We start from the raw sequence: 144,179 nt of genomic DNA on the forward strand, positions 1-144,179 counted from the left end.
AAAGGGCCAGGAAACATCAAGATGCAATTTTAAATAACACGTTAAAAATACTAAATTTAAAAACAATCCAAAGACTACAGGATGCACCCTCTATTAGGTGTTATTTTTGAAAAAAAAAAAAACTTATTCTCATACTTGTAAAGAAGAGTAAAAAAGGAAAAAAAATACCATCTGCATCATGTAAATCAAATTCTTCCATAAAAGGTGCAATAAAATTGAAGAGGAAGAGAAGAAAAGATGATGATGACTGAAGAGACCTTAAGATATATTTCTCTTCTTCCTCAATTATGAAATTATAAAGCTTACCAAATTCTAGTTTTTTCTTACCTCCTTTTCCTACTTCTTGGCTTATGAAAGAATCTTTCATTTGAAGAGTAGGTGGATAGGCTATGAAGGTAGATAATTAAATAAGAAGATGTTATATATAACGTTTTCAGTACACATCCAATAATAATTTTAAAAGTATCAATGCTGTAACCTTCCCATTAGAATTTCTCTTCAGGTGACCTAAAAGAAAAGAACAAAAGGTTTATTATTATCAACCATAGATAAACAGCATAATTCAATCACAACTTCATGCAAAATGAATAGGTTTGTTAGTTCTCATTATAGGATTTAAAGAATGAATACTTTAACATGTTATAATTGTTATCATGGCATTTGCCTGACTGAAATTAGAATCATTTATCAGTACTTGAAATAAAACAAGAATACACTATTGGCCCAACATGCAGTTTACATTTCAAATAGATCAGATTCAAGGGAACTCATACTTATATGTCCATATAATAATACAGAAACATGTTCGATAGTGACACACATAAAAGAAATGGATAGTAGAGTTCACAGGGAGTTACAAAGTTAATACTCTAATGCAGCAGAATATCTTCCAAACAATGAGAGTTGATAAATTCAACAAGTCAATACTCTAATGCAGCAGAATATCTTCCAAAGAATGAGTGTTGATAAATTCAACAAGTGCTCATAGAGTGGATGATTCCTTAATTTATTATATAACTGACAAATTCAGGCAATATGTTAACAGTAAATACAAAATAGAGTTAAAAACTATCTATAATCCAACACTGTTATCACAGAATTAAAGGGCTAGAAACAAATATTCTAAATAGACTTCATTATTCATTCTGCCTGTGTACTCTATTTAGAGGTACACAGACGGAATGAATAATAATAATATATATATATTTTTTTCCATATCCACAATAGATTTGATATTTCTGGTATCTGCCACCTTATCCATTTAAAAATTCTTTATGCATTCATTCCAGAAAGAAGATCTATAAAGGATATCTAAGAAATGATGTACAAAACTTTTCAATTTTGTAAATAATTTTAAAAAATTGCTGTTTTAAATCTCCAAATATTAACTCAATGTTATTAACATATAAAATTTCCTTCAATACATGTAATTTAGCATTTATGGAAAATCAAGCTACTTACAGAGATATTGATGATAACTCTCAGGAAATAAAATTTTAAAATTTGAACATTGCTTATTTTACGATATAAAATTAGTTTATCATACATCAGTCCAAAAAAGTCTTAAATTTTGTATTACAATAAATTATATAGGCTTAGTATATGTCATCCTATTCAAGTACCAAGGTGTTGAAGGAAGGTTAGAACTTTGAAATGGAAAACAATTACTTCCCTAAAAGCATGAAACAAAAAAATATTAGCAACATAAGCATTTTAACTAATTTGCTTATCAATATTTTTACTCACTCAATTAAGCTAAAAATTAGTTAAATAATTATTTTCTAGATAGATGAGAGACAACTTGCCTATTATTTTTCTAACCTTAGTTTTTGTTGTTGTTGTTGTTGTTGTTGTTGTTGTTCTTTTTCCTTCACTCATTTATGAAACATTTTCTGACTGGGGAAGAAAATGACTCAATGTCTATGAAGAGCTGGAACACATGTGACTGTTTAATTTCCAGGAGAGAGAAATAGCCTATGCTGCCAGAAGTGAACAATATTTGCTATGTGTATATTCTGTGTGGGCATCATTGAAAGTCTGGCAATAACATGATGATTCTATTTTTTTGTATCTCAAAATTAACAAAGTGGACAAGTTGGATAGAAAAATCACCCTTAGTTTCCAAAACATCTAGACAAATGAACTCATGGGATCTTGGTGTAAGTGAATATTTACACATAATTCTTTTTATTAATTATTATTTTTGTTTTACATTTGATCTATATTTCCCTTTGTGAAAAGTTCAGAAAAACAAATGGGTATTGTGTCTAAGTTGATTAAATCTTGGGATGGATTAAAATGTCATATTGCTCTGCAACATTAGTTGATCACGTTTATAATGAATATACCTTTAAAAGAAAGCAACAAATTGATATATTGAGAAATAATTGTCAGGGAGACTAATAAACTCCAGAAAAGCATTATGGAGTTTACACATGAGAAAGTTCCTGAAGGAAGAGAGAGATTTCACCAGATGGCCTGAAATGACATGGGGCAGGACAATATACAGGAAAATGACCAAAATAGTTTAACTGAAAAAGAGAGAAGACAAGCAATATGAAGTAAGGGTGCAAAGCAGAGTTAAGAGTCCTCCTACTGTCCAGGACCTTAGGAGCCAACATCCCTGCATCTACTAAATGATGAATGGTAAGTGATTTTCTTTCCCACTTATTGGGTAAAACATTTGTTTTCACTTTGTATTTCATCCTCTGGTTACCTCATTTTAACATTCTGAAACTATGCCACTGGTATCGAAGGTGCAACAAGGTGGGCCAACAAAGAACTCCCAGTACATCTGGAGCTCCTCATATTCTATATGAAAAGGAGGGAGTCTTTAGTTGCTTTCTCTCCCTGATTCCAAGGTAGCCATCTTTCACCATCTATGTTTCTCACTTCCTGCTGTCTACTCTTTTTTTTTTTTAAATCTTTTGTCACTATTTCCTGTCATCAGCCTACAATACAGAGATCTGACAGAAAACAGTATTATCTGTATAACTAAGTAAACTGAAAAGTAGCTCATTCAGTTGCTAAAACTAAGTTGAATGCAAAAGCTGAATGCCTGTTAACAGAGACAATTCCTGGAGCCAGTCAATCACTTCACATCATACATATCTGTTTCTGTTCTCTCTTTGTCTATTGAACTCTCTCCTTCAAATATCTCTTTATGTAATGGGCTGAAACTGAGCACATATACTGAGGTTCAGACAAGCAAGCACTTAAGGCTAATTACCAATTGGACAAGACGCTATTAGCATTTGCTTGGAAAATGGCCCATCCCATCATTCTGTGCTGGCTCGCTCTATTGGTCTATAGAGAGATTTGGAGGAGGGATTCAAGGGTGGAGTAAGAAAGCCAGAGTGACTCCTGGCCGGATTTGTGTCACCATTCCTCTCACAAAGAATAAAGATCAATGACTTTTGCTTATCCTGACTCCAGCTGAATCTAAAGAATCCAGGGTTCATTACATCTTTGTATTTTTATTCCTGCTCAAGCAAGCCTTCAGTGATACTGCTTTTAGGCCCAGTGATTAGCACTAGAACTTCATGCAATTTCTTATCTTCTATGTATTTGATAATAGACACTATTCAAGCCCTCACATTCCTAGCCCCTATTTCTCTAGCTCCCAGATACCATTTTTCTTTTTTTCAATAGAAACCCCACTATCTACATTAATATAATCTTACCTTCATGTTTTCCAAACGAAATACTGTCTTTTATGTTTTGATTTGTGGACACAAATATATGTGTTGCAGATATTTCTGGGAGACTTTCAGGGGAACACTGATCAAATGAAAACATCAACAAGTTAGCAAGTCCACTGAAATGTTTTCTGCTGTAAATCGTGAAGAATTTCCACTTAAGAGAGAAATGAGGATTCTACCAAAATAAAATGTTTTTGTAACATTTTCTCCAAAAGAATCACATCATGCTTACACTTTTCAAGATTACTCTTTATCTTTTTCTTTTGAGTACATAACTCTGGTAAACATTGGTCAGCAGGTTGGGATATACTTTTTCAGACGGAAATGGCTTACTTGTAAGTAATGACAAAATTCTAATGCAATAATACTATTTTTCATATGATAACAATATGGGAGAAAATAATATTAATTGTACATAATCTCCCTTAGAAATATTGGCCTATTTGATAGTGGCCTGGGCTTGGAATCAGGATGATTTATCTTCATGAATTAAATTCTGGTCTCAGACATTAGTTGTGTGGCTTTGGGCAATTTATTAAATTCTGTTTGCCTCTATTCCTTACTGAGAAGTTAGTACCAAACACTTCTGTCCCTTTGGCAAGAAAAAATATGGTCTTGAAGAGTCAGACAAGATGGAAATGACTGAACAAGAACAGAACCTTCTTGCCCAGTGCAATTTGATCTAGGTTTAAATCTATATATCCATCTATCCATGCATCTTTATTTATGTATGTCTGAAATTTGAAAATAAAGCACACTTATACACACACACATATGTGTATATATATATATATACATATATATTACACATATTACAATATATACATATACCTAATTTGTACAAGCATATATACATTCATACACAAAAATACAAATAAAAACAAACAAAAGAAACAAGATTTAAAGAAAGCAAAAAAAAAAAAGTATAAAAAGAGAGGAGATTATGTCTTATATACACTCACCAGTGGCATTTCTCCAATCATCACAGAAACAGAAAATAGATCATCCAGATCTATTGTACTATATAATTCATTGTTGCTCGTTGAGTATTCAATAAATTATCACCTTGTCTACACCTCTTCCATGCTTATATTCGGATTTTTTCTCTTGGTTTATTTTCTTGTCCTCATGCTTGATGTCTTTAATCAACTGGATGGCCTCCAAACCCATTTTGGATCATGATTTTTTTTTTAATCTCTCAGAAGTACCTGGTAAAAATGGTCTCCTTTCTTCATTTTATCTACATTAATAAGCATAAGTATACTTGTTTCCCTTTTCTTGTCTTCATATCCTATGCCTCTGATTTTGGTTATTTTCAACATAAAGCTGGGAGCTAATCCCTTTAATCGGGCCTATCATAGTTCCAAAAGAGATTGTGCTGTGACCCAGTTTTCTGACCCTCTTTTGCCAGAAGATATGGAAACCAATTTTACTCTCAAGTTCCTAAAATTTAAGTAGTCTCTGAGATAACTGCATTGAAATGTTTCTTAACAACTAACACATTAAAAAGTTACCTTAGTTTATAATCATTTAAGTCCCCTAAATCTTTGCAACTTCTTCATTTCTATTCATGACATCTTCTATATTTTTCCAGTTTCTTAGCCTTAAAAACTCAGTTATCACCTTTGCTCTCTGCAACCCAATAATTGCTACACACTAGTGAAGCTTTCCCTAAAATAAACAAGTTGTTTAACATTTCCTACTTCCCCAACCATTCCAGTTTATTTTATTTGGTCACACCTTACACCCTATTGAAACAACTTTTTGCCTATAATGTATATTTGTTCCAGATAATCTACTAGACTGATTTCAAAATGCTTTCTTCAAATACACTTCAAAAATATTATATACTGCATAAAAAATGACAGTGATTCCTCACACTATCTTTTTACAAAAAATAATGTATGCTTCTTTCACAGACTTTCTATTATAGCTAAAAGTCAAGATTTATATTACTTTGCAAGTATTCTTATTTTCTTCTGCCTATCTTCTCTCCTGGAAGGTTTTCCTCTTTCCTTTCTGCCAATCAAATTTTAATCCTACTATTGAGCCCTAATTCTTTCACGAAGTCTTTCTTGATTAAACACAATTAATTTTGTCATTTCCCTTTTGTGTTGATCTCAGCAGTGGTATACACAATTTGAAGAGAAAAAAATAGCTGTATCGTACTCATGAGAGCAAAACTTTTTCATAGAGGGTCTAGTGAGAAAAGACCTACAAAACTTATTTGTTTTTGTGCCATGAGGTTAATATGATGAGGCTTCCATAAGGGAAAAAGTAGGACACCATCCTTACTGAGACATGACAGCTCTTGGTAAAATCTTGATAGAATAACATCTGTATTATTAGACCAAGATAGGACAATAGAAACATTCAGTTCAGGGCAACTCAGTGGATAGAACATCAGCCCTGAAGTCAGAAGGACCTGAGTACAAAACTGGTCTCAGACACTTAATACTTCCTAGCTATGTGACTCTGGGCATGTCACTTAATCCTAATTGCCTCAGGGAAAAAAGAAAAGAAATGTGCAGTTTAGAGAAACTCAAAATGACTTTAGAAGTCATCCATGATTCATAACTGTGAAAAGCAATCTAATGATATTTCATTATTTACTATTCATTGCTTTTAAGTCATGCTAAACATCAAGCAATATAGACACCCGATTAAAAATACATTTAAAAAAGGAGTCTTTTACTTTCTGTGCATGTGTGTATGTGAGAGTTTTGTAAAACTTAGGGAATGCTATTCAAAGAAATATTTTGAGTGCATAAATAAAAAAAAAGTTTAAATAGGAAATGGCTTAAAAATTAGAAAATCATTCAACATTCCAAATGAGATCACCACAGATTTATAACCTCAACTGGACCCTCACTGCTTCCAGTAATCCTACTATTCCTCCCTTATCGATTGACTATCCTTCTCTCCACAGCAGCTCTTCCATACATTTTCATCCTCTCTCAGACCTTCCATGGTATCCTTCCCCCCATACTTTCAACTGAGAAACTTGCTTTATATTTTACTAAAAAAATCAAAGCCATGTGACATGAAGCCATCTCCCTCATCTCTCCTCTTTTACATCTCTGCCAATTTCTCCTTCATCTCTACTTTGCATGATGAAGTGGGTTTACTCCTTGCCAAGATTGAGCTTTCTACTTGTTCAGGTGAACCTGTGCCAACCCGTCTCCTCCAATAGATTTGCTCCCTCTCATACCAACGCTTATCATTCATTTTTAATTACTGCAACCTATTAGATCATTCCACCTTTCTTAAAGATGTGTCCATGTTGCCTGCATGCTGAAAACTCCCACAGATCCTTTGATCCCTGTTATTATCCCTGCTGTTCTTTGTAGTGCCCTAAGTAACCTCCACATTATATTTTTTGTTTGTTTGTTTGTTTTTACTGCAAGCAACCAGAAATGTAATCAAGTAACAGAATGAATCAAAGTAGACTTTTCAAGAACTTTTTCAGGCAAGGAACTCTGAAATTGGAACCCAATACTTACAAAAGAAAGTAACAAACCCCAAAATACCTACCAAAAATAAAATGAAGGAGATGGCTATTTTAAAAAATAATGATTAGAGCACCGAGGCTGCAGTCACAAAGATCTGAGTTAGAGTCCAGAAAGACAGAGTGAATCTCAGCTGATTGAGAATACCTATTGTGCTGCTGAGAGACTGGGTGAGAAGGAATCAGCACCTGATGAGTAGAGAAGCAGTAAGGCAGGAACCCTGTTGGCTGTGGGCCACTTGCAGGAGAGTGGAGCTCTTGGTTTGGGGCTCCTAATCAGAGTGTAGAGCTAGGAGTGTAGAGCTTATCTATTCTTAGAGCCCATGATTAGAGGTGTTTACACTAATACCTCTTATTCAAAAAAAAAAAAATTGAACTAGCAAAGAAGAAAGAACCCAACCACTGAAACATATTATTAGAACAGGATTAGACCAGATGGACATTTAAGGAACTAAAAGCTTCTTCCTCAAAGAGTATTGTAAGATGGCTTCTGGCCCTGAGAGAATTTATAGAAAAAAAATTTTTAAAAATTAATTCAAAAATCAAATGAAAGACACTGAGGAAAAACTGAACAAAATAAAAATAAAAGCCACCCAAGAAAATCAATAAGTTTATGAGACAAAAGTTAACCTCTCAACTAGAAAAGGAGGTATAGAGGCTCAAAGATGAAAATAATTGAAAATTAGAATTGGGCAAAACCTGTTAAAATTGAGCTTTTTCAAAGCCAGTGAAACTATGGCAAACCAAGAAATAACAAAACAGATTATAAATAATGAGAAAATTGTTACAGCATGTGAAAATACTATATGAAAATGACATATCTGACTAACAGATCAAGAAATAAAATATAGGAATAATTGGACAGCCAGAAAATTGAGACCAAAAAAAGGTCCACTAATCAATGCCTCAAAGAGAAGCTTTGTGGAAAATACATAGGAATATTTTTACCAAATTCTGAAATCCCCACATCAAAAAGAAAATTTTTCAAGAAGCAAAAAAACCCAAAAAACAAAAAATAAAACAATTCAAATACAATTTTTGGAGCTACAATTAGAATTGTACAAAAGTTATCACCATCTACAATAACAGACCACAGACTCTGGAATCAATCTATCCACAATAAAAAAACAGGCCTGTGGCCAAAAATATCATATCCAGTAAAATTATCTATAATTTTGAATAAGAAAAAAAAATTCAGCATTTTCTATCAACCAAACCTGAGCTGAACAGAAAATTTAACATAAGAGTCAATATCAAAGATCACTTTTAAGGAACTCACATAGACAAACTGTTTAAACATCAATAAATTGTTTATTCTTTTTACATGGGAACTGTATAATATATATATTTAAAATTCACATAAAAAAAGAAAGAAGGTCAAGTTAAGGTTAAATAGTAAAAATGTTATACAAATGAAGTGTAGAAGAAGAATAGAAACTGGCATTAATTAGAGGGGGAGAACATAAAGTTCTGAAAATCTTACATCAGGAATTGGTTCAATAGTCAACACTACATATATACCACGAAGAGTATAGGACCCTCCAAAATCCATAAAGAAATAAGGGCAGAGGGATGGGCAGACAGGGATGCAAAGGGTGAGAAAAGAAGACAAGAGAAGGATCCTTGGGTGGGGGTAGATAAAGTGTGTATATATATACTTTATATATTGATTTGGTATTTTGTTGTTATATTTTGAATCCTTCCTGGGGTTTTGCAGGACACATGACAATGTTCTCTTTTATTTTGCTTTATTTTGTTTTGTATTCCTTTTCTGTTTTTCTTTTTTCTTACTCTGTTTTTTCAAATAAAATAAATAAAAATAAATAAATAAAATGCCACAGAAAAACAAACAAAAAAATTACAAATAGAGTGAAATTCTAATATACCACTAGGGGGAATGCACATTGGTCCAGGTGTTTTAGAAAACAACATACAACAGTCATAAAACTGATTCTATCTTTTTATTCCATTGCTGAGAATTCATTCTTAAAAGAGCAAAGGAAAGAAAAATGTGTATATGTACACATATTTTTGTGTACAAAAATATTTTTAGTGGCTCTATTTGTAAAAATATATTGGAGACAATCTGTACAACCAACATTTAGAGAAAAGTTATTATTATGGTATGGATCACAGATTTGGAGCTAGAAGGGACTTAAATATCATATAGGAAACAAGGATTTTAAAATGTCATTTGTTTTAAAGTGGCAGTCATAGGATAATGAAGCCTGGTCCTCCATTACAAATGTAATACTTTTTAGTGCATAGAAAATACAAAAGTACCAGGAAATGTGGAGTGATATATGTATTTAGCAGAAATCAAATTGCATAAAAGTTTATTTTACCCAGTTTTTCAGAAAACAAGTAAAAACAAAAAAACAAAAACACACAACAAAACTAAACTAGAGGTGGAGACACTTGAAAGAAAGCTTGACACACTACAAAAGTATATTTGTTTTAAAATCATTTGGGTCCATTTAACTCCATTTGGATTTTTGACGTTAAATGCTAAAGAGATTGTAGACTATTATATATATATTTTTTTTACCAAAGCATAGTACCCTTTAAACTGAAATATAAACATAGAAATAATTCAATAAAGAATCTTTACCTCTGTATCAAAATCCAATTCCTTATCTGTGCTTGGCAAGTGATCATCAGGTCCTGGATTATCAGAGAGTCTTTCAAAAAGAAACCCAAAATTAGTATTTTTATTTCCAGAAGTTAATCATGAACAAGAAGGCTTTTTAGTTGTTGCAAGGTGCTTTAACACCAAATGATACATTAAAAAAAATGACATAGCAGGATATATCAACTATTCCTATTCCAAAGTTTATTTTGGCAGAAAAGAAAATATTCATGTAGAAGCTACCAATAGATCTATCCTCCAGCATAACCTCTTTTTAAATTTTTACACACTTCTAAAGTTTACAAATGAACACAATAGGACATTACAAATCCCAGAGTCATCAAAATCCTGGAATCTATTTGTAGGATATCACTGTTCTCTGTATCTTCCCTACTAAGTCCTGACAAACACTTTCACTGTAAATCTCTTTATTTTTCTTAAAGTTACCCTTCAAAGGTTTCAGCTCTAGATGAGTTGTATTTATTGTTGTTCAATCATTTCTTTGTGATCCCAATTAGCATATTCTTCACAAAGATACCAAAGTGGTTTGCCATTTTTTCCCCAGTTCATTTCACAGATGAGGAAACTGAGGAAAATAGGATTAAGTGGGACTTGCCTGGCATCACAAGCTAATAAGTATCTGATCCAGATTAGAACTCATAAAAATGAGTCTTTTTGATTTCAAGCCCAGAACATTACTCACTGCTTTTCCTAGTTTTCCTTTAGATATGAGAGTAGGTCATACATTCCAATCTCAGAAAAGTCTTTATTAAAAGGGCAAGCATTTATCTTCCTTGTTAGAATCGATTTTTACAATTGCTATGGTAATCTGCTTTCAGGGAGTTTCAATGCCATATTTATCAATTTACCTGGGGTGGAAGAGGAGGGTTGTTGGGTCCATAATTTAAGGAATATGGGGTATATGACTTGTGATTGACTGGTGCAGGGAACTTCCAGAGAGGAAATAATGCAGATTGGGAACTGTTGTGTGTGTTGACAGGGACACTTGCTGAGTGTGACAAATAGAAAACTTGAATCCAGTTTATCTTTATTCCCACTTCTACTCCTTGTCTATAAACTCCAAGGCAGTCTTCTTGTCAGTTCCTTAGGATGTGTTAGCACCAAGACAGCTTTTCTTTCTTTCTTTTTTAGCTCCATTTCTTTGATAGACAGGCCCAATTTCTATTCCCTTCACCTTAACCTTGCCAACTGACGACTTTTTTGATCTTGGTTTTTTTTTTTTTAACATCCTTCTCCTCTTTCAGTTGAATTTCATCTCTTTCTCCTCCTCCTCTTCTTTTTCTTCCTCCTCCTCCTTTTTCCCCTTCTCCTCTTCCTGTTCTTCCTTAGCCTTTACCTTGTTTTGTTTGTTATGTCCTCCCCATCTTCAAATCCTCTTCAAAAACTCACTTTCTTTTCTTCCTTTAGATGGAGTCTCTCTCCTTCAACTCGTCACTTCAATTTCCCCTAAGTTTATTCAATCTTTTAATTTTTCCAGATTCTTAAGGATTCAAAATCACATTCACATTTGTTTTCAGATTAAATTCTTAATTAAATTCAGATAAAAAAGATTTCATTCTGCCCCATTAATAGGAATAATGTAAATGCTGCAACATGTGCATCAACCATAATCCCCTACAAAGGAGATCAATTTCCCAGCACTGTCTTATTAGCATATCTGAGATTGATTCAACCATCTCATTAGGTATCCTGCAACTACTCAAAACTACTCAACTAGACACAATGTACATGAGAGTTTGTTCTTAACCTAGACTGACTGTTTCCTGTCCCCTCCCTAACTCCTTAATGGCCTCTTTTTTCCCTAGATCAAGTCCTTAATTACCTCTCCCTCTTCCCTCTGACTTTAAAAAGCCATGTCACTTGAAGCATCTTGATTAATCATATATTATTTAGCCCATAAGCTGTTTCAAATTGTGGCTGTGATAAGTATCTCAAGTGAATTTGTCACATTAGGAACAGCTCTCCCACTTGGTACCTGGGTGCTTTATATATCTGATTCTTCTTCACTGTTGGATAAAAGTAGGAAGAAAGGTTCCAAATGTTGAGATTCTTGGTATCATAGGATTCTTTCCATCAACCTTCTGACACAATCACTCTTCACTTTGCCTCTTGTAGGTTTTTTCCTTTTATTTTTTCAATTTTTTTTATCATTTTCAGAAATACTACATTCTACTTATCATTTAGAAAGCAGAAATGTATTTTTTCCACACTTTTCACCTTCTTCTGCAGTAAGACTAACTCTTATCACTGATAGCAACAAAGAGCACAGAATCTGTAGGTCACTGCAAAAATAACATTCTGTGCTGAGAAAAAATGAGTTCATTAAAAGTGAAATACTTAGTCTTTAGGCATTGTTGTTATAGACCTTTATAGCTAAATGCTTTGTCACATATTTGCCTTTCTAGGAACTATAGAAAAATGTGTTTTTTTAAAAAGGCTTACCACTTCTTCTCAAGATACCAGCTTATGTATATGTCTTTAATTGGAAACAAGAATATTCCTGCCAGTCTCAAAATGAAAAGTGGTACTTTTTCTACCAAAGTTGGCCACAAGAGTTCCAAGCAGAAACCATTCACTAGACACTTCCCTCTTCTTTTCTATTGCTTCTCTCCTTGCTGAGTAATTTCCAATACCATTTCTTGTCTGAATTTCTGATCCTGGTCCCAGTGACTAATCGCACCCAGTCTTGATAACTCCTTTATCAGAGCACTTAGGTTAATCTCCACAAGTATAAGATGATACATATTTGCACCACAGATGTGCCTTATAAGGCTTGTTAGGAATTCATCTCAAGTGGCGAGTATGTGGTGTGGCCATATGGAACTGGTTCATTCTTCATTCATCCAATAACTATTTATTAATAATTACAGTAGAGCATTGTGGATAGGAAGTAGAAAGGGGGTAAAAATATAGTGGATTCAATTTCATCCTTTGTCAAATACAGATTTTAAGAGTCCAAACAAGTCACTTGTGACAGGCAACTCTCAACACAAAATAATTGTCAATCTTATGGATAAAAAAACACACACTCACCCACACAGTGTACATAAATGTTCAAATGTGTGTTAGTCATATATTGGATTAGTTGATGTCTTTGGGAGGATGGTGGGAGAAAGGAAAGGAGAAAAATTTGGAACACAAGGTTTTGCAAAGGTGAATGTTGAAAATTATCTTTACTTGTATTTTAAAAATAAAAGGCTATTATTTTAAAAGAAAAAAAAATGTGTGTTAGTGTGTGTCTTTCGATGTGTGTGTGTATATGTAGGATTATATTTTGGTATATTATTTGTATATTGCATATATATATATGTGTGTGTGTATACATCTATACATATATATATACACAAACATATATACATAATAATGCATATTATATATATATATATACACACACATATACTTGTGTGTACATACACACATACCAATTAGGTGTTTAGTACAGCTAATTTTTTGAAAGACATTTAATGAAGTACAAACATGGATTAGTGTGATAGTGGAAATTTGTGAAATTAAAGATATGACTTTTGGAAGCATAAGAGTCTTCTTTGCCCTAAATTGAAAAACTCATTGAAGATTGGACCAAGAGTATAAATTAAAAGAAATGTAAACCTGCTACAAAGCCTACCTGCTTATAGACTCTTCTGCAGAACTTTCTTCTGTTATTGTATAAAAAAAGTAAAATACAATTAAAACTTACTACATAAATAGAATATGAAAAGCACAATTTTAAAGCACTTCTATAATGTATAATGTGAAAAGCATAATTTACAAGCACTTCTACAATGTGTTTTTTTGAGCAATGACAATATGATTTAAATGGAATTGTGCTACAGATAAATGTCTATAAGTAGAATGAGGTGTGTAGAAAGAGGTGGTCTTTCTACTATATTAGATTGAGTATTAGATTAATTATTAGATATCTGTCAGTGATTTGGTTACATTAACTGTTTCACACTGATAGAACACAATATCTCTAGCAGTCATAATAAATATAAGGAACAAACTGCTATAACATGATTAATCTGGCTTTTTAATGGAACTAGATTGCAAAAAAACCACATTGAAAAAGATGACCTTTCTCACCACAATCCTCACAGATGGAATGTTTGGAGATGTTGTACTGCCAAATTTAGCATGACATGGCACAGCTTATTTGTTCCATTCTGTAAATCAGGGAAATTCAGAGACTTTCTGTTACTATCACATAACACATTTCCACTTTTTCTCCATGGGCAAGAGGTCTAACACAGGGTAACTTATCTAGACCTCTACAATCCCTAGAAGAAATGGGTTAATGAACAGCAAATCAATGTATTTTCTCTTTTCAACCCTTCCTGGAAAGGGAAACAAAAAATAAAAGTGAAACTTTTCATATGCAATGCATATCTATTATTTTTTTCTGATCTTTTGATTGCAAAATATAGTGTGTGTACATATATATATATATATATATATATATATATATATATATATACATATATATATATATATTCAGCTAGGAAATGAAATAAGCACTTCTATTTTTCTATCAACCATCACACAAATTTAAGGGAAAGAACTAAGAACTGACCATTTGCCCATTTCACTGGGTATATTATATTATTATTTGACTCATAACTATTCTGCAAAATTTACTTTCTCCAAACCATTGAACACAATGCCGCCAGATTGTTTTTGACCTCGTTATGTTCAACTAGATAGGCGATTTCATTTGTATAGAAATCACAGTGATAAAAACTACTTCCATTGATAGAATACAATTTAGAGAGAAATTGCCTAAGTGAATTAGTAAATTGAGGCATTTAGACATTAAGCAACCTGGGTAAAGTCAACCAGGTAATATATATCAAAAGTGGGTTTTAAATCCATGCCTTTTAGCTGTAAATGACAGCTTTTTATTCAGTTTTACCAACTGGCTAGGACATTCAAGAGTATTCTCTGTGTCTATTCAGACTGAGAATTTAGAGTTTCCTGTACTCCCTAATGTATTTTGGAATTAAGACTTCTGTATAGAGCCTAATAAATATTGCGTTATTTAGTAAAGATTATATGAGTAACCAATATGACTCTTACATTCTTTCTCCCCATTTAAACATAAGCAAGCTAAAAATGTCATGCCATATTGTACAACATAAAATGATATTCCTAGATACTATCCCAAAGGGTGGAAGGTCTGAATAAGTTAGCTAAATTTATACAAAAAATAGTTAATGTTTCTCCCTATTTAGATATAGTCAGGAGATATATTACTCTAGCAGTTTTTTAAAAAGATAAAAGCAAGAAGGCAGAGCCAATATATCAGACAAATCTTTGTCTAAGCACTTACTGACTTCTCTTAGGTCAACACCAGATCAAGCATCTGAATTGATTTTGAAGAGATGGAACCCACAAATATTTGGAGTGTAATAGATATCCAGTAGAAGATCTTTAGGAAGAACTGTCAAAATGTTAGGGTGGAGAGGAGGTGACCCACCATAGGCATGATTCAAGGACCCAGGTAAGAGTGGCTTCTGCACACTGGGTAAATCTATTGGGAGTCTCTTAGCCAAAATACTGCAAAATACTGAATGCTGATTCAATAAACAAGTGGATCAGCTGACTAGCTGAGAGACCTTCAATGCAACTACAGAAGGCAAATAGTAAAACCCTGAAACCCAGCATAACAAGTGAGGTTTGGCCACACTCACACAGCACTAAAAGGAAGCCAGAAGGCCTGACCCCAGGGAAGTATAAAGCCGCTGTTTCCTCTAGAAGAAATTTGGGACAATCTCCATTTTGCTGTAAGAGCAGACCTCACAAAAAATGAAAAGCAAAAATAACTCAGACCATAGATAGGTTTTACAGAGACAGGAAAGAACAGATCTCAAACCCTGAAGACACTGGAGGCAAAACACTTCCAGATGAAACCTCAAAAAGTGATTTAAGTTCGGCCTCCAAGTCCTAAGATTCTCTTGGAAGAATTCAAAAAGGATTTTAATAAAGAGTTAGAAGGAAAAACAGAATTTGTCTGAAGAAAACCACTCCTTAAAGATAGTTTTATCAAAATGGAAAATGAAAACAACTCTTTGAAAAAGAGAATGTGAAATGGGGGAAAATAAATGAAACAACTCATTTAAAAGTTCAATTGGCCAAATGCAAAAGAAGGTAAAAAAGCTAACTGAAGAAAATAATTCAATACAAATTAGAATGAGACATTAAGAATCAGTCAAACCAAAGGAAAAAACTAAAAAAATAGAATAAAATATAAGATTGGAAAAACAGCTGACCTGCAAAAAATCCTGGAGAAACAATTTAAGAATTATTGGGCTACCTGAAAACCATTATGACAGAAAGAGCTTAGACAACATTTTTCAAAAAATCATCAATTGGAAGCCAGGAACATAGAAAACTACTATGGTGACAGAGAAAATCAAAACACGAACTCAGACAAGGACCAAATATCCACAGAGGAAATCTCAAAGAGTGATATGAATTGGTCTCAAGCCCAACAAGACTTTTTGAAAGTACTCAGAAAAGACTTTGAAAAGCAAATCAGAGAGGTATTAGAAAAAATGAGAGGCATGCAAGAAAGAGTCAATAGTTTGGGAAAGGAAAGAAAAAAGCTGATTGAAGAAAACTCCTTAAAAATATAATTGGCCAGATGCAAAAAAAAAAAAAAAAAAACTGAAGAAAATCACAAATTAAAAACCAGAATGGGGCAAATGTAAGATAATGACTTTCTGATTCATCAAGAATAGAGAGAAGAATATTACAAAATATCTCATTGGAAAAAATGGCTAACCTAGAAATAGATCTGGAAGATACAATTTAAATTATTGGCCATCCTGAAGGCCATGACCAAAAAAAAGAGCCTGGATAGCATTCTTCAGGAGATCACTAAATAAATCTGCCCTCATATTCTAAAAATAGAGGGGTAAATACTTATTAAAAGAACCCAAACATCATCTTCAGATAGAGATCCCACAAGGAAAACTACAAGGAACATTGTTTGGAAACTCCAAATCTATAATCTCAAAAAAAATATTGCAAGCTATCAAAAAACAAAACAACACAACACAACAACAACAACAAATTCACATTATTGATGAACACATTTTCAATCAGTCAAGATTACCCAGGATTTGGCAATGCCTACAATAAAGAAATGGAGGGCCTGAAATAATATATGCTTGAAAGTAAAGGATTGAGGGTTATAACCAAGAATTTACTGCCCAATTAGACTCAGCATCATCTTTCATGGAAGGCAATGGATTTTCATTGAAAAAACCAGAACTAAACAGAAAATTTAACCTACAAACACAGGACTCAAGAGAAACATAGAAAAGTAAACAGGAGAAAAATTTATAACTTTAAAAGGCTAAACTGTTTACATTTCTAGATGGAAAAAAAATTATCTATAACTCTTGAGTCCTGGGGCAGAGCGGGGGGGGGGGCATTATATGAAGAAAGGCTAGGGTTTTTGAATAAAGTCTGATTTGATGATATCAAAGAGAAAAACAATTAAGTGCTGGAAAAGTGTCTGTACTGGAAAAAGAGAAAAGAGGAGGTATAATGGAAAAATTCAAACACATTATGAAGTGCAAAAGACCTATTAAAATTCAGGGGGAAAAGAGAAGGGAATGAGGAGTATCTAAAGTTCAGTCTCAGTTTTGGCTGAAAAGAAGGAATAATAATCATTCAGTTGGGTATAAAAAATTAAATAACCTTATAAAGAAGTAGGAGAAGAAAGAGGACAAAAAAGGGAGAAAGAAGTTAGTAGAAAGGGGGAAAAAAACTAAGAAAAAAGTTAAAAGAAGAGATGAAAGAGTGATAGAAAAGATATGGGTAGGGTGTATTAAAAACACAAGAAAGAGAAGGAGAAGGTGTGATAAGAGATAAGGCAGTGACTGGGGTGGAAAATAAAACAGTTCTAAGGACAGGTGAAAAGAGAAAACAAAAGTATATACAAGGGAGAAAATAAGAAAATACAGAGCTGTTAATCATGATTGTGAACGTGAATGGGATGAACTCTCCCACAAAACAGAAGGAAATAGCATAATGGATTTAAAAGCAGAATCCTACAATATGTTGTTTACAAGAAACACATACAGAGTGAAGATAAAAGGCTGGAACACAATTTACTATGCTTCAATAAAAAAAAAAAAAGCAGAGGTAGAAATTCTGATCTCAGATAAAGCAAAAGTAAAAAAATATATATTATTAAAAGACATAAGGAATCAAAGTACATCTTGATAAAGGGTACCCTAAACAATGAAGTAGTAACAGTATTAAAAGCACATGGGAAAAGTGGTAGAGCAGCCAAATTCCTGGAGAAGTTTTTAAGCTACAAGAAGACTATTAGTGGGAGACTACAATATTCTCCTGTCAGAATCAGACAAAGCTAGTCACAAAATACCCAAGAAACAAACTACAGAGATTAATGAATCCTAGAAAACCTAGATATGATAGACTTCTGGAGATATGTAAATAAGGAGGGAAAGGAATACATCTTTTTCTCAACAGTACATGGTACTTACACAAAAATTGAATATTTATTAGGGCATAAAACCTTACCTTTCAAATATAGAAAGGTAGAAATAGTAAAAGCTTTCATTTCAGACTACAAAGCAATAAAAAATTATATTCAATAAATGGCCAGGGAAAGATATATTACTTAATTTCCAATTGGTTTTTAGTTCAATTATAAAAATGAGTGGTTCAAACAAATCATAGAAACAATCCATCATTTTATTTAAAAAATGACAAAAATGAGACAATATATTAAAACTTATGGGACACAGCCAAAGCATCATTGAGGGGGAAATTTTATATCTTTAAATAACTACATGAATAAAAAAGAGAAAGAGCAGACAAATGAATTGAACATGCAACTAATAAAGCAAAAAAAAGAACAAATTAAAAATACCAAATGGGAAAATTCTAAAAACAAAAGGAAAGATTAATAAAATTGAAAGTACTAAAACTATTTGAAATAGCAAAACAATGATTTGGTTTTATGAAAAAAACAAAAAAAATAAATCTTTGGTTAATGTGACTAGAAAACAAACAAACAAACAAATCAGAAGCATCAAAAATGAAAAGGGTGAACTTAACACCAATAAAAAAGAAATTAAAGTAATAATTAGGAGCTATTTTGCCCAACTATATGCAACAAACTATCCAAAATGGATGAATATTTACAAAAATATCAATTGGCCAGAAGAGAAAATAAATGACTGAATTAGTCCCATTTCACAAAAAGAAAATGAACAAGTCATTAATGAATTCTCTAAGAAAAAACTCCAGATGGATTCACAAGTAAATTCTACCAAACATATAAAGAACAATTAACTCCAATACTATGTAAACTATTTCAGAAAATAGGTAAAGAAAGAGTGCTGCCAAATTTCTTCCATGACACAAATATGGGATACCAGGAATAGCCAAAATAGAAAAAGAAAGTACAGAGTGGACTTCTGGGGGCAGAGCCAAGATGATGGAGACGACACACTTATCTTTCTGACCTTCTATAACCTTCAGACTAATTAGCAAATCTAGTCTCTGAATTATCTCTGGACCAGCAGAATACATAAATATTGGGAATGCAACAAAATTCCAGCAAAAATTAATTTCGAGAATGACCAAAAAAAAAAAAAAAAGATCTATTTCAGATGGCAACAAGGGGAACTGGCCAAGTGTAAACAGCGCAGAGTTATCCAGGTAATGCAGACTCTGTGTGGTGAAGAATCTATGGGGAGGAATCTATAGCAGTGTTGGCTACTTTGCCCTGGTTGCAGGCCAGGAGATCAGCTGAGCAGTTAGAAAACATCCAACACAAAAACAAAAGGTAAATAGTGAACCCCAAAATGTCAGAATCTCATGAACCTGGCCATGCTCACCCAGCAGTGGGAATGAGTTAGTACTGGCCCAGCATAGCCACCACCACTTGTAGAGAAAGCTTGGAAAACATATTCTGCCCTAAAAGCAGACCTTAACATTTTTGTATTTTTTTTTTAATGAGTGAAAAAGCAAAGAGAGCTCTGACAATGGACAGTTTTTATGGTGAAATAGAACAGATTTCAAAACTTGAAGAGACTAAAGGCAGATCATCTCTAGATAAAGCCCCAAAACATGATATAACCTGGTCCCTATCACACAAGGCTCTCCTATAAAAATTAAAAAGGATCTCTTAAGAAAGCTAGAAGAAAATGGGGAAGGGAAGTGAAAACTTTGCAAGAGTGTTTGGAAAAGGCATATAACTCATGAAAAGATAGATTTGATATAACAGAAAAAGAAAACAAGTTCCAGAAAAAAAAGAATTTATGAAACAGAAAAGGAAACTAACTCCTTAAAAACAGAATTTGTGAGAAGGAAAAAGAAAATAACTCCTTAAAAAACAGAATTTGTGAAATGGAAAAAAATTCCATAGAACAAAACAACTCATTTAAAATTCAATTGAACAAACATAAAAAGAAGTAAAAAAAAGTAAAGGGAGAAAATAATTTAATAAAATTCAGAAATGAACAAATGGAAATGAATGATTCAATGAAACAACAATTAGTCAAGCAAAATCAAAAACATAAAATAGAAAAAAAATGTAAAATACCTAATTGGGAAAACAACTGACCTGGAAAATAGATCTAAGAGAGACAATCTTAAGAATTATTGGACTCCCTTAAAAACCATGATGAAAAAAGAGCCTAGACACAATTTCTGAAATTATCAAAGAGAACTGCCCAGATGTCATAGAATCAGAAGGCAAAATAACCATTGAAAGAATTCACTGAACACCTCCTGAAAGAGATTCCAAAATTAAAAATCCAAGGAATATTGTAGCTAAATTTCAGAACTATTGGAACAAAGAAAAAATATTACAAGCAGTCAGAAAGAAACAATTCAAATAATGAGGAGGCACAATAAAGGATAAAAGGGCCAGGAATCTAATATTCCAAAAGGTGAGGGAACATGAAATGTTCCTGCTAAACTGAGCATTTTCTTTCAGGAAAGAAGAAGGCCATTCAGTGAAAAAGGTGAATTCTATTTAATGAAAAGACCAGAACTAAACAAAAAATTTGACCTCCAAATATAGAACTCAAGAGAAGCATAAAAAGGTAAAAAGAAAAGAATTCTTGAGAACTCTATTTCTATTATGTATGGATATATATAGAAAGTACATGTATAATCTGATTTCCTGTTATAATATAAAAAAGAAATTAGAGGTGGAAAGGAGATTGTACTGAAAAAAGGCAGAAAGGAGGTAAAATAAGGCAAATTAGATCTCAGGAAAAAAGCAAAGAAAACCTATTATAATTGAGAGAAAGAAGGGAGGGTGATGAACATTGTGTGAATCATACTCTCATCAGATTTGGCTCAAAGAAAGAATATAAGATATATTTGGATTCACCAAGAAACTTCTCTCATCTTACAGAAAAGCGGGAGGGGAAAGAGGAAAAGTGAAGGGGTAGTCTAAATAGAAGGGAAAACAGAAATAATAGGGGAAAGGTATAAGGGAGAGGGACTCTAAAGGAGGAGTGCTTGAGGGAAGTAGTGCTCATAAGAAAAATAGTGGGGATGAGGGAAAGGAGAAAAGAAAGGAGAAAAGTATAACTTGGGGTTAATAAAATGGCAGGAAATACAGAATTAGTAGTTTTGACCATAAATGTGAATGGGATGAACTCTATCATAAAGTATAAGCAGATATCAAACTGGATTAAAAGCCTGAATCCTACATTATGTTGTTTACAAGAAACATTTAAAGCACAGTGAGACATACAATTAAAAAGTAAAAATCTGGAGCAGAATCTATTATGCTTCAGGTGAAGCAAAAAAAAAAAAAAAAAAAAAGCAGGGGTAGCCATCTTAATCTCAGATCAAGCAAAAGCAAAAATTGATCTAAAAGAGATAAGAAAGGAATTTACATCTTGCTAAAGGGTAACACAGATAATGAAGCATTATTGATATTAAAAATATATGCACCAAATGGTGTAGCATGTAAATTCCTAAAGGAGAAGTTAAGAGAATTGCAAGAAGAAATAGCAAAACTGTGTAAGTGAGGGATTTCAACCTTGGTCTCTCAGAACTAGATAAATCAAACCACAAAATAAATTTTAAAAAAGAAGTCAAAGAGGTAAATAGAATATTAGAAAAGTTAGGTATGATAGATTTTTGGAGAAAATTGGAGACAGAAAGGAGTAAAATTTCTTCTTGGCAGTTCATGGAACTTATACAAAAACTGACCATATGTTAGTACACAAAGACCTCAAAATCAAACAGAGAAAGGCAGAAATAGTAAATTTATTTTTTTTCAGATCATGATGCAATAAAAATTACATTCAATAAAAGGGCAGGGGAAAATAGACCAAAAAGTAATTGGAAATTTTTAAATAATTTCATCTTAAAGCATGAATGGGTGAAATAGCAAATCATAGACACAATCAATAATTTCATCCAAGAGAATGACAATAATAAGACAACATACCTAATTTGTTGGATGCAGTCAAGGTGGCAATAAGGGGAAATTTTATATCTCTAGATGCTTATTTCCATAAAATAGAGAAAAAGAAGATCAATGAATTGGGTTGAAACCAAAAAAGCTAGAAAATAAAAACAAATTAAAAAAACCAATTAAATACTAAACTTGAAATTCTAAAAATAAAAGATAGATCAATAAAAATGAATGTAAAAAAAACAAAAAAAAAAAAAACAACTGAATTAATAAATAAACCTAAGAGAGGGTTTTATGGAAAAAATCAACAAAATAGGTAAATTTTTATTCAATTTTATTAGAAAAATTAAAGAGGAAAATGAAATTGTTAGTCTCAAAAATGAAGAGAGAACTTTCCACCAATTAAGAAGTTAATTTGCCAAACTTTATGCCAATAAATTTGACAACCTAAGTGAAATGGAGGAATACCTACAAAAATATAAATTACCCAGATTAACAGAAGAGGAAATAAATTACTTAAATAATCCCATTTTATAAAAAGAAATGGAACAAACTCTTAAATCAGTTCCCTAAGAAAAAATCCCTAGGACCAGATGGATTTACATGTGAATTCTACCAAATATTAAAAAAAAATTTAACTCCAATACTATATAAACTATTTGAAAAAAATAGGGATTGAAAGACTTTTATCAAATTCCTCTTATGAAATAGACATAATACCTAATCCAGGTAGGATTTAAGCAGAGAAAGAAAATTATAGACCAATCTGAATATTGATGTGAAAAACTTAAATAAAATATTAGCAAACAGATTACAGAAAATCATCACCAGGATAATACACCATGACCAAGTAGGATTTATAGCAGGAATACAGGGCTAGTTCAATATTTGGAAAACTATTAGCATAATTGACTATATCTGTTGGAATCTTTACAAACATCAACTCTAATGAGTTAGCAGTTTGTAAAAATTCCAACATTTATCAATAATCAAATTAACAAAAAACAATATGACTCAATGGATGCAGAAAAAGCATTTGATAAAATCTAACAGACATTTCTATTATAAACACTAGACAATATTGGAATAAATGGAATTTTCTTTAAATAGTCAGTAGTATCTATTTAAAACCATCAGCAAGCATCATTTTTAATGTGCATAAACTGGAATCATTCCCAATAAATTAGCAGTGAAAGAAGATTGCCCACTATCACCATTACTATTCAATATTGTATTAGAAATGCTAGCTTTGGCAATAAAAGAAGAAAAAGAGATTTAAAGAATTAGAGTAGGAAATGAGGAAACCAAATTATCACTCTTTGCAGATGATATGATGGTATATTTAGAGAACCCAAGAGAATTAAGAAAACGAAAGAAAATAAACTATGAGAAGTAATCCACAATTTTAGCAACATTGCAGGATACAAAATAAATCTACATAAATCATCAGCATTTTTATATATCACTAAAAAAATCCAACAGCAAGAGATACAAAGAGCAATTCCATTTAAAATAACTGTCAATGGGAAAAAATATTTGGGATCCATCTGCCAAAGGAGGATCAAGAACTATATGAACAAAACTACAAAACACTATCCACACAAATAAAGTCAATCTAAGCAATGGGAAAAAGATCAAGTGCTCTTAGACAAGTCAAGTAAATATAATAAAGATGACAATACAATCTAAACTAATCTATTTATTGAGTGCTATACCAATCAAACTCCCAAGAAACTATTTTACTGAACTAGAAAAAATGACAACAAAATTCATCTGAAAGAACAAAAGGTAAAGAATTTCAAGGGAATGAATGAAAACAAAAGCAAATGAAGGTGCCTAGCTGTACCAGATATAAAACTGTATTATAAAGCAGTAGTGATCAAAACCACTTAATACTAATCAGTTCCATTTGTTCAATAATGAATAGAACCAGTTACACAAGCGAAAGAACTCTGGGAAATGAGTGTGAACCACTACATAGCATTTCCAATCCCTCTGTTTTTGTCTGCCTGCACTTTAGATTTCCTTCACATTCAATTGTACATTATTTCAAAGTCCAATTCTGTGCAACAAAATAACTGTATGGATATGTATACATATATTTAACATATACTTTAACATATTTAACATGTATTGGTCTACCTGCCATCTGGATAAGGGGGTGGGGAAAAGGAGGGGAAAAACTGGAACAAAAGGTTTTGCAATTGTTAATGCTGAAAAATTACCCATGTATATCTTATAAATAAAAGGCTATAATAAAAAAAAATTTTGGTACTGGCTAAGAAATAGAGCAGTTGATCAATTGAATAGGTTAGGTTCACAGGCAAAACCAAAGATCCTAGCTTTTGGGCTAAGTATTCACTATTTGACAAAAACTGCTGCAAAAATTGGAAACTAGGATGGCAGAAACTATGTATTGACCCATATCTAACACTGTATATCAAGATAAGATTGAAATGGATTCATGATCTAGACATAAAGAATTATATTATAAACAAATTAGAAGACCATAGGATAGTTTACCTCTCAGATCTATGAAAGAGGAATGAATTTGTGACCAAAGAAGAATTAGAGATTATTGATCACAAAATAATTTTGATTATATTAACTTAAAAAGTTTTTGTGCAAACAAAAATAATGCAGAAGAGATTAGAAGGGAAGCAATAAATTGGGAAAACATTTTTACATTTAAGGGTTCTGATAAAGGCCTCATTCCTAAAATATAGAATGAATTGACTCAAATTTATCTTAGTTCAAGCCATTCTCAAATTGATAAATGGTCAAAGAATATGAATAGGCAATTTTCAGATGAAGAAATTGAAACTATTTGTAATCATATGAAAAGGTGCTCAAAATCTCTATTGATCAAAGAAATGCAAATTAAGGCAACTCTGAGATACCACTTCACACCTGTCAGATTGGTTAAGATGATAGGAAACGATAATGAATAATGTTGAAGGGGATAGGGAAAACTGGGACATTCATATATTGTTAGTGGAACTGCTCCAACCATTCTGGAGCAATTTGAAACTATGCTCAAAAAGTTATGAAATTGTGCATATCCTTTTATACAGGAGTATTTCTAGTAGGATTATATCTCAAAGAGATCTTAAAGGAGGGAAAAGGACTCACAGGTACAAAAATGTTTGTGGCAGCCATTTTTGTAGTGGCAAGAAACTGGAAACTGAGGGGATGTCCATCAATTGGAGAATGGATGAATAAATTATGGTATGTGAATGTTATGGAGTATTACTGTTCTGTAAGAAATGACCAGCAGGATGATTTCAGGGAAAGCTAGAGAGACTTATATGAACTGATGGTAAGTGAAATGAGCAGAACCAGTTGATCATTGTACACAGCAACAAGAAGACAATACAACAATCTATTCTGATGGTCATGACTCTCTCAACAATGAGATGATGAACCAGTGCCACTTGTTCAGTGATGAAGAGAGACATCTACACCCAGAGAGAGAACCATGGGAACTGAATGTGGACCACAACATAGCATTATTACTCTCTCTATTGTTGTTTGCTTATATTTTGTTTTCTTTCTCAGTGTTTTCCTTCCTTCTTGATCTGATTTTACTTAAGCAGAAAGATAACTATAAACATGTATACATATAATGGATTTAACATATTTAACATGTATTAGACTATCTGCCAGCTAGTGGAATGGATGAAGTTAATGAGGGAAAAATTTGGAACAAAAGGTTTTGCAAGGGTCATTGTTGGAAAATTACCCATGTATATGTTTTGTAAATAAAAAGTTTTAATAAAAATAATAAAGCACTTAAAATACTGAAAAGAAAACTACAGTGCAATTTCCCTAATAAATATCATGCAAAAATTAAAATAAAATATTAGCAAGAGATATAGCAATTTATCAGCAGGATAATACACTGTGACCAAATGGGATTTATACTAGGAATGGAGTGCAGATTCACTATCAGGAAAACTATTACAACACTCAACCATATCAACAACAAGGCCAAGGGACATCATATGATAACTTCAATAGATGCAGAAAAAGCTTTTGATAAAACACATTACCCATTCCTATTAAAAACTTTGGAGAATATAGGGATGAAGGGAGCTTTCATTAAAAAATTACAGCAAGCATTTTCATAATGTAAAGAATCTGGACATGTTTCCAATAAGATCAACAGTGAAACAAGGATGTTCATTGTCAACATGATTATTCACATTATAATTAGAAATGCTGGCTTTCACAATAAGAAAAGAAAAAAATGAAAGCAATTAGAATAAGCAATGAGGAAATAAAACTATCACTGTTTGCCAATGATACAATGATATATTTAGAGGATGCTAGAAAACTAGCTAAAAATCTACTAGAAACAATTTACATGTTTGCAAAGTTGTAGGATATAAAACAAACCCAGACAAATCATCAGCAATTCTATATATTACTGACAAAGCCCATCAACAAGATATAGAAAGAGAAATTCTATTTAAAATAACTAAAGACAAAATAAAATATTTGGGGGTCAACCTGCCAAGACTAACCCAAGTACTACATAAAACAATTACAAAACTTTTATCACTCCAATAAATTCACCTCTAAACAATTGGAAAAATCTGCCTAAATTGACCAACTTGTTCAGTGCCATACAAACCAAACTGCCAAAACATTATTTTATAGAACTAGAAAAAAATAATAAAATTCATCTGGAAGAAGAAAAAGTCACAGAAGAAAAATATCACAGAATTTAGTGGGAAAAAAATATAATAAATGGTGGCTTAGCAGTACCCAAACTAAAACTATATTATAAAGCAGCAATCATCAAAAAACATTTTATACTGGCTAGAGTGGTGGATCAGTGAAATAAATTAGAAACGCATCTGGAATTTGATAAACCCCCTAAACTTTAAGCTTATAGAATAAGAACTCATTATTTGACAAAAAAAAAAATTGCTGGGGATACTGGAAAATAATGTCAGAAACTCAGCATATACTGGCATCCCACACTGAATACCAAAATAAGGTGAAAATGGGCACATAATTTGGGCATAAATATGATAGCATAAACAAATTAGTAGAGCAAGGGATAATTTCCCTATCAGATATTTGGAAAAAGAAGTAATTTATGACCAAAGAAGAACTAGAGAACATCCTGAAAGGCAAAATGGACAACTCTGCATTAAATAAAAGTTTTTTGCAAAAAACAAAACCAAGAAGACCAAGGTTAAAAGGAAAGTACAAAGCTGGGGGAAAAAAATCTTTACAGCCAATGTTTCTGACAAAGTTCTCTTTTCAAAAATACATAAAGAACAGTATCAAATATGCTAGAATAGACATGATTTCCCATTTGAAAATGGTCAAAGGATAATAACAGACAAATTTCAGATGACAAAATTAAAACCATTTATAGTCATGTGAAAAATGCTCTTAATCACTCTTGTTTAGAGAGTGCAAATTAAAACAACTCTGAGGTACAACCTCATACCTCTCAGATCAGCTAAGATGAAAGGACAAGATAATGATAAATGTTGTAGGGGGTGTGGGAAAACTGGGACACTAATGCTTTGTTGGTAGAGTTGTGAAATGATCCAACCATTCTGTAGATCAACCTGGAATTGTGCCCAAAGGGCAATCAAACTGTATATACCCTGTGATTCAGTAGTACCATTACTGAGCTGTATCCCAAGGAAATCATAAAAGAGGGAAAAGGACCTACATGTGCAAATATTTTTGTAGCAGCTATTTTTATGGTTTCAAAAATTAGAAAATGAGTAGATGCCCATTCATTTGGGAATGGCTGAACAAGTTGTGGTATATAAATGTAATGGGATATTATTGTTTTATAAAAATGATTATTAAGCTAATTTTAGAAAGACTGTAAAGATTTACATGCTGAGTAAAACAAGCAGAATCAGAAATACATTGTACAAAACAAGAGCAAGAATATGCAGTGATTAACCAGGAAAGTGTTGGTTTTTCTCAGTGGTTAATTGATCCAAAACAATCCCAGTAGGCTTTAAAAGAAAATGACATCTACTGCCAGAAACAGAACTATGGAAATTAAATGTAAATCAATACATGATATATTCACTTCTTTTTGCTGTTTTTTTCCCCCTCTTTCATGGTTTTTTATTTTGGCTCTGATTTTTCTCTCCCAACATAATTCATAAAAGTAAAAAAATATTAAAATTAAATATTTTTCACTAAAAAGAAGGAATCATCGAGGGAACTTAACCTAAATGTCTTAGAACTGGAAGGTAAAATAGCCATTGAAAGAATCTACTGATCACTTCCTGAAGGAGAACCCAAAATGAAAACTTTAAGGAATATTATAATAAATTAACTTATTTTATCCCTAATCTTTTAACCATTTAAAATACAAACATTAATATTTTAGGCATAAACTAAAATTTTGTCTTATGTAGGAAATATTATTGGTTACTGTATGTTCATAGAATCAATATCTATATTCTGATACCTTCTTTGAACATATCTATGGACAGGTTGTATCACTAACAAATCATACTCTTTCTTCAATAGTACTTATAATTAATTCTGTTACTGACTATAGCATTTTCTTTATTAATTTCATCACAGATACCCCACTGTCAATGAGATTATTAATATAATCATTTTTATTAAAATTGGATTAGAAATTTTAAAAAGTATTTAACATATTTACGTATAATTAACATGATAAAATATAATACTAGATTTTTTATGAATAAAACTTCACTGTTACCCCTGAAATGCTTGCCACAACAATTTCATATATACTTAAAATTAAATACTGCTTTTTCTACCTTTATGATTTCTCATGTCTTCCAAAAGGAAAGATTTACATAACTTTGCTTTCCTATAAGAAAGTTATTTAAGCTTCCTGCTTTCATCATTATTCAAGTAATAATCACCTGAATATCTGATCTATATTTCTCCTGTGGAAATACATAAATTGATTTGAAAAAAATAATTTTATAAATGTAAGGTAAATTTATCATAATAAGTCTAAGTTATTAAATTTTCAAATGGCCCAGATAGCAGTCTATAAAGTATTAGAAGCTCAGCCAGAAAATGCTCTCTCTTCTACAATTTAACTATATGAATGAAGAGGTTGCAAAGTTTTCTGAGGATCAAGTTGGAGGTGGGTATGTATGAAAATATCTGCAGAAAATGTAGCATCATATATATGCATTGCCTTTCAAACCTGCTCCTATGTTCCTTGGTCTTATTATTAATTTTTCATTTTTATTAGTTTGTATTAAGGTAAAGATTTATGAATGTTGTAAAATTTTGACAACATTTAAAATGTATTTCCAAAGCTTGGATAAGTGATTTATAAAGTTTCATGAAAGAATGAAGACTCTGGGTTCTATCAATAAAAAGTTATTTTAAAAAAAAAAAAGAAAGAATGAAGACTCTTCTACTGTTTGATTGTTTTCTCAATCAATCTATATTCATTCATAATATGAATTATTTGTTTAGCCCACATTTAAGAATTAAAAAACCATCATAATGTCAAATATAATATTCACTGTTTTTAAGTGTTAAAGAGTTTCCATATGATTTGGTTAAACATATTCAGAATAATTTTAAAAGTCAGAAAATTGATAAGTAGCTTGATTTTATTTTTTTAGTAAAGCAAACAATAATAACACAAACAGTTTTTGCAGTTTTGGGGTAGTAGACCTACAAAGGTTACTAAATCATTAACCAAAGATAAAACAGTTCCTATTGCTATTAAATTCATATTTAATATAAAATTAAAATAGAAAAAACTAGAGAACTTATGAGTTTTAAGATTGTTCTCCAATATTTTAAAAATTATTTATTTGGGTTTATCAGTTCTACCTTTTTTGTCCAGGGATGGTGCACCCAAAGCAAATCCAGTACCAGAAGCCTTTTCTGAACAGCTGATTTGAGGTGAACAGGTATTATGAAGTTCTTTCTGTTTTTCAATTTGTTTGTGATAAATATGTCTAAAATAAAAAGCAAAACATAATAAATCTATATCAAGCAAGATAAAAATTATATGTAACAAGTCTTTGTGTATCTCAAATCTTAATTAGATTTTAAATATTTCTTTTTTAATAAAATCTGGAGAGCAAAATTAATCTTTCAATCTAGATATAATACACTTGTCTTCAGAGTCACAGTAATATAGAATTATAGATTTAAAACTGATAAGGATTATTTGGGGCATCAACATGAACCTCTTTATTTTATCAATTAAATAACTAAATCCCAGAAAGGTTACAATTGTCCAAGGTCATATATATCATGAGGAGCATCATCTTTCCTCAAGACTCCAAGTTGAACATTCTTACCCCTGCAAATTGCCTCTCTGTGAATTCTAATGTTGACTATCAATATTTATGATTCTTTTTGTGTTAGCACTCATGTGAAGGTATAAAAGAGGTGTCAGCAAGACATTAAAATAGAAACAAACAACACAAACCACTGGCAGTATAAATGTGCATTATTATTAATAAATTATATGACTTCTGTGAAGGTCAAATAAAATATTGGAAAACCTTTAAAAACCTATTAAAATAGCAGCTATTATCATTATCACTTCTGAAAATTTAATCTTAATCATTTAAGACTATGTGATTCTATCTCATATCTCTTTTGCTTATGTCATACGGAACTTCGATAACCTAAGTTTGCCATTTGCTCAATGGCTTTTTAGGATTCTTTTTTTAAAAAAATTTAGGTTTTTATTGATAGAACATATGCATGGGTAATTTTTCCAACATTGTCCCTTGCACTCACTTCTGTTCGAACTTTTCCCTTCCATCCCTCCACCTCCTCTCCTAGATGGCAGGCAGTCTTATACATATTAAACATGTTAAAGTATATCTTAGATACAATATATGTGTGCAGATCCATACAGTTTTCTTGTTGTACAAGAAAAATTGGATTCTAAAGGTAAAAATAACCTGGGAAGAAAAACAAAAATGCAAGTAGTCCATATTCAATTCCCAGTGCTCCTTCTCTGAGTGTAGCTGATTCTGGTCATCATTGACCAACTGGAACTGAATTAGACCTTCTCATTGTTGAAGATATCCATCAGAATACATCCTCATGCACTATTGTTGTTCAAGTGTATAATGATCTCCTGGTTCTGTTCATTTCACTTAGCATCAGTTCATGTAAGTCTCCCCAAGCCTCTCTGTATAGTTCCTGTCGGTCATTTCTTACAGAACAATAATATTCTATAACATTCATATACCACAAAATTTACGCAACCATTCTCCAATTCATGGGCATCCATTCATTTTCCAGTTTCTAGCCACTACAAAGAGAGCTGCCACAAACATTTTGGTACATAAGGTCCCTTTCCCTTCTTTAGTATCTCTTTGGGATATAAGCCCAGTTACTACACTGCTGAATCAAAGAGTATGCACAGTTTGATAACTTTTTGAGCATAATTCCAAATTGCTGTCCAGAATGGTTGGATTCTTTCACAACTCCACCAACAATGCATCAGTGCCCCAGCTTTCCCGCATCCCCTCCAACAATCTGACAGGTATGTCTTAATTTGCATTTCTCTGATTAATAATGATTTGGAGCATCTTTTCACATAGCTAGAAATAGTTTCAATTTCATAATTTGAAAATTGTCTAGTCATATCCTTTGACCATTTGTCAATTGGAGGATGGCTTTATTTCCTATATTTTGGAAATGAGGCCTTTATCAGAATCTTTAACTGTAAAAATGTTTTCCCACTTTATTGCTTCCCTTCTAAACTTGTCTGCATTAGTTTTGTTTGTACAAAGGCTTTTTAAGTTGATATAATCAAAATTTTCTATTTTGTGATCAATAATGATCTCTACTTGTTCTTTGGTCACAAATTCCTTCCTATTCCACAAGTCTGAGAGGTAAACTATCCTATGCTCCTCTAATTTATTTATAATCTTGTTCTTTATGCCTAAATCATGAACCCATTTTGATCTTATTTTGGTGTATAGTGTTAAGTGTGGGTCCATGCCTAATTTCTGCCATACTAATTTCCAGCTGTCCCAGCAGTTTTTGTCAAATAGTGAATTCTTATCCCAAAAGTTGGGATCTTTGGGTTTGTCAAACACTAGATTGATATGGTTATTGACTATTTTGTCCTGTGACCCTAACCTATTCCACTGATCAACTAATCTATTTCTTAGCTAATACCAAATGATTTTGGTGACCGCTGCTTTATAATATAGTTTTAGATCAGGTACAGGTAGGCCGCATTCATTTGATGTTTTTTTCATTAGTTCCCTTGAAATTCTTGATCTTTTGTTCTTATATATAAATTTTGTTGTTATTTTTCTAGGTCATTAAAATAGTTTCTTGGGAGTCTGGTTGGTATAGCACTAAATAAATAGATTACTTTAGGGAGTATTGTCATCTTTATTAAATCTGTTTGGCCTATCCAAGAGCACTAAATTTTTTTCCAATTCTTTAAATCTGACTTTGTGTGGAAAGTGTTTTGTAATTTTGCTCATCAATTTTTGCATCTATCTTCCTTTCATAGATAGATCCCCAAATATTTTATGCTATCAACAGTTATTTCAAATGGAATTTCTCTTTGTATCTCTTGCTGTTGAATTTTGTTGGTCAGTTATAAAAATGCTGAGGATTTACATGGATTTATTTTGTATCCTGCAATTTTGCTAAAGTTGTGAATTATTTCTAATAGCTTTTTAGTAGAATCTCTGGGGTTCTCTAAGTAAACCATCATATCATCTGCAAAGAATGATAATTTGGTTTCCTCATTACCTACTCTAATTCCTTTAATCTCTTCCTCAACTCTTATTGCTGAGACTAAAGTTTCTAATACAATAATGAATAATAATAGTGATAGCGGGCAACCATGTTTCACTCTTAATCTGACTGGGAATGGTTGCAGTTTTTCTGTATTGTATATGATGCTTCCTGATGGTTTTAAATATATGCTCCTGACTATTTTGAGGAAAAGTCCATTTATTCCTATCCTTTCCAGTGTTTTTATTAGGAATGAATGTTGGATTTTATCAAATGCTTTTTCTGCATCTACTGAGATGATCATATGTTTTTTTGTTAATTTGGTTACTGATATAGTCAATTGTGCTAATAGTTTTCCTAATACTGAATCAGCCCTGCTTTCCTGGTATAAATCCTACTTGGTTATAGTGTATTAACCTGGGGAGGATTTTCTGTAATCTTTTTGCTAATATTTTATTTAAGATTTTTGCATTAATATGCATTAGGGAGATTGGTCTATAATTTTCTCTTTTTTTCAACCTATCTGGTTTAGGTATCAATACCATGTCTGTGTCATAAAAGGAATTTGGTAGGACTCCTTCAGTCTCTATTTTTCAAATAGTTCATATAACATTGGAGTTAATTGTTCTTTAAATGTTTGGTAGAATTCACATGTAAATCCATCTGGTCCTGGGGATTTTTTCTTAGAATAAGCTATTAATCAATTCCCTATTTCTTTTTCTGAAATGAGACTGTTTAACCAATTTGCTTCTTCCTCCCTTAATCTGGACAAGCTATATTTTTGAAGGCATTCTACCATTTCATTTAAGTTATTGAATTTCTTGGCATAAAGTAATTCCTAATTATTGTGCTAATTTCTCTTCATTAGTGGTGAGTCCTCCCTTCTCATTTTTAAGTCTACAATTTGATTTTCCTCTTTCCTTTTTAAAATCAGATTTACTAAGGGTTTATCTATTTTGTTGTTTTTTTTCAAAGAACCAACTTTTAGTTTTATTAATTCAATAGTTTTTTTTTTACTTAAAATTTAATTAATCTCTCCTTTTATTTTTAGAACTTTAGAACTTCAGTTTTTAGAACAAAACTTAAGAGTTTGATTGGGGGGTTTTAATTTGTTCCTTTTCTAGCTTTTTTAGTAGTAAGCCCAATTTATTGACCTTCTCTTTCTCTATTTTATGCAAGTAGACCTCTAGAGATATAAAATTTCCCCTTATTTACTGCTTTGGCTGCATCCCACACATTTTAGTATGATATCTCATTATTGTCATTTTTCTTGGATGAAGTTATATCTGTATGCTGTTTCACCCGATCATTCTTTAGTATGAGATTACTTAGTTTCCAATTATTTTTTGGTCTACTTTCCCCTGACTTTTTATTGAATGTAATTTTCATTGCATTGTGATCTGAAAAGGATACGTTTAATATTTCTGCCTTTCTGCATTTGAATTTGAGGTTTTTATGCCCTAATACATGATCTACTTTTGTATAGGTTTTATGTACTGCTGAGAAGAAAGTGTACTCCTTTCTGTCTCTATTTAGTTTTCTGCAGAGATCTATCATACCTAACTTTTTTGATATTCTATTTACCTCTTTGATTTCTTATTTATTTTGTGATTTAATTTATTTAATTCTAGGAATGCAAGACTGAGATCTCCCACTATTATAGTGTTGCTGTCTATTTCTTCTTGCAGCTTTCTTAATTTCTCTTTTAAGAATTTAGATGCTACACCACTTGGTGCATATATGTTTAATATTGTTGATATTATTTCATTATCTATGCTACCCTTTAGCAAGATATAGTGTCCTTTCTTATCTCTTTTAATTAAATCAATTTTTGCTTTTGTTTGATCTGAGATGAGGATGAGAGCTACCCCTGCTTTTTTTACCTCACCTGAAGCATAGTAGCTTCTACTCCAGCCTTTTACCTTTACTCTGTATGTATCACCCTGCTTCAAGTGTGTTTCCTGTCAACAACATATTGTAGGATTCTGGCTTTTAGTCCAGTCTGCTATCTGCTTCTGCTTTATGGGGGAGTTTACCCCATTTACATTTATGGTTAAAATTACTTGCCATCTTGTTAACCCCTGCTTATACTTTTCTCCTTTCCTTCCCCTTTCCCCCCTTCCCCTGTATTAAACTTGTGAGCACCAATTGCCTCTCACAGCTCTACCTTTTTAGGATCCTTCTTCTGTCCTGAAGAATTCCTCCCCCTTTCCTCACAATTTCTGTATTCCCTTCCACTTAGCTTACTTCTTCCCTTTTCACTTTTCCTCTCTCACTTTTCAATGTTACAAGTTTCTTTATAGATTGAATATATCTAATATTTTTTTCTTTCAACCAATTTTGATGAGAGTAAGATATACACTTATGTTCATTCCCCTCCCTTCTTCCCTTCAGATATAATAGGTTTCCTTTGCCTCTTTATGAGATATAGTACTCCCACTTTACTCTTTTTCTGGTACAATTTCCTTTCCACCTCTAGTTTCTAGAACAAATTATACATGTGTTTTTTTTATGTATCTTTATAACAGAAATATAGTTCCCAAGATTTCTTTTTACCTTTTTATGTTTTTCTTGAGTCCTATATTTGGAGAGCAAACTTTTTGTTTAGTTCTTTTTTTTCATCAGAAATAGATGAAATTCACCTATTTAATTGAATTTCCATCTTCTTCCCTGGGAAAAAATGTTCATTTTGGCTGAGTAACTTATTCTTGGCTGCATACCAATTTCCTTAGCCTTTCAGAATATCAGATTCCAGGCCCTTTGATCCTTTCACGTGGATGCTGCTAGATCCTGAGTAATCCTTATTGTGGCTCCTCTATATTTGATTTCTTTTTTTTCTAGCTGCTTGTAGTATTTTTTTCCTTGCTCTGATAGTGCTGGAATTTAGCCACTATATTTCTTGGAGTTTTGATTTTGGGGTCTCTTTCAGTAGGTGATTGTTGAATTCTTTCAATATCTATCTTACCCTCTGTTTTTATAATATCTGGGCAGGTCTCTTTGATAATGTTCTGGAAAGTAGTGTCTAGGCTCTTTTTTCCTCATAATTTTTAGGAAGTCCAAAAATTCTCAGATCATCTCTCCTAGATCTATTTTCCAGGTCTATTAATTTCCCAAGTAGGTATTTGACATTTTTTCCCCTTGTTTAATTTTTTTTGGTTTTGCTTGACTGATCCTTGGTGTCTCCTCAAGTTATTTAATTTCATTTGTTCAATTCTGATTTTTATTGAATTTTTTTCTTCATTTACTTTTTATTTCTTTTTGCAATTTTCCAATTGAGTTTTTAAGTGAGTTGTTTTGTTCTATGGAATTTTTTTCCATTTTGCCAATTTAATTTTTTGGGAGCTATTTTCTTTTTCCAATTCACTAATTCTGTTTTCCATGGAATTGTTTATACCTTTTTCAATTCACTAATTCTGTTTTCTCTGGATTTGATTTCTTTATCCCCTCTATCTTTAAATGAGTGGGATGATTTATCCAGATACTCTTGCCAAGCTTCCCTTTCCTTTCCTTATTTTTCTTCTAGCTCTCTTGTGAGAGCCTTTTTAATTTCTTCTGTGAAACTCGTGTGTTGGGGATCAGATTATATCCCCTTTTGGGGATTGATCTGGAGATACTCTGTTTTTAGTCTCTTCAGGGTTTGAAGTCTGCTATCTGTTTAGATGCTATCTATTGTTAGAGCCTGCTTTAATTTTTTTTTGCTCATTTTGTCAAAGAAGAATCAAAGAAAACCAACCAACCAAAAAAAAAAAAAAAAAAAAAAAAGCAAATGCGATGTGCTTTTTTGGTTTGGATAGTTTTACCAAGCTTCCTCTACAGCAGGGGGCAACAGTGAGATAGCAACAGGACAACAATGTCTGTGCTCTGAGAGCGTGCTGAGTCATTCCCAGTACTGGGTGGGTGTGCCCAGGTCATGAGAGACCCTAGCATTTCAGGTTTACAGCCTTTATCCCCTGTGTTTATTGCTTCTCTGCTGATCTACTGGCTTGCTGCCAGGGCAAAGTAGTTATACAGTTGTAAAGTTCTCCAGGTAGAAACAGCTGAGATCTCACCCCACCCCACTCTGGTCTGCACAGTGTGAGATGCTTTTTGTGCTCTTGCTGTCTGCCTGTAGTCTGCGCTTGATCTAATCATCCCCACTCACCAGCAAAAACAGATCTTTTCTGGTGAATTTTGAGCATATCTATTGTTGGTAATTATTTGTGGTTTTTTTCAGTCAAAGATTAATTCCGAGGCCTTGTCATGGAAAAAAAAAAGTATTCTGAGGGCAAAAAAGAACTTAGATAGATAGGTGTGTCCTCTCTGCCATCTTGGCCAGAAGTCACTTTTTAGGATTCTTAAAGATGAAACATGTAGAGGTCTATCCTCAAGAGGTTGCCTATTTTCCTGGGGCTATTCTGAAGCATGTGGCAGTTTTCAGAGCTAGAGTTTGCCAGGTTGTATGCCAGAAAGTTATTATGTTATACAACTATGAAAGTCATATTCACTCTTATTTTGTGGAGGAAAATGATTTTAGATGCAAAGATACAAAAATAATTAGAATTATGTTGGCACTTACAGAGGATAACCATACCGCTCAGCATATGTCTGAGCTGTCCATCCAGCTATATCTTGAAGAGTGTAATCAGCATTGTTTTGAAGAAGAAGAGTGACCAAGGCTATTGATTCCACACTGACAGCAATCATAAGGGCCGTTCTAGAATAACAAAGCAGCAATTCATTTTCAAAAATTTAAACTAGTCACATTTAATCATGTTTTTCTGGACATCCTTAAAATAAAAGAATATCTCATATTCTTAATACATACATGCAATATAAAGACACAGTGATGAAGAAGAGTACTTTGATTGTTCAAGTGCAACATTAAAAAATATCAACGAAGACCAGAAAGAGAGATGGAAAAGACAGCTTTTTTGTCCCCTTTCAATTTTAGTAGGAATTGCCAAATTTTACATAATAGAAAAAAGATAGCATTTCAATGTTCCTTGTGTGAAACAATTGAGAAATTCAGCTTGTTTACTGGTCTTCAAAGTAAGGGGAAAGTTTTTTTTTTTTTAATAATTAGAAATAATCTTGGCAACTCAATTAAATTCTTACTCCAATGACCCATCATAAGGTAGAGGTGACCACTGATTGTCTAAAGTCAAACCAGAACAAGCTATTTTATGTTTCAACAAACTATCTGAAAGTCTTTTAACCTAAGATACAGCAATGAACTTTCTTGTTTAAGGAAAAATTTATGTAAATTTAAAAGAATTAACGACCAGAAAGATAGCACCAGTTGATTTGGAATAAGATTGTTAACTCACAAAGGCAGTTTATTAAGATTCAGATTCCTCAGGAACTAAAGAAGTAGAAGGAATATCTATATCGATGAAAACACAATCCTGAAGATCTGAGTTTATTGTATGCTGGATGATGCATGGGATTTTTGCCTAACCTAGTATTGAAGCAATATCACTGATATAATGGGAAAACCTGCTATCATCACTTGATTACTTAGTGATGTGATAAAACAGCTTGATTCTGTTAACAGTTTAGTTAGTGTGAGGAGTAACCTCACTGATGAAATCATAGATTTTTTAAAGGTATTTTTGAAGTATTAATAAGCTCTTTCTAGCATATAGAAATATTCTCTATAAACCTTTTTTTCTCCGATACTCTCTAATTTCATACCTAAGAAAGGGCCAAAAGGTATGCAGCATTTGATAATTCTTTGGGCATAGTTCCAAATTGCTGTCCAGAATGATTGGATCCATTCACAAGTCCACCAACAATGTATTAGTGTCCAATTTTTCCACATCCTCTCCAACATTCATCATTATCTTTTCCTGTCATCTTAGACTATCTCAGAGGTGTGTAGTGGTATCTCAGAGTTGTCTTAATTTGAAGAATCAACAGTGATTTAGAGCAGCTTTTCCATATGACTAGAAATGGTTTTAATTTCTTTATCTGAAAATTGTCTATTCATATCCTTTGACTACTTATCAATTGGAGAATTCTGAGTCAATCATTTGTATATTTTAGAAATGAGGCCTTTATCAGACTTCTTAACATGTAAAAATGTTTTCCCAATTTATTGCTTCCATCTAAACTTGTTTGCATTAGGTTTGTGCAAAACCTTTTTAACTTAATATAATCATAATTATCTATTTGGTGTTATGAGCTTCCAATTCTTCTTTGGTCACAAATTCCTTCCTTCTCCACAGATCTGAGAGGCAAACTATCCTATCTTCTTCTCATTTGCTTAGAAGGCCTAAATCAGGAATCCAATTCAACTTTATCTTGGTGTATGGTGTTAGGTGTGGGTCACTGCCTAGTTTCTGACATACTAGTTTCCAATTTTCCAAGTGTTTTTGTTTAAAAATGAGTTCTTACCCCAAAAGCTGGGGTGTTTGGGTTTGTCAAACATTAGATTGCTATAGTTATAGACTATTTTGTCCTATGAATCTAACCTATTCCAATGATCAATTGCTCATTTCCTAGCCAATACCTAATAATTTTGATGACCACTGCTTTATACTATAATTTTAGGTCTGGCCTAGCAAGGCCACCTTCTTTGACATTTTTTCATTAATTCCATTGAAATTCTTGACCTTTTATTCTTCCAGGTGAAATGTTATTTTTTCTAGGTCTGTAGAATAATTTCTTGGGAATTTGATTGGTATAGCACTAAGTAAGTAGATTAATTTAGATAGTATTGTCATTTTTATTATATTCACTCAGCCTATCCATGAGCACTTGTTATTTTTCCAATTGTTAAAATCTGACTATTTTTGGGTGTTGGAATCCTTACTAACTGCTAAGTAATTAGAGTTGATCTAATCTTACAAGAAGTTGTTTTGGCCAGAACCTGAAACAAGGTACTAAGTAGAACTAATCAAGACAAGGCTTGTGTTCCCACCTTTACTCAAGGGAGTCCACACCTTAAAGCTCTTTGGGCCAGAGAGCACTATGGGAGAAAACCCATAATCCCATTCTCTCAGAAGGTTCACATATAAAGCGAGACAGCCATTCCAGAATACATTTTTTCCTCTTGGCTGGCTGATCGCGCTAGACTCGAGAGGAACGACTCTGGTGCAGAGAACACTTTTGACGGACTTCAGTGGAGCTACGCCAGAAGCCCTCTCTCCGCGGCAAGTTGGTGGCTGGGCTCCCCAGAAGGAGATAAGAGAGATCTTCCATCTCTGTTGGAGGCAGAAGAAAGCAGAGGCAGAGGCTGAAGGACAGAACCTTTGGATTTGGAGACATCCGAAGGGCTCTAAGCCTCTAAACCAGCTGTGCTCTGAGAAGAACAAACTCCAACATTTGAACTCTAACATTTGGGGAAACTGTTTTGTAGTTGTATTCATATAGTTCACCATCTGTCCCTTGGCAGATAGATTTCCAAATATTTTACATTATTGACAGGTATATTTTTATTAAAACTTTTTATTTACAAAGCATATGCATGTGTAATTTTTCCAACATTGACTCTAGCATAACTTTTTATTGCAAAATTTCCCCTTCCTTCCCCCATCTCTCTCCCCATCTGGCAGGTAGTTCAATACATATTAAATATATTGAAACATATGTTAGATCCAATATGTGTATACATATTTATACAGGTATCTGGTTATACAAGAAAAATCACATCAAGAAGGAAGAAAAGGAAAAACTGAAAAAAACCCAAAATGAAATGCAAGCAAGTAACAACAGAGAGAGTGAGAATGCTATGTTTCCACCCTCTGTTTCCAGGGTTCTCTCTCTGGGTGAAGATGGTTCTCTTCATCACTACACAAGTGGAATTGATTTGAATCATCTCAATGTTGAAGGAAGCCACGTCTGTGATATAGTCTTGTTGTCATGTGTTATGATCTCCTGGTTCTGTTCATTTCACTTTGCATCAGTTCATGTAGGTATTTCCAACTCTCACTGAAACCATCCTGCTGGCTGTTTTCGTACAGAATAATAATAATCCATAGCATTCATATACCATAATTTATTCAGCCATTCTCCAACGGATGGACATCCAGTCAGTTTCCAGTTTCTTACCATTTCAAAAAGGTTTGCCACAAACATTTTTGCACATGTGAGTCCCTTTCCCTCTTTTAAGATCTCTTTGGGATATAATCCCAGTAGAAATACTGCTGGATCAAAGAGTATGCACAGTTTGATAAATTCTGAGCATTGTTCCAAACTGTTCTCCAGAATGGTTGGATCTATTCACAGGTGTGTGGTATAATATGTCAGAGTTGTCTTAATTTGCATTTCTCTGATCACTAGTGATTCATCTTTTCATGTGGCTACAAATAGTTTCAATTTCTTCATATGAAAATTGTCTGTTCGTATCATTTGACCATTTATCAATTGGAGAATGGCTTGAACTATTATTATAAATTTGAATCTTCTATGTACTTTAGAAATGAGGCCTTTATCAGATCCTTTGGATGTAAAAATGCTTCCCTTCTAATCTTGTTTGCAGTAGTTTTATTTGTATAAAACATTTTTAACTTAATATATTCAAAATTTTCTATTTATGATTAATAATGATCCCTACTTTTTCTTTAGTCACAAATTTCTTTCTCCTCCACAAATATGAGAGGTAAACTATTCTATGTTGTTTTAATTTTTTTATAGTATCAATCTTTATGTCTAGATCATGAACCTCATTTCAATCTTATCTTGGTCTATGGTGTTAGGTGTAGTTTTTCCAGCAGTTTTTTTTGTCAAATAGTGAATTCTTATCCCAAAAGATGGGACTTTTCGGCTTGTCAAATGCTAGATTGTTATAGTCAATGGCTATTTTGTTCTGTGAGGCTAATCTATTCCACTGATCAACTAGTCTATTTCTTAGCCAGTACCAAATGGTTTTGATGACCCCTGCTTTATAATATAGTTTTAGATCTGGTAGAAGTAGGCCACCTTCATTTGCTTTTCTCTTCATTAATTTCTTTGAAATTCTTGACCTTTTGGTCTTCCAGATTAATTTGGTTGTTATTTCTTTTAGTTCAGAAAAATAATTTCTTGGGAGTTTGATTGGTATAGCACTAAATAAATAGATTAGTTTAGGTAGTATTGTCCTCTTTATTATGAGCAAGTGATATTTTTCCAATTGCTTAGATCTGACTTTGTGTGGAAAGTGTTTCTTAGTTTTGCTTATATAGTTCCAAGACTTTGCCTTGGAAGATAAATTCCCAAATATTTTATATTATCAACAGTTATTTTATTTTTTATTATAGCTTTTTATTTTCAGACCATATGCATGGGCAATTTTTTAACACTCACCCTTGCAAAACCTTCTATTCCAATTTTTCCCTTCCTTCCTTCCACCCCCACCCCTAGATGTCAGATAGACCAATGCATGTTAAATATATTAAAAGTATATGTTAAAATACAATACATGTATACATATTTATAAATTATCTTGCTGCACAGGAAAAAAAATGGATCTAGAAAGAAAGTAAAAAATAATCTGAGGGAGAAAACAAAAATGCAAGCAAACAACAGAAAGAGTGGAAATGCTATGTGATGGTCTACATTCATTTCCCATACTTCTCTTTATGGATGTAGCTGTTTCTCTTCATTGTCAAACAGTTGGAACTGGTTTGAATCATCTCATTGTTGAAGAGAACCATGTCCATCAGAACTGATCAGCATATATTATTTCAACAATAATTTTAAATGGAATTCCTCTTTGTATCTATTGCTGTTGGATTTTGTTAGTGATGTATAAGAATGCTGATGATTTATGTGCATTTATTTTGTAACTTTGAAAAGATAGATATTTTGGTTTCCTCATTACTTTAATTCCTTTAATCTCTTTTTCTTCTCTTATTGCCAATGGTGATAGTGGGCAATCTTCTTTCACCCCTGATATTAATCAAATATGGTGCTGGTTTATTCCCATTACATATGATGCTTGCTGATGGTTTTAAATAAGATGCTACTGAATATTTTAAGGAAAAGTCCATTTATGTCTATACTCGCTAGTGTTTTTAATAGGAATGGGTGCTGGATTTTAGCAAATGTTTTTTCTGCATCCATTGAAACAATCATATGGTTTTTGTTAATTTGGTTATTGATATATTCACTTATGCTAATATTTTCCTAATATTGAGCCAGCCCTGCATTCCTGGTATAAATCCTATTTAGTTATGATGTATTAGCCTGGGAGTGATTCTCTCATTGCTAATATTATGTTTAAGATTTTTGCATCAATATTCATTAAGGAGATTGGTCTATAATTTTCTCTGTTTTTGTCCTATCTGGTTTAGGTATCAGCACCATATCTGTGTCATAAAAGTAATTTGGTAGGAGTCCTTCATTCCCTATTTTTTCAGATAGTTTACATAGTATTTGGAGTTAATATATTAAATGTTTGGTAGAATTCACAATGTAAATCCATCTGGTCCTGGAGATCTTTTCTTAGGGAGCTGATTGTTGTATTTTTTTTTAAAACAGCACTATTTAAGTTAATTCCTCTTCTGTTAATCTGGGCAATCTATATTAGTGTATTCCTCAATTTCACTTAAGTTGTTACATTTATTGGCATAAAGTTGGGCAAACTCCTTATAATTGTTCTTGTTTCTTCTTCATTGGTGGATAGTTCTCCCTTTTCATTCTCGAGACTTACAATTTGATTTTCCTTTCATTTTTTTAATCAAATTAACTAAAGGTTTATCTATTTTGTTGATTTTTTCATAAAACCAACTCTTAGTTTTATTAATTCAATAGTTTTTTAGTTTCAATTTTATTGATCTCTCCTTTTTTAAAAATTCAAGTTTGTTATTTAATAGGGGTTTTAAAATTTATTCTTTGGTAGCTTTTTTAGTTGCAAGCCCAATTTAATGACTTCTCTTTCTCTAGTTTATGCAAGTAAACCTCTAGAGATATAAAAATTCCCCTTATTACTGTTTTGGCTGCCTCCCACAAAGTTTTGTATGTTGTCTCCTTATTGTCACTCTCTTGGACGAAATTATTGGTTGTGTCTATGATTTGATATTTCGCTCATTCATTCTTTAGGATAAGATTTTTAAATTTCAAATTTCTTTTTGGTCTATTTTTCCCAGGCTCTTTATTGAATATAATTTTTATTGCATCATGATCTGAAAAAATGCATTTACTATTTCTATCTTTCTGCATTTAGTTTTGAGGTCTTTATGTCCTAATATATGGTCAATTTTTTGCATAGGTTCCATGAACTGCCAAGAAAAAAGTGTATTCCTTTCGGTCTCCATTCAATTTTCTCCAAAGTTCTATCATAGCAAGTTTCTCTAGTATTCTATTTACCTCTTTAACTTCTTATTTTGTGGCTTGATTTATCAGATTCTGAGAAAACAAGATTGAGATGTCCCACTAGTTTGCTGTCTATTTCTTTTTGCAACTCTCATAACTTCTCCTTTAGGAAGAAGGCTACACCACTTGGTGCATATATATTTAATATTGATGTTGCTTCATTATCTATGGTACCCTTTAGCAAGATATAATTTCCTTCCTTCTTTTAATCAGATTAATTTTCGCTTTTGCTTGATCTGAGATGAAGATGGCTACACCTGCTTTTTTTTTTTTTACTTCATCTGAAGCATAATAGAGTCTACTACAGTCTTTTTCCTTTACGCTGTATGTATCACTCTGCTTTAAATACGTTTCTTGTAAACAACATATTGTAGGATTTGGTCTTTTAATCCAGTCTGCTTATGTTTTATGGAAGAGTTCACCCTATTCACATTTACAGTTAAAACTTCTAAATCTGTGTTTCCTGCCATCTTATTAACCTGAAATAATACTTTTCTCTTTTCTTTTCTCCTTTCTCTCTTCCCCATCTCTTTTATGAGCACTACTTGCCTCACACAGTCCTACCCCTTTAGAGTCCCTCACCTTTTCTTATACCTTTCCTGTACTATTTCTCTTTTCCCTTCTATTTAGACTACCTCTTTCCTTTTCCCTTTTCCCCTCCCACTTTTCGATAAGATGAGAGATGTTTCTTGGTGAAACCAAATATATCTAATATTCTTTCTCTGGGTCAAATCTGATGAGAGTAGGATTCACACAATATTCATCACTTGCCCTTCTTTCCCTCAATTATGTTTTCTTTGCTTCTTCCTGAGATGTAATTTTCCTCATTTTTATCTCCACTTTCCTCTATTTTTTCTATTACAACCCCCTTTCCATATCTAGTTTTTTTTTATATTATAAAATAAAATCTGATTATGCATGTATTCTTAATGTATACCCATAACAGAAATACAGTTCTCAAGAGTTTTTTTTTCTTTTTACCTTTTTTGTGCTTCTCTTGAGTTCTATATTTGGAGGTCAGGTTTTTTTTTTTTTTTTTTTTTTTTTTTTTAGCTCTGGTCTTTTCATCAAAAATACATGGAATTCACCAGTGTCATCGAATGTCCATCTTCTTCCCTGAAAGAAAATGCTCAGTTTAGCAGGGTAATTTATTCTTGGCTTTCTTCCAAGATCCTTCACCTTTCAGAATATCAGATTCAAGGCCCTTCGATCCTTTAAAGTGGAAGCTGCTAGGTCATGGGTAATCCTTATTGTGACTCCTTGGTATTTGAATTGTTTCTTTCTGACTGCTTGTAATATTTTTTCCTTTTCTTCAATTTTTTTTTGAATTCTCAATTCTCAAATTTAGTCTCAATATTCTTTGGGTTTTTAATTTTGGAGTCTCTTTCAGGAGGTGTTTGAACTCTTTCAATGGTCGTTTTACCTTCTGTTTCTAAAATATTCAGATTGTTTTCTTTGATGATTTCCTGAAAGATAGTGTCTAGGCTATTTTTTTCATCATGTATTTCAGGGAGTCCAATAATCCTTAGATTATCTCTCCTAGATCTATTTTCCAGAACAATTATTTTCCCAGTTAGGTATTTTACATTTTTTTCTATTTTTATTTATATTTTTTGGTTTTCCTTGACTGATTCTTGTCTTATTTAGTCATTCATTTCCATTTGTTCAATTCTGAGTTCTAGTGTGTTTTCTTCCTTTACTTTTTTTTTTCTCTTTTGTATTTGTCCAATTGAATTTTTAAATGAGTTTTGTTATAGAATTTTTTTTCCATTTTACAAATTCTGTTGTTCAAGGAGTTTTCTTTTTCTGTTTCACAAATTCTGTTTTTCTTTCAGTTGCTTTCTTTTTCCATTTTTTCAAATCTATCTTTAATGAGTTATATGCTTTTTCTATTTCACCAAGTCTATTTTGTGTTGCATTTTCCAAACCCTCTTGCAAAGTTTTGATTTTCTTTCCCCATTTTTCTTCTAGCTCTCTTTTAAGATACTTTTTAATTTCTTCTAGGAGAGCCATGTGTGATGGGGACCAGATTATATCACCTTTTGGAGCTTCATCTGCAGACAATCTGCCTTTCATCCTCTCAGGATTTGAAATCTGTTCTGTTTCACCATAAAAGCTGTAAATTGTTAAGGATTCTCTTTACTTTTTACTCATTTTTGTTAAGTGAAGGTCTGCCTTTAGGTCAGGAGAGCCATCTCAGCTGCGCTGGGTCAGTGCTGATTCACTCCCAGTGCTAGATGGGAGTGAATAGGTCCCCGAGATTCTGGTGTTTTGGGGTTCACCATTGATCTTTTGTGTTTGTGTTGGATGTTTTATAACTTCTCTGCTGATCTATTAGCTTGCAACCAGGGCAGAGTGTCCAACACTTCTGTAGATATCTGTAGATTCCTCCCTGTGGATATGCTCTGCCATGTGGAATCTGCAATGCCAGCAGAGCCACCAATGCTCCAGGGCTCTGTGCTGTCTGCACTGCCATTTGTGGTCAGCTGTTTGTGTTAGGCTGCCAACCTGCCATTTCAACTGCGCTAGCATTTGTGGTCAGCTGTTTGTGTTAGGCTGCCAACCTGCCATTTCAAGTTGAAACAGACCTTTTTCTGGCAATCTTTGAAATTATCTTCTGCTGATAATTTGTTGCACTCCCAAAATTTATGAGTTCTACCAGTCCAGAGCTAATTCAGAGACTGGATTTCCTAATTATTGTGAAGGTTTTAAAGAATGTCAGAGAGAAACATGAGTGATCTCCACCATCTTAGCTCTACCCCCAAAAGTCCCTTGACAAGTATTTTGAATGGAATTTCTCTTTGTATGTCTTGTTGCAGGACTTTGTTGGTACTATAAAAATGCTGTTTCACAAATTCTGCTTTTCTTACAGTTGCTTTCTTTCTCCATTTTATCAAATTTATCTTTAATGAGTTTTATGCTTTTTCCATTTCACTAAGTCTATTTTGTGTTGCCTTTTCCAAATCGTCTTGCAAAGTTTTCATTTTCTTAGTTTCTTACTTTGTTGGTACTATAAAAAATGTTGATGATTTATGTGGATTTTGTATCCTTCAACTTTGCTAAAGTTGTGGATTACTTCTAATAGTTTTTTTAGTTGATTCTCTAGGGTTCTCTCAATATACCATCATATCATTTACAAAAAGTGATAATTTGGTTTTCTCATTACCTACTCTTAATTCCTTTAATCTCTTTCTCTTCTCTTATTGTCAAAGTTATCATTTCTAATACAATATTAAAAACAATTGTGATAGTGGGAAATCTTATTTCAATCTTGATCTTATTGGGAATGATTCTAGTTTATCCCTATTACATATGATGCTTACTGATGGTTTTAAATAGATCTACTAATCTATTCAAAATTTTATTATAACATTTTAATGACAGAACATATGCATGGGTAATTTTTATAGCATTGTCCCTTGCACTCACTTCTGTTCTGACTTTTCCCTGCACTCCCTCCACCACCTTCCCTAGATGGCAGGCAGTCTTATACATATTAAATATGTTATAGTATATCCTAAATATAATATATGTGTGTACAGAACTGTACAGTTCTCTTGTTGCACAAGAAGAATTGGATTCAGGAGGTAAAAATAACCTAGGAAGAAAAACAAAAATGCAAGTAATCCACATTCATTTCCCAGTGTTCCTTCTAGGTGTAACTGATTCTGTCCATCATTGCTTAATTGGAATTGAATTAGATCTTCTCTTTGTTGAAGATATCCACTTCTATCAGAAGACATCCTCATACAGTATTGTTGTGGAAGTGTATAATGATCTCCTGGTTCTGCTCATTTCACTCAGCATCAGTTCATGTAAGTCTCTCCATGCCTTTCTGAAATCATCTTGCTGGTCATTTCTTACAGAACAATAATATTCCATAATATTCATATGCCACAATTTATTCAGCCATTGTCCAATTGATGGGCATCTACTCAGTTTCCAGTTTCTGGCCACTACAAAGAGGGCTGTCACAAACATTCTTGCACATACAGGTCCCTTTCCTTCTTTAGTATCTCTTTGGGATATAAACCTAGTAGTAACACGTCTGGATCAAAAGATATGCATAGTTTGATAACTTTTTGGGCATAATTCCAAATTGCTCTCCAGAATGGTTGCATTCATTCACAACTCCACCAATAATGCATCAGTGTTCCAGGTTTCCCATATACCCTCTAACATTCATCATTATTTTTTCCTGTCATTTTAGCCAATCTGACAGATGTGTGTGTCATGGCATCTCAGAGTTGTCCTAATTGCATTTCTCTGATCAATAGTGATTTGGTACACCCTTTCATATGAGTAGAAATAGTTTCAATTTCATCATCTGAAAATTCTCTGTTCATATCCTTTGACTATTTATCAACTGGAGAATGGCTTGATTTCTTATATTTTGGAAATGAGGCCTTTATCAGAATCTTTAACTGTAAAAATGTTTTCCCAGTTTATTGCTTCCCTTCTAATCTTGTCTGCATTAGTTTTGTTTGTACAAAAGTTTTTTAAGTTGATATAATCAAAATTTTCTATTTTGTGATCAATAATGATCTCTACTTCTTTGATCACAAATTCCTTCCTCCTCCACAAGTCTGAGAGGTAAACAATCCTATGTTCCTCTAAATCTCATTCTTTATGTCTAAGTCATGAACCCATTTTTATCTTATCTTGGTGTATGGTGTTAAGTGTGGGTCCATGCCTAGTTTCTGCCTACTAATTTCCAGTTTTCCCTGCAGTTTTTGCCAAATAGTGAATTCTTATCCCAAAAGTTGGGATCTTTGGGTTTATCAAATACTAGATTGCTATAGTTATTGACTATTTTGTCCTGTGAACCTAACCTATTCCACTGATCAACTAATCTATTTCTTAGCCAATACCAAATGATTTTGTAGTCTTAAGGAATTGCTTAGAAAATAAAAGTTAAGTGATATTCCAAGGGTCACACAAGCCAGTATGTGCCGGAATCAAAACAAGAACCTGAGTCTTTTTGGCTAAATTGTCATTTTTCCATCCTCTATGCCTAACTACTGTTCTCCAGTGCATATAAAACAAAATTAGAAATAGGTCTCATATAAGAAGTTATAACAGAAAAATGCAGGGAATTATAAGAAATAATTTGATTTCATAATTAGATGAGATAAAATATGAAATTGAAAAATTATTAAAATCTTAAAAGGGAAAAATTTAAAAACTTGAGATCACTAAAAATGTTCCCTTAAAACAAATAATGAAAATTGTATATAGTATTGAAATGAATAACAAAGACAATAATAATGTATCAAAGATTTTGAATAGAAGATAGATATGCTTGCATAGGAATTTTGGAATACCTCTGTTCTTTCTTTTTTAAAATTATAGCTTTTTATTAACAGAACATATGCCTGGGTAATTTTTACAACATTGTCCCTTGCACTCACTTCTCTTCCAACTTTTCCCTTCTCTCCTTTCACTTCCTCCCCTAGATGGCAAGCAGTCTTATACATATTAAAGTATATCTTAGATACAACATGTATGTGCAGACACGTACAGTTCTCTTGTTGCACAAAAAAAAAAAAATTGGATTCAGAAGGTAAAAATACCTGCAGCCCTTTACTTTCTCTCTGTAGGTATCTCTCTTCTTTAAATGTGCTTCTTATAAACAATATATTGTAGGATTCTGGCATTTAATCCACTCTGCTATCTGCTTTTGCTTTATGCGAGAGTTCATTCTATTCATATTACCAGTTAAAATACCTAATTCTGTATTTTCTGTCATCTTATTTATCCTGAGTTATACTTTTATCTTTCCTTTCTTTTTTCCTCCCTTCCCAGTATTTTGCTTCTGATCACCAATTCTCTCAAACAGCCCTCCTCCTTTTACAGCCCCTTCCGTTTTCTTACAACTTTCCCCTACTATTTCTATTTTCCCTTCTATTAGTCTTTCTTTTCCTCTTTCACCTTCAAACTGTACATACTCTTTGATCCAGTAGTTTTTCTACTGTGCCTATATCCCAAAGAGATGTTAAAAAAGAGAAAGGTACACATATGTGAAAAAATGTTTGTGGCATCTGAGTGGATGCCTATCATTTGGAGAATGACTGAATAAGTTATGGTATATGGATGTTACGGAATAGTATTGTTCTATAAGCAACGATCAGCAAGATGAGTTTAGAGAGGCCTGGAGAGACTTACATGAACTGATGTTAAGTGAAATGAGGAGAGCCGACTTCCAGCCAAGATGGCGGAGAGGAGGCCCACAGCTGTGTAAGCTCCACATTTTTCTCTCAGAATCCATTTCATTACAAGCCTCTGAATTAATGCTTCACTGAAAAAAACCCCACAAATAGTTACCAAGAGACGACATCCTTGAGATTCGCCAGGAAAGGTCTGTTTTTGCTTGATGGCGGGGACGGTTTTAGATCGGGCGCAGGCTGAGGGCAGGCAGCGGCAGCGAGAACCGGGCAGGCAGCTCACAGCCGAGCAGACTGGAGTGGGATGGGGTGTGATCTTAGCCGTCTCTGCGCGGGGAGCTTTGCTACAGGATTGGATACTTTGCCCTGGCAGCAAGTCAGTAAACCAGAAGAGAAGGTAAAAACACCAGGGATGAAGAATACAACCCCAAACAGCTGGAGTCTCTCGGGACCTGGCCACCGCCCACCCCCACCCCCAATAGTGTCACAGAACCCTCTCAGAGTCTCAGAGCACAGGCGCAGCACAGTCCTGCTAGTGCCTCGCTACTGCCCCCGCAGTCTGTAGAAGAAGCTTGGTAACAACACCCAGCCCTTCCCCCAAAAAAAGCTGACTCCATTTAGGGTTTTTTCTTTTTTTTTTCTTTTTGCTAGTTTGTCTTTGATTCTTCTCTGACAAAATGAGCAAAAAATTGAAAAGGACCTTGACCCTTGACAGCTTCTATACAGACAGAGAACAAACTCTAAACCCTGAGGAGACTAAAAACAGACTGCCTCCAGGTGAATCCCCAAATGAGGAGATCATCTGTTCTTCAGAACAGATAAACCTCATAGAAGTAATTAAAAAGACTCTCACAAGAGAGCTAGAAGAAAAATGGGAAAAGGAGAGAGAGCCTTGACAAGAGAGTCTGGAGAAGTCATCCCACTCATTTAAAGACAGAGTGGATAAAGAAATAAAATCCTTGAAAAATAGGATTAGTGAACTGGAAACAGAAAATAGCTCTCTAAAAAACAAAATTGGCAAAATGGAAAAAAATTACGTAGAACAAAAGAACTCAATTGGACAATTAGAAAAAGATATTTAAAAAGTGAGTGAAGAAAATACTTCATTGAAAATCAGAATTGAACAAATAGAATTGAATGACTCGAGGAGACAAGAAGAATCAGTCAAGCAAATTCAAAAAAATCAAACAATGGAAAAGAATGTGAAATACCTTCTGGGGAAGACAACAGACCTGGAAAATAGATCCAGGAGAGACAATCTGAGAATTATTGGACTCCCAGAAAAGTATGATGAAAAAAAGAGCCTGGACACTATTTTCCAGGAAATTATCTAAGAGAACTGCCCAGAAGTCATAGAAACAGAGGGTAAAATAGACATTGAAAGAATTCATCCATCACCTACTGAAAGGGATCCTAAAATCAAAACACCAAGAAATATAGTGGCCAAATGTTAGAACCCTCAGACGAAGAAAAAAAATACTGCAAGCGGCTAGAAAAACCCAATTCAAGTATCGAGGAGCCACAATAAGGATCAGCCAGGATCTAGCAGCATCCAAATTAAAGGATCAAAAGGCCTGGAATATGATATTCCAAAAGGCTAAGGAACTTGGTATGCAACCAAAAATAACTTACCCAGCTAGAATGAGCATCTTTTTCCAGTGAAGAAGATGGACATTCAACAAAGTAAGTGAATTTCACTTATTTTTGATGAAAAAGCCAGAACTTAACAAAAAGTTTGATCTACAAATATAGAACTCAAAAGAAATCTAAAAAGGAAAAGATTTATCTTGGGAACTATATTTCGGCTATAAAGATGTATAAAGAATACATGTATACCTTGTTCTAGAAATTAGATGTGGAAAGGACATTGTACCAGAAAAAGGGGAAAGTGGGGGTACTGCATCTCATCAAGAGGCAAAAGAAACCTATTATATCTGAGAGAAAGAATGGAGGGGGATGAATATAGTGGGTATCTTACTGCCTTCAGAATTGACTTTAAGAGAAAAATTTTAGACATATTCAATTTATGGTGAAACTTCTCCCACCTCATTGAAAAGTGAGAAGGGAAAAGTGAAAAGGGAAGGACTAAGCTAAGCAGAAGGGAATATGGAAACTGGGAGGGAAAGGGGTAAGATAGGGGGAGGAACTCTAAGGCGGGGGGAGATATACTAAAAAGGGAGGGCTGTGAGAAGCAAGTGGTGCTCACAAGCTTAATACTGGGAAGTGGGGCAAGGGGGAAAAAAGGGAGAAAAGCATAAACCGGGGTTAACAAGATGGCAAGTAATACAGAATTGGTCATTTTAACCATAAATGTGAACGGGGTAAACTCCCCCATAAAGAGGAAATGGTTAGCAGAATGGATTAAAAGCCAGAATCCTACAATATGTTGTTTATAGGAAACACACCTGAAGCAGGGAGATACATGCAGGTTAAAGGTAAAAGGTTGGAGCACAATCTACTATGCTTCAGGTGAAGTCAAAAAAGCAGGGGTAGCCATCCTGATCTCAGATCAAGCTAAAGCAAAAATTGATCTAATCAAAAGAGATAAGGAAGGGCACTATACCTTGCTAAATAAAGGGTAGTATGGATAATGAAACAATATCAATATTAAACATATAGGCACCAAGTGGTGTAGCATCTAAATTCTTAAAAGAGAAATTAAGAGAGCTGCAAGAAGAAATAGACAGCAAAACTATAATAGTGGGAGATCTCAACCTTGCACTCTCAGAATTAGATAAATCAAACCACAAAATAAATAAGAAAAAAGTCAAAGAGGTAAATAGAATACTAGAAAAATTAGATATGATAGATCTCTGGAGAAAATGTAATGGAGAGAGAAAGGAGTACACTTTCTTTTCAGCAGTTCATGGAACCTATACAAAAATTGACCACATATTAGGACATAAAAAACTCAAACTCAAATGCAGTAAGGCAGAAATAGTAAATGCATCCTTTTCAGACCATAATGCAATGAAAATTAATTTCAACAAAAAGCCAGGGGAAAGTAGAGCAAAAAAAAATTGGAAACTAAATAATCTCATACTAAAGAATGATTGGGTGAAATGGCAAATCGTAGACATAATTAATAACTTCACCCAAGAAAATGATAATAATGAGACATCATGCCAAAATGTATGGGATGCAGCCAAAGCAGTAATAAGGGGAAATTTCATATCTCTAGAGGCTTATTTGTATAAAATAGAGAAAGAGAAGGTCAATGAATTGGGCTTGCAACTAAAAATGCTAGAAAAGAAACAAATTAAAAACCCCCAGTCAAACACTAAATTTGAAATTCTAAAAATAAAAGGAGAGATCAATAAAAAAACTATTGAATTAATTAATAAAACTAAGAGTTGGTTCTATGAAAAAACCAACAAAATAGACAAACCCTTAGTAAATCTGATTAAAAAAAGGAAAGAGGAAAATCAAATTGTTAGTTAAAAATGAAAAGGGAGAACTTGCCACTAATGAAGAGGAAATTAGAGCAATAACTAGGAGTTACTTTGCCCAACTTTATGCCAATAAATTCGACAACTTAAATGAAATAGAAGAATACCTCCAAAAATATAGCTTGCCTAAACTAACAGAGGAAGAAGTAAATATCCTAAACACTCCTATCTCAGAAAAAGAAATAGAACAAACTATCAATCAACTCCCTAAGAAAAAATCCCCAGGACCAGATGGATTTACATCTGAATTCTATCAAACATTTAAAGATCAATGAACTCCAATGCTAAATAAACTATTTGAAGAAGTAGGGATTGAAGGAGTCCTACCAAACTCCTTTTATGATACAGACATGGTACTGATACCTAAACCAGGTAGGTTGAAAACAGAGAAAGATAATTATAGACCAATCTCCCTAATGAATATTGATGCTAAAATCTTAAATAAAATATTAGCAAAAAGATTACAGAAAATCATCCCCAGGATAATACACTATGACCAAGTAGGATTTATACCAGGAATGCAGGGCTGATTCAATATTAGGAAAACTATTAGCATAATTGACTATATCAATAACCAAACAAAAACCATATACTCATCTCAATAGATGCAGAAAAAGCATTTAATAAAATCCAACATCCATTCCTAATAAAAACACTTGAGAGCATAGGAATAAATGGACTTTTCCTTAAAATAGTCAGGAGCATATATTAAAAACCGTCAGTAAGCATCATATGCAATGGGGAAAAACTGGAATCTTTCCCAGTAAGATCTGGAGTGAAGCAAGGTTGCCTACTATCACCATTATTATTCAATATCATGTTAGAAACACTAGCCTCTGCAATAAGAGTCGAGAAAGATATTAAAGGAATTAGAATAGGCAATGAGGAAACCAAACTATCACTCTTTGCAGATGATATGATGGTATACCTAGAGAACCCCAGAGATTCTACTAAAAAGCTATTAGAATAATTCATAATTTTAGCAAAGTAGCAGGATACAAAATAAATCCCCATAAATCCTCAGCATTTTTATAATCACCAACAAAATCCAAGAGCAAGAGATACAAAGAGAAATTCCATTCAAAATAACTGTTGATAGCATAAAATATTTGGGATTGTATCTACCAAAGGAAAGTCAGGAATTATATGAGCAAAATTACAAAAAACTTTCCACACAAATAAAGTCAGACTTAAATAATTGGAAAAATATTAAGTGCTCTTGGATAGGCCGAGTGAATATAATAAAGATGACAATACTCCCTAAACTAATTTATTTATTTAGTGCTATACCAGACTTCCAAGAAAATATTTTAAAGATCTAGAAAAAATAACAACAAAATTCATATGGAACAATAAAAAGTCGAGAATCTCAAGGGAATTAATGAAAAAAAATCAAATGAAGGTGGCCTTGCTATACCTGATCTAAAATTATATTATAAAGCAACAGTCACCAAAACCATTTGGTATTGGCTAAGAAATAGATTAGTTGATCAGTGGAAAAGGTTAGGGTCACAAGACAGAATAGTCAACTATAGCAATCTAGTGTTTGACAAACCCAAAGATCCTAACTTTTGGGATAAGAATTCATTATTTGATAAAAACTGTTGGGATAACTGGAAATTAGTATGGCAGAAATTAGGAATGGGCCCACACTTAACACCATATACCAAGATAAGATCAAAATGGGTCCATGACCTAGGCATAAAGAACGAGATTATAAATAAATTAGAGGAACATAGGATAGTTTATCTCTCAGACTTGTGGAGGAGAAAGAAATTTGTGATCAAAGATGAACTAGAGACCATTACTGATCACAAAAGAGAAAATTTTTGACTATATCAAATTAAAAAGCCTTTGTACAAACAAAACTAATGCAACCTAATTAGAAGGGAAGCAATAAACTGGGAAAACATCTTCACAGTTAAAGGTTCTGATAAAGGCCTCATTTCCAAAATATATAGAGAACTGACTCAAATTTATAAGAAATCAAGCCATTCTCCAATTGATAAATGGTCAAAGGATATGAACAGACAATTTTCAGATGATGAAATTGAAACTATTACCACTCATATGAAAGAGTGTTCCAAATCACTATTGATCAGAGAAATGCAAATTAAGACAACTCTGAGATACCACTACACACCTGTCAGAGTGGCTAAGATGACAGGAAAAAATAATGATGAATGTTGGAGGGGATGCGGGAAAGCTGGGACACTGATGCATTGTTGGTGGAGTTGTGAACGAATCCAACCATTCTGGACAGCAATCTGGAATTACCCCCCAAAAGTTACCAAATTGTGCAAACCCTTTGATCCAGCAGTGTTACTTCTGGGCTTATATCCCAAAGAAATATTAAAGAAGGGAAAGGGAGCTGTATGTGCCAAAATGTTTGTGGCAGCCCTGTTTGTAGTGGCTAGAAACTGGAAAATGAATGGATGCTCATCAATTGGAGAATGGCTGGGTAAATTGTGATATATGAATGTTATGGAATATTATTGCTCTGTAAGAAATGACCAGCTGGATGAATACAGAGAGGCTTGGAGAGACTTAAATGAACTGATGATAAGTGAAATGAGCAGAACCAGGAGATCATTATACACTTTGACAACGATATTGTATGAGGATGTATTCTGATGGAAGTGGATTTCTTTGACAAAGAGACCTAACTCAGTTTCAATTGATCAATGATGGACAGAAGCAGCTACACCCAAAGAAAGAACACTGGGAAACGAATGTGAACTATTTGCATTTTTGTTTTTCTTCCCGGGTTATTTTTACCTTCTGAATCCAATTCTCCCTGTGCAACAAGAGAACTGTTCGTTCTGCAAACATATATTGTATCTAGGACATACTGCAACATATCTAACATATATAGGACTGCTTGCCATCTAGGGGAGGGGGTTGAGGGAGGGAGGGGAAAAATCGGAACAGAAGCAAGTGCAAGGGATAATGTTGTAAAAAAAATATCCTGGCATGGATTCTGTCAATATAAAGTTATTATAAAATAAAATAAAATGGAAAAAAATAAAAATAAAATAAATGAGGAAAGTGAAGAGATCATTGTACACAGCAACAGTAATATTATATGATGATCTATTCTGATGGACATGATGCTTTCCAACAATGAGATGATTGATGCTAGTTCCAAGAGCCATCTATATCCAGAGGGAAGACTATGGAAACTGAATGTGGATCACAACATAACATTTTCACTCTTTTTGTTTTGCTTCACTTCCTTTTTTATTATTTTCTTTCCTTTTTGATCTGTTTTTTCTTATTCAGCAAGATAATTGTATAAATATGTTTATACATATTTTATTTAACATACATTTTAATATGTATAACATACTTATATTGCTTGCCATCTAGGGGACTCGGTAGGGAAAAGGAGGGGAAATTTGGGACACAAGACCATGCAAGGGTCAATGTTGAAAAATTACCTGTATTTTATTTGGAAATAAAAAGCTTTTTAAAAAACTAACTAAAAACTACCTATAAACTTGTACAACACCAGAATAAAAGATATTTTAATGCAAAAAAAAAGAAAGGGTCAAAAGGAACCATGAAGTATATTTGCATGGACATTAAAGAATTATTAAAGATATTAAAACTGATTAAATCATAAACTCTGGTATCAGTAGTAAATTTTTTCATATGTCTAAAATGGTTAGTCTTTTTTTTTTCAGTTAACATTCAGTTCAGCAGTCAAGATGGAAGAGCAAAAAAATAAATCATTTTAACTCTCCCACATCTACCTCCAAACAACATAAATAGCTACCCAATAAAAATGCTGTAACAGCAGAACAAATCAAAAGAATAGAGTTAAACAATCTGTGAGCATAAGAATCTTGGAAGATTGGCAGAAAAGCCCTCATTTGTATAAAAGGGAAGTGCAGTCTAGAACAGGAAGCATCTCAGCAAACTTGAAGCAGGCTACACCTCAGCAAACCAGCAGTAGATTCTGAATGTTGCTTCAGAGAAGTAGGCAAAAGCCAATAGCAGTATCCTCCATGTACATCAGTTAGAGAAACAGACAAACTCCAGCTTTGAGGATTGTCACATGCTTTAGCAAAGCCCCAGGCAAACAGTAAACTTCCAGTGGTGAGACTTCCATATTCTTCAGACTAATACATGTATTAGTGTATCTTCAGTGTATCTCTGGAAAAATGCAGAAACAGCCTCAAAAGAGGACAGGCACAAACCTTAGGATATTGGCTCAGTACCAAGCCTTCAGGCTTTTACCTTACTCCATCCCTAAAGAAAAAGAGGAAGTGGTTTCAGACCCAGAAGGAACTTTTAGGAGAGCTCAGAAAAAAATTTAAAAATCATACAAGTATAAGAAAAAGAGGGATAAGATTTGGGATTTTGCCCATAGATGTTTTGACACTGTTGCCCTCCAGTTTGTCTCTTGATCTACTGTCACCATAATGACTTTCTATGGTCAGATCTTTTCGTGTTCTTTTTTTGCTCATCCTTTGACAATACTGGAGCCTTTCAGAACCTGGCAGTTTACTTGGTCCTAAGTTAGGCTATTAGTGGTGGGGTCTGGTGTGTGCTGAGGCTCTTGAGATGTTTCTGCATTCACTCTCAATACATTGAAGGACCTGGTGTCACTTCACTGGAAGCTGCTGTTTTCTTAGGCACTTGAAGTTTTAAGGCCTAATTGTTTGCCAGGGACTACACAGAAGGATGTGACAGTTCTCAGAGCTACAGACTATACTAAAGTATTTGAGAGATCTGAGTATTGGTATTTGCCTACTCCACCGTATTGGTGCTCAGTTTCTCCCTATGGCTGCTGAGATGGAGCTTGCTGCTGGCTTGTTTCCTGACTCGTATTAGGCTCCCCTTTTATCTGACACATTTGTTCTTAATTTTACAAGTTTCTTGGGCTCACAGATTATTTCTCCTGTCTTTTTGGTAAATGTACAGTGCCCAGATTTGTTTTGGAAACTCTTTTATGTTTCTATGGAGGTGAACATGGAGAAATCACACTGATTTCCTGCTTATAGCAGAAAAACAAGAGTTAGTAACCTTACTTGTGAATGTGAATGGAATGAACTCTCTCATAAAATGAAAACACAAAGCCAGAATCCTACAATATGTTGTTAACAAGAAACACTTCTGAAGCAGAGAGATAAATACAGATTAAAGGGAAAATGCTAGATCAGAATATAATATACTCCCGCTTAGGAGAAAAAAAAAAAGCAGGAGTAGCAATCCTGATCTCAAATCAACAGAAATGAAAATAGATCTAATTAAAAGAAAAAATAAAGGAAATTATGGAGTGCAGGGCAACATGGCAGACAGTAGACAGATCTTTGCCTGAGCTCTTCCTGGCTTCCCTCAGAATCAAGATCAGATTAAGCCTCTGAATGGGTTTAGGAGTGACACAACTCATAAATATTTGGAAAATAATAAATTTCAAGTAGAAGTTATTTTGGAGAGACTTCAGGCAAGGTCTGTCTCAATAGGCAGGGGGATATGTATGTGTGTGTGTGTGTGGGGGGGTGGCCCAGCCTTGCAGATACCTGCAAGTAGCCCCAGGCCAGAGGCCCTCTTCACAGGGAATGCAGTAAGAAACTCTTAGACAAAATATAGCAGTTTTGGACTCTCTGTTCTGGTTTTGAAATCAGTGGATAAGCAGATAAACAGTGATATCTTGAACACAACCACACAAGACAAATAGTGAAACTGGGGCAGTGCACCCTTTACTCTGGAAAAAAGCATCTTATTCTAATAAAGAGTTAAAAGCCAAGTAATAGGAAAATGAGGAAATGAGCATAGAGCAAAAATAGTTTCTGACCATAAATGATAAAATGGTAACAAGGAGAATCAAAACACATATTCAGAAGAAGATAACAATCAAAGGCCCTACATCCAAAGCCTCCAAGAAAAATTGAAACTGGAAAAGTTTTAAAATTGAATAAGAGGACTTTCGGCCAAGATGGCGGAGAGGAGACACACTGCTGTGTAACCTCCGCGTTTTTCTCTCACTATCCATTTCATTTCATGCCTCTGAATTAATGCTCGACTGAAAAAAACCATACAGTTAGTTACCAAGAGAAACCATCCTTGAGACTCGTCAAGAAAGGTCTGTTTTTCACGTGGGCGGGGACAGTTATTAGATTGGAAGCAGACTGTGGGCAGCAGCAGCAGCGAGAGCACGGAAGGCGGCTCAGAGCCGAGCAGATCGGAGAGGGGGTGGGGCGTGATCGCAGCCGTCTCTGCGGGGAGAGCTTTGCTACAGGATTAGATACTTTGCTCCGGCAGCAAGTCAGCAGCCCAGCAGAGAAGCTAAAAACACCGAGGGTGAAGAATACAACCCCAAACAGCTGGAGTCTCTCGGGACCTGGCCACCCCTCCCCCACAGTGTCTCATTGCACTCGGATCTCAGAGTGCAGGCGCAGCACAGTAGGACCCGTGCCTCACGGCTACCCTGCCCCTCCCCCAAAGAAAGCAGCCTCCATTCAAGGGTTTTTTTCTTCTGTTTCTTTGATAGTTTGTCTTTGATTATTAGACAGAATGAGCAAGAAACTGAAAAAGACCTTAACACTTGACAGCTTCTATACAGATAAAGAGCAGACTCCAAATCCTGAGGAGACTAAAAACAAACAGTCCCCAGGTGAATCCCCAAAGGAGGAGATCATATGTTCCTCAGCACAGATGAATCTCATGGAGGAAATTAAAAAGGCTCTCACAAGGGAGCTAGAAGAAAAATGGGAAAAGGAGAAGGAGGCTTTGCAAAAGGAGAGGGAGACTTGGCAAAAGCAGAGTGAGGCTTTCCAAAAGGAGAGGGAGACTTGGCAAAAGGAGAGGGAGGCTTGGCAAAAGAGTCTGGAGAAGTCATCCCACTCAGTTAAAGAGAGAGTGGATAAAGAAATCAAATCCTTGAAAAATAGGATTGGTGAACTGGAAAACAAAATTGGCGAAATGGAAAAAAATTCTACAGAACAAAAGAACTCAATTGGACAATTAGAAAAAGATCTTAAAAAAGTGAGTGAAGAAAATACTTCACTGAAAATCAGGGTCGAACAAATGGAATTGAATGACTGGAGGAGACAAGAAGAATCAGTCAAGCAAATCCAAAAAAATCAAACAATGGAAAAGAATGTGAAATACCTTCTGGGAAAGACAACAGACCTGGAAAACAGATCCAGGAGAGACAACCTGAGAATCATTTGACTCCCAGAAAAGTATGATGAAAAAAAGAGCCTGGACACTATTTTCCAGGAAATTGTCAAAGAGAACTGCCCAGAAGTCATAGAAACAGAGGGTAAAATAGACATTGAAAGAATTCATCGATCCCTTACTGAAAGGGATCCTAAAATCAAAACACCAAGGAATATAGTGGCCAAATGCCAGAACCCTCAGATGAAGGAAAAAATACTGCAAGTGACTAGAAAAACCCAATTCAAGCATCAAGGAGCCACAATAAGGATCACCCAGGATCTGGCAGCATCCACATTAAAGGAGCGAAGGGCCTGGAATATGATAGTCCGAAAGGCTAAGGAACTTAGTATGCAACCAAAAATAACTTACCCAGCGAGATTGAGCATCTTTTTTCCAGGGAAGAAGATGGACATTCAACAAAGTAAGTGAATTTCACCTATTTTTGATGAAAAAGCCAGAACTTAACAAAAATTTTGATCTACAAGCACAGAACTCAAGAGAAATCTAAAAAGGTAAAGATTAATCTTGGGAACTATATTTCGGCTATAAAGATGTATAAAGAATACATGTATACCTTGTTCTAGAAACTAGATATGGAAAGGACATTGTACCAGAAAAAAGGGGAAAGTGGGGGTACTACATTTCATGAAGAGGCAAAGAAAACCTATTATATCTGAGAGAAAGAATGGAGAGGGATGAATATAGTGAGTATTTTACTGCTTTCAGAATTGGCATTAAGAGAAAAATTTTAGACATATTCAATCTATGGTGAAACTTCTCCCACCTCATTGAAAAGTGAGAAGGGAAAAGTGAAAAGGGAAGGAATAAGCTAAGCGGAAGGGAATACGGTAACTGGGAGGGAAAGGGATAAGTTAGGGGGAGGAACTTTAAGGGGGGGAGGGATACTAAAAAAAGGGAGGGCTGTGAGAAGCAAGTGGTGCTCACAAGCTTAATACTGGGAAGGGGGGGTAAGGGAGTAAGAAGGGAGAAAAGCATAAACTGGGGTTAACAAGATGGCAAGTAATACAGAATTGGTCATTCTAACCATAAATGTGAACGGGGTAAACTCCTCTATAAAGAGGAAGCGGTTAGCAGAATGGATTAAAAGCCAGAATCCTACAATATGTTGTTTACAGGAAACACACCTGAAGCAGGGTGACACATGCAGGTTAAAAGTAAAAGGTTGGAGCAAAATCTATTATGCTTCAGGTGAAGTCAAAAAAGAGGGGTAGCCATCCTGATCTCAGATCAAGCTAAAGCAAAAATTGATCTAATCAAAAGAGATAAGGAAGGGCACTATATCTTGCTAACGGGTAGAATGAATAATGAAGCAGTATCTATATTAAACATATATGCACCAAGTGGTGTAGCATTTAAATTCTTAAAAGAGAAATTAAGAGAGCTGCAAGAAGAAATAGACAGTAAAACTATAATAGTGGGAGATCTCAACCTTGCACTCTCAGAATTAGATAAATCAAACCACAAAATAAATAAGAGAGAAGTCAAAGAGATAAATAGAATACTAGAAAAATTAGATATGATAGATCTCTGGAGAAAATGTAATGGGGCCAGAAAGGAGTACACCTTCTTTTCAGCAGTTCATGGAACTTATACAAAAATTGACCATATATTAGGACATAAAAACCTCAAACTCAAATGCAGTAAGGCAGTAATAGTGAATGAATCCTTTTCAGACCATGATGCATTGAAAATTACATTCAATAAAAAGTCACAGGAAAGTAGACCAAAAAATAATTGGAAACTAAATAATCTCATACTAGAGAATGATTGGGTGAAATCGCAAATTATAGACATAATTAATAACTTCATCCAAGAAAACAATAATAATGAGACATCATACCAAAATGTATGGGATGCAGCCAAAGCGGTCATAAGGGGAAGTCTCATATCTCTAGAGGCCTATTTGTATAAAATAGAGAAAGAGAAGGTCAATGAATTGGGCTTGCAACTAAAAATGCTAGAAAAGGAACAAATTAAAAACCCCCAATCAAACACTAAACTTGAAATTCAAAAAATAAAAGGAGAGATCAATAAAATTGAAAGTAAAAAAAAAACTATTGAATTAATTAATAAAACTAAGAGTTGGTTCTATGAAAAAACCAACAAAATTGACAAACCCTTAGTAAATCTGATTAAAAAGAGGAAAGAGGAAAATCAAATTGTTAGTCTTAAAAATGAAAAGGGAGAACTCACCACTAACGAAGAAGAAATTAGAGCAATAATTAGGAGTTACTTTGCCCAACTTTACGCCAATAAATTCGACAACTTAAGTGAAATAGAAGAATACCTCCAAAAATATAGCTTGCCTAAACTAACAGAGGAAAAAGTAAATATCCTAAACACTCCTATCTCAGAAAAAGAAATAGAACAAACTATCAATCAACTCCCTAAGAAAAAATCCCCAGGACCAGATGGATTTACATCTGAATTCTATCAAACATTTAAAGATCAATGAACTCCAATGCTAAATAAACTATTTGAAGAAGTAGGGATTGAAGGAGTCCTACCAAACTCCTTTTATGACACAGATATGATACTGATACCTAAACCAGGTAGGCTGAAAACACAGAAAGAAAATTATAGACCAATCTCCCTAATGAATATTGATGCTAAAATCTTAAATAAAATATTAGCAAAAAGATTACAGAAAATCATCCCCAGGATAATACACTATGACCAAGTAGGATTTATACCAGGAATGCAGGGCTGGTTCAATATTAGGAAAACTATTAACATAATTGACTATATCAACAACCAACCAAACAAAAATCATATGATTATCTCAATAGATGCAGAAAAAGCATTTGATAAAACCCAACAGCCATTCCTAATAAAAACACTTGAGAGCATAGGAATAAGAGGACTTTTCCTTAAAATAGTTAGGAGCATATATTTAAAACCTTCAGTAAGCATCATATGCAATGGGGAAAAACTGGAACCTTTCCCAGTAAGATCTGGAGTGAAGCAAGGTTGCCCATTATCACCATTATTATTCAATATTGTATTAGAAACACTAGCCTCTGCAATAAGAGTCGAGAAAAAGATTAAAGGAATTAGAGTAGGCAATGAGGAAACCAAACTATCACTCTTTGCAGATGATATGATGGTATACCTAGAAAACCCCAGAGGTTCTACTAAAAAGCTATTAGAAATAATTGATAATTTTAGCAAAGTAGCAGGATACAAAATAAATCCCCATAAATCCTCAGCATTTTTATACACTACCAACAAAATCCAAGAGCAAGAGATACAAAGAGAAATTCCATTCAGAATAACTGTTGATAGCATAAAATATTTGGGAATCTACCTACCAAAGTCAGGAATTATTTGAGCAAAATTACAAAAAAGTTTTCACACAAATAAAGTCAGACTTAAATAATTGGAAAAATATTAAGTGCTCTTGGATAGGCCGAGCGAATAGATGACAATACTCCCTAAACTAATCTATTTATTTAATGCTATACCAATCAGACTTCCAAGAAAATATTTTAATGATTTAGAAAAAATAACAACAAAATTCATATGGAACAATAAAAAGTCGAGAATCTCAAGGGAATTAATGAAAAAAAAATCAAATGAAGGTGGTCTAGCTGTACCTGATCTAAAATTATATTATAAAGTAGCAGTCACCAAAACCATTTGGTATTGGCTAAGAAATAGATTAGTTGATCAGTGGAAAAGGTTAGGTTCACAAGACAGAATAGTCAACTATAGCAATCTAGTGTTTGACAAACCCAAAGATTCTAAATTTTGGGATAAGATTTCATTATTTGACAAAAACTGCTGGGATAACTGGAAATTAGTATGGCAGAAATTAGGCAAGGACCCACACTTAACACCACATACCAAGATAAGATCAAAATGGGTCCATGACCTAGGCATAAAGAACGAGATTATAAATAAATTAGAGGAACATAGGATAGTTTATCTCTCAGACTTGTGGAGGAGAAAGAAATTTGTGACCAACGATGAACTAGAGACCATTACCGATCACAAAATAGAAAATTTTGATTATATCAAATTAAAAAGCCTTTGTACAAACAGAACGAATGCAAACAAGATTAGTAGGGAAGCAACAAACTGGGAAAACATCTTTACAATGAAAGGTTCTGATAAAGGCCTCATTTCCAAAATATATAGAGAACTGACTCAAATTTATAAAAAATCAAGCCATTCTCCAATTGATAAATGGTCAAAGGATATGAACAGACAATTTTCAGAGGATGAAATTGAAACTATTACCACTCACATGAAAGAGTGTTCCAAATCACTATTGATCAGAGAAATGCAAATTAAGACAACTCTGAGATACCACTACACACCTGTCAGATTGGCTAAGATGACAGGAAAAAATAATGATGAATGTTGGAGGGGATGCGGGAAAACGGGGACACTGATGCATTGTTGGTGGAGTTGTGAACGAATCCAGCCATTCTGGAGAGCAATCTGGAATTATGCCCAAAAAGTTATCAAACTGTGCATACCCTTTGATCCAGCAGTGTTTCTATTGGGCTTATACCCCAAAGAGATACTAAAAAAGGGAAAGGGACCTGTATGTGCCAAAATGTTTGTGGCAGCCCTGTTTGTAGTGGCTAGAAACTGGAAAATGAATGGATGCCCATCAATTGGAGAATGGCTGGGTAAATTGTGGTATATGAATGTTATGGAATATTATTGCTCTGTAAGGAATGACCAGCATGATGAATACAGTGAGGCTTGGAGAGACCTACATGGACTGATGCTAAGTGAGATGAGCAGAACCAGGAGATCATTATACACTTCGACAACGATATTGTATGAGGATGTATTCTGATGGAAGTGGATTTCTATGACAAAGAGACTTAACTGAGTTTCAATGGATAAATGATGGACAGAAACAGCTACACCCAAAGAAGGAATACTGGGAAATGAATGTGAACTATTTGCATTTTTGATTTTCTTCCCGAGTTATTTTTACCTTCTGAATCCAATTCTCCTTGTGCAGCGGGAGAACTGTTCGGTTCTGCAAATATGTATTGTATCTAGGATATACTGCAACATATTTAACATATATAGGACTGCTTGCCATCTTGGGCGGGGGGGGTGGAGGGAGGGAGGGGAAAAAATGAAACATAAGCGATTGCAAGGGATAATGTTGTATAAAAATTATCCTGGCATGGATTCTGTCAGTACAAAGTTATTATTAAATAAAATAAAATTAAAAAAAAGTAATATGTAGAATTTATTGTATACTTTTAAAACAAGCAAGTGTATGAAATGGTGATTCATGATTCAATAAAAATCTTTTTTGTGTCTTTCTGTGAAAAAAAATAAAATAAAATTGAATAAGAAAAGAAGAAAAATAGGGAAAAGAAAAAAAGAGTGATGTAAAAGGAAAGGAATGCCAAAGAAAATACAAAATACAAAAAGCTAACGAGGAGAAGAATATCTTAAAAAGGAATACTGACCAATTGGGGGAAAAAAGGCACAAAATTTCACCAAAGAAAATAATTCCTTAAAAATTGAAATTGAGCAAATGGAAGCCAATAACTTCATGAGAAATCCAGATACAATAAAGCAAAACAACAAGAGGAAATAAAGGAAAAATGTGAACTATCTCTTTGTAAGAACACTGACCTGGAAAATTAAGTCCAGGAAAGAAAATTTAAAAATTGTTACAATACATGTAAAGTCATGATAAAAAAAAAATAGAACCTGGACACCATCTTTCAAGAGATTATCAAGGAAAACTGTCCTGATATTCTAGACCCAGAAGATAAAACCAAAATTAAAAAAAATTGGCCAATGACCTTCTGAAATAGATCCCCAAATAAAAACCCACAGAAATATTATAGTCAAATTCTGCAACTCCCATGTCAAGGGAAAATATTGTAAGCATACAGGAAAAAACAATTTAGTTATAGTGAAGTAACAATTAGGATACCACAAGATTTAGCAGCTTTTTTATTAAAGGAGCAAAGGACCTGAAATATGATATTATGGAAACCAATAGAGATAGGATTACAACCAACCATCACTTACTCAGCAAAACTGAGTATAATCCTTCACAGGAAAACTACTCTTTAAATAAAATAGAGGATTTTAAAATATTTGTGCTGTAACAACCAGAGCTGAATGGAAAATCTGATTTTCAAATACAGGACTCTGAAGAAGAACAAGGAGGTAATCAGAAAAATAATGTAATAAGGGACTTAATAAGGTTTATATATTTACATTCCTACATGGGAGGATGATACTTGTAACTTATTAGAACTTTCTCATTATTATGGCAGTTAGAGGAGCATATATAGACAGAGGGCACAATATGAGTGTAGAGAGATATGTTTTTTAAAAATAATATTAAGGGGTGAGAGAGGAATGTATTGAGAAAAAGGAAAAAGGAGAAGAGGAATGGTGCAAATTATAATAAAAAAAAGACAAGAAAAATCGTTTTCAATGAAGTAGAAGAGAAGGTGAAAAGGTTGAGAGAGAGACAATCTTCCCTCTCATCAGAATTGGCTCAAAATGGAAAAAACATGCATACTCAATAGGGTATAGAAATCTAACTTTGCTGGAAAATAGGAGAGGAATGATAAATATATGGGAAGGGGAGAAGGTGAGAAAAGACTAAGATATTGGGGAATGGGGTGGTCCATAGCAAAACACTTTTGTGGATGATAAGCAATATTGTAAACAGAATTTTGAAGTTTCAATGATAACACCTTATTTCTCAAACAGAAGAAATTATTTCTCAAACAGAAGAAGAGTTTTGCCCCAAATGATAAATGATCAGAAGATAAAATCTATGCTCAAAGAGCTAAAAATTAATGCATATCCTTTGAGCTAACAATACCACTGTTGGTTATGAATACTAAAAGAGATTTTTTTTAAAAAGTAAAAACACCCACATATACAAAAATATTGTAGGAATTCCCTTCTCGGGGGAAAAAAAAACCCAAAACATTGGTAATCAAGATGCCCATCAGTTGGGGGATGGCTGTTTAAATTGTGATATGCTATTTGTCATGGAATATTATTGTTCTCTGTGAAATGTTGAGCAGGATGCTCTCATAAAAAAACTTGGAAAGTCCTCCATGAACTCAAGCAAAGTGAAATGTATTTAGGTATGCAAATGCAAATTAACATCCATGTTTTGCAATGACCAGCTGTAAATCACTTTGCTATTATCAGTAGTATAATAAGCCATGTCTACTCTGAAGGATTTATAAGAAACTGATTTGATATGTCTGAATGCAGAATAAGTTTTCTTTCTCCCTCTCTTCTCATCTCTTTTTCTCTCTCACCTTTCTTCCAATGTTACTCTCTTTCCTTTTAAATTTATATTTCTTGAAAGTTGCTTGTTTTTTTTTTTTTTAATGAAGGGAGAGCTATATTTTCTTTCTCAACATGTCTCTTATGGAAATGTTTTGCATATGATTTCCCAATGGAAGCTGTGAGTAGGAACAAGAGAGAGAACATGGAAGTCAAAATTTTTGTTTTATTTTTAATTAACTTGAATTGAATTAAATTTATTTTTAAGGCATATGCATAGATATTTTCAACTTTCTCCCTTGCAAACCTTGTTTCAATTTTTTTCCTGCCCTTCTCCTCCCTACACAGCAAGTAATCCAATATATATTAAACAGCAATTCTTCTATACATATTTGCACAATTATAATGCTGTAAAAGAAAATCAGATCAAAAAGGAAAAAAAATAGAAAGAAAACAAAGAAAGCAAACAACAACAAAAAGGAAAATACTATGTTATAATCAACACTCCATTGCCATGGTCCTCTGCCTGGGTGCAGATAGCTCTTTCCATTGGAACTGCCTTTTCACTGTTGAAAAGAGCCATGTCTGTCAGAACTGATCATCATATAATCTTACTGTTGCTGTGTAAAATGTACTCTTATTTTGCTCACTTCACTTAACATCAATTCATGTAATCTCTCAAAACTGCTCTGAAATCGTCCTACTAAAGGTTTATTATACAACAATAATATTCCATAACTTTCATATACCGTCACTCATTCAGCTATTCTCCAACTGATGGGCATTTATTCAGTTTTCACTTTCTTGATACCACAAAAAGTGCTGCTACAAATATTTTTGTGCACACAGGTCCTTTTCTCTTTTTTGTGATCTCTTTGGGATACAGGCCCAATAGACACTTTGCTATTTCAAAAGGTATGCAGAGTTTCATAGCTCTTTGGGCCTAGTTTCATATTGCTCTCCAGAATAGTTGGATCAATTTACAACTCCACCAACATCCTCTCCAATATTCATCATAATAATTTCCTGTCATCCCAGCCAATCTGAGAGGTGTGTAGTTGTATCTCAGAGTTGTCTTAATTGGCATTTCTCTGACCGATAATGAGTCAGACCACCTTTTCACAGGCTAGAAATGGTTACAATTTCTTTATCTGTAATTTACGTGTTCATTCCTTTTACCATTTGTCAATTGGAGAAAAAATTTATATTCTAATAAATTTGAATTTATTACCTATGTATTTTAGAAATTAGGCCTTTATCAGGACCTTTGGATGCAATATTTTTTTTCCTCTGCTAATCTTGTATTTATTGATTTTATTTGTTCAGAAACTTTTTAACTTAATGCAATCAAAATTATCCATTTTGTATTCCATAATGTACTCTAGTTGTTTTTTGGCCATAAATTTCTTCCTTCTCCACAGATCTGATAGATTATTCTTTGTTCTTCTAATTTTCTAATAGTATCATTCTTTATGCCTAAATCATGAAGCCATTTGATTTTGTCATGGTAGAGAGTGTTAAGTGTGGATCAATCCTTTTCCCTTTTTTATGCGTCTTTTTTGTGATACAAGTCACTAGAAACACTGCTGGTTCAAAGGGTATGCACAATTTGATAGCCTTTTGGGCATAGTTTCATATTTCTCTCCAGAATGGTTGGATCAGTTCACAACTGCACCCTTAATATATATATATATTAGTCTTCCAGTTTTTACAAATTCCCTCCAACATTCATCAATAATTTTTCTTTTCATCTTGGCCAATCTGAGAGGTATGTAGTGGTAAGTCAGAGTTGTCTTAATTTGCAGTTCTCTGACCAATAGTTATTTAGACCATTTTTTTCATATGACTAGAAATGGTTTTAATTTCTTCATCTGAAAATTGTCTGTTTATATTCTTTGGCCATTAATCAACTGGCAAATGACTTGTATTTTTATAAATTTGGAATTCAAAACTTTAAAAAAGAAATGTAAATTTTTAAAATGTAACTGGCAAATAATGATGAATACATTTTTAAAAAGAGAAATTATAGGAACTTATAACCAGGATAATACAAATTGGCCAAGTGGTATTTATATGAAAATACAAAGCTGGCTCAATATCAGAAAAAACTATCAGCATAATTGACTATATCAATAACCAAATTAATAGAAATTATATGATTATCTCAATAGATGAAGAAAAAAGCATTTGACAAAATACAACATCCATTCTTATTTAAAAAAAAAACCACCAACAACATAGCATAGAAATAAAGTTTTAAAATAAATTAAGTTTTCCTTAAAATGATAAATGCCATCTATCTTAAACCATTATCAATCAAGCATTATACACAACGGGAATAAGAAAGACAGAAGCATTGCCAATAAGATCAGGGGTGGAATGAAGTTGCCCCTCATCCCCACTACTATTTAATATTGTATTACAAATGTTAACTTTAGCAATATGAGTAAAAAAAGAAATTGAAAGAATTAAAAGTAGGTAATAAGAAAACAAAACTATCCTCTTTGCTGATGCTATGGCATGTTTACAACAATAACAACAACAACAAAAAAAAATTAGAAACTAGAAATAACAGGCAAAACTGCAGGCTATAAAATAAATGCACATAAAAGAGAAAGCTAACAATGAGATAACATACCAAAATTTATGAGAAGCTGTCAAAACAGTACTTAAGGTAAAATTTGCTTCTCTAAATTATTTTATTATTGAAATAGAAAAAGAACAGAACAATGAACTAGACCCCAAACTAAAACTCAAAACAAAACAAAACAAGCTAGTAAGAGAACAAATTTTAAAAATCACCAATTCAGTACCAAATTGGAAATCCTCACAATCAAATAAGAAATTCAAAAGATTTTAAGTATAATAAAAAATATAAGGGAAGTATTAGGCTAATAAATAAATCTAATACCTGCTTTAATGAAACAATGAGAAGCCATTAGTTAAATAGATTTTTATAAAAGAATGGTGAAAACCCAAAGGTCCACTATCAAAAAATAAAAAGAGTGAAATTATCACCAATGAAGAAATTAAATCAATTATTGGGAAATATTTTGCCCAATTATATATGCCATTAAATCTGACCACTTGAGGAAATCAATGAAAATATGAATTACCCATATTAACAGATCAGGAAATACTATGTCTAGTTAAATAACTATCTTAGAAAAAGAAATTGAGCAAGCCATTATTAAACTCCTTAAGAAAAAAATATCCCCAGTGCCAGATGGATTCATTTGGGAATTCTAATAAACATTCAAAAAAAAAACTTCATTTAAATGCTATATAAATTGTTTGGAAAAATAGATGAAATAGTTGCTTTACTAAATTCCTTTTATGGAACAAATATAGTGCTATACCTAAGTCAAAGCTACACAGAAAAAGAAAATTATAGATTATGTAAAAGGAAAGCAATAAAATTGAAGAATATGTAGGAAAATTGGGACATTAATGCACTTTTGGTGGAGTTGTGAACTGACCTAATCATTCTGGAGAGCAATTTGGAACTATGCCCAAAGAACAAGAGTCTGTACTCCACAAGAGTATTAAAAAAGGAAAAGGATCTCCATGGATAGAAATATTTATAGCAGCTGTTTTTGTGGCACAAAATAATTGAAAACTGAACTGGAGATTGGTTGGACTGTTATATGAATGTAATAATGGGATACTATTGTGCAAAAATAAATGGTTAAAGGGCATGGAAAGACTTGTATAAATGTAAGCAAAGTGAAATAAGAAAAAGGAAAATATTGTACACAATAGAAAAAAAAAAAACGCTGTATAATGACAAACTATAAATGGCTCAGCTCTTCTTAGCAATGCAATTGTCTAAGACAAATAGAATCAGGAAGAAAAAAACTGTTCACATCCAGATAAAGAACAGATGGACTCTGGAGACTGGAGCATACTTTTTCACTTACTTCATTCTTTGTTAACGTTATTTTTCTTTTTAACTATTTGAAAACAAATGAGTCTAATGCGAAAATAAGTTTTCCATGATATTAGAACATGCATAACAACCTATATCATCTTTCAAGGAAGGAGAAAAATTTGAAACTCAAATCTTGTAAAAGTGAATGCAAAAATTATCTTAACGTGTATTTGGTAAAACATAAAATGCTATTAAAATAAAGTTAATATATTCAGAATAAAGCCTCAAAAATATACTATAAACATCTTTTGAAATTTCAGCTCAATGAAAATCTGCTCTATTTAAACTTCAATATTTGTACATTTTTATTTCATTATCTTTCCCATTCTTTTGGAATCTTCCCTTCTTTTAAGTACTTTAAAAATTATTCTGAAGTACCTTTTTTAAACTAAGTAGATATAAAATAATTTCATTAAGTGGGGTGGTCTCAAGGTGAGTAGATGCAGTGGAAGACTGTTTAAAAAAAGGAATTCAAGTGTATTTTTTTTTTGTGCTTTCTCTGTCATAAATTTTTTTCTGTAAGCTATCTAGTTCTATCTAGGCACTTTTCCTGAGTCAGACTTTTGAATCTCCCTTGCCTCACAGAGAACATCAGATACTGAGCTGCATAAATTCAAATGTCATAATGAAAATAAAAAGTGATACTTCTGTTCAATTTCATAATTTATTCATCATCACTCTCTCAATTTCATAGACAAATGCTCACAAGATGACCTATTTTTTCATGTAAATCAACTTACAGGATTGTTCTCTCCTTAATGGCTTTTCATTTCATTACTAGTCTTCATCTTCTATCTTCAATTTTTTTTTTTACAAATGGTGCATTCTAATCTTCAATTAATATTAGTCACAATATTTCTCTTTTTGATAGAGATGATTTTTCCCTATTGATGCAGTTTTGGGGCTATTTTTGGCCTCCTCTTTGGGACAATGGTTTAATATTTCCCATTTTGGAGAGTTGATACCTTATTTAATCACAGCAGATTATAGTTGTTATAATCACTGTCTCTGTTTCATTTTTAGGCTTTCTCCTCATTTACATTAATTTGCCCTTTACCTCTGGCCAGCCATGATCTAAATGACAATAAAAATTAATTCTGAAATTATACAATGGTAATGAGTCATTTTTGTCTGTTAGGATAATGTCAGTTTTGTGTTTGGGTTTGGATGGTGGTGGTGGTTGTTGTTGGTTTTTTTTGATGATATCAAAAATTTTTCTTTCATGCAAATGTTAAAATTATACAAAATCCAACAACACATTCCATCCAAAGGGATACTTTTTTTCAGTAACTATTAGTATTAAACTAAATGTAAATAATGAGGTATATGGTCATCTAAGATGTTTGCCAGTATTCTGTAGGATGTTCTATACAGCATCCAACTAGAATAGATTTGTATATTATGGAAATGATTTCCAAATGCTTCTGCATCAAGCCTTGGAGGAATATGAAAAAGGCCCACATTTGGTAAAAAGAGATTGGTAAAAGATTCCACACTGAAAAAGTAGATGAAAAGTGAGTATTTTTCAGATTCTGTGTAGTTTAATGGGCAGCCCTATCTAGATGGTTTATTTATATCTTTGTAGAAGTGGATGTATGCATACATACATGCATGCATACACCAAACCCTTCATGGACTTGAACAACAACAATTCACTGGTCTCAAAATGCATTGTTAGGAGATTTAATTGGATCTCACTTAAGAAACTACACAGCACTTCTAATGATCATATCCCCACAAAAACTCATTTTATAAATACCAATATTCTTTCAGGAATGCTATTTGGCCACAGTAATTTTTTTTAACATTTCAAACCCAAACATATGATCTTAGAAGAATCAAAATTGTATATAATCTTAAAGATCCATGGACATGTGTGTGGTGAATGAAAGTAGGTATAGGCAATAATTTTTGATGTAGTAAGTGATGTCAAAAACATGCATGAACAGGAAAAGAAGTGGGCTAATCTTATATTGAAAATAAAAGCTTACACTGGCCCTCAAGTATTAAAAGAACCAAGGGAATAATTCAGCATGTTTCCTGGATTCTTTATGAAGAATGACAAAAGTCCTGTTGGAGATTGGATAATAGGATTAAAATAAGAATCAGTGTCATAAATATTCACAATAAGGTCAAGGGTCCATCAAAGTATTTCATCATATTATTCTTTTATTTATTTGCATTTGTCAATGTGTCATATTAAGGGAAACTGAAACAAGGAGGAGCAAAAAATACATGCTACAATCCTCTTGGATGACATGAAGATTATTTCATACAGAGAATCAACTGACTCATGAAATTTCAAAATTCTATGGAATAATCTTAATTTAAAATCAATAAAGAAACTTCAAATAACAATCATTAATAAAGAGTGATTAATATGCTCACATGGAGTGTTTTCTCTTTCAGAATCATAAGAGTTTTTCTTTCCATACCTGATATTTGTTGACATTTTTCATACTTTTGCAATGGCATTCAACTTCAATTACTGTTGTTCACTAAGTGTTCCATGATTTAACTTATTCCTCTAGAAATGTTGCTTTAAAAAAAAAAAAAAGGTATAATTACTGTACCTTTTACAGCTATCCAATGCATTCACATTTGCTCCAATCTTTAAGAGAAAATCTGCCATTTCAGTGTTCATTGTTGTAATTGCAAGCAAAAGCGGTGTTAGGCCTTCCTACAAAAGAAGAAAAAAGATAGCATTATATTACACAAGCATTTTATATGTATTTGAATTAAGCTTATGACATTTTGTGAACATCTTGTGAATTTGTAAAGGAAGCATGGCACAATGGATCATTGGAGTTAGAGGACCAAAGCATAAATCCTTCTTCTATTAATTCCTATGTGATCATTAAGCAAATTATTTCACCTCTCTTGGACCTAAATTTTCTTACATGTAAAATAATATAATGAAAGTAGATACCTCTGGGATTCCTTCTAGCTATTAATATGTAATCAGAAGGTAGAAATCCAGAATTTGTAAGAGACTATTTCATATTATACCATGGGTGTCTTCCTTTCTTGCCATTTTCATTTTATAATCAATTGTTATGCGAATGCAGCCAAATTTATTTCCTCAGAACTCTCCTAAAATAAAGTTATATCCTGGCTGGGTTTAAGGTTGACTAGTTATCTTTGTCCATTCCTCTAGGGTATGTAAACTCACTCAAAACAATCACAACCACAAACAAAACAAAACAAAAAAAATTTTTTTTTTTAAATCTTGACTTGAGAGATTTAAACCTGGGAGAAAATCATTCACCTAGCATTTTCCCTCTCTTACCAACCTTGCTAATATTCCTATTAAATAATATTAATAATATGCTCTTTGTTTTTTCTCTCTCAAGTGGCAATGACTAGGAATTAAACCTTAACTCAAAAAAAAAGTAGTTCTAGAGAGTTCTAGAGAGAAAATTCAGTAGTTCTAGAGAGAAAATGGATTTTAAATGTGTAGTCATTAGGATAAAGAAATGTACTTAAGAATTTGTTTCTGTGAAAATTCCATCTTTATATAGTTATAACTAGTAGGAACAAATTTCAAAAAAATTTTCCTAAATGATTATGACATTTTTTCATGTCAAATTCATATTATAAAGGTTTAAATGTAGCATTACGTGCAATATCTGGTGGAACTATTGCATTCTGGAGAGCAGACATAATATATCCTGCAAAGAGAATACTGGAGAGACAGATGTGATAAAATAGCTAACTAGCTAGCTTCAAAGTCAATAAGATCTAGATTCAGGGCCTGTTGCTGACACACATATACTGACTGGGTGACCCTGCAGTAGTCCAAGACTCTACCTAACACAGGGTTTCTTAACTTTTTTGTGTCATGGACCCCTTTCCAGAATAATGCTTTTTAATGCCTAAAATATGTAGAAAACAAACAAAACCAATTACATTGAAGTAATTATAAACTTATTATAGTCCTTTTAAAATTTATGAACCCCAGCTAAAGAATCCATGCTCTAATTTTAAATACAGAGCAAGTGCTAGTCTAAATCAGTAGAGGGAATTTTTAGGAATGAATGTGAATTCATGTAAAAGAAATCTCTTCCAGTGTCATGCCCATTTACGACCTCCCTCACTCCTCCATTCTGCTTTAGAAAATTCTGAAGGATAATAAATTTTGAGTACAGAATGATTTTATGTTATTTCTATTAAAGAAATGCTTCCATGAATAAATGAATAACAAAATATGTGAATTGTACACTATTTGATTTTTTAGCTAATAAACAACTTTATTATACAAGAGATTAGCTTTTACCTTGTTTTTTGCTTCAATATCAATTTTGTGCTTAATCAGTTTTTCTGCCATGAATTTGGTCCGACCAGAGGCAATATAGTGAAGTGCATTGTTGTTCTTGCTATCCCCAAGATTAGGGTCTGCACCATGTTCCAGCAGGATTGTTGCACACTCCTCCTGCTGACACTCTATTGCCTGTCAGTATAATAAATACAAAGAAATAATAATGTAATATAAAATTTAGTATATTTCAGCATCAGTAGTGATATTTAAAATAAGTTAGTAAAGCCTATTAACTTATTTACTAACTTTAAATTTTATTAATCAAAGAAAGAAATCAAAATGTACTTCATTGTACAGCATGGTTAACTAATGCATACCTTAAGTAAAGGTGTTCGACTGTCATTATCTAACAAGTTTAGTTCGCATTTTCTCTCTACTAAGAGAGACACAACATCTGGATATCCATTAGCACAAGCCAAGTGAAGAGGTGTTCTACAGAAATGAGAGAGCAATGTGATTGTTTGATAATGTACTACAACAATCAAAACTGTACCATTCTTAGCATAATTTTAATTATAACGTGCATTATAATTCTTATGCCTCAACTGTAAATCACTTCTAAAATAAATGACTACCTAAAGAAATACAAAATTAATATGATAAGACAAAATCATCAGGAGTGGGGGGAGAGGGGAGTGAATATATCCAGTAGGTAGATTTAGATTTTACTACAGATGGGCATGGGAATATTGCTCAGTTTCTAACCTCAGCTAATTCACCTCTCCTGAGGCAATTTTACCTTGGGACTAACCATACTGATGTCAAACAGCAGAGTTCTTACTGGCATGGCCCACAGCAGCTCAGAACTCATGAGTTCAAGAGATCTGTCAGTCTCAGCTTCCCTCAACCATCCCTTACACATGGGCTTCACCCTGCCTGGTTGTCAAGTCTAATGACAACTTTTCCCAATAAAAATATCCATCCACAATTACAAAATATTTAGCAAAGCATCTACCTCAGGGAAAAAGACCCTTACACATTTGTATATTGTACTTTTGTACAAATACATAGACACATATGTGTGCATTCTGCACTAAAGCTCACTGAAATGCAGCATTGTACAATTGAAGTGGCTCTGTGTTGCTACAGGCTATTCTAGTATTATAAATGTTTTCATAGTTCTACCATGCTGGAAAGGTTTGCAGTAAGGGCTTGGTATGTCTGCTATCCATGGACCAATCCAACTAATGTCGTAAAAATATCACCAATTTGGTTAAAAGAAGATGATTTTTTTTTATTGATAATGCATTTCAAAGTCCACGTTTTGTGGTTTAGTCCTTTAATTCCTGTTCAACTGTCACTTCATGTTGGGTTTTCTTGGTAAAGATACTGGACTGGTTTGCCATTTCCTTCTCTAGCTCATTTTACAGATGAGGAAAGGAGAGAAACAAGATTGAGTGACTTGCCCAGAGACATGCTGCTAGTATCTGAGGCCAAACTTGAATTCACAAAGATGAGTCTTCCTTATTCGAAGCCCAGCATTCTATCCACTGAAAACCTTGAAGTCCATAGCTGACCATCTACCAAGTTGTAAAGAGGTAATATTATGTATTGATAGAGGAAATATCCATTACACCAAATCATGTACTACTGAAGGAATGGATGTGTATATAAATATTCATATATGTATATTTTTATTTTTTTCTTGCTTTTTAGGACTCCCCCTTTTCTTTTTTGCCTCATTCCTTCTTCTAGAGTGTCTAAGATAAGTAGAGGGGAAGAGATTTCCTCTCCTCCCCATTCTGCCAACTGCAATGATGAAGATGATTAGATGTAACTTGATAAGGAGGGAAACTAGCATCTATTATGTGTCTATTAAGTCCCAGACACTGTGCTCAGCACTTTAAAAAATATTCCCTCATTTGGTCTTTGTGATAACCCTGGGAAGTGGGTATTATCCTCATTTCATACTTGATGAAACTGAGAAACAAATTTGCTCAGGGTCATACAACTAGAAAATATATGAGGTTGAATATGAATTCAGGTTTTTCTGAGTAACTGGTTCAAATGACTAGTTAAAATTAGTAATTAAACAAAATAAAAAAAACAACTCAATGAGAATTTTCCATCTCAAAAATTAACTTAATTTTTAAAGTTTAATTAGAAAAAGAAATGAGCTAAAGCCTTTTATTATTGAGATTATGAAGGAAAACTTAAAAAATGAGATTGGTTAGTTCAATTTACACCACTAATTTTATCTTTTTTAATCCAGGTGTTCTCATTGCTTATTAGATATGATATACAGGTAGCCTTTTTTGCTCAGAAAAAGGATAAGCAAAATTAAAGGAAGGCAGGGTAAAAGGATGATATTATTAGTAAAGATTTTTCAGAAAATGGGAAGAATTTTAAAAGGGGTTTATTTATATTTATGAAATTGTTTAAGTGGAAATTAACTAATGACTAACGAAAGAAAGAAAACAAAGCAGTATCAAATGTTTATATTAGAGGAAAAGAAGGTGTAAAAGAAAGATGTATGGTAAGCCACCGTGCTAACTAAGTGGCAACAAGTTCCTAGGGCAACTTGGTTGCTATGCATTTTAGGAGAGAATATAAACATAAAAGTAGAGGGGAGAGGAAAAGAATCTGAGAGAGTTTTCAATGAGTTAACCAGCTACTGCTGATGCTTACAGATGCAATGTTCATCATTTTGAGTATGACTGTATAATTAAGTATAGTTGTACTTAAAACTGGTGAATAATTAAAGAGTGATATTCTGTTTAGGCTCAATTGGAAGGGAGGCTCTGACCCACCTGAGCCAATAAATTTGATAACCTAAATGAAGTGGAGGAATAGCTACAAAAATATAGATTGTCCAAATTAACAGAGGAGGAAATAAATTATTTCAATAGTCCCAAGCTATTATTCAATTCCCTAAGAAAAAAATCTCCAGGGCCAGATGGATTTATATGTGAATTCCATCCAACATTTGAAGAATAAATAATTCTCATAGTATGCAAACTATTTGAAAAAATTAGGGAAAGAAGGAATCCTACAAATTTCCTTTTAATCACACAGATATGATACTGATAACTAAAGAAAATTATATACCAATTTCCCTATAATACTGATGCAACAATCTTAGAATATTAGCAAATAGATTACAGAAAGTCATCCCAGGATAATATACCATGACTGAACAGGATATATAACAGGAATGCAGGGCTGGTTCAATATTAGGAAACTATTAGCATAATTGACTATCTATCAATAACCATATTAAGAAAAATCTTAAGATTATCTCAATAGATGTAGAAAAAAGCATTTGATAAAATCTCATTCCTATTAAAAACACTAGAGAATATAGGATTAAATGCCCTTTTCTTTAATGATCAGTAGCACATTTTTAAAACTATTAGCAAGCATATGTAATGGTGACAAACTAGAACCACTCTGAATTAACATCAGGGATGAAACAAGATTGTCCCTTAACAATTATTCAATATTGTGTTAGAAATGTTAGCTTTGGCAATAAGAAAAGAAAAAGAGATTAAAGGAATTAAGAGTAGATAATGAGGAAATCAAATGATCACTTTTTGCATATGACATGATGGTATACTTAGGGAACTTGAGAGAAAACTAAAAAACTATTAGAAACAATTTATAACTTGAGCAGTGTTGCAAGATCCAAAATAAATCTGCATAAATCAATAGCACTTTTTTATATTACCTACAAAATCCAGCCACAAGAGATACAAAGAGAAATTCCATTTAAAACAACTGTTGATTATATAAAATATTTGGGAGTTTATTTGTCAAAGTCAGGAATTATACAAACACAACTGCAAACACTTTCCATACAAATAAACTCAAAATCTAATCAACCAGAAAAATATCAAGTACTTGTGAGGTAGGCCAAACAAACATAATAAAAATGACGATACTACCTAAATTAATCTACTTATTCAGTACCAATAATTTTTTACAGATCTAGAAAAAATAATAAAGTACATCTAGAAGGAAAAAAGGTCAAGAATTTCAAAAGAATTAATGAAAAAAAACTTCTACCCCCAAGGAGTAACATAAAATGGCACCTTGCCCAGAGAGAAATAATAAAACTCAAGATGCAAATTAAAAGACAACTGTAAGATACCACTACACACCTCCAAGATTGGGTAAGATGCCAGAAAAAGATTAATGATAAAAATTGGAGGGGATGTGGGGAAAAGGAGACTAATACATTATTATTGGTGGAATTGTGAATGGATCCAATCATTCTGGACAACAATTTTGAACTATGCCCAAAGGATTATCAAACTATGCATATCCTTTGATTCAGCAGTATTTCTACTGGGCTTATATCCCGAAGAGATCTTAAAGGAGGAAAAGGGACCCACAATGTGCAAAAATATTTGTGGCAGGCCTGTTTATAGTGGCGAGAAACTGGAAACTGAGGGAATGTCCTTCAGATGGATAATAGCTGAACAAGCTATGGTATATGAATGTTATGGAATATTATTGAACTGTTAAAAACGACTCACAGGATGATTTTAGGGACACCTGGAGAGACTTACATAAACTGATGCTACGTGAAATGAGCAAACCCAGGAGATCATTGTACATGGAAATAACAATATTATATGATGATCAATTCTAATGGACGTGGCTCTTTTCAACACTGAGATGACTCAGGCATGTTCCAATGATCTTGTGATGATGAGAGCCATCTACATACAGAGAAAGAACTGTGGGAACTGAGGTATTATAATGTAGCATTTTCCCTCTTTTTGTTTTAGTTTGTAAATTTTATTTTTTTTCTTTTTTTTTTTTTACTTTATCATCTGATTTTTCTTGTGCAGCAAGATAACTGTATAAAGATGTATGCCTATATTGGATTTAACATATATTTTTACCATGTTTAACATATATTGCAGTACATGCCACTTAGGGCAGAGGATGAGAGAAGAGGGAAGAATTGGAACACAAGTTTTTTTCTATGTTAAATGCTGAAATTATTTCCTTTCACATGTTTTGAAAATAAACTCTACCAAAATAAAAAACAAGAAAAAAACGAAAACTGGAATCAGGTAAGTGGAAGCCAATGATGCTATGAGAGACCAAGAAATAACAAAATAGATATAACAGGATGTGAAACAACTCATAAGATAACAGATCTGAAAAAGTAGATCAAGAAAAGAAAATGTAAGAATAATTGGACTTCCAGAAAGTTATGACCAAAAAACAACCTTGGCAAATTAATAAAGTTAATAATCCTACAAAATCTTTCTGGAATGACATGAGGAGAATGTAGAAATAGAAAAAGCACACCGATCACCATCTCAAAGATATCCTTTGTGGAAAACACTAGGAATATTATTGCCAAATTTTGAAACTCCCAGATCAAAGAGAAAAATTAGCAAGAAACAAGAAAAAAAGAATTCAAATGCACAGCAGCTACAATTAGAATCATACAAGACTTATCTGCAGCTACTTTAAAAGACCACAGGTCTTAGAATCTTATCTACACACAAGCAAAAAAACTAAGTCTGTAAGCAGAAATATTATATCCAGGAAAATTATAATTCCAAATGAGAAAAAATGGACATTCAAGGAACATGCAGATTTTCAGGACTTTCTATCAATCAGTCTTGACCTTAACAAAAAATTTAATATGTAAAAGCCAATATCAAAGAGCAATTTTAAGAAACTCAACATAGAAAAACCATTTAAACAGACAAATTGTCTATGTTTTTTCCTACATGGGAAATGTATACTTTATGTTTACAATTTAGATCAACAATAGGATAGCTCAAAATAAAGATTAGTACAGTAAAGTTAAATTGCAATTATTCTATACAAATGAGGTGTAGAAGAAGAATAGAAATAGGCTTTATTAGAGTGAGGATAGAAGGGCTCATAGTTCTGAAAACCTATTCTCATCAGGAATGGGTTCAATAGGCAACATTACATTTATACCATGAAGAGTCTAGCACCCTCCAAAATCTATAAAGAAATAAGGGGGGAGGGTGAGAGGTGGGAAGGGCAAATGGGAAAACAAAAGGTGAAGGAAGAAGATAAAGGAGAAATTCCCTAGATGGGGAGAGGTGATAATAGTATGCCAAGTTATGATACATCATTAAATTCTGTCCTTTTCAGCAAGGATAGGAAAGATGTGAGTACCTGGGGTATGTGTATGTGTGACCCTTAGTGTTATGTATGTATAGGCAAATGTCTTCACTGTAGTTTGCTTGGGGATGGAGGAGGGGATGAAAGGGAAATGTATGTGTCTATGTGTATGTGTATGTATGTGCCTGTATATTTTCAAAAAGAACACATTTAATTACTTGTATATTTTCACAAACTTAGAAAAAGTACAAAATTCAATTTAGACAAGTGAATAATGTACTTGGAACAATCAGATTTCCATGCAGGATTCCACAGATTTTCAATATTTAACAAACAAAACCATCCTTTGAAAAATACATATGGAATTTAACTTCCCTATGTATAATTTTTGTGACTCATCATTCAAGATACTCTTGTATATATTGTTTATTAAAATCAAGACAGGCAGCACAGTATGGTGGACAGAAAGCTAGCCTAGAAGTCTTCAAGATCTACTAGGTTCAAGTACTACCTCTTACACACACTAGCTATATATATGACCCTCAGCAAATCAGTTAAACTTTAATTGATTCAGCAATTTTCTAAAATTTGAAATTGCAGAGAAGATATTGACCTGCAGCGGTCAAGGGAATTCCCTCTTATTGATACAACTACATATCCAGTTATATCCCATGAGAAACTCAACATATACTTTTCATTAGATAGCCACATGAGGTATGCTGAGAGTGTAATGAAACTGATTCTATATACATGAAAAATCAGTCTGCTTACATTATACTTATAACTTCATACATGTTTGTTCATCTATGTTTATATGGAAATCATGTTCTAAATATTTAGCTTGAACATATAGATTAAAAAAACATTTTCAAAACATTAGGATTATTGAATTATAGGAAAATTCTTATTGTAATTATTCAAAGAAAAACAAATTGAAGCGATGATAAGCTTTTGAATGTCACAGATATAAAAGATTTTGAACAAACTGTATGTTGAGTTGCATTTTCTATGATTACTAGTCTCCTTCTGCTCTATACTGTGTACAACAGATTTAGCCTGTTGTGTCTAGTAGTTTGGTTGAGAGATTAAGTGTGAAATAGACACTATTTGCCTCTCCTAGCAAAAGACCCTCCTGCCTCTACCTCCTGATTCCAATGTCCTCTCCATTCCTGAAATAATCTCTGTCCCCTCCTCCTTTTGCCCTACATGGCATGCTCAAGTCCCAGCTAAAATCCTACCTTCTGCAAAACGTTTTTTCCAATCTCCCTTAATACTGAAGTTTTCCTCTGTTGATTATTCCTAGGTTATCCTGTATGGAATATCATGTTTATACTTGCTGTTTTCATATTGTCTCCTCCATTGAAATGTTGGTGCACTGACAGCAGTGCCTCTCTTTTACCATTCTCTGTATTCTCAGCTCTTAGCAGTGTCAGTTATATAGTAGATACTTAATATTTGTTGACTGACAGTTCTTCACACATAGTACTCTATCATCTGACACTAAGTAACTTTACTGTTATCTCCACACCTGTAATGCTCCTCACTTCCACCTCCTGGCTTCCTTCAAATCTAAGCTAAAGTCTTTCATTTTAAAAGAAGCCTTTTCCATCTTCCTTAAAACTAGTGCTATCCCTCTGAGACTACTCCAATTCAGCTTGTATCTTCTCTATATGTAGATGTTCGTACCCATGTGTCATCTTGATTCCTTGGTGAATCATTCAATATGGTTTTTCAACTCAACATTGCCTTCCCTTGAGTCCATTGCCCACTTAATCTTATTGCCAACAGTGTCCTTCTAAATCTCAGGCTTTCTATGCATGTGCTGCCCAATAAGGCTGGAGAAAATGATGTAACTGTGCTTACTAGGGCCACTACAAATTTATGTCATATAATCTCAATTGGGCTCTCACTGACCCTGGGCAACCCTTTTATATGGCACCTCCCTAAATAATTCACTATGCCACTTACCATAGCAGCTCTTTCAAACCTTTTTATCCTTTCTCAAACCTTCCATGGTACATTCTCTGCATCTTTTCAGTTAAAAAAATCTCAGCTCATATTTTACTAGGAAAAAAACCAGACCATTCCCTGAGATCTCCCACTTTTACCCTCCTTCTCACCTAATTCATCTAAATGTCTTCTGCTGCTATTTTTTCCTTCAGTTATCTCAAAAGAATTGGTAGCTCTTTTCCTTGTTAATGAAAAATGCCTCTACATATACAAGTGATATCATTCTATTTTACCCATCATTCTTCTCATTCATCTTTCATTGCATCCTGGCTGTTTCCCTGCTTGCCTACAAACATCCCCATGTCTTCTTCCCTATTTCCCAAAGAAACTTCACCTGATCAATTCATGGCCACTATCACCCCACATCTCTCCTGCCTTTTGTAGTTAAATACCTTAAGAGGGCTCCTGGCAAGAGGTAACTCCACTTACTCTCCTGTCATTTTTTTAACACTCTTATGTTCTTTTTTCTAAAACTTTCACAGATAATAATGGATCTCTTAATAACCCAGTCTAATAATCTTTTCTCATCCTTTATTTTTTTAACCTCTCTGAAGTCTTTGAAACTGCAACCATTTTCTCCTTGATATCACCTTCTCTCAAGTTTTGTAACCTTGCTCTCTCTGGTTCTCTTCCCAAGTATCAGATCCTCTGCTTCTCAGTCTCCCTTTCTTATTAAAGTCCCTTACTAGATTGATCTCCTAGAACTGGGATAATCCCTGCTCTCCCACTCCTTTGTATCTGTTGCTATTAGCTTTGTGCCTGACACAAAGTAGATCTTAATAAAAGTAGCAATTTATTTTCTGCCTTGAAACTTTTACACTTCAGATATTATGCCCATATTTCACTAGCTGGGGCATCTAAGTGGCACAATGAATAAGAGTTCTGGGCTTATATATAGGGAAGACTTATCTTTGTGTAAGACTTATCTTCGTGTATTCAAATTTGATATCAGATACTTACCACTGTGTGATCATGGTCAGGTTACTTAATCTTGTTTGCCTCAATTTCCTCATCTGTCAAAATGAGCTGAAGAAGGAAATGGCAAATCATTCCACTAACTAACCTGTCTGACACGTCAACAATTCAGCAGAAGGAAGTAGTGTTTGCTCCCAGGTTACTATTGATAAAGAATAAGTTAATGGGATCCTGGCTATCAGTAAAATGGAGTTTCCAATTCATCGAAAATGGATAGCCTGGAGGGGGAGGTGAAACCCACATTTGGGACTTGCTTTCCAATCTCTACAAGCCAAAACCTGACCCTGACTCTGTCCCAGATGCTGAGAGGGTTTGATTTCCCAATCGTTCAGGGGGATGGGAGACACGGACTCACGTGGAGGGATGGGGGGAAATGTTAGGCAGGTTCCTCCGGTGGGGGCTTTTACTTCTCTCCCCCGCCGCCAATCTTTGCTCTTACCGCTTCATTTTATCCAGATCATTTACGGTGTTTTTTCCGAGCAGCAGCAGCTGCTGCACCTTCGCCACATCACCGAGCAAGACAGCTTTATGGATCTTCCCGAGGTCCTTGCTCTGGATCTGATATCCTTCGGTGGGGTAGGGTGTTTGGACCCCAAAGTAACTCGGCAGCTTGATGAAGGGGCGAGATGGAGACTGTCCCTTCTTCTTGCCGAAGTTGAAAATCTTCTTCATCTCAGAGGCAGGCTTCACGGCTGGGAGAGAGAACCCGCAGGGGAGACTTCTCTCGGGCCTCTCTACCTGCTCGGAGGGGGAATTTAGGGGGAAATTAAGGTCGAAACTAAAAGGGGAAATATCAACAATCCGAGGCCTGAGAGCCCGCAGCAGTTATAACCGATTTAGCCCTAGAGTCGACTGCAACCCGGGCAACTGAGGAGAGAAACTGAACTGCGCGTGCGTTTATCAGGTCCGCAGCTCACGCGGCTGTGGTAAAAGGTCAACTCACACACTGGTGAGTGCCTGGGAGCGGGTCCGTTAGCTGTCAGCACGAGGAGTCCAAAGCTCGAGGTCGCGAGCGTGGGTGAGCTCCAGGTTCGAATCTTACAAGTCTCTTGCAGCCCTTTAAACAATTCTGTGAACTCAAAGGCGCTGCCCAGCCCGAAGAGCAGGATCTAGGGGCCCCGATGGACAAATTTTATTTTCTTTCTCCCGTTTTTTTTCTTTTTGATATGATTTTTCTTGTGCAGCAAGATGATTATATGTATATGCATATATACATACAAACATATATGTGTATATATGCCTATATTGGATTTAACACTTTTTTTTTACCATGTTTAACATATATTTCATTACTTGCCATCTAGGGAAGAGGATGGGAGAAATGGGCAAAATATTGGAATATAAGATTTTGCAAGCGTCAATGTTGAAAAATTATCCTTACATATATTTCAAAAATAAAAAGCCTCAATATAAAAATAGATATGCAAAAAAAAAAAGATGGTCAAGGTGTGAGATGTATGTGTGTGCCGAGTTTTTAGCATATTATATTCCACTGTTCTCAACAATTTTGGATAAAGAGTAAGTTCTTATCCCAGAAGCTAGAGTCTTTGGGTTTAATCAAACAGCACTTTACTATAGTCATTAACTATTGTGTCTTTCGTATCCAATCTATTCTGCTTCTCTACCGTGCTATTTCTAAGGCAGTACCAGATAGTTTTGATGATTGCTCCTTTAAATTAGTTTTAAGTCTGGTAATGGTAACCCATCATTGTTTGCATTTTTCCCCATTAATTCTCTTAATATTCTTGAGTTTTCTGTTTCCAGATCAATTTTGTTATTTTTTCCATGCCTTATAAAATAATGTTGGGGCAATTTGATTTGTATGGTCATGGATAAATAGATTAATTTACCTAAAATTGTCATTGTTATTATATTAACTTGGTCTAACAAAGAACAACTGACATTTTTCCAATGGTCTAGATTTTTGTTTGCATGAAAACTGGTAATTGTGTTCCCATAGTTCCTGGGTTTGTTTTGTTATGTAAACACTCCAAAATTTTATTGTGTCTAAAGTTATATTAAGTTATAAAGTTATATAAAGTTATATCTCTTGTTACTGATAATTTCTGCTAATATATAGAAACACTGATGATTTATTTGGGTTTATTTTATAGCTTTCAACTTTGTTAAAATTAATTGTTTCAGATATTGTTTTGGTTGATTATCTAAGTATACCATCATTTTATCTCCAAAAATTGGTATTTTCTTTCCTCATTTCCTACTTTAATTCTTTCTATTTGTTTTCTTATTGCTGGAGCCTACATTTCTAGTCAAAATTGAATAATTATGGGGTAATAAATGGCATCTTTGTTTCATTCCTGATCTAATTGGGAATGCATCTAGCTTCTCTATACTACAAATAATGCTTGCTGATGGTTTTAGGAAAATGCTGCTTATCATTTTAAGATAAATTGCACTTATTCATATGGGTGCTGTATTCTGTCCAAAGCTTTACTGCATCGATTGAGATTATTATATAATTTCTGTTAGCTTTCTTCTTGATGTAGTTAATTAATTTTCTTTATATTGAACCAGCTTTGCAGTCCTCGCATAATTCATACTTGGTCATAATGTATTGTTCTGTTGATAAATTGTTGTACTCTTTTAATTAATATTTTAGTTAATTTTTTGCATAAATATTCAGGAAATTGGTCTATAATTTTTCTTTATCTGTTTTGGCGTCTCCTCATTTAGGTATCAGAAATATATTTGTATCATAAAAGTTGGAAGAACTATTTCTTTGTCAATCTTTCCAATAGTTTATATAGTATTGGAATTGGTTTTTAAATATTTGGTAGAATTGATTTATAAATTCATCTGGACCTGGGGAATTTTTTTTTCCTTAAGGAGTTCACTAATGACTTGTTCTATATCTTTTTAAAAATGGGAATGTCTAATATTTTATTTTGTCTTCTGTTAATCAGGGCACTTAATATTTTTGTAAATGTTCAACCACTTTACACTGTCAGATTTGTTGACATACAGTTTGACAGAATCTAGCCTAATTATTGCTTCACTTTCTTCTTTGGTGCTAAGTTAAAAATTTTCATTTTTCATGGTGGTACTTGGTTTTCTTTTTGTAATTAAATTAACAATGTTTATCAATTTTATTAGGTTTTTCATAAAACCATCTCTTAATTTTATTAAGTAGTTCAACAGTTTTCTTCCTTCCAATTGTATTTTCATCTCTCCCTTGATTTTCAGAATTTCCAGTTTGGTATTTGAGCTTTTTTTTTGTTCTTTTGTTCTTTGTCCAGCCCTCATATTTACATAATCCTCTTTTTCAATTTTTTTCATGTAAGCATTTAGAGATATAAATTTTTGCCTACGAATTGCCTTGACTGTATCTCATAAGTTTTGGTATGTTGTCTCATCATTGTCCTTCTCTTGAATGAAATTGTTTCTATGATTTCTTATTTGATTCACTCATTCTTTAGGATTGGATTATTTAATTTGCAATTATTTTAGTCTATCTTTCGCTGGACCTTTGTTTAATATAATTTTTATTACATTTTATCTGAAAAGGAAGCATTTATTATTTTCCTGCATTTGTTTGTTAGATTTTTATATTCTAGAACATTTTACCAAGATGTAACTTTCCTTTTTGATTTCTTTTATTAAATCTATTTTAACTTTTTACTTTGTCTTAGATCTTAATTGCTACCCCGTTTTTTTCTCCATAATATATTCTTCTCCAGCCTTATATCCTTGCTATGCATTGAAATGCATTTTTCTGTTTCAGATGGGTTTTTTGTAAACAATGTATGGTTTTTAATCCACTCTGTTATCTGTTTATATTTTACTGGAGAGTTCATCCCAATTACATTTTTTTCTGGTAAATTGAATTATCTTCAATACACATTGCCTTATGAATCATGATGGGAGAAAAAAATCAGAGCAAAGGGGAAAACCATGGGAAATATATATTAAAAAAAAACAGAAAAAAGAAGGAAACATAGCATCTTTTTTCTGGAAGCAGATGGCATTTTTTGTTCAAAACCTATTGGGATTTCTTTGAATCACTGAATTTTTGAGAAGTGAACCAAGTCTGTCATAGCTGATCTTCGCACATTCTTGCTTTTACTGTGTACAATGTATTTCTGATTCTGTTGCTTTTACTAAGAATCAGTTCATGTAATTCTTTCTAGGCCTTTCTAAAATTACCTTGTTCCTCACTTTTTGTACAAGAATAATATTCCATATTATTGTTTTGTAAGAAATGACCAGCAGGATGAATACAGAGAGGACTGGTGAGACTTACATGAACTGATGCTAAGTGAAATGAGCAGAACCAGGAGATCATTATACACTTCGACAATGATATTGTATGAGGACATATTTTGATGGAAGTGGATTTCTTTGACAAAGAGACCTGAGTTTCAATTGATAAATGACGGACAAAAGCAGCTACACCCAAAGAAAGAACACTGGGAAACGAATGTGAACTATCTGCATTTTTGTTTTTCTTCCCGGGTTATTTATACCTTCTGAATCCAATTCTCCCTATGCAACAAGAGAACTGTTCGGTTCTGCAAACATATATTGTATCTAGGATATACTGCAACATATCCAACATATAAAGGACTGCTTGCTATCTAGGGGAGGGGGTAAAGGGAGGGAGGGAAAAAAATAAAAAAAAATAAAAAATAAAAAAAAAATCGGAACAGAAAAAAAAAAAAGAATAATATTCCACTACCTTCACATAGCACAACTTTTTTCAGCCATTCCCCAATTGATGTTTTTCTACTCATTTTCCAATTCTTACAAATTGTAAGGATTCTAAATTCCAAATTCTCACAATTTTACAAAAAGAGCTGCTACAAATATTTTTTGTAAATGTGGGTCCCTTCCCTTTATGATTTCCTTAGGATACAGACTCAGTAATGGCACTGCTGAGTCAAAAAGTATGAAAGTTTAATAGCTCTTTAGTTCCATAATGCTCTTTAGAATGGTTGGATCATTTCACAGCTCCATCAACTATGCATTAGTGTCCCAGTTTTTCCTGTCCTCTCCAACATTTATCATTATGTTTTCCTGTCACTTTAGTTAATCTAAGTGATGTGAAGTGGTGCCTCAGAATTGTTTTAATTTGCATTTCTCTAATTAGTGATGTAGAGCATTTTCATATAGGTATAAAAGGCTTTCATTTCATCTTCTAAAAATTATCTGTTCATGTCCTTTAACCATTTATCAACTGGGGAATGACTTGTATTCTTATAAATTTGACATGGCTCTTTATAGATTTTAAAAATAAGAACTTTATCAGAAACATTGGCTATGGCATTTTGCCAGCTTTGTACATCCCTTTTAAACTTGTTTCTCTTAGTTTTGTTTGTGCAAAAACAATATAATGTAATTAAAATTGCTCATTTTCTCAAAAAAGAACAATGACATCAGAAAAATGATATGTTGGCTTGCAAGTAAGTTGGATTTGAGTGAAACACAACTGTGTGAAGTCGTCTGCCTTACTCTCTTACTCCAGAGTCATACAAAGTTCATTACTGTAATGTTCTTTTTGGTTTTCTGGAAGTCTTGAAATAGCCTTTATTTCAGTTCAGTAATCACCACAAGAATAGCCAGGTGTTAAAGTCCATATCCTTCATTATCTCTTTCACAATCTAGTTTCCTTGCCTAGAGCCCAGGTCAGCTTTCTAGAGAGCCTTTCAGACCAGCCTTAGTCTCAGTGGGGGGAGTTCAGGAGGCTAGGCCAGCCACAATGCTGTGAGATGAAGTGAGTGAATCTGTCTCTTCGAGTCTGTGATCTTCTGAGTCTTTCTCCGAGCCCTTTTGAGTCTGTCTCTGGCTCTGAATCCCAGCTTATATTCTCTACATTGAGTATAAACCAATCATTATATCACAAGGAAACCATGAGTTGTTGTAAGATTAAATCAATCATACTGAATTTAGAGAACTATTAATCACCATGCTAAAGTAGATAACCATTGTATCATCAATTCCACTGAATTAGCACCTTGTAAGAATCCTTGTTTCAGACTTGTGGCCCATAACACATTACCATTGGTCATGGATCTCCTAGAGTTAAATAAATCTAACAAGAATTAAAAAAAAAAAAAACTAAGAGTGATAGTATTAAATAGATTGTTGAAAAAAAGATTTGTAAAACTTATAGTGACATAAATGGGAATATTAAATTATATGTGCATATGTATATAATGTCTCAGCATTACAAAATTACAATTACATTTTAACTTTTGAAACCATTTTATTTAATAATGCTATTGACAAAATACAAATTATTCTACAACTTGTCAGTAACATAACCATCCTAGGTTTCTTTCAAATCAATCACACTTGGAAAATAGAATCAAGATTGTCTGTCATGACATCACCTCTGGAGTAAATAGAGAGCAGCTGCTTCTCTGGGGCCCAATGGACCTTGTGGTCAGCAACCCCACCCCATTGTTTTTTATATCACAATCTTGTTACATTCATAGACCAAACTTGTTCAGCAATTCCCTAATTTATGAGCATTTCTTAACTTTCCAAATCTTTGACATTAACAAGAAAATCTGCTATAAACATTTTTGTGCAGAAAGGATCTTCTCCTCCTTCATCCTCAAGATGATACCTCCCGAGACTTCATCACACGGCCTGAAACTGAGGAATGGTCAACTTAGTAGTTTATGAGGAAGTTCCAAGAACCCAGAGTAAAGAGCATTAACGGTCATCAGCCCCATTCTGGCCTACTTATCCTGGACATCTTTTTGTGGTTCAGTGGCTATTGCCCTCAGCTTTCTGAACAGATTAACCCAATGGTGTGTGCTTGTAATGGACAAGGAGAAGAGGTTGTACAGCTCACCAGAGAAGAGGCTATACTTGGAAAATAAAATCAAGATTGTCTGTCATGATATCACCTCTGAAGTAAACAGAGAGCAGCTGCTTCTCTGGGGTCCAATGGATCTTGTAGTCAGCAACCCCACCCCATATTTTCTATCATGACATGAAGCAGCAGCCCCAAGGATCCTCAGGTATAAACATACTTTCAGTTTGGATGGAAGAGAGGATGGCATGAAAATGATAAAAAGAGATCCTTTCTCAGGAACCCATTCTGTTGACAAACTCAGGAAGCATCTTTGTAGAAGTTGACCCTCAGCATCCAGAGCTACTTGGGAATGGATCACAAAGCCATCCTGACTTGAATGTCTCCATCTCAGTGACACATATTGACTTGTGTGGCAAGTTCCACTTTTTACATATTTAAAGTCAAGAGGTACTGGCAGTAGAGGTACCCAGAATATGCCAAACCTCCAGTTCATGGGAGCATCCAGCAAATCTTTCTAGAACACTGATAACACAGCAAGAGGCAAGATAGTTCTCCCAGTATTGGAGATGCAATCTTCAGGACTGTGGAGCACTCCACGGTGGAGGATTGGGAATAAGGGAGGTGATTTTTTCCCATCCAACCTCTTCTAAAAAGATGCTCAGGTTTGAGATAGTTACTGGAGCATCTAGGGTGGGTATCTGGATATAGATTTTTGGCTCTTCTTTGGAAGCAACAAAATCTGCCCTTTGTTCATCCCACTGGTAGTGGTAGTGGTGTTTATTTTCCTGTGCAGAAATATTTCTTAGCACCCCCATAGAGGGCTTACCATCTCTTCTCCCTTCCCTCAAGTCCTGCACCTACTCCTCCTTCATTTTTATAATCATGGCTTTTTTAAGGGTATGTGCAGTAATATTTTTTGACATTTACCCTTGTGGAGTTTTGATTCCATATTTTTCTCTCTCCTTCCCTCCTTCCCCACTTCCTTGGACAACAAGGGGGCTGACGTAGGTTGAACATGTGCAGTTCTTCTGGACAGGTCTCTGCATTTATCATGCAGGAGAAGTCAAATCAAGGAGAGAAGAAAATCAGAGAGCAGGAAACAGGCAAGCAGGCAACAACAGTGAAAGGTGGAAATATTGTGTTGTGGTCCACATTTGGTGCCCATAGTTCTCTCTCTTGAGCTGGATAGATTACTCCATCAAAAATCTCTTGAGATTGTCCTGAATCACCTCAATGATCAATAACTCAGCCATTAACTTCTTCCCATTCAATATGAAGAAAACAATTGTCCTGACCAGAAACATGGGTAAACAAAAACAACCTCCATGGTTCTTTCTACCTATGAAAAGAGCACCAGATTTGGAGCTGTGGAGGGGAAACCTAGATTCAAATCTGTGACCAACTTTGATACTACTAATGGTGAGACATTAGTCTCTGTTTCCTCTCCTGTTGAAATGGGAATGATGATATTTTCATTGCCTTCACAAGGTTATTAGAATCAAATGAAATAAGATATGTATCTTATTTCATAAACTCAAGATTTTAGTGTTAAATAAATGTGAGTTGTAATTAAAAAAAAAAAAAGAAAGAAATTAAATTGCCTCAACAACAGCTTGAAGATGCCCCAAACAAAGTTGTGTTTGGTATCTTGGTAAATTTCTATGTAAGTTCTGCTGTTCTTGATTTTGAATAAAGTCAGACATCAAAACTAGACGTTGGTCATACCTTTCAGCAAGAATGAGATGAGTGACTTATTTTAAAGGACAAACCAATGCATAAAATTGGCATCCTGTCTGAAAAGCTTTCTAAAGCTGAAAATTAGTTATACCAATCATGATTCCCTGAGAGATAAGATACTACTTTAAAAAAAAAAACAGAATTAAACTAGACCAATTATAAAGCAAAGCAACTTGAATGCACATATCAAATGCAAAAAGAAAAACTGAAAAGATCTATTCTCAAAGGAGAGTCCATGCAAAAGACTTTAACCCAAAGACAGTAAAATTTGCTTTGACAACAGCTTGAAGATGCTGACAACAAATGTGTCTTTAAAGTAATGGTATCAAATCATGTCCTGGTAGAGTTTAGGGATCTCTCCATGAACTTTTGTGCTGATACAGTATCTCTTGCAGAGATCTTGCAGATCTTGAAAAACAAGATCTCTTGCAGAAGAGAGAACTGAAAAATTATCAATGAATGTAGCTATTTAAGAGAGAAAATATGTAAACATAAAAATGAGAAAGTAAAAAGAACTGTAGGTCTTTAAATAATATCATCTGAAAAGTATTTTGCATTTTGAAATGAATTTCAAATTTATTTTCATTAAAATAAATTAGAAATTTGAATTTTCAGCAGGTAAAATATATTAGTTTTCAATGTAAAAATCCTGACATGCAAGAAAGGAGAATGACAAAAATGATAAAAATCAACTAGATATTATTAGATAAGATCATTCATTTTGATTAAAAATATTGTGTAGCTAACCCATGAAATTTTAAAGGCTATTGGTTAATCACTTGTAAATAAATACTGACAAATTTATATGTGTTAAGGACCATACCTAAATGTACTGTAAGGAGCAGGTCATTTCTCAGAGAACCTCCACAGCTGTGAACATCTGAAGCAGTTGCAAAGCAGCCTTTACTGACACAGGTGCTGCTTGTGGACTGGGAAAATAAATGGGAGGCAGAGGGAAGAGGAGAAAGGTGAGACAATACAAGGGCCTCTCAATGGAGAGGTTAGAGAACAGCAACTGCCTCTCAGTCTCCTTGAATCACCATCATCCTCTCCCAAGAAGAGAAGAAAAGGTCTACCAGAGGTAAAGCAAAGTTACATAATGTGTTCCCAACATATATGTCTCATAATTTTCCTGGTATTATATATATTATGAGAAATGTTAAAACAAGATAAACCCTGAAAAAATATGCCAGATATAATGTAACAATTCAAATTAGACATCTGAACTGAGATACTGTGGGACAGTATAGTTACCTTTTCATAACCTTTGAAACAGGTTTATCAATATGATTAGCTTTAGTTCTGTTATGCCACAGTGTACTTGAACTGTTCTACCTCAGTTTCCCTGCATTTGTTTCCCAGAATTATATCTTTATTGTCCTATTGTCCTGAGTCAACATGAAACCCTCACCTTTTTTCCTGTCCATTAGGGCTGCACTACTCCCTCTAAACATTCCAAAAGATAAGACTATTTCAGGGATACCTAATTGATATCTTCACTTCTGTTAATTCAGACATCCTGACTCTGGCTTCCTAGTAAGAATTTATAGTTTTCCCCCTTTCCTGCTAGAACCAAATTTGTGGTCTTGAGATTTCCTGCTTTTTTCTTCCTTCCTTTGTTTCTCTCCTTACTAGAATCCTATTTAAAAAAAACCTGGGATTCTCACCTTCACCACTGGATACTTTGAGACAAGAGTCCTGTCCAGTCACTCAATTAAACTCTCCAATAAATAAAATATTAAAAACTCTCTAATCTCTATCTTGTTTCTCCGGCATTACAGTTCCAAATACTGTGAACTAATTTTATAAATATTATACATATTTTAAAGATATGGCAAAGATTAGCCACTATTTTCCTTTAAACTATAGGACAAAGAGACTGTCATTATTCATTAAGCATTGCTTTGTGTGGTAATAAAGCCATTTTTAAAAATGTGCCTTTGATTCCCTGTAGAGGGGCAGCACTCTAGAGAAATATACTTGAAACAAGGTGTTAACTCAGTGGAATTGATGAGATGATGGTTCTCTAGTATAAATATACTTAGTACTTGGCATGGTGATATAATGGTTCTCTAGTTCACACATACTCAGTATACTGTAATGATGTAATTGTAATAGGGTATTTAAACTGGGGACAAAGTCAGACTGGGTGGGGAAACTGGTTGAGACTGTCAGACTATCAGACTATTGGAGGACACTGGGTCAGACTGAGACTGAGTCAGACTATGACAGACACAGGCAATGAAGGAGAGATATTGTGAAGGAGACAAAGATTTAGACCCTATTCTTGTTCATTCTCATGGTGTTTATCCTGATGAAACCAAGGCACATCCTAAGGACCTCCAGATAGCTAGCTCAAACATTATAATTCCCCACTACATATTTCTTAGTTTTTTTTTTTTTCACTGAAAACTGATATAATGTCCAGAACTGCAGTTTCTGGGATAAATGTCTTTTATTTGCTCAAGGAAGATAGTTTTTAAAAGTCTAATTAGCAGTTCTCAGTATTTGTGATGTTTTTTATGTACGCAGTGAGTGTAAGTTCTACTAACTGTTGTACTGTGGCTAGAATTTTAATAAAGGCAACTAAGTGAGCAGTACAATTATCTGGGATAAGAACTGATAAGATATACACCTTTTATACGAATGAACAAATTAATGTATGCTGTGAAACTGTCCCAGAGTGGCAAATTTTATTAACCATGGCTCCAAATTTTACACACAAGTCTCCATTAAAGATAACCAGACTATTACATAATTAGTGATGGATTTTTGAAGAAAAGGTTTCTAAAGTTCCTCTTAAAGGACCAACTATTTTTACAGATGCATCAAAACATAACATTTGTGCTGTATACTCTCATGACAACTATAAAGAGAATTGTCAGAACTTTTCAGTCCATTCAGCAGAATGAATTGTATGAGATCATTCTAGCCAGGAGATATAAATATATCTGATTTGGCCTGTTCAGTAGGTGTGGTAAAAAGAATTTCCACAATCCAAATAAAATTTGTAGCCTCTAATTTTATATATATAATATACGTATATTATATATACATATATAATATACGTATATTATATATATATAATATATATATATATATCATATATATTATTCATTAAGCATTGCTTTGTGTGGTAATAAAGCCATTTTTTAAATGTGCCTTTGATTCCCGGTAGAGGGGCAGCACTCTAGAGAAATATACTTGAAACAAGGTGTTAATTCAGTGGAATTGATGAGATGATGGTTCTCTAGTATAAATATACTTAGTACTTGGCATGGTGATATAATGGTTCTCTAGTTCACACATACTTAATATACTGTAATGATGTAATTATAATAGGGTATTTAAACTGGGGACAAAGACAGACTGGGTGGGGAACCTGGTTGAGACTGTCAGACTATATATCATATATATATATATCATATCATATATATAGATATATAGATATAGATATATATCAGCTCTTTAAGGAATTTCAAGAGCAAGTGAGAAAGCACCCAGGTAAGATTTATATCTTGCATGTCCACTCTCATAGTGGACTTCCAGGTCCTATTTTTCATGGTAATTCAAAGGCAGATAGCCTTATGACTATGTTGGACAATACTCCTTTATTTCAAAAAGCCCAAGAATCGCATTTTAAGTATGATCAGGCTGCTCGAGCTTTACATTTACAATTTGGAGTAACAAGAGAGAAAGCTAGGAGCATAGTAAAAGCCTGTACAGCTTGCCTTCCTTTCCACACTCCTACACTCTCTTTAGGGAAGAACCCTTGTGGTTTGAGACCCAATGAAATTTGGCAAATGGATGTGACCCATTATAAATGGGACAAACTCAGCCAGAGATAGACTCGAAAGGGCTTGGAGACAGACTCGAAAGGGCTTGGAGACAGACTCAGAAAAGACAGAGGACTGGAGGCAGGAGCTCAAGCTCATTCTATCCCCCAGCTTTGTGGTGGCTGGAGGCTGGAGCACAAGCCCTAGGGCTGAGATAGACTTAAAGAAAGAGACCATTGTTGTGGTCCTCCTGCCTCTCCCACAGAAACCAAGACCCATTCCAGAGAACCTCCAGAAAGCTAGCCGAAGCCCCAGTCAAAGAAACAAGACTTTGAAGGAGATAAGAATGTGGACTTTAACAACTGGCTATTCTCATGATGATTCTCAGTTGAAATGAAGGTTGGTCCAGAGACCTCCAGAAAAGCAACCAGAACACTACAAATAATGATTTAGATCATTTTTTCATATTGTTTTTAATTTCTTCATCTAAAAATTATTCATATCCTTTGACCATTTATCACCTGCTTCTACTAGACCAGTGATTGACTTAGAAGTTCAAAAATTTTTAACTGTCACTTCTGCCATAGTGGACTTGGTCACCATGAGAAGGAAAAAAAAAGAGTGGAGGGCCTCTAGTTAACTTCCTGTGATTAAGCAAGTGCACTTAGATTCTAAAAGTCTCTAGGGTCTTACATACTGAACTTGATATGATTCTATCTTTGATTCAATTCAATCAACTTTTGCTTAATATGGATTAAGAATATAGTAGGGATCTAAATGAATTATTTCTCAAAGCTCAATTCATAAATATATGTTATTTCTACCTTTAAGGTGCCTAATTTTTCTTTAAACTCCCTAAGAATTCTTGAGTTGTCTCAGAATCTGGATCCTGATTCAGACTTGGTATTTTTGTAGATCCTATTGGAGAAGTCTACCAAGATATAAATTGAAGATCAGCAGTAGTTGGGGGGTGGGGGAGATAGGAGGGAAGGAAGAAGAAAAGCAATTTATACATATGTGTGTGTGAATTCTCTTGGCACTCATGATTCATCATATCAAAGAATTCTGGATTTGAGAAGTATGAAAATGGCATTGGTCCAACTGAGTCTTAAGATTTTCTTGAGCACTTTGAAGTTAATTGATTTGCCCATGGTTTCATGGATATGTTTTATAGGGAGGACTTTAATTCAAGTTTTCCTGGAAGTCGCTTACCATAAAGGGTTGTTTTGAACTTCAAATCAGATTATACACAAAATGTTTTGCAAAATTTAAATTGATGCATAAATGTCACCCAATATTAATACAGTTCAGATCTATCTTAATTTTGAAGCAACTCATTATTATATTAAGACAAAACACAGGTTCACTTAATATTTTTATTTCACCCTCTGTAGTAAAAAGTTAGTATATAAGCTACAATGACATTTATGTTCATGGTAGTCTGTTTGCATATGCTTTTATTGAGTTCATTTCCTATTTGTGTATATTATTGCCTTTGGACTTACAATAAACAAACAAAAAAAAACACTAAAAACAAAAAAAATCATTTTATTTGTCAATTTGAGGAAATGTGAACCATACTTGCATTTAGTTCTAACTTTTCATTTTTTTGGTTAAATCTATAAGAGCTTTATTCACCTGATTGATTTAGAATTGGATCTTTCTTCTGACTCTGAAGCTATGTCTCTAAAGAGTGTGTGAATGTGCTCACTGATACCACATCTGGAATATTATTCTGGATATCTGGAACATAAAAAAATCCCAGTCTAGAAAAGTTCATTGTCATTTCAATGTGATGAACAGGAGGGAAATTGTATTGGAACAGAGATTTCCAACTACAGCTGCATCTGAAATAACATTAAAACACTATTTAAGAACAATGAAATAAATGAGAAATAAGGAACTTTAAATAATACATAGGATTCAAGAAATCTTTATAAAAATTGCATACCTCCAAAGAAATTATTAAGAAACAAACATTAGTTTATTTTTTTTACTATCAATCATTAACAGAAAGTATATTGACCTACTACAAGACTTCTTAAAATTTTTTTCCAAGAGTAATTTTTTTGCCAGAGTAATTTTTGTTAACCCAGATATGTAAGTATATAAAATATATACAAAGAGATAAAAAAATAACTATATCTTGCTAAAGGATTCCATAGATAATGAAACAATATCAATATTATAAGGCTAGGAGAAAATAGATCAAAAATTAATTGGAAATTAAATGATCTAATTCTATAGAATGATTGGGTGAGACATCAAATCACAGGCACAATCATTAACTTCATCTAATAGAATGACAATAATGAGACAATGTACCCAAATTTGTGGGATGTAACCAAAACAATTAGGAGAAATTTTTTATCTCTAGATGTTTACTTGCATAAAATAGAGAAAGAGAAGACCAATGAATTGGGTTAACAACTAAAAAATCCCCAATTGAATACCAAATTTGAACTTTTGAAAATAAAAGGGAAGATAAAATTTAAAGTCAGAAATGTATTTAATAAATAAAACTAAGAGTTAGTTTTAAGAAAAATACAATAAACAAGCTCTTAGTTAATTTGATTAGCTTTAATCTCTTTCTCAACACTTATCGCCAAAGCTAGCATTTCTAATACAGTATTGAATAGTAATTTTGATAATGGGCAACCTTGTTTCACTCCTGATCTCACTGGGAATGGTTCCAGTTTATCCCCATTACATACGATGCTTACTGATGGTTTTAAATAGATGCTACTGATTATTTTTTAGGAAAAGTCCATTTGTACTCTCAAGTGTTTTTTTTTTTTTAATAGGAATGGATGTTGGATTTTATCAAATGCTTTTTCTGCATCTATTGAGATGATCATGTGATTTTTGTTAATTTGGTTACTAATATGGTCAATTATACCAATATTTTTCCTAATATTGAACTAGCCCTGCATTCCTGATGGGTTTTAAATAGATGCTACTGATTATTTTTAAGGAAAATCTATTTGTACTCTCAAGTTTTTTTTAATAGGAATGGATGTTGGATTTTATCAAATGCTTTTTCTGCGTCTATTGAGATGATCATGTGATTTTTGTTAATTTGGTTAGTAATATGGTCAATTATACCAATAGTTTTCCTAATATTGAACCAGCCCTGCATTCCTGATGTAAATCCTAGTTGGTCATGGTGTATTATACTGGGGATGATTTTCTGTAGTCTTTTTGCTAATATCTTATTTAAGATTTTAGCATCAACATTCATTAGGGAAATTGGAAATTGGAAATTATAATTTTCTTTCTATGTTTTCAACCTACCTGGTTTAGGTATCAGTACCATTTGGTAGGACTCCTTCATTCCCTATTTTTTCAAATAGTTTATAAAGCAGTGGGGCTAATTGTTCTTTGAAAGTTTGGTAGGATTCAAATGTAAATCCATCTGGTCCTGGGGATTTTTTCTTAGAGAGTTGATTAATAGCTTGTTCTATTTTTTTTTTCTCAAATGAAACTATTTAAGCAATTTACTTCCTCCTCTGTTAATCTGGGAAGCCTATTTTTTGGAGGTAGTCATTCATTTCACTTAGGTTATCAAATTTATTGGCATAAAGTTGGGTAAAGTAATTCATTATTGCTTTAATTTCCTCTTCATTGGTGTATCCCACAAATTTTGGTATGATGTCTCATCATTGTCATTATCTTGAGTGAAATTATTGTGTCTATAATTTGCTGTTTCACCCAATCATTCTTTAAGATGAGATTTAGTTTCCAATTATTCTGTGGTCTATTTACCCCTAACTTTTTGTTGAATGTAGTTGTTATTGCATCGTGATCTGAAAAGAAAGCATTTACTATTTCTGCCTTCCTGCATTTAATTTTGAGGTCTTTAATGTCCTAATATATGGTCAATTTTTGTATAGATTCCATGAACTGCTAAGAAAGTATACTCCTGTCACCATTCAGTTTTCTCCAAAGATCATACCTAATTTTTCTAATATTCTATTTACCTCTTTAATTTCTTTCTTATTTGTTTTGTGGTTTGAGTTATCTAATTCTGAGAGTGCAAGGTTGAGATCTCCCACTATTACAGTTTTGCTATTTCTTCTTGCAACTCTCTTAACTTCTCCTTTAGGAAATTAGATGTTATATCATTTGCTGCATATACATTTAGTATTGATATTGCTTCATTGTATAGGCTATCCTTTAGCAAGATATACTTTCCTTATCTCTTTTAATTAGATCAATTTTTGCTTTTGCTTGATCTGAGATTAGAATGGCTACCCCTGCTTTTTTGACTTCACCTGAAGCATAATAGATTCTTCTCCAGCATTTTACCTTTACTCTGTATCTCCCTGCTTTAAATGTATTTCCTGTAAACAACATATTGTAGGGTTCTGACTTTTGATCCAGTCTATTATCTGCCTCTGCTTTATGGGAGAGTTCATCCCCTTCACATTTATGGATAAAATTACTAATTCTGTATTTTCTGCCACCTTATTATCCCCCAGATTATGCTTTTCTTTTTCTTGCCTCCACCCCTTATCCCCTTTCCCAGTATTAAACTTATGGGCCCCACTTGTGTCACACAGCTTTCCCTCTTTAGGATCCCTCCCACCCCCTTTGAATCCCTTCCCCTTTCTTGTACTCTTCTCTTATTACTCTTTTCCTTTTCCTCTCCCACTTTTTAATGAGATGAGAGAAGTTTCTCTGTAAACCAAATATGTCAATTATTTTCTCTTTGAGCCAACTGATGAGAATAAGATTCACACAATGTTCCTTCCCCTCTCTAAATTCCCTCAGATATGATAGGTTTCCTTTGCCTCTTCATTGGATGTAATTTTCCCTTTTCCCTTTTTCTGACACTATCTCTTTTCCATTTCCACTTCCCTTTTTGTGTCCTATCAGTAAAATCAAATTACACGTTTAGTCTTTATGTATATCCACAACAGAAATACAGTCCTCAAGAGTTCTATTTACCTTTTTCTGCTTCTCTTAATTCCTATGTTTGGAGATCAAATTTTTTGTTTAGTTCTGGTTTTTTCCTTAGAACAAATGGAATTCATCTGTTTCATTAAATGTCCATCTTCTTCCGTGGAAGAAAATGCTCAGCTTAGCTGGGTAGTTTATTCTTGGCTGCATTCCAAGTTCTTTTGCTTTTGGGAATATCAGATTTCTTTCTGGTTTTTCTTTTTTGCTTGACTGATTCTTGATTTCTCAATGAATCATTCATTTCTATTCAGTTCTGATTTTTAATGCGTTATTTTCTTCATTAGCTTTTTTTAAGCTTCTTTTTTGTATATGTTCAATTGAGTTTTTAAATGAGTTGTTTTGCTCTATGGAACTTTTTTCCATTTCACTTTTTTTTTTGCCGAGTTATTTTTTTCCAATTCACAAATACTATTTTTCCTGGAATTTCTTTATCTTTTCCAATTCACAAATTCTGTTTCCCTGCACTTCCTGGGAGTTCTTTACCTTTCCAATTCACATTTCAGCAAGTTGTTACTCTCTTGCGTAGCTTCTCTTTCCTTTCTCCATTTTTCTTCTAGCTCACTTTTAAGATTTTTTTATAGTTTCTTCTAGGAGAGCTTTGTGTGATGGGGATCAGGTTACATCCCCCTTTGCAGTTTTTTTTCTGGAGACTATCTGCTATTAGTCTCCTTGGGGTTGAAAATCTGCTCTCTTTCTGTATAGAAGCTATTGGTAGTCCTTTTGATTTTTTTATAATTTTTTTAAAAAGTCTTTAGGGTCTGCCTTCAGGGCAAGGAGGTTACCAGCTTCCTCTGCAGAACAGGGATAGGTATATGGACAGTAGCTATCCTGTTTATGGGCTTCAAAGAGCAGCTGGGCTGCAGAAGTTCTCTGGGAAAAGCTCCACACTGGAAGTGACTCAGGCCTGGATATCACAGGTGAGCTGCCAAAGTGCCCTGCTAAGAGCCCTGCTATGCGGATTAGTGACTGCCCTGAGGTTAGAGGCTGAGCAGTGAAAGTGTCACTCTCCAGCCAAAAGTCCACTGTGGATTATTAGAAGTTGCCCTACCCAGGTTGGCACCATTAGAGTCTCTGCCCTGGGGAGCACAATTGTGCTGTGAAGTTCTATTGGCCCAGGCCAAGCCCCCCACTGTGCAGATTAGAGGCTGCCCTGGGCTGTGCCCCACTGCCTTGCAGATTTGTGATTGCCCTGAGGGAAAGCCTGTGCTGCAGAATTTGGCTGCACAGCTGTGCTGTGGCCTGTGCTAGTTCATTCACCTCCAGTTTTGGGTGGGTGTAGCCAGATCCCTGTAAAGTTCTGGCGTTTTTAAAGAGTATCCTCTACCTTTGGCTTTAATTTCTCTGCTGCTCTACTGCTTCGCAACCAGAGCAGTCAAATTATTGTAGAGTCCTCTCTGTAAATCTTACAATCACGGAGACCACCCCTGCCCCTGGTCTGCTCCAGATGCTAGCCTCTGGTCCTATTTCTGCTTGTGTTGGTCTACTCCTGCAGCTCAGGACAAACCTTCTCTGGCGATCTTCCAGATTATCTTTGGCTGGTAAGTTGTTGCACTTCCAATCTTCATTAATTTTACTAGTCAAGCGCTATTTTTTTGAGGCTTAATTTAATAATTAGTTGTGAGGGTATGAGAAAGGCTCAGAAAGTCATGTGTGCCTTCTCCTCTATTTTGGCTCCACTCCATTCCCCATTCACTTTTAATAAGTTTTGGCCTACATGATTTTTTCAAATTCCCTTGTACAACTTCAATTCTAAGATTGCCATAATAGCTGCAACTCCAGCAATGATGTACATGCCCATCTTTGTATAGATTCTGCCCTAGAGGTATTAAGAATATTTTAAAACAAAAATTAAGCTTAATTGATATCCTTAATTGATACCTTGAGACACATATCTGTCCTTTCATGATTTCCCCAACTCCTTTCTCCTCTCAGACTTTTCTTGCATCAAAAAAAAAAAAAAAAATAGGCAAAATCAAGTTACAAAAAAAGCATCTCTACCTGATGGTATATTCAGTGTCCCATATCTACAATCCCAAACTCTTTAATGAGAGAAGGGTGAATTGTTATTACAAGTTGCTATTCCAAATTCATGTTTCCCTAGAACAATAGGATCCATTAACTGTACCATCAATAGAATATTCTCTATTTTCCATACTGATATTTTCACTACTATCATCTACATATACTCTGCTCTTAAATCTTTGTTAAAGTAGGGCTCATTTTCCAGGGAAGGGTGCACTGTCCTAAGCTTCAGATATTTTGTGCAGTTGCTTTTGTACAGATGTTAGAACTGTCCCTCCCCATCACAGCTGTAAGATCTAGTATGCTGAATCAACCAAACTCTGCTTTGGTGATGCACAGTCCCTGGGACTGGGGGTCCTAAACTGAGAACAGCACATCAGACTCCTATATTCTTGCCACCAACCCTCTTTCACTGACCTTCAGAATCCTCACTTGTGTTCCCAGGGCTGAGAATTTCAGGAGCCTGCTAATTCAGAGGTCTTGCTAAAACTTTAGTCCAGCCGAGGCTGGGCTGGGGTTGGGTTATGTCAGGGTCAGGGCAGGGGCCATGGGCTGTGCCAGTGCAGCCTGCATTGGGCTCATGTGTCACACTCCCACTCTGGTTCCACAGACCTTTTTTTGCTGACTTTTCGAGTCCTCTTTGATGTGTCTGAGCTGAGATGTCTGAAAGTTACCAATACTGCCACTGATTCAGAGGTCTAGGTGGGGCTGAATCTGGATCTGAGGCTGGGTCTGTGTCTGCGGCTGGGTCTGTGTCTGCACTGGCATAGTCTATACTGGGATTGGGCACTAGGTGCTCACTTGGTTCCACAGACCCTTCCCACTGACCTTTTGAGTTCTCCCTGGTGTCCCTAGGCTGAGAAGTCCAAAAGCCTCCAGCACTGCGCTGAAGGTCCCATGTCACTGACACTGGGGTATGGGTAGGAGCTGGAGCTAGAGCCAGATCTCTGTTGCAGACGTTTTCTTCTGATCTTCTAGGTCATTTTTTGTGTTGCTGGGCTGAAGTCTGGAAGCCACCAGCACCACCGTTGATTCAGAGGTCAAATAGGGTCTGGTGTTAGAGCTAGGGCTGAGCCTGGATTGTTTCATGTTAAGACCTTGGTGTTACAGGCCTTTCCTTTCGAACTTCTAAATTATTTTCATCTGAAAGTGTTCTGATACTCAGATATGTTCCAATATTAACTTCTGAAATAAAAATTTAATATTGGGAGTGGGGCCAAGATGGAGGAAGAGTAGAGAGGTCTTTGTCTGAGCTTATCCTGATTTCCCTCAGAATCAACATCACATCAAGTCTCTGAATGAACTTTAGAGTAATAGAAACCACAAATATTGGGAGTGTAACAAATTTTCAGCAGAAGATATTTTGGAAGAACTTCAGGAAAAGTCTGTCTCAATCAAGCAAGAGGTAGGGTGGGGGGAGTGTCTGTAAGGGGGAATGTAAGAGTCAGGGCAGGGAGGCTCAGGGTGGAGGAGCTCTGAACAAGAAATCTGATAGGAGCTTCTTAAAGAAAATCTGATAGAAGCTTCTTAAAGAAAAACAACAGTGTTGGTTACTCTGTCCTTATTCAGAAGCCAGTGGATCAGCAGATTAGCTGATACAATTACAGAAGGCACATAGTATGCCCCTTAACTCCAGCATAACAAGGAGGACATGGACATGCCCATGAAGCACAGGAAGAAAGCCCCAACACTGGCCCCAGGATAGTGTAAAAGTCCTGTCACCATTTGTGACAATCTCCCCTTTGCTCTAACAGCTGACCTCAACCTTTAAAAATGAGCAAAAAAGGAAAAAAGATCTGACTATATAGATAGTTATTATGGAAACAGTTAGAACAGATCTCAAAACTTCAGGACATTAAAGGCAAAATATCTCCAAATGAAGTCTCAAAGAGTGATATGAATTGGTGTATAATGCAAAAGGCTCTTTTGCAAGGATTCAAAAGGGCTATTAAAAGAGAGCTAGAAGAAAAATGGAAAAAGGAAACAGGAAATATCTGAACAAAACAACTTTAAAAATAGAATTAGTGAAATGGAAAAAAAAAACTCCAAAGATCAAAAAAACTCATTTAAAAGTTGAACTGGCCAAAAGCAAAAGAAGATAAAGCCAAATAAAGAAAATAAATCACTAAAAATTAGAACTGAACAAATGGAAATGAATGAGTCAATGAGGCATCAAGAATCAAATAAAACCAAAAAAGAAAGAAAAAAAAAAAACAAAGAAAAGAAAATGTAAAATACTTCATTGGAAAAACAACTGACTGGAAAATAGAACTAGGAGAGACAATCTAAATATTATTGGACTATATGAAAACCACAACTGAAAAAAAAAATCCTAGACAATGTCTTTCAAGAAATCAAGGAAGACTACCCTCATCCTAGAACCAGAGAGTATAATATTGATTGATTGAAAGTATCCACTGATCACTTCCTGAAAGAGACCCCAAAATGAAAACTCCAAGGAATATTATAGCTAAATTCCAGAATTATCAGAAAAATGAGAAAATACTGCAAGCAGTCAGAAAAATAACACCTAGCAGCTTCCACCTCAAGGTATTTAAGGGCCTGAAATATGCTATGGAGAGCAAAAGAGCTTGGTTTAGGCAAAGAATCAACTAGCCAGCTAAACTTAACATTCTCTTTCAGGACATAAGATGGATATGCAGTGAAATAGCAGATTTTGAATTATTTTTGATGAACCAAGCAGAGCTGAATATGCAATGTGATCTCCAAATAAAGAACTTAAGAGAAGCATAAAAAAGGTAAAAAAGGGAAGAAAATGTGTTTTTAAAGGTTAAAATGTTTACATCAGTACATGGGAAGGTATATGTAACTCTTTTTTAATTAAAACATTTTAATTTAAAAACATATACATGGTTGATTTTCATCTTTCACCCTTGCAAAAACATTGTGTTCCAAAATTTTCCCTCCCTTCTCCCCATCCCCTCCCTTAGATGGCAAATAATCCAATACATGTTAAACATGTGCAATTTGTCTATACATATTTCTAAAATTATCATGCTACACAAGTAAAATCAGATCAAAAAAGGGGGGAAATGAGAAAGAAAAACAAACTGCAAGCAAATACCAAAAAAGAGTGAATACTATGTTGTGAACCACATCTGTTGTGTTTCCACAGTTTTCTCTTTGGATGCAGATGGCTCTCTTCATCACAAGATTCTTGGAATTGGTCTGAATCATATCATTGAAAAGAGCCATGTTCATCGGAATTGATCATTGTGTAATCTTGTTGCTGCTGTGTACAATGTTCTCTTAGTTCTAACTTCACTTAGCACCACTTCATGTCTTTCCAGGCCACTTTGAAATCATCCTGATGATCATTTCTTACAAAAAATAATATGCCATAACATTCATTCACCAACTGATGGGCTCACTAGCACTACAAAAAGGGCTGAGACAAACATTTTTGCACATGTGGGTTCCTTTCCCTCCTTTATGAACTTTTCCCTCCTTTATGAAAACAATAGAAACACTGCTAGATCAAAGGATATGCACAGTTTTCGGTTTCCCATATTTTCCAACATTTGTCATGATCTTTTCTGTTATCTTAGCCAATCTGAGACATATGTTAGGTGGTATCTCAGATTTTTCTTAATTTGCATTTTTCTGGTTTGTCAAACACTAGATTACTATAGGCATTGAATATTTTGTACTGTCTAACCTATTCCACTGATCCACTTTACTGCTTAACTAGTAATAACAGTTTTGATGATCACTGCTTTATAATAGATTTTTAGGTCTGGCATAGCTAGGCCACCTTCTTTTGCATTTTTTTCATTAATTCTTGACATTTTGACCTTACCGATGAATTTTTTCTGTGTGAAGTAATTTCTTGGGAGTTTGATTGATAATGCACTGAATAAGTACATTAATTTAGGTAGTATTACCATTTTTATTATATTTCCTCGGACTACCCAGGGACATTTGATATTTTTCCAGTTGATTAAATCTGATTTTGTCTAATAAGTGTTTTGTAATTGTGTTCATACAGTTCCTGACTTTGCCTTAGCAGGTAGACTCCCAAATATTTTGTATTATCTATAGTTATTTTAAATGGAATTTCTCTTTGTATCTCTTGCTGCTGGATTTTGTTGGTAATATATTAAAACACTGACAATATATGTGGATTTGTTTTATATTCTGCAACTTTGCTAAACTTTTGCATTGTTTATATTAGTGTTTTAGTTGATTCTATAGGATTTTCTAAATATACTATCATATAATCTACAAAGAGTGGTTATCTAATTTATTTAATCTCTTTTTCTTCTCATTGCCAAAACTAACATTTCTAATACAACATTGAAGAGTGATAATGGACAACTCATTTATTCCTAAAAATTTTAATAGGAATTGGTGTTGGATTTTTTCAAATGCTTTTTCTGCATCTATTGAGATAATCATGATTTTTGTTATTTTGGTTATTGATAACCAATTATGCTAATAGTTTTCCTAATATTGAACTAGCCTTGTATTACTGGTATAAATCCTACTTGATCATGATTCTTATCATGGGGATAATTTGCTGTAATCTGTTTGGTAATATTTTATTCCAGATTTGTGCATCAATATTCATTAGACAAATTGGTCTATAGTTTTCTTTCTCTGTTTTCACCCTACCTGGTGTAAGTATCAGCACCATATCTGTGTCATAAAAAGAATTTTGTAGGACTTCTTTCCCTATTTTTCCAAATAGTTTGCATAGTATTGGAATTGTTCTTTAAATGTTTGGAAAAATTCACATGTAAATCCATTTAGCCCTAGAGATTTTTCTTAGGGAGTTGAGTAATAGCTTGTTCTATTTCTTTTTCTAAATTGGAATTATTTAAGTAATTTATTTACTCATCTGTTAATCTGGGCAATTTATATTTTTGTAAGTATTTCTCCTTTTCACTTTAGATTATCAGATTTTATTTACACATAAATTAAGCAAAATAACTCCTAATTATTGCTCTAATTTCCTCTTCTTGTGTAAAGTTCTTTTTCATTTTTGAGACTAACAATTAGTTTTTCTTTTTTCTAATCATATTAACTAAAGGGTCATCAATTTTGTTGCTTTTTCATCGACCAACTTTTAGTTTTATTAATTCAGTAGTTTTCTTACTTTCAATTTTATTTATCTCCCCTTTTATTTTCAGAATTTCAAATTTGTTATTTAATTGGGGGGGGGGAGAGTTTCATTTGTTCTTTTTTCTAGCATTTTTTAGTTGCTTGCCCAATTCATTGATTTTTTTTCCCATTATATGAAAGTAAGCATCTTGAGATATGAAACTTCCCCTAAGAAGTGTTTTGGTTGTATCCCATAAATTTTGGCATGTTTTCTTATTATTTTCTTGCATGGAATTATCGATTATGATTATGATATATCAACTCATCCTTTAGGATTAAATAATTTAGTTTCCAACTAATTTTTGGCCTACTTTCCCTCAAATTTTTATTGCATCATGATCTAAAAAAGGTGCACTGATTATTTCTGCCTTTGTCCACTTGATTTTGAGGGTTTTATGCCCTAATACATGGTCAATTTTTCTATAGGTTCCAAGAACTGCAGAGAAAAAAGTAAATTCCTTTCTGTCTCCAATTTTCTCCAAAGATTTATCATACCTAACTTTCTAGAATTCTATTTACTTCCTTAACTACTTTTTTATTTATTTTGTGGTTCAATTTATCTAATTCTGAGAGAACAAGATTGAGATCCCTCCTAGTATAGTTTTGCTGTTTAATTCTTCTTGCAGCTCTCTTAACTTCTCCTCTAGGAATTTGGATGCTATAGCACTTGGTGGATGTATGTTTAGTATTGATATTACTATATTATCTATGGACCTCTTTAGGAAGATGTAATTTCATTATATTTTTTAAATAGAACTATTTTTACTTTTGCTTGATCTGAGATCAGGATCACTATGCCTTTTTTGTTTTTGACTTCAGCTGGAGCATAACAGATTCTATTCCAGCCTTTTACCTTTATTCTTTATGTATCACTTTGCTTTAGATGTGTTTCTTGTAAACAACATATTATAGTTTTTTTTTAATTGTTTGCTTTCTACTTCTGTTCACATTCACAGTTAAAATGACTAATTCTGTATTTCCTGCCATCTTGTTTTTCCCAAGTTATACTTTTTTCCTTTCCTCTTTCCCCTGCTCACTACTACTTCCCTCAAACAACCCTCCCCTTTTACAATGTTTTTCCCTTTATTATACCTTTTCCCTTCTATTTCTGTTCCTATTTCTATTAGCCTCCCATTTTACTTTCCCCCTTTCCCTCCCACTTTACTATAGGGTGACACAAGTTTTTCTTTGAAACCAAATATGTCTGATTCTATTTGAGCCAAATCTGATGAGAATAAGATTCACACAATATTCATTGCTTTCCCTTCTTTCCCTCATTTGTAATAGGTCTTTTTTGCCTCTCCATGAGATATAATTTACCCCATTGTAACTCCATTTTCCTCTCCTTCCAGGACAATCCCCTTTCCACCTCTAGTTTCTTTTTTATATTATCACAACAGTATCAAATTATATCTGCTCCTTCTCATTATATCCATAACAGAGATACGGATATCAAAAGTTAAACATATTTTCCCATATGGCGATATAAGCTTTTTAACTCTTACAAGAAAGTTATTTTCCCTTCCTTCTTATTTTTTATGCTTCTCTTGAGGTCATATTTCAAGATCAAATTTTTTGTTCAACTCTTTTTATCAGAAATTAATGAAATTCACCTTTTTAAGTTAAATGTGTATCTTTTCCCCTGAAAAATGCTTAATCTTGGAGGTTAATTTGTTCTTGGCTGCAATCCAAGTTCCTTTGCATATTGCAATATCAGATTCTATGTCCATCCATTCTTTAAAATGGAAGCTGCTAGGTCTTTCTGACTGCTTACAAATTCTGAAATTTAGTTACAATATTCCTTGGAGTTTTCATTTTGGGGATTATTTCAGCCTTCCTCTACAGGTAATAGTGGCATTAGGCTTCCCTGGGCCAATGCTGCTGACTTCCTTCCAATGCTTGCTCAGCATGGCCCAGTTCCATGTTATTCTGGGGTTCAAAGGCTCACTATTTCTTTTTATATTTGTTTTGTATGTCTCACAGCTAATCTGCTGATCCACCAGCTTGTAACCAGGACAGAATAGCCAATGCTGCCATATTTTGGCTAAAAGCTTCCTGTTAGATTCCTGGCCCATGGATCTCACCTCACTTTGTGTCCCTTCTTTGTGCCTGCCACATCCCTCCTCCCCCCACCTAATTGAAACAGACCTTTTCACAAGTTATTCCAAAATGTCTTCTGATACAAATCTGTTAAGCTCCAAATATCTGTGGGTTCTGTCACTCCAAACCAGTTGATTTGGTGTTGATCTGGGGGATGCCAGTAGGAGGTCAAATAAAGACCTGCATATTCTTCACTATCTTGACTCCGACCTCTATATGTCTCTAGTTCTGCCATACACTTTTCATGTGAGATTTTCATTTGGGAGAGTTCAGCTTTCAGTTCTTGAAGTCGATCCTCCATTTGTTTACCTAAGTTGTCTTTTTCTGCTCCTCGTGTCTAAATCAAATAGAAAACAAGAGAGTTAACAAAAAATGCCTGATTCTAACCTGAAAATTATATGTTTGTTATCATATTCTGTTAGCTTTCATTTTTTAAAATTTCAGTCAGTGATTCAAAGAACTATTCTGAATTCCTAAAAATAGGTTCTAAATTTCATTAGATCTTATCCTAGTGCTAATATTTTATATCATAAAAACAATAGGTATTTTTCTGAAAAAAAAATTGCTCCAGAATCTTCTAGAATATTTTCTTACAATTAAAATATTTGGTGAATAAAGAAACAACAACTCATGTTTCAATTTTTAAAAGTATGCATTTTAAGTTTTTTAAAAAATTGATTTTATATATATGTAATATATATATGGTGTATATGTGTGTGTAGTTATTTTCACTTATGATTTCAAGGGTAATGAGGTAAAATAGACATCAGAAGGAGTAAATAGAAATACATTTAGGATAGCAATAAGAATGAATAATATATGAAAATTTCAGAATAAGCATTCAGTTCTTGACATGGAAGAAGCATGACAAGATATCTATTACAATTTGCAAAATATATGAATTAACAAGAGAAAAGATAAGATCTCCATTGGAACTCACAAATAATGAGGAGGATAGAGCCATTATAGAGAAGATTCTGTAAGGTAGAGAGTAACTCATAGTCCAGAAAAGAATTAAAAATAATTCTTCATAAGCCCATCTTTTATAGGAGCTTAAGAGGGTTCACATCATGTCGTAAGGAGGGCAAATAAGAGGGCATGGGACTGTGTGGGAAACTAAATTCTAGCATTAGCATTTCAACATTTCTCAACAAAGAAAGAGCATGAGTTAGTTTCAGAATTCACACCAAAAGTCTATTCTTTTCTTTCTTAATGATGATACCAAGTTTATGGAGACCTATAGTAAAGAGGGCAGAGGAAAAAAAAAGGATTTAGAATAGAGAAAAAAACAAATTAAAAAAAAACCTCTTTTACATGGAAATAGCACTGATTCAGAGGGCCAGCCTGGATCCAGGGCTGCACAAATGTCCTGCTTTGGTGTGTCCTACCCAAAGATTCTCACCCTGGTGTCACAGACCCTTTCTGCTGAGCTTCCAAGTTACTGGAAAATGTTCTGCTACAACTTTTTTGGTGTTCTGATTTTCTCAAATGTGTTTCAAGTTATTATTTAAATGAATTTGGAGGAATCTAAGGTCTGGCAAGTTCCTGCCTTAAGTCAGTCATCTTGGACCCATGGTTTGCATGCATTTTGTAAATAAAAAAGCTATTTAAAAAAAAGAAAAGATATTTTTGCACAAACAAAGCCAATGCAGCCAAGATTAGGAGGCAAGCAGAAAACCGGGACACAATTTTTCCATCCAGTGTTTCTGATAAAGGCTTCATTTCTAAAATATATAAAAACTTACTCCAATTTATAAGATAACAAACCACTCCCCAGTTGATAAATGACCAAAGGATATATAAGCCAGTTTTCAGATAAATAAAAGCCATTTCTAATCACATTAAAAATACTGTCTATCACTACTAATTAGAGAAGTGCAAATTAAGACAGTGCTGATGTATTATTTCCTACCTCTCAGATTGGTTAAGATGACAGGAAAAGATGATAAATAATGAAAACGATGTGGGAAAACTGGGACACTAATGCATTACTCCTAGGGTTATTAAATAATCTAACTATTCTTAAGTGCAATGTGGTACTATGCCCAAAGAATTATCAAACTCTGCATTCCCTTTTATCCAGCACTGTCTCTACTAGGTTCCAAAGAGATCATACAAGAGAAAAAAGCACTCACTTGTGCAAAATAGTTTGTAACAGTACTTTTTGTAGTGGTGTGAAACTAGAAATTGAGTAGATACCCATCAATTGGGAAATGGGTGAATAAGTTATGGTATATGAATGTAATGAAATATCATTCAATAAAAAAAATGAACAGGTTGATTTTAGAAAAGCCTGGAAAGATTTATATGAATAGATGCTGAGTGAAACAAGCAGAATCAAGAGGTAATAAGGTTATGTGATAATCAACTGTGATGGAGTTGGCTCTTTTTAACAATGATTGAAGACAATTTTAACAGACTAGTGATGGAAAGTGACATACACATTCAGAAAGAGAATTTGGTCACTGAATATGGATCAAAGTATAATATTTTAAACTTTTTTTTAATTTCTCATACTTTTCCCTCTTCAATGTGATTGTTCTTGCTTAACATGAAGTATATGGAAATATGTTAAAAGAATTGCATATATTTAATTTATACTGGATTGCTTGCTGTATTGGGGAAAGAGTGATTAAAATCTGGAATGTCAGGTTTTGCCAAGGTGAAAATGCTAAAATATCTTTGCATATATTTGAAAAAATAAAATGCTATATAAAAGAAAAAAATAAGAAGAAACTGGATTTCCTTCAACTCAGAATTCCAGACAGTTGACACAAAAAGGGCACTTACTGACTTAATGATGGGTTAGTACATCATATATGTGTGTGTGTGTGTGTGTGTGTGTGTGTAGTTGTGTGTATGTATGTATTTATAGTTTGATGAACCCTTATGTGTGGCTATTAAGACCATTTTTGATCACCTGGAATGTTTTAATTTGATACATTGTTCTAATTAGTTCAAACAAATATTCAATCAAAAGAGCAAGCTCATTAATAATTTATACTTCATTTGGTAAAAAATTTAAATTATGACAACTAGTTTGATATCAAAACTTTGCTAAAAGATTTTAGGGCAAGAAGACTTGAATTATAACCATTATCAACAGTAGAATTTTCTTTTTAAAATTCTTTACATAATATGAACACTTTTTGCAACTTCACAATAACTTTTTAATCTGTGATGCCAATATTAATAACATTAGACAGAAAAAATTCATCTCTTCCATAACATAATGATTAACACCCCCAGCTTCCTGAATCAATATGGATTGTATTTGAAAATCAAATTACATTAACAACTGGATTTTTTACAATTAAAATTTTCCCCTTGTTCTACCACTTAAAGAAAGGTGTTTTTTAAATGAGGAAAACTAAATTCCAGAGCTGACTTACTAAAGTAGTATCCAAAATATTTTTCTGAAATTTTTCATTTTTGCACATTTGCTCTTTTATTGAATCTTCAAATATGGAATTTTCCATTTTAATCCTGCAAAAAGTGAATATTTTATCAACAATTCAAAGTTTTGAAAAACTTTTTATAATTAATTTCATTTAACAATTTCTTACAACATTCAGTACTTTACTTGTAAGGTACTTGGAAGATAGATTTAAAGAGAAAAGTAAAAAATGACTCCAAAGAGATGTCATTTGAATAGAATGAAAATGACATGCACAGGTAAATAAATGAATGCAGTATATTTGGAGTAAATACAAAATAACAAGAAAGGAATTTAAAAAAGAATGAACACAGAGAGTCTTATGTAATGACCGCGTATTTAAAATCAGCCGGAGTCAGGAATTCAGGTTAAGGGAAAAATCTTCAATATTTATTGAAGTGAAGAGGTGAATAAAGATTGCGATAGCAAATATAGGCAAGAAAGATTGCGATAGCAATATGGGCAGTTGTGACAGGAAGCCAACTAACAGAGAGAGATGTGAGCTGAGCAAACCGTGGCAAGGCAATCCCCAAAAGTCTCTCCTTGCCCTTCCTTTTCTACTCCCCTGCCTCCACCCACTAAAATCGTCATTTTCTATACAACACATCAGGACTTGCACAAAGAGTGGGCGGGGGCCATTCTTTCTCCAAGCTTATATATTAATAGAGTATGGTCCAATTACTATTTAGCCTCATGTGCTTGGGACCTCAGTGCATCAACTCAAGCCTCAGCCCATTACAGTCTTATGTAAGAGACAGTGATTTTTAGGATAAGCTTTGATTGGAGCTAGGGATTGCAAGAGGTGGGGGCAAATTCCAAATCATGGAATATGCAAAGGCATGGAGAGCAAAGACAGAGAGTATTTGGAATCTGGAATACGAATATCAGGAAAAACAGCACTTCCTTCTGAGAAACTTATATTTGCAAATAACCATTCCTATATTCACATACATTGCCATATTTAGACAAGTATATCTATTTTAAAGACATTTCCTACGTATATGATCATGATCTAAAATAACAGTGCTTTGGAGTTGTTATTTCCTTGGTGTAGGAAGATACTGTGTACCTATTCATATCTACAATCTCGGATATTCCAAAGTTTCCTGCCAGACCGAGAGGTTCACACTGTGACTCAGCATCATAGTCAGTATATGTTAGAATCCGAATTTGAACTCATCACTAAACTCAATTCTCTTAATGATTATTTCTGGAGATCAAAAAGCCAGTCAATTTTCTTTTTTTAAATCTATGTAGTCTTCAGAAATAATTTCTTATTTTATAATTATATGGTACCCTAGCAATTGGATATGAAAATATATATAATTCTTGTGGGAAAATCCTGATAAGACACAGTCAGCCAAGATGTTTTTGAAGGGACAATTCCTTGGAAGGGGAGGTGTAGTAAGACATAAACTTTTTATTGGAATAGGGAACTCTTCATGATGAAAATCCTTCTAGCAATGTATATCTGTGGCAGTTCTTCAATGTATTCTTTTAGAAAACTTTATGGGAAACAAAGTGACTGGCACAGAATACACAGCAAATAACATATACAAACTGAACACAAATTTCCATGATTTGGGGCAGGCTGTCTATACATTGGATTACACTGCTTCTAGCCTCGTTCTTGAGGGGGAGAGGGGAATGATTTTCTAGTAGTAATTCATATAGCTTATCCTTTGTCATTCTGCTGATGATTTTCATTATGATCAAAGTGCAGCCCCTTAAATAAATTGGCAACAGGAAAACCAATATTTTTTGAAACATGTCATCCAATCTGTTTCCCTACAGCTCATTTCTTATCCCTGAAACTCTTAGGACCAAAATGTCCCTCCCTTTACAGGAGGTAAATTCTGCTTGAAGTCCAATACACTTTTGAAATTTACATTTCCAGTACAAATTATTTATTTATTCATCTCAAAATAAGTTATACTTAAGCAGATTATCCTTTCCCATTTGAAAAAAAGTAGTTAAAAATAAACACATTACATCATGTTGTATTATGAATACATTTTGGTAGTTTATCATTTTGATTTTCTCTACAACTAGTTATGGCACTAACTCATAAAAATTCTTTAACTCTTACTTTTGTACATAATCTTCTAACTCATTAATACGCCACTGTAACTGTTTGTTCTCTTCTTGAAATTCCTGCAGCTATAAAAATTCCAAACACAATGTTTCAAAATTTTTCAACTTTAAAAATTAAATCACAATCTTATCTTTAATTAACTCTGAATTAGTGATGCTTGTACATAAGTATTAAAATTTAGCAAAATTTTTATTAGTCAATCAAGTAGACATTGCATAGACAATTTTTATTTTCTAGATGTCACTATATGCAATACACTTACATTTTATATATACATCCAACATTACATATGTAAAAAAAAAAAACATATGATTTTAGTAGCACTTCATCAGTATAGATTACAGACATCCATAACTAGAAACCCTAAAGAGTTATCTAAGATAAATAGCCTTAAGAAAGTTTCTTGGAGTGTTCTGGCTAGTAAATCACAGAGAATGGATTAAAATTAATTTTCCTAATTCCAAACCAATATATAACACCAAAGATATCTTGTATACAATGATGATAACCTTGATTATCCTTGTTGATTATGCTTGTTGATATACTACATTATGAAACTTTTGCTCTAAGGAACAAACACATGTTGTTGTTTTTTTAAAGTAGCCTTTGGAAAAGTAAGTTTCCAATATAAGTTTTTAATAAAGTATATTTTTGCAATTATCAAAAACATATGTTAAATTTGCATATTTGGCAACTGCTCTTTCAATAGAGATGCTAACTCAAAAATTTTGCAATGGGCATTTTTTCATAGTGGGAAGAAGAGAACTAGAATAAGTATCATCTAATCTCCAACCATAATCTTTTTTTCTCTCTCTCCGTCTTTGAATCCCTTTCTCCTTTCCTCACTATGTCCCTTCCCACCCCCACCCCCATCTACTTCACTCTCGCTCTTGCTCTCTTCAATAAATGTTTGTTATTTATCTACAACTTATTTGCTGATTGTTTTCATGATAACTTGTATTATAGAATAATTTTCCCTATTTTGCATTGGCTTCCTAGTGTAACTGCAAATTCTTCACTAGAGAACATGCCTTTCCCATATTCTTGGTAATCGAGTCAGAACCTATAATAGAGTATAAATCACAGAACTGACATTTACTAATCGATGGACTAATTGCTGAACAAAGAAGAAACAGAATTTTCATCCAATTCTTATGTAACTTAATTACTTGCCTAATTAGGGGATGAAGAAAAGAAAGAAATGGTACCAGTTTGCTCTGAATGCCATTTAACTAAGCTAATTCATATGGACAAAGATTTATTGTTTCCTTGCTATTTTTAAAAAAGTTCAGTCCACATCTAGTTCCTAGACTATAGACTGAAGACAAAGACTTTTTTGAAAGTTAATATTTTAATCAATATGTCCAAAAGTAATGGGAAGAAAATAAGAGTGAGTGACAGGGGAAACGAAATGATTTGGGAAAGAAAACTTATTCCCATTCCAAAACTGATTTCTGAAAACTAGAAATATTTCTCTAACATGCCAATATCAAAGGTTAAGTTTTGAAAAGACTGAAACTAGTAATAAATCATTTCTTAGTAAAAACCATTATGCTGAAATTAAGCAGGTATGAGAACTAATGTTTTTCAACATTAGGAGGGGTTTGTCAAAATGTAAGACTTTTATAAATCTATATTGCTTTTATAGAACACTGAAAATAATGACTTTTATGTTTTATGAGCAGAGAAACAAGCATTCGTTAAGTGCTTACTATGTACTGAGGTAAGAGCTTTACAATTATTTTCTCCTTTGATTCTCACAACAACTCTGGGATGTAGGTGCTATTGTACAATTGAAGAATTGGAGAAATATTAAGTGATTTTCCCCCAAGATAACCCTGATATTATCTGAGGCCACATTTGAACTCAGATCTTTCTAACTCCAGATGGAAAGTTTTATTCCTATTTCCACTAAGTAGCCTATGTATATATGAGTCTGTATTTACATATGTAAAGTATGATGTTCATAATTTATTTATTATTATTTTAGAAAATCTTATTATTTCTGTGAGGATAGGTAAACAATATTACGAGTTAAAATAATTATTCCAATATACAAATGGTATAAATGGGTACAAATAGTAGCTATTATAGGTCTTGTTCTGTCAGTCTAAATGGCAGGCACAATTGTCACAAAATATATTATAACACTGGTAAAAAAAAAACTGTTAGAGTGAAAACACTTTTAATTAATTAAATTACTGAATTTTTGCATACATACTTTACTTTTGCTTTGATCTAATTCCTTCCATATTGGCTTCACATCCAAAACCGTTTGATAAGTTGACATAATCTCTTGTGAAGTCACGGATTCTTCTTTTTTGAAATGCACAAGTTCTTGTAGTTTTCTTATGACATGCTGACAGAAATATGTGCAAAGAATTTCTACTACTGATTTTACATGTCAGTATTAACTTATATGAAATAAATATGCCTTCAAAGTTAACTGATATATTTTCATATGCAACTTAATTACATGAATATATGGATGATTATCATAGATTTAGAAGCAGGAAAAGTCTCAGGGACTATTTAATGCCACCACCTCATTTTGCAGTTGAGAAAAATTAAGAGCCAAAGAAGTTAAATCAGTTAAGTCATAAAAGTAGTCATTGAGAAAAAGATCAGGACTTATTTCTTAAGATCACAAAGTTTTTTTGATTATACCACACACCCTCCAATCAATATGGATTTAATGCTGTCTTCCTCCTTGCTCATCATAAAGCATTACTTCCAATCTGATTTTCCCACTCCATCTTCTTGAGAACTATAACACCTCCAAAAGGACATAGGGGATAAAGCTTTTTTATGTTTAATTCATATGGAAGATGGGAGAATGGTGGAGTGTAGACTATGTAGCTTCTTATACCTGATAGAAACATCAGGGGATTTTGCTTCTATTTTTCAGAAAAAGTTCTTTGCATGTACACTTAGATGAATAAGGATACCCATTAGGAAAAGGTGCATTTCCTTTCCTTTCCTCTGGGGGATGATTACATGCCCTGTTATGCTTGTCAGACCTGATAAAATTACTTGAAAAGATTGATCTTACTTGAAGAAAGGAAAAAAAAAAAAAAGGAGGAAAGTGGAGTGTAGGCATTGCTAGCTATTATTCATATCTTTAATTGTTCTTGCCAAGTCTTCAAAGAAGTTTTGTTTTATGAAAGGAGATAAATTGAGCTTGTAGTTGATGGACAAAAAATGGGGAAAACTATAGAAAATATGGTAGCTCTTCTACTTACACAACATGGTGCAAGGTTAGTGCTAAAGGGAAACAATTTCAATTCATTCTCTACCCTAACACCCACATATATACATAAATAAATGTACACAGACACACAAAATACACATTTATATGTGTGTGTGGTTTAATGTTATTTAAAATCCTGTGCATTTTCATTCTAAATTAAAGAAAATTATTGTATATGTGAATAATAGGAAATGAAGCTAAAATGTAAAAGACATTTAATATTTTCTATTTCATTAGATAAGATTAATTATCTTGTAAAAACAAAATTCAATTAAAGTTTAGTAACTGTTTGAAAGGAAATAAGCTAAAAGAAAACAGTATAAAATTGTCTAAAGAAACTTGGCAAAATTAATTGAATTACTACAAAAAGGCTAAATTTCACTGTGAAATGAATATATTCAACTATATGATTGTAAAAACTAAAACTAAAATGAATTTTTTTATCTGAAATAGTTACGCAGTACAATAGTTGGTAGCCCTTCCGCTCACTGCGTATGTTTTAAAGGATCACAGATAATGAGAACTGCTATTAAACAGTAAAAAGCTATCTATTTTCAATAAATGAAAGACACTGATCCCGGACACTGCTATTCTGGACATTATGCAATTAGTATTAGTAAAAACAGTGAAAAAATACTGACATAAAAAATAAATATGTAGTAGGAAATCAAAAGCACATTTTAAAAATGGCATTATTACAACACACCAAAATTAATTCTTAATGCATAATCATAGTCTCTTTGAATAGAATTATTGTCCTAAATTTTAAACAAAAGTAATTAATAATCTTTGTAATTCCATTAAAAATATGATCAATTTTAATATTTCTAAAATCAGTTAAATAGTAGTTTGAATTAAAATTAGTCAGATGAATAAACATATTTCAATGGTTATGAAAAGGGGATAACTCTAATGCCCCACAGTATCTCAATTTGGATGACTAATTTGAATTGTTACAGTACTTCTAGCATATTTTTTCAGGTTGTGTTTTGTTTCAGCATTTCTAATCATTTATTCTGTTTTAGCATTAAACAGAATGCCAGACAAATTATTAGAACTACAAATTCATCAGTATTTACTTAATTCCATCTACATTCATTAACCAATGCATTTAAAATTTCATGAGCTAGCTCCACAACATTTTTAATTAAAATGAGTCATCTAATCTAAATAATGGATATCATTTATGAATGCTTCCTCATTCTCCTTTCTTGCATATCAGAATATTTACAAGGAATGGTACTAATATCAGAAACCTGATGAAAATTCATATTCCTAATTTATCTTGATCAAAATAACAAATTCATTTCAAAATGTTAAATATTTGTCAGATGATATTATTTAAAGACCTACCTCTCCTTCTGCCTTTTCATTTTCATATTTATGTATTTGCTTTCTTAAATGGATATATTCATCATCTGATTCTTTATTTCTCTCTTCTACCATACAATCTTGTTTTTCATTTTCAGCATAAAGGGTCATGGAGCGATCATTAAACTGCACCTGGACACCACTTGATACCATTATTTTAAAGACCTCTTTGTTTTGGATATCTTCAAATGGTTCTGGAAGCAACTTAATTCCCCTCTGCATTTGGGTTAATCCTTCTTGCATGGAAACTTTTGTGAGAAATGATCTGTCTGACTTTTCCTTTTCCATATGGTTTTTATGTTCAAATTCCTTTACTTTATCCTTGGCCTGGTTTAATTCTTTGTGTGTGCTTTCTAAAATCAATGTCTTTTCTCTGAGGGAATCACGTAATTGATTAATCTCATTTTCAGCTTTAGAAAGCTTAATTGACAAGATGCCAATCTCATATATCAATTGGTTCTTTAAAACAAGCCACTCATCTCTTTCTTGCAGAAGGTTTAATTTTGATGTCTGATGTTCCATGTTAAGTATAGCAGAACTTACATAGGAAGGGTAATCAATTTCTGCTTGTAGTTTTTCTTTATTTTGTTTTTCACTTTCCAATCTAGAGTTCAGTATTGCATTTGAAAAAAAAATTGCAAATGATTGTTGTATAGTCTTGAAAGGTTACTAAAAAATGGATAAAACGTTATAATAGTGAAGAGGAAATTTTACAGTGAACTTTGTGAGGGAAACTGAAATTTTAATTTTCAGGATTCCTTTTTTTTTTCATTCTGTATTATATTTTAAAATGTTTTTATTTTTAAAATACACACAAAGATAGTGTCACACTATCAAAAACAAAAACAAAAAACATTGCAAAATCTTGTTTCTGAAATTTTTCTCCCTTCTGTCCCCTCACTCTTTCCCCTTGACAGCAAGTAATCCAATATATATTGAACATGTGCAATTATTCTGTAATTTATCATGCTGCACAACAAATATCTGATCAAAAGGGAAAAAATGAGAAAGACAAAAAAGCAAACAACAATAAAAAAGGTAATACCATGAGACCCACATTCATTCCCCACAGTCCTCTTTTTAGCTGCAGATTGCTCTCTCCATCACAAGTCTACTGGAATTGACCTGAAACATTTCATACTGTTGAAAAGAGCTAAATCCATCAAGATTTTTTTTTACTTTTAAGATATCGACCAGTATTTTAAGTCCAATACTAGTTTAAAAGTCTGCTTACAGTCTGCTTTTACCACTATTCTTAGGATTTGAAGATGAAGACTGTATGCTAAATGGGGGTGCCTGAGCAACTGAGGAGTCAAAAATCCTGCCTGAATATCAGGCATCAGTATGAACATCATACTGAAAAAGATAATTCTCTGACATGGCAGTTAGAATTTGAAATGATTTTCAGGAAAAACTAAGGAGACCAACTTTCATTACAAACAAATTACACTGTTCTTATTTTTTATTTATTTTCAGTATTTCGCAACCCTCCAGGATTGAGATATTGAGATGAAGTTGTCATAAATGTCAGTGATGAATGAGAAAATAATTACAATTAACAAATAATGAGTATAACTTTCAATAATGTTGTATGAGAATAATATAGAATATTAATGTAGAATAATATAGAAAGATTGTCCTACTGAAAATATAAAGGACATGTTATATTGTGATGGAGAAGTCATTCTACAATACTCTTATAGTCAAGTCAAGAAAGATTCTGCATGCTGTTTATAGGCTATTGCAATACATAAGAGAACTCCCAATAAGTCAACCATTATTAGTAAACAAGCATTCATTAAATGCTTCCTATGTACCAAGTACTGTGCTGAGCATTGGGGATATAAACAAAGTCAAAAACATCAATCCCTGCCCTTAAGGTGCTTATGTTCTAATTGGATAAAAATATGTAAATCAAATACATGAAAGCAAGTTATATATCAAATATCTTGGAGGGAATATCAGAAAAAGACAGATAAATGTATCTGATTAAAGACGATTATCTGTTCTTTAATCAGAAAATCCTTAAATCAGAAAATTTCTCAGGGGACTGAAATTTGACAAACAGCCAAATTTCAGAAAAAAAGAGGATGGATTTATGTGAAGTGAAACAAAGTGAGCAGAATGAACACGTTGTACATCAATATTGTGAGATGATCATCTAACAATAACTTAGTTCTTTTCAGCAATACAATGACCTAAAATAATCTCAAAAGACTCATGATGAAAAATGCTATCCACATCAAAAGAAGAAACGTATAGAACCCAAATGCAGGTCAAACTAGACTATTTTCACTTTAGATATCTCATTTAGATGTTTTTTTCTCCTGTAATATTACTAATATGGAAATATATTTAACATGAGTATACCTATATAATCTATATCAAAGTGCTTACTGTTTTAGGAAGAGGGGAAGAGGAGGAGATAGAAAATTTAGAACTCAAAATGTTTAAAAGATCAATGTGCAAAGAAGTTTTTACATAAAATGGGGAAAATACTCTTAAAAGAAAGAAAATGAATATCAGGTAGGCCAATATACCTGGATCTCAGGGAGAGCAGTAAAGCGTGAGAAAACTGGAAAAGCAGGTAAGAGAAAAGGTTATGAGGACTTTTGAGGGCCAACAAAAGGAGTTTATATTTGATCTTAGAGCTGATAAGGAGCCAACACTACTAAAGGAGTAATAAAATTTATGCCTTAGGAAAATCACTTTGGCAGCTGAGTGAAGAGTGGATTCGTGTGTGGAAAGTCTTCATTCAGAGAAAGATAGAAGAAGATAACTGCAATAATATGAGATAAAGAATGCCTGCATTGTACTGATGATTGTTATTAAATAGAAATGGACTGCTATGAGAGATGCTACAAAGGCAGAAAATTTGTCATTAAGTTGTATATGGGGAATAAAAAGGATCCATTAATGATGTTATTAAAATTGCAGTCCTGGGTGAATTGAAGGAAAGGGCTGTCAATGATAATAGGAACATTCAAAAGGAGGGCAGGGTTAGGAATTAAGATAATTCTGTTAAAGTCAAGATGCATGTGGCACATCCCACTTGAGATATTCCCCCTCAAAATTAGTGATGTATGGAAGGAGCTCAAGAGAAAGATAGGACTGAATACATATAATCCTGGAAATCATTCCTCCACAAGGGTGTTAAGGGAACTCATGAGGAGCCAATGAGATCACCAAGAAAAACTACCATTTCCAAGGTTGTAAGCGCCGAGACAGCTCAGGCCACATCATTTTCTTCTCTTATCTCCCTAAGTTTCAAAACTATTTTGCATATATCTGGGGACTATTTACTGAGGAATTTGAATAAACAGAGTATTTACAGCATATCAGAAGCAGAAATTACCTTTCTAACTTCATATATTACATCCCTTCTTGCATTCTACAGTCCAGTTCAAGTGCTCTCCTTTTGGTTCTACACAGGACAACACAGAACTCCCAGGCCACACCCTTGTGCTGGGTGTCTTCTCAGCCTGGATTGTAATGGTCCTTTCCTAACCTTCCCATCCATTTTTTTTTAAGCTCTGCTTAAGTAGTTTCTTCTACATGAAGATGTGGATAATACTCTCCCCTGAAAACCAAGCTCTGTTCCTCCCTGCTTTAAATTTCTATGATTTTATTGTATTTACATTTGTATGTGTATGCTGTATTCTTAAATTCAATGCAAACTTCCCAATGATACTTCGTTGTTATCTTTGAGTCTCATTGCCCACAATCGTACTTGTCACATAGAAGGCACTTGATAAATGTATCTGATTAAAGACAATTATCTGCCCTTTAAAAAATAACATGATGAAGTGACAGTGGGCATTCACTGGAAATTATTCCAAGCATTCAGAAGATGGATCATACCCCATAGAATAAAAGGGATCAAGGAAAGCTCATTATAGTATTCTTTTAATTATTTTTCATTTTTTACTTCCCAACCTCAAATTTCCTGTTTCACAATGCTGCAGTGTAAGAGAAATGAGTTCAAGTCTTTATTTAAACTTAAGAATTCCATACCTGCCTCTACAGGTATCACATTCTCCTTTTTGATGCATTAGTTGGAATTCAGTTTTGATTCTTTCCAAGAAATTTTCCTGAAGTTCCCTAATTGTGTTTTCTAAACTCATAACGTGTCTTGTAAGTTGTGTCAATTGCGAATTTTTAAATTGTACTGATAAGTCGCTTGAAAGAACTGTATTCTGATCTTCCTGAAGGCAAGGAGAACCTGTATAGAGAAAAACAGAAGTAAATAAAAATATTAGAATTTTAAAATCTGCACAACAATAGCAATATAAGTAGAATTCAGATTTTCTGGCATCGATAAAATAGAGTCCCCATAAGAATTCTAAGATATATAAAAAATATTTTGCCAATAGATTTAAATTGAATTTAAAATATCCATTTGGATATTGTAGACAGAATTCTAAGTTACACATTATTATTTCTTTTAAATTTGAAACCTCAGAATTCCTCACAATCTAAGGAAAATATATGTGAAAAGTAAACATGCTGATGTGTACTCTGAATGAGAGTTAAGATTAATAAAATAGATTATCATAATAAATATGCTAAATTGCTTTAAAAGTAACATAAATGTGTTTTACTCCAAATAGTTCCACGTAAACACTTTTTATTCTTTAGAGACATAATATAAATCTGTATACAGCATTTATACAATAGCTTTCTTCCTCCTCTTCCTCATTTATTCATTCAGACTTCTGGTACCTTTAACCAAAATGTAGCTAAGACACCCAAAGAACGTGAAAATAAATCACTTGTGCTTCAAGGAAAATAACTGCCACAAAACCCAGGTACAACTATATTTAGAACTATCCTAGAATTTTAAAAGTGTGTTATATTAAGCTACAGATTTAACATACATGGTTATCTGGTTTTCTTTGGCAACTTTCAATACTTCATATATTCCAGTGTTTAAGAGAATCGAAGCAGCAACAATGTGGGTTAAAACAGGCTGTTTATGGGTATTGATTGTAATGGGTGGTGAAATTGACAGTAAGGGGAATTTAAAGCAAAAGGAGATATAGGTCCAGAGAAGATAGAGGACTTGCTGAACTTCACAGTTAGAAGGTAGATAAGGCAGAATTTTTAACTAGTTATTCATGATATCATGTCCAGCACACTATTATATAGGCCAAAGAATTATAAAATCAAGACAGAAAATTTTCAAGGTTCTTCCTATTTTTAGTCATTTAGAGAAATATTTTGACTATACTTTTTATGAAAGAGATCACTTTATTCATTTAAGTAATGGTAATTTCTTTAATGCTTTTCTATTAACAACCACGTAAAATTCATATAACTTATTTTAGCATTCAATACACATAGCACACATTTAATAATATAGCACATGTGGGCTTAAAAATAAACTCCTAAAAATTGTCCTGTGAAGTAAGGTATTTTATTTTATTTTTCAGTGGATTATTTATTTGTTTGTTTTTCGTTTTTTTTAAAAGCTTTTTATTTTCAAAACATATGCATAGATAATATTTCAACATTGATCCTTATGTAGTCTTGTGTTCCTAATATTCCCCTCCTTCCCCCACTTCTCCCTTAGTTGCCAAGTAATCCAATATATGTTATATATGTGAAAATATGTTAAATCTAATACATGTAAACATATTTGTATAATTATCTTGCTGCACAAGAAAGATCACATCAAAAAGGAAAAACAATGAAAAAGACAACAAAATGCAAATTATTGATCACAAAATAAATAATTTTGAGTATATTAAGTTAAAAGGTTTTTGTACAAACAAAACTAATGCAGAAGAGATTTTTCTTTTTCTTTATTCTATGCTAGTTAGCATCTGGAGCCATAAAATTTCCCCAAATAACCACTTTGGCTGCATCTTACAAATTTTGGCATGTTCTCTTATTGTAATTCTCTTAGATTTATTGATTGTATCTATTATTTGTGGTTTTACACATTCATTCTTTGTGGATTAGATTATTTAGTTTCCAATTAATTTTTGGTCTATTTTCTCTGGTCTTAAATTGCATGTGATTTTTATTGCATCATAATCTGAAAAAAATGCATTTACCATTTTTGCCTTTACATATTTGATTGTGAGGTTTTTATGCCCTAATACATGATTTGATTTTTGTATAGGTTCCATGAACTGCTGAGAAAAAAGTAAATTCCTTTCTGTCTCCATTCAATTTTCTCCAAAGATTTTTCATACCTAACTTTTCTAACATTCTATTTACCTCCTTAACTTCTTTGTTGTTTATTTTTGGTTCAAATTTTCTAGTTCTGAGAGAGCAAGGTTGAGATTTTCATCTAGTATAGTTTTGTGAGGTAAGGTATTTCAGAGATTAATAAAATGAAGCTCTGAAATTATGTACATTCCCCATAGACACAAAGCTACTTTCTCTGCAATTTTAATACCTTACCTTTTGGTATTCACTTCTTTTGTCTATATACTATTCAGTAAAACTGGATTTTCACTGTCATTTTACTATCTCATTGTTCACAATTCCCATGTTTCAAATGTTCATTCCAGGTCGCTAATCACCCATGACCTACTGAATTCATGTCTATTCTTTAAAATGCAACACATATATTGTTTTCAGAAAGATTTTTTTTATTCTTTATAGTTGATGTTCTTTCATACTTTATGCCTCAAATACCAACATGACTACACTCTTCATTTACTTATCATATAATTTATTTATTAAGTATTTATGTATTTTTTCTATTACAGTTATCTCTGTAGGCTCTATTCCCCAAGTAGATTGCATACCCACTGAGGACAAAAAACTGTGTCTAATCTAAAATTTGTGTATTTGGCACACACTATTCTTAATTCTTTCTTCTCTGAAGCTAATGTAACCCTTTATAACTTGGAGAGCTCTGTCAGAGATTAGACTGTCAGATCCTCCAAAAACCCAAAAATCTCTTCTATTCTACTATGGGCCAATGGAAGAGGACTTCAGTGGTTTTGTCTTGGTTATAAATACATTTTTGGTTTCTGTTTAATATGGGTATTCTGTTAGAAAATTTAAAAATATTCTTACCCTGAACATAATTTGAGGGAGACAAATCATAATCCCCTGTAGCTCTGTCATGTGACTGAGTGAGGTTATCCAGAGCATCTGCAGCCATCTCTACTTCATCCTATAAAATACATAAAAGTACTATAAAGTAACAAACTTAAAATAAAATTAATGTAAAATAAATGTTAAAGGAATAACAATGAATACATTTATGTAGCCTTTTAAGGTTTCCCAATAATTATCTCTTATACATAATTTCATAGCATTCTCACAACAATTTTGTGAGAAAAGCACTACTCAATTATTTTACACATGAGGAAAGAGAGTATAGGAGAAATTAGGTGACTTGTCAAGAATCATACAATTAGCTAAAAGCCCAAGAAGAAATTCAAACTTAAGTCTTCCTCAGTATTTACTAGGTCATATTAAATCACCTGATTTAGCTAACTTATGAAAATTATCAGAAATAAAACATCTCTTACAGATAGAAAATAGTCTTCATTCTCTTTGTGGGGGGATGGGGGAAATGAAAGAAAGGTCAGCAACCAAATTGGTTTTCTGGCATTCACAATGGATGCTTTTCACAAGAAAACTATTTCTAAAAGTATCCAGTTTCTAATGAAATACTCCTATACTTCATAATGTAGAAAAAGAGGTCCTATCCATGAAAATTGTATTATTTTCTACATTAATTTATATTTTAGCAGTTTTTACATTACCTTATTTTTCTCATATAATGTAATCTTTGTAAGCCTAAAAGACAAAAAAAATTTCAGTGTAAAACATAAATAAAAATATAGAAATATATTATTATTGTAATTATTTGATTAATACATACTGATTTCAAAATCATATGCTTTTTCATGTTTCTAGTCAATAATACAAGATATAGGAAAACTTATAACAAATGCTTATCTTTGCTTCTTGAAAAAATTTTAAGAGAAATTTTTTAAAAATTTCTGAATTAATATCTGAATTTTTTCCCATCAAGGAAATACTTAAGAGATCACATTCAAAATAAATGTCATCACCCACTCACAAAAAAAAAAAAAAAAAAAAAAAGATAGAGCACAGGACCTGGAGTCAAGAAGAACTGAATTCAAATCTAGCCTCACATCCTGCCTAGCCCTGGACAAGTCATTTTACCTCTGACAAAGTGGATCCACTGGATCCACTAGGGAAGATCTCTGCCAAGAAAAGGCCAAATGGGGACAACAAGGGCTGGACAAGGCTGTCACAACTGAGCAACAACCAGAGAGAAGTTTTCCTGATGCCAGGACCAGCCTTCTAGCCACTGTGCCACCCAAAATGCCCTTATTAATATGCCTATTAGCAACCTTTGTGTTATATATGTTTATTTTAATATATGCCTATTAACACTTTTGTGTTATATATTATGTGTTAATTTTAATGTGCCTATTAACAATCTTTGTGTTATATGTTATATATTAATTTTAATGTGTGCCTATTAACAATTTTGTATTATCTTAATTTTTAACATATGCCTATTAAAAATTTTTGTTTTATAAAAATAAAAAAATAATAAAAAATAAATAAAATAATAAAAAATAAAAAAAATAAAATAAAATAAATGTCATCCAAAACATCTTAAATTGTAATGCCAATTATTCATTTTTTCAGTTTTTCATGTCCCAAACTGCTTGTTATTAAGATTTTAAAAGAATAAGAATTTGAGATTAATATTATTGAGATTGTTAAAATAAACTGAATCATCAACAAATGTTAAATTATGTCCATCATGTTTCACTTCATTTTAAGTTTTAGAAAATATTAAACATGCTAACCAACATAATCATATTTTTGGTAATTCAAGTTATATGTATCTTGTCTTGTATTTACTATATGATAAGCTCCAAGAGGTCAGTTACTATCTTTTTTCACCTTTATTGTTCCTATAGCCTAGAATACGTCACTCCACATCGCATGTGACTAATGCTTTTTAAACAAGTTTACTAGAACATTAGATGGACTCATTGTAAAGAAAGCATGTGGAAATAACTCTGATTGAATGACAAAGCCATGCTATTGCCCTCTAGAGAAATATTCCAGTTGATGAGATGATATACAAATCCTTTTAACTAGTGAAATATGAATTAAATATGATTAAACAGGATAAAAATTTCAGAGGCAGAAATTTGATAAAACAATGATTGGTTCTTTCTAAGTATTTAAAAAAAAAACAAGGTGTGTCCTACAGATGAAGAGGGAGAAAAAGGAGTTTGAAATAAGTAAATTATGGTGAAGTATATATAGGTAAAGAAATGGGTTCTCTCTCACTTTTTTAGGGATTTAGTCAACTATTAAAAACAACAATAGATATGTTATTCCCATCCATATCCCTCATGTTTTTATCTATATCTACTATTAAATAGTTACAGAAGTCTAAAAGTATTATCTTTTACAGGAAAGACTACTGTAATGAAGACAATTATTAGCAGAATACTCTGATGCATGCTGCATAATATATTTATTGGGTTTATAATGATAGTTCATGTTTCTATAGCACTTTATAAAGAACTTTCCTTACAACAATCCTGCTAATGCCCAAGTAGCATCATTCCCATTTTACAAAATTGTAGAATATATCCTAGGTTCCACTGCTAATATTGGCCTTGTGGTACCACAGGGAAAAGTGGACTGAATCTTGATTTCATAACCTGGTTCTTTTTCTTTTCATGGGTTTGACTGTGGATAAACCATTTATCTCCTCATCTTTAAAATCAGGAAGCTGGACTACATGGCCCTTACAGTGCCTTTCAGTTCTCAATCCGTGCTAGAGCAGTAGGAGACTGGAAACTTGAGCCCTAATCTTCTTACTCCAAGACTGGGATTATTACTAATGCTTAGGTATGTATGGTGAAAACTACTTTTCATAGATCAATGTCAATCCTGCTGTGTCCTGAAACCACAATCACAGTTGCAAGCAATGTGGTATGCATAGAAAAGGGGAGTCTGGGACCCCTAACTTTACCAACATTAGCTAGTTTTCCTGGCATTCCTACAGTGCATATGTTTTACAACACCAGAATACTCAGAAAGAACATTCAACTGGCAGAACAAAGAAAATCAGGACAAGTCTTCTACAATGAGAAAAAGCACACATTGTTCATGTTTTTCTGTGAGCTAGTTCAGTACTGGTTTACCTTAATTCATCAGAATCTGTCTCACTTAAAGAGCTGTTATCATGACTGTGGAGTAGGATACCAGATGAAGAATTCACCTTTTCACAAGTTGTGCTAGAATCCTTGGACATCCATTTCTCATCTTCAGACTTTACATTTTCCCTATGCATGGCAAAATCATTGCAGAAAAAAAAAAAATCCATGAGGGGATTTTAAAATTATTTTTTATTGAAAACTTTTAAGAAAATGTGGAGGAAATGTATTTTTTTCTCTTTTAATGTACAACATTTTACTTCCAGACTATGCTTCCTTAACTAAGATGGTGATCATATCATTCCCCAGATCATAAATTTTTAATGGTCCCCCCTCGATTGTAGAGCACTAAATTCCACTGTCTGCCTGTGAAGCTTCTTCATATTCAGGCCTACAGTCTTAACCCAACAAAAGTTCTCATACTCCTCATAATACAATGTCTTTACCAGTCAGATCTATGATTTCTCTAGTCTAGGAATAATAGATTCTGCTTATTTCTCACCAAACCTTTTTTTCACCTATGTTTCCCATTTCCTGCCTACATTTGGGCTAAAAAACATCAGCCATATAAAACCAGGTTGTTGTGATTAAACAATTAAACATAGAATGTAGGAGTAGGGAGGTGATCATTTCCTTATTCTATGCCTTAATCAGAATATGTTTGAAGAACATGTTCATTCCTGGGAGATACATTTTAGGAAAGACATTTAGCACTCAGAATATTTCCAGAGGAGAGAAATCAGGATGGTAAAGGATAAAATCAAATAAGGAACAACTGATGATGTTTACTGCAGATGTTTACTATAAAGAAGAGGAAGAACTGGGATGATAGGATGGTATATGTGTTCAAATATACAATAGACTGTTATGTTTAATTGACCCTCCAAAGGATAGGACTAGGGACAATAGAACATATATGGGATCAATGCATGAAAAACAGAAAAGGCAAAACAACCAACTTCCAAACAATTAAAGGAATGGACTGCCTTAGAAATTAACACATTATGGGGTGGGAGAGGGGTGTGTGTGTATGTATTTGAGAGGGAGAAGGAGAAAAAAAAGAGAGAATGTGCATGATTACTAAAATAGTGAGCAATTAACAATCACAAATGTAGGAAGATTGTTTTTTTGATTTAGCACGATTGGACTTCACAAATCTACTTGTTACTTTGTTCATGTAGATTTAAGATAACTTCCCCTTCCCACTCTGAGAACAAAAAAGGACAGTTTGGAAAGAAATACATTTTGAAATCATTCTTGTTTATCCAGCCCCTAATTTTAGGCACAGATTTCACAGAATTAATATAGAATGTTCTCTGGCAACTTACCCTATTTTGATTTCCTTTTCTTCAAACTTTCCAAAATAATAGTAATTTCTCTGGTGCTTTAGCATTGTTTCCTCTCTCCAACTGCTAAAAGTATACCCCAAGGAGTTATTTTTACCCAATGGCAAGAAAAGTTTTAAAAACCAAAATGTTCATAGCAAGAATCTTTTGTAGTAGCAAATAACTGGGAATAGAGTAAGTGCTCATTGACTAAAGAATGGCTAAATAAATTGTGGTTTGTTGATATAATGGATGAGAATATTTATATGAATTAATGCAAAATGAAATAAAAGTAACCAGGACAACAATATACATTCTAAGTGAAATAATGTAGTTATTAAGAACAATAAAATAACTGCAACTGAATATTGTGAAATTATAATGTCTAAGCTTGTTCCAGATGAGAGGGTATATTTATGCAGAGTGGAAGACTATCAATATGGAACACTGCATGTAATATTGATGTGTGATTAGGAATGTTTCACTAGAAGGGTGAGCAGAGATATATTGGGAAATGAGGCTGATAAAAAAGCATAAGATGACAAGAAGCTTTCAATTGTCCATGGCTTTACTGTCTATCACAAATAAGTCTAATATGGTTACTCCCCACTAATCAAAGGAACAGTAAATAATTTTCTGTCTGCATGCAAATGAAGTCATAATGTATGAGTACTGGCAATGAGCAGGAAAAGATGCCCTTTTCAGTGTCTCTCCAATAGGTTATGTAATTATTTTAGGATAAATTTTTTAAGGCTGTTAAATTATTTTAAGTTAAAAGTAAATCCAGGCTTGCTTTAAAAAAAGCAATACATTCTAGACTTTCTCAATGTTAATCTAGAACACTTCCACATTATAACTCTCATGAGTTGGAATTTTAGAGGTCTTCTAATAAGTACAGCTGCAACATAAATTGTGAACCCTTTTTACCATATTCCTGCCTGGCTCATCTATCATCTTATGGTTCTAAAATTTTTTAAAGTGGGGAAGCAGGTAACTTTTGCTACCTGCTTTTTGCTCTTTCTCAATCTACCCAGAAACCTTATGAGCACCAGAAGGCCTTCTAAAACAATATGAGCACTTCTCTCTACATTCTGTCAATTTCCTTTTCTTTCCTGCCATCCTGAAAGGACATTAACCTTTCTCTCCTCAGGCCCATCTTACATAGCATGAGGTTGGTAATGATCCTTTTAATGATTTGCATGTCTGCAATTATAAGTGTGAGTTTCTTAAGAATCTAGATTGTCTGACTTTCCTCAGTGTTTGGCCATGATAAGCACTTAAATTGATTCATTCTTGAATATTTCTACTGATGGGAAACTTTCTAATGACTAAGAGAATTCATCTAACTTTTAGAATAGCTGTAAGCCTATTTTTCTCATTAGCACTTTTTATGCATTTTCAAACTTTTGCAAACTATCTTGCTTTGCTCCTTGCCATCCATATCTTATACCATATGCTGATCTTTTGGATCTCATCAAAGACTACCTACCTTCTTTCAATAAACACTGATGTTTCTTCCAAAAATAAAAGTTCCAAAGTAAAAGAATATACTTACATCAATAGAACAATATACATTCATGGGACTTTAAGTTCTCTCTCAGCAAAAAAGCAAGTGCATGCAGAATGAATCTGGATCTAGATTGTTAGAGCAAACTGAACATACCATGAATGTTAATATTTGATAATAATATTCCAGTTAATTATTTTGACAAACTTAACTTACCCTTTTAAAACATGGTGGAAAGGTGCTAAATATTCCTTGGAAGAAATGCTCATTATAGGAATTTCTTCCCCAGGAATTTTATTTTCCTCATCTTTACCATGTTGGTGGCTCTCCATAGAAAATTGCTTATTAGCTTTGCCAGCTCTCCTGTATTCAGTTAATTCATCATCATCTTTTATCTCCAATGTTTTCATTTTATTCTGTTGATACTTTTGCTTTTTCTCTTCCACCTAAAAGGAAAACTTAGTATTATTGTCTATTCCTGCGTTTGTCTCTCTGTGTTAAATGTATGTATATATGTGTGTGTCTGCATGTATGTATTGTATATATTACACATTATATATAATATATGTGTGTATATATACATAATACATACATACATACACTTTTATACATATATATTTATATGTTTACTTAGGTACAAATACTAGACTTGTGCTTTAACTAGTACAAGGAGCTACCTGAAGAAAAAATTCCCTCTACCAATGTCTAGAATACTGAGATATTAGATAACTTGCCTATATATGTCAGAGATGGGACTTACTTAAACTACTATCAAATATGTTATGATGCCAGAGATGGGACTTACTTAAACTACTATCAAATATGTTATGATGCCTTTCATTTTTTACTTTTATTTTGAAACACATATTATCCTGAATATATATTGTCCTTTTTTTATTTTGGACACAAAAATTGTCATAGTTTTAAAATTTTGTTTGAAAGCAAAAAAATGGATTCAAATTTCAAAATGATAGCTCCATTGTTCTCATTTTGTTTTCTCATCCTATTTTCATGTTCTCTCATTTCTCTCCTTTAACAAGGAGACAATATCTGACTTATTTTTGGTCTTTTCCACCAGTGATCAGATAGAACAAGACCAACGCCACTTTATGATAGCCGTTTCCCATCCCATTTCTCATTTCTTATTCCTTACTGTCAAGTTCAAAAAGTAAAACAACAAAAAAAAAAAGCAAAAAGAAAAAATACTTGAAGGGAGTCACTGAAATATTCAATTAACAACATAGGAAATGAGTAGAGTAAGATTGAGGCACTACGCCTACTACATTATAGAAAATAAGTGCTATTCCCTGTGCACATTCACAGAAGCATAATCTTTTCAGGAAAAAAATTAGGAATAAAATATCTTACTCTAATGCTATCCATTTGTAGGTGAGGGAGCTGTAGCACAGATACATTAAGTAAATTGGTCAAAATCATACTAATAAACTTGTAGCAGAATCCACATTTGATTCAGAATTAAGTTGCATTATTTAGTTGAGAATTAGCATTGAGTTTTTCATTGGAAGTTTAAACAAATACTAAATTGAACATTTCAGAAAGTCATTTATATTTTCTGAGATTCTATTGCCTTGTCTGTAAATATGGGTTACACCACTTTATAGGAATAGTAATGAAGATCAAATGGGATAAATTTGTAATTTGAGAGTTAAACAAATATTACTCTCTTTATTTTTGGACAGGATCTGTGAGTTCATCAGTGTGAGTAACTCCAAGTGAGGAAACTGTTTCCATAAAATCAGAGCAGTCTCTGCTTCTACTATCAGTTGTCAGGTAAGGTCAAGGGACTTGTCCAGGGTAATATAGCTAGTATGTGTTAGAAGCAGCCCTTGAATCTAAGTCTAACTAAATGACTGGCTCTCTCTTCACTATTCTTTGTCATATCTTTAGTTATTATTGTGAAAGGATAATTATAAAACAGACATGTGAAGGTACAGATAAGCCAAGAGACCTTGATCATGTAATACAACTTCCCTGAGCCCAATGCATAAGGGGGTTTGACTCGATAACAATGCTTCTTCCAAAAAATTCAATGAATGAACTGTGCTAGTTTGATAGTATCTAAAGTTACTCAATTGTGCAAACATATCACGTCAGTGTTTTGCCACTGTTTTTCCATCTTTTCTCCCATTTTACAATATTTCTAATTGCAAAAATGAGAGAAAAATGTATTTTGAAAAATCAACTAAATTCAAGAAGAAGAGCCTTGAACTTCAAGTCAAAAGGTTTAAGGCTCAATTTAGTAATTTATTTCTTGTGGAATAGAGAAATGCTATATCAATGACCTTTTGAAAACTAATATTAAGTGATTAATTGGCAAAATTGTGTTTCAATTTTCTTTTGAAATGCAAAAAGATGATTTTAGTAAAATCAGTAAAGATGAACTAAAAGGTCACCTTAAATATTAGTTTAATCAAATACATTTGTTACAAATTTCCCAGTTAACTTATGTTTTAGTATTTGGCTCAGAAAATGGAAATGTCCATAGAATTCTTTCAAATGTCAACTATTACAAGGATTTGCATAAAGATAATTTGAGTTCATTACATTTCTTTTAGGTCTATGTCCTAATTATCTTTATGCTTATCCTTGTTCTTTTGGCTACCTAGTGTAATATTCCAATGTGTATGTCTAATTCAGAAAATTTCTTGTTTATATGTCAAGAAATTTGGAAACTGATATTGTAATTGAGTAATTTAGACAATCAAAATAAAAATTGATAAAAGAAGTTTTCTGGATATTTTCTTAAATGCAACTTTCAATTTACATTGTACAAATAGCTAGCATTTGAACATAGAGCATAGCATTTTCATTATATGGAAAATCAATTTCACAGGATGATTGATGAAGAGGAAAAATAAATAGAATATAGAGTGCCAGGAGGTAAATCTACCTCTTTTTGTGGTTGTATTTTTTCTTTCTTCAAAGTCAGGGATTCTGCTTGCAGCATTCCTAATTCATTTGTCAATCTTTGTTTATCTTGCTTTAATTCTTTATCCAGGCACATTTTTAAGATTTTATCCCCATATAGAAGGGAGTGTCTCCTATGTGTTAGCTCATTTGGAGAGTTAGTGGCATTGTGATGACTATTCTGGAATGAGGTTTCTATATGTTTGGTTTTCTCTTTACACTTTCTTGCAGTAATAAGTTCAGGGTTTTTTCCTTGGTTGATTGATGTCATATTGCCAAAATGAGTAAGCTGGATATCAAAATTAGTTCCTGGACCACTTGATTGGAGCAAACCTGAATCTGATTCCAAATTTGTGATATTTTTGTGCTGACTAAATGTCATTTCAATGCCAAACAATTTATCTTCCTTTATTTCGTTTATGCCAAATTTTGAGTCAGCTCTTTTTATATTTTTTGCAACATAAGCAATATTCTCTTCATTTATTTTACAAATATGTTCAATTTTTGGCTTATTCTTAGGCTGTGGGGTGCTTCTTTTTGAGCACATATAAGAAGAAAACTGAAGAACATTTTTTGGGAAGCTGATCTTTAAATTCTTTAAAAAGACATTTTCTGAACTATCTTCCCTTTGTCCAGGAAATGACTGAAAATCTCTTACACTGAGAGGGCCTTTATCTTTCTCTTTTTCCACAGAATCACTTAAGTGATTTGCTAAAGCAGATGAGGTTTCTGGTAATTCTGATGGTCCTTTAAATTTCAATTCTTGTTTCAAGTCTAAAGTAATATTTAAATGAAAATGTATTTTATTTAGAATTATGAACTCTATGAATGAAATCCTCCCCCTTTCCTTCCCTTCCCATTAACAGTAATGACAGTTGTAACATATATCAGTTTATCTATTATAATCTATTTTGATAAGACAGAAAATGTAAAAAATTTCTAATTATGCTTTTAGCTGATTATTTTGTAACTTCAATCTATTGCTACATTTTAAGTTTCTTGTGAGATGCTCATTTCCCAGGAGCAAAGTAGAGGAAGTTGTAAAGATTGATTTATATACTTAATCTAGCTGAAACTTACCACTGAATAGTGTAAACTGAGAGGCTGTCTATGATCAATTTGTTAGTTAGGCTAGCGGTAAGCAACAAATTACATCATTGGACTTTCTCAATAACTAAAGATCATGAGGCAGGGATTACTAGCCTTAATAGAGTTTTGGGAAATAAAAGGGAAGAAAAAATGGAGTTGGGGAAGTGAGATGGAATGGATGGAATCTTTTCAAATTTTGTGGATGGTAACTGATTTTGATTCAATGGCAGTGATAGTTTAAAGAATGGACAGCATTGTGGAAGAAGAGGACAACATGAATTGGAAATTGGGGATGAGAAATTAACAACTTCTTTCTTCCCTTTTGGGACTCAGAAACGTTCATTGTTTGAGTTCATAGCCAAGTTTAGATACAGTAGACTAGATTTCTTTGGTTAAAAAGCCAGATATCCTTGAAGGATGGATTTGTTGTATCAAGATCCTAGACCACATGCATCCTTCAAAAGTAACAGATTTTCTTACACAAGAATAGATGTGTAATTAACAAAATAAATTTAAGTCAGTATAAAACAGGTGAATTTTTGAAATAAGTTGAGACAAAAAAAAATCATGACTTGTGCATAGATATGAAAACAATTTTAAGTCAATTTTAAAAAGACAGAATCAATCTGATTATTTCAAAACAAAGAGAGAACAAAATATAAATCTTAATAGTGAAACCACTGGCCAGGACTGTCTCAAAGAAATAGGGAAATAAAGTAAATGAAATCTGATTAAGTCAAGGAAACCTGGAACCAAGATATATCGATAATATTCTACAAGTTAATTTACAATGCACTTTAAAAATTAGGTATCTGAGAGCTAGATAGAATAAGAAAGGTGAAATTATTAAAAAGAACTTTTAAAGAATTGTATGTATGTATGGTTGAAACAAAACCTAAATAAACATTTAAACTAGAACATGATACTATTATTGAATTTATGGATTTTCCAATGATAGAAAAAAATAACATTCCTTGGTATGGTAATTGCATCCCATTCCAATCAATGTCATGGAAACAATCAACTGGGAAGCATCAACTAACCAGGTAATTTAATACATGGAGAAAGTTAAATTGATTCCATTTAGCTTTGTGGAAGTTAGCTTATAAATAAGTGAAAATAACAAAGAAAGGAAAATCACTTCTATGTCGATTATATAGATAACTGTAAAAACCTAAATGTTTTGGGATTTGAAACACTAAAAACAAAGAGAAATAAGAAATTTTAGTTAATTATACTGAAGACAATGTTATATTAATTAGAGGAAGAAATCAAAACACCTCCTGTTATGGGCCAGAACTCTGAAACAAGGATTCTTATAAGGTGTTAACTCAGTGGAATTGATAAAGACAATAGTTATCTAGTTTAGCATGTGCTAAACACACCTATGATAAGAGAGCATATAAGCTCTGACAAACTCAGCCAGATTCAGAGGTAGAGAAGACAAGAGAACTGGAGGCAGGAGCTCAAATGCTTAGAACCAAGGGGAGAGATTCATTCGACCTTCAGTCAGGCTCCTGGGGGACTGAAAGGCTCAGAGAGAGATAGAGAAGACAGTGGATTGGAGGCTGAAGTACAAGCCCTTGGCCTCAGATTCATTCATCCCATCTTACATCAGCTTGGTGGCAGGCTCTCCTTCTTAGCTTCTCCACTAAAACCAAGACTTCAGAAGGCCTCTAAGAAAGCTGACCGAGCCCCAGGCAAAGAGACAAGACTTTAATTTAAAAGTGACAATAAAGGATTTGGACTTTAACCCCTGGCTACTCTTGTGGGGCTTACTGAACTGAAATGAAAGCTGCTCCCAGAAACCCCCAAGAAAACCAAAGAAAGAACATTAGACCTCCCAAGATCATCTCAAGGATGCATAAAGCATTAACCACAGGGCAATGAATTTCATTATCACATGATTTTACCATTTATTTTGTTTACCCTTCCTATTAAGGTTTGGAATGTAACTATTTGAGCAAATAACATACTTAGAGAAAATTCAAATTAATCCTACCTTTCTTTACTTCTTTCTGCTTTTCTTTCTGAAGAGATGGTTCACCTTGCTTCTGGGGGATTGGTTTTTCTAATTGAACTCCAACCTTATAGTCAATGACATGCCCACTTCCAATTACAGCAACTTCATCTTCTTGGGATGAAATTTTTCCAAATCTTGTGGATGCTAATTGATTTTGACTCAGTGGCAGTGATTTGCCAGGATAACTATTTTGCAACTTCATATCCTTGGAACACTCCTGGGGGATTTGTTTTTCTAATTGAACTCCAACTTTATAGTCAATGACTGGCCCGATTCCAACTACAGCTTCACTTTTTTCAGATGGAATCTTTCCAAATCTTGTGCATTGTAATTGATTTTGACTTAGTGGCAGTGATTTGCCAGGATAATTACTTTTTAACTTCATATCCTTGGAATACTCCTTCGGGGGTTCTGGTTTTTCTAATTGAACTCCAACTTTATAGTCAATGACGGGCCCGATTTCAACTACAGCTTCACCTTTTATGGATGGAATCTTTTCAAATATTGTGCATGGTAACTGATTTTGACTCAGTGGCAGTGATTTGCCAGGATAATTACTTTTTAGCTTCATGTCCTTGGAACACTCTTTCTGAGGAACTGTTTTTTCTAATTGAACTCCAATTTTATAGTCAATGACAGGCCCAATTCCAACTACAGCTTCACCTTTTATGGAAGGAATCTTTTCAAATTTTGTGGATGGTAGTTGATTTTGACTCAGTAGCAGTGATTTGCCAGGATAATTACTCTGCAACTTCATGTCCTTGGAATACTCCTTCTGGGGGACTGGTTTTTCTAATTGAACTCCAACTTTATAGTCAAGGGCAGGCCCAATTCCAACTACAGCTTCACCCATTATGGATGGAATCTTTTCAAATATTGTGGATGGTAATTGATTTTGACTCAGTGGCAGTGATTTGCCAGGATAATTACTTTGCAACTTCATGTCCTTGGAACACTTCTTCTGGGGAACTGGTTTTTCTAATTGAACTCCAACTTTATAGTCAATGACAGGCCCAATTTCAGCTACAGCTTCACCTTCTTTGGATGGAATCCTCTCAAATTTTGTAGATGCTAATTGATTTTGACTCAGTGACAGTGATTTGCCAAGAAAATCATTTTGCAACTTCATATCGTTGAAACTTTTGTGACTCTCCTTTATCAGAGAAGTACTTATAGAATTCCATTTCAAAGCATCTGAAAAATAAATATTTGAGTTAAATAGTACATCAGCTTTATCCTCCTGACATATTGCTTAATTTTTTTCCTAGGACATCACTGAAATCACTATCTGTACTTACAATTTTATTTTGCTTATTTGTGATAGTTTATCTTTCATTTCAGGTAACAATGCCTTCAGTATTCAGTCTATCTTCTTTTTTCTTGGATCATAAGCTCTAACTTTCTTACCAAATTGTATCTCCATGTGTGGATTAGTAAAATAGGGAAAGTTTTTTTTTAAAACACCTACTAAACTTAAAATATATATTTGACTTTTCAAATTATTTATTATATCAAATAAGTATTAATAAATGTTTATTCATATTATAAAATTCAAATTATTTAACCTGTTTCTTATTTATAGAGAACTCTTGGTGTAAAAAACATTGGCTAATAACTTATTTGCAACTAACATTCTTCAATTTCCCTAGGTAGGGCCCTTTGTTGTTTAGCGACTTGTACAAGATCACACAACTAGTATGAATCAGAGATGAGATGTGAAATCAGGTCTTTTTGGCTTTGAGGCCAGCTCTCTATCTATTATGTTGAAATATATTCTACAGAAAATGATTACAATTAGCCTTCCTTTAATGAATAATTATTTTTTTTAAAAAAAGAACTGCCATTTTTTTCTAAGGATGGGGCATCATTTTTTCAAGTATACTTTGACTATAACTTTTTTCTTAGGAAAATCTAACTCCTTGAAGATTAATTCTTAAACTTTTAGTCTGCATTACAAATTTAGCAAAAAAAAAAAACTGCATAAGTTTAAGTATTTTCTTTTAAAATATGATATGACTACATATATACTAGTTTTAGAAAGAAAAAGACAATGATGTATGTATTCAATAAACATACCAGAATATGCAGTAAACATTTAATGCTGAAGTTTCTTCCATCTTTTGTTTAATTATGGCATTTCCAAATTATTGTCAAATATCTCATGCCTTTTCCCCATCTCATTACTGGAGTCATTTATAGTCACTCTGAAAACCCTTTTTTTTTTTCTGGCTTTGGGCTTATTATTCTATTAAAACTTCTTCCTTCAAGGTTATCAATAGTATCTTAACTGCTAAATCACCTAGACTTTTCCCTCAGTCTTCATCTTTCTTTACCTTATATAGCCTCAGTTCCTGCCTTGTTATGAAAATCTTTTCAGATAGTCTTTGTTGCTAATCTCACCCTCTTCTCAGGATTTCATTGTTAATTATTCAGAATAGGTCATATCTCACTATCTTCACATATTGACAGGATTACTACACTGATTGAACAAAGGATTATTGTTATTATAGTAGACTGTTGGAATCCTTACAAACTGCTAACTAATTAGAGTTGATCTAATCTTACAAGATGATTTTGGCCAGAACCTGAAACAAGGTACTAAGTAGAACTAATTAGTACAATGCTTGTGTTTACACCTTTGTGTTCACACCTCCCTTAAAGCTCTTTGGGCCAGAGAGTACTATGGGAGAAAACCCATAATCCCATTCTCTCAGAAGATTCACATATAAGGCCAATGAGGAGAGAGAGCTATTCCAGAATACATTTTCCACTTGGCTGGCTGGTCGCAGAGGAGAGTTCAGCTGGACTGGAGAGCAGCGACTC

The 144,179-nt window shown here is 33.3% G+C and overlaps 2 protein-coding genes, 1 long non-coding RNA gene and 1 pseudogene across 4 annotated transcripts in view; 1 reads left to right on the forward strand and 3 right to left on the reverse strand.

The window, feature by feature from the left end:
- LOC127564438 (uncharacterized) overlaps positions 1–455 on the reverse strand; it is a 12,107-nt gene extending 11,652 nt beyond the window's left edge. Inside the window, exon 1 of the long non-coding RNA XR_007954272.1 lies at positions 328–455. This is a non-coding gene — a long non-coding RNA (uncharacterized LOC127564438). The remainder of the gene's footprint in view (positions 1–327) is intronic.
- Positions 456–37,558: 37,103 nt separating this feature from the next.
- LOC127564426 (ankyrin repeat domain-containing protein 7-like) lies at positions 37,559–86,526 on the reverse strand. Its single transcript, XM_052000949.1, has 5 exons — positions 86,077–86,526; positions 76,907–77,021; positions 76,548–76,721; positions 74,845–74,951; positions 37,559–37,704 (listed from the first exon to the last, which is right to left on the reverse strand). The coding sequence occupies exons 1-5, from the start codon at positions 86,307–86,309 to the stop codon at positions 37,563–37,565; spliced, it is 771 nt and encodes a 256-aa protein (XP_051856909.1). The 5' UTR covers positions 86,310–86,526; the 3' UTR covers positions 37,559–37,562.
- Positions 86,527–92,281: 5,755 nt separating this feature from the next.
- Positions 92,282–92,939, forward strand: LOC127538753 (MTRF1L release factor glutamine methyltransferase-like; annotated as a pseudogene).
- A 31,773-nt stretch (positions 92,940–124,712) lies between these two features.
- Positions 124,713–142,531, reverse strand: LOC127564935 (uncharacterized). 2 transcript variants are annotated; one of them, XM_052001779.1, is made up of 6 exons: positions 141,336–142,531; positions 133,813–135,762; positions 132,473–132,613; positions 130,028–130,061; positions 129,330–129,429; positions 124,713–126,516 (listed from the first exon to the last, which is right to left on the reverse strand). In XM_052001779.1, the coding sequence occupies exons 2-6, from the start codon at positions 133,875–133,877 to the stop codon at positions 126,284–126,286; spliced, it is 573 nt and encodes a 190-aa protein (XP_051857739.1). In that variant the 5' UTR covers positions 133,878–135,762; positions 141,336–142,531; the 3' UTR covers positions 124,713–126,283. The 2 variants fall into 2 exon arrangements, with proteins under 2 accessions (XP_051857739.1, XP_051857738.1); XM_052001778.1 differs by lacking the exons at positions 124,713–126,516; positions 129,330–129,429; positions 130,028–130,061; positions 132,473–132,613 and having other exon boundaries at positions 133,892–135,762.
- Positions 142,532–144,179: the final 1,648 nt, after the last annotated feature.

The sequence above is a fragment of the Antechinus flavipes genome, chromosome 5, assembly GCF_016432865.1.
Source record: "Antechinus flavipes isolate AdamAnt ecotype Samford, QLD, Australia chromosome 5, AdamAnt_v2, whole genome shotgun sequence".
NCBI lineage: Eukaryota > Metazoa > Chordata > Mammalia > Dasyuromorphia > Dasyuridae > Antechinus > Antechinus flavipes.

What these genes read in the sequence shown, in the direction of transcription:
- LOC127564426 (XM_052000949.1), bottom strand. Translation starts at nt 86,309, where the DNA reads ATGAAGAAGATTTTCAACTTCGGCAAGAAGAAGGGACAGTCTCCATCT. An exon ending in GATCTGGATAAAATGAAGCG is followed by an intron (nt 77,022 to 86,076) that starts GTAAGAGCAAAG and finishes TCATTTCTGTAG; the next exon opens with AACACCTCTTCACTTGGCTT. An exon ending in GTCGAACACCTTTACTTAAG is followed by an intron (nt 76,722 to 76,906) that starts GTATGCATTAGT and finishes TTATACTGACAG; the next exon opens with GCAATAGAGTGTCAGCAGGA.
- LOC127564935 (XM_052001778.1), bottom strand. Translation starts at nt 142,485, where the DNA reads ATGAAGTTGCAAAATGATTTTCTTGGCAAATCACTGTCACTGAGTCAA. An exon ending in GCAGAAAGAAGTAAAGAAAG is followed by an intron (nt 135,763 to 141,335) that starts GTAGGATTAATT and finishes TTTTCCTTTTAG; the next exon opens with GTGGAAGAGAAAAAGCAAAA.